This window comes from Pinus tabuliformis, chromosome X, assembly GCF_031772625.1.
Source record: "Pinus tabuliformis cultivar Carrire ecotype Pingquan chromosome X, CPIR1, whole genome shotgun sequence".
NCBI classification, from domain to species: Eukaryota; Viridiplantae; Streptophyta; class Pinopsida; order Pinales; family Pinaceae; genus Pinus; species Pinus tabuliformis.
In genome coordinates, this window is record NC_142308.1 from 88,854,965 (window position 1) to 88,999,143 (window position 144,179).

The 144,179-nt window shown below is 36.1% G+C and overlaps 1 protein-coding gene, 1 long non-coding RNA gene and 1 pseudogene across 2 annotated transcripts; 1 reads left to right on the plus strand and 2 right to left on the minus strand.

The window, feature by feature from the left end:
* Positions 1-41,782: 41,782 nt before the first annotated feature.
* Positions 41,783-48,824, minus strand: LOC149138528 (putative caffeine synthase 4). The gene is made up of 3 exons (XM_089450381.1): positions 48,716-48,824; positions 42,142-42,338; positions 41,783-42,058 (listed from the first exon to the last, which is right to left on the minus strand). The coding sequence occupies exons 1-3, from the start codon at positions 48,822-48,824 to the stop codon at positions 41,783-41,785; spliced, it is 582 nt and encodes a 193-aa protein (XP_089306507.1).
* A 2,309-nt stretch (positions 48,825-51,133) lies between these two features.
* Positions 51,134-51,782, minus strand: LOC149138529 (uncharacterized). Its single transcript, XR_016264103.1, has 2 exons — positions 51,561-51,782; positions 51,134-51,482 (listed from the first exon to the last, which is right to left on the minus strand). It is a non-coding gene; the product is annotated as an uncharacterized LOC149138529 (long non-coding RNA).
* A 17,442-nt stretch (positions 51,783-69,224) lies between these two features.
* LOC149138530 (cationic peroxidase 1-like) lies at positions 69,225-70,466 on the plus strand (annotated as a pseudogene).
* Positions 70,467-144,179: the final 73,713 nt, after the last annotated feature.

Consider the following 144,179-nt stretch of genomic DNA (forward strand, 5'->3'; position numbering starts at 1 on the left):
GGTGAACGCATCTAATCATTTAGGACATATGATTTTATAATTGGTGCATTAATATATACAAAGTGGAATTAGATAGTGGAACAAAACCCTAACATAAATAAGGCAATAGAAATTTATAAGCGAGTAACTAATATAACTGTTGGACTCTTCTACACATGGAATAACCTTTGATAAATATATTGCAATTCACTATTGGTGATTTATCAACACCATCTTCAAACCCTAATACTTAGGATAAAAAACTGTAATATTAAGCAGTAAAAATAGTACACTAAGAACACGAAATGTGGCCAAAAAGAATCTTAAAAGTAAACTATACTAGATTACCACAATATGAGTAATACTATTAAAAATTCATTAGATAAACTTTATACAAAACCATAATATTGGGCTTATAAATCTAAGAATTCAAGGTTTCCAAAAAAAACACGTTGCATAGTAGATGTGTCTTACATGACTTCATCCAATATTATGGAGACCCTTAGTAAGCCATAAAAACAAAGCAAATTACCAAATATCGGAAGAGCACGGAGCTATCAAGTAGGTGCTAGGAATACCAACAACCTATAGGAAAGATTAATAAGTATAACAACCTGTTTTACAAAGGCAATGAAATATCTAGTTTACAAACAAGGTAAGTGGCGAGAGTCGACCAGATGGGGCAGCGAGGCTAACCTGTTAAAAAAGGGAATAAGTGAATTAAGTTAAAGCTAAATCTTGCTATGCATGGAAAATAAATGTAAACTAAAAACACGGGTACTCAAGGGAAATATATATACCTTACGCAAGGTTTTCCAACAGGGTTGGTGGCGCCATACTGAACTATGATAAGGCATATAATTATCCATCGAATCTCTCAAGGAGTAACCATTCATTCTACAAATTACCTCAGTTAGAAACTAGGTAGGGTTTCTAGAGTTATCTTATTGAGCCAAGCACATAATTAATACTCGCAGAGTTACCTAAGAGCCACCATCATTAAAGGCTAAAACAAAAGGGCAATGGAAATTAGAAAATGATTTCTAATTTAAATGGGGAAAACGAACTGAGAACTGGAATAGGAAACACTCCAGTACCTATCTAAAACATTTAAGGAAGCACGAAAAATGCTAACGAACCTAGGGTAGTTTCAGAGCCATGGACTCGAGCTAGAACTGCAAGAATGAGACTGATGGAGTGGCTTGAAGGAGGGTAGCTTCCCCATAATTGCCTTGTCAAACTTGAGACTGTCAATTCAAAACCCTGGGATCTCGACAGTGGATCTTGTGACAAATGTGAGTGACAAAGTTCATATGAGTTCACCAAATCCGCATGACAATTGGATTTCTAGAAAACTCTCGAGCGAGTTCGTGTATCACATAATAAAAAATAACTCAGTTAGTGTACATGAATACGAATATTGTTATCATGTAGACTATTGTTTTGTAATATATTAAGATGTTCGCCCTTATTTAATATTGTTTAGCATCACCACATATATATATGCTAAGAGGTAACATCGTTTTCACTAGCATGATCTATATATATGCTAGGAGGTAACATCGTTTTCACTAGCATGATATATATATATGTTTTCACCATATATATATATATATATATATATATATAACGATGTTACCTCATAGCATAATAATTACCATGCCTTTTTATTAAAAGATATATAGGTGAGCTCCATGCTTATCACATTCCTAGTTGTATAGTAAATGGCTAACAGATAAAAAAAAAAATTAGGGGATGTTACAAATGAGATAAAATCATAAAAAAATTAAGAGAAAATTGATTAAAATCCTACCATTTTTATTTAATATATATTAAAAATAGATAAACAGTTAAAAAAATTAATATAGATGCACTTAAATATTATATAATTATTTTAAAAATAAGAACTACTTATTTGTATTATTGTTTATTACAAAATTTTGTTCAAGTGTATGAAAATAAAATGAATTTTAACGAATAATTTAAATTAGAGCAAAATCTTATATAATTTTATCTAATATGAATAATAAATTAGTAAAAAAATATTAATAATAAATTAAAATGGTTATCAATTCAAATAGCAAATAAATATGTGAATAGAGCAACACCATTTTTAATATTTATATTTTATTAAGGAATATATTCAACCTATTCTTCACTACAATTTACCTATTAGTAAAACCTAAATTGACTAGACTCTTATTCGACACCTAATCCGCTAAAGGTTGGTGTGGTGGAATGTAAAGCATCATTGGAGTCCAGGGGACCTTGGAATATGAAACCAATGGTCATGAAAATGTATAAATATACATCATTATGAATAGTAAATGCAATTCAAATTTTTATCTTTCATATCTCTTGTCTACCATTTGTGTATCTAACATGGTATTAAAGCCGGTGATCTCCTACCCTGCACAAGTATGAACGATTTATGGCCTTTGTAAACTCAATTTTGTGTCTCTCTGCACGCTTGTAAGAGCAAATATTGGTCATATATCAACCCTGTTAGAGTTTATTTATATTAGAATGTTACGACCTTTTAGTAATGACTCTGCCATTTTCTGTCCATAGTAATGGCTTGGTCATTCTCTACCCATATTATCAAAGTGAAAAAAAAATTGGAAGAAACAAACATTCTCGACTTAGACCTCTCTGCAAAGGGACAGCTTTGGAGAATAAGGATATCACATTACCTTAGAATAAGTGAAGACCATATTTTTGGATTAAATTGATTTATTTTGCTCTTTTCCATCGATGGAGTCATTTCTGCATGATTGAATGGTTATCTGTCTCCATAAGTGTCTTCCTACATGCTAGAGTGAAGAAAGAGAATGCATGCCAAGAATTGAATTGCAAAGAGACGATTTCACAGCACCCGAAGAATATTACATGGTTTTGCACTACAAGGAAATGATGTTGATGTAGAGCAGATAGAACGAGTGATGCTCCACTAAAACTATACATGCAACTGATATCAGGAATGATGGGCTCTGAGATCCATCGACAAAGGGGTTAGTGTTGTTGTTGGCCATGAAGAAATTCATGGGATTTGAGACAATCACATTGAAAAACAGAAGTACCACTTGGAATGATACTCATCTACATTCTTGTTAAATACACCTTCTATGAGACACCGAGGAATGTGCCCGAGGGTGGAAAACTTGTGGCTCTATTTTCTTATTTCACTTAGTCCCTGGCCACCAAATTTCTTTACTTGACTGAAGATTTAATGGTTTTCCATTGGCATATTATTTTATGTAGGCAACATATCTTCACCTGCACTCCATCCCAACATGCGCTAAATATTATGCAACTTTTGCTTTTAGGCTCGTTCCATTGACATATTCTATGAACCATTTTTAAGAGTGTCATTCCATTGAGATTCGATCATTCAAGATAAGACGAATCCACATCAGGTGGAAATCGAGCTACAAAGGAAGATGAGTGGTGGTCCATGAAAGTAAGGCTAGATGGAAAATGAGTTGTCGGTGCATATATGTTGAATATCCTTCTAGTATGTATGTGCAAGAGTCATAACTGCCTTAAACCAAAATAGTGGACGAGATATCGTACGTGAACTTCTTTGAAGATCTAAAATTTTATGCTCATAACATCAAATAGACCATAGAAAATAAGGTTGTGGCTTCCATCTCCAATTCTCTAGGCACATACTTATTTATAGATTTTTGTGGATCATCAACCATTGTGAGGTCTTCCCCATTTTCAATGATCCATATCTACTTTGGCTAGTCTCCATGATATGTGAGGTTTGGTTTGTCGTGTCATGGATTTTTGACTAATTTCCTAAATGGATGATCATTAACTTAGAAACATATCTTTACGAACTTTCTTTAAGAAGCATTATTAAGAACGTCATTGTTGCCTTTGGTTTGTGAAATCGATGGACTGTATATGCATTGGTTATTGATGATATATGCCATTGGTTTGTAAAAGTCATGGATTGTTTATGCCATGAATTGTATGTATTAAATCACATATGTGGTGGATTTTTTATATTTTGAATTACATATGTGATGGACTATGGTGAAGGTTGTTGTTGTTTCTTGATAAAATCCAACTACATATTGGAGCATATGAACTTGGAACAAAATTTTCAAAGAGAAAATGGTCAAAGTTGACAAAATAATAGAGTTACTTAATAATTTGATACTCTTTACAATGGATGAAATAATAAAAATTAGCAAGAGCACTCTTTGTGATATTCAAATATGTCTGCAAAATACATAAGACAAGATTAAATATTTGCAACTCGAATCATGGGTACAATGAGATGAGATACAACAACATAAGCATCATTCTAAACCTTTTTTTGTTCAGAATAATCCCTTTTGAGTCTGAAGTTGAGTCCCATCAGCAACTAGAAATCGATCAAATTGATGAGCCCATCTCAGGACCAAAATTACATGCAAGTATATAAATTCAACTTGCACTTCCCAAGCCCATAAACATACATTGGGAATATCTTGTCAACAATAAGAAAAGAATAGGTCTTGGATATGACAAGTAGGTTTCCTTTCATATTCCATATTATTAAAAACCTATCAAATTTTAGAGTGTTTGATTTCTTAAGGACAACTCATCTTCACTTGTTCTTTCTCCTCCTCCACAACAACAAACTTGCAGATCCCAAAATTGTGATAGAGTTAGCCATGTAAAAGATCATCGTTTTGATCTTCATCCATGTGAGCATTGTGGTTAGCACACTCATTCTTCAAACAAATGCGTAAAAAATAAGCCTCATAAAACAACAAACATTCATCTTGGGTGGATTTATTCTTAGCAATGAGCTTCAAAAACCATGAATATTTTTCAATCATATCATAGAATTTCTTCTTGAGTGTTAAAAAATCTTGTAGTTGAGTTTTCTTCATCTTCTCACCTTGTATTTAACAAGGGGGAACTAGTGATCATTTTCAAGATTCAAAGGTAAATCAAGCGAGCCTAAGCCGCAACCTAAACCTGTTGCTAGAGCCTACAGCCAGATCCAGCCATACCTAGATTCATAGTTGTAGCCACAGATAAACAAGCCCCTGAGAATGCCTTTGGTTGGTGGTCTTCCCTAAACCACTACAGGTTGAGGCCTCCATTTTTAGGTTGTGTTTTTCCCTTTATTCCATAGGTTGAATACTTCCCTTTTCTAGTTTTATGGTCTCGCTCTTCAAAGCGTTAAGGAGCACTTCTTCTAGCAGAAGACATCAACTTCTTTCTAGAGATGGAACAGGTTCTAGGAATCACACTAAGAATTCTAGGTTGAGACCCAATGGTTTCCATTTTAAAAACAATAGAGAGCACTTCCTCTAGCAGAATACTTCAGCTTCTTTCCAAATTTGGAAGAGTTCTAGGAACCACACTAAGTGTTCCAGTGTTGGTGGTCATCCTTAAATCACCACCGATTGAGAGCTCGAGTTCTCCACCTTTTGGGTTTATGGTCTTTCTTAAAAATGAACATTTCAGAGAGCTCATTTAGCCTAGTGTTATCATACATTTTTATATTTTTATATTGTAGCTCTCTTCTTGGACTCGTATATACCCATTCGGATTGGGGGGGGGGGGATGTTGGACACCTAATCCTCTAAGGGTTGGTGTGGCAGAATGCGAAGAGTCATTGGAGTCCAAGAGACCATGGAATATGAAACCAGTGGCCATGAAAATGTATAAATGTATATCACTGTGAATAGTAAGGGAAATTCAACTTTTTATCTTTAATAACTCTTATCTATCATTTGCATGATTAACAATTCTAAACCTTAACACTAACTTGAATTTAGTATTTTTACTTTAATTTAGCTATATCTAAAGTAAGCAAAAAATTTGTAACTATGTTTGGTCTTTATAAATATGAATTGTACTTTTTAATCTTGTATATTGTAAAATGAAACAAAAAAATATTATTTTTATTTTATAAGCATGGGTTTCATGCTCAAGGTCTTTTATTTTTAGAGGTCAAGCACCCATTGAGTGCTTCCAAGGTTTTTCTTGGGATCAAGAAGTCAAAAGAGTTATTATCATATGAAGAAGACCCCATCAGGGAAATTGCAACTTATAAAAAGAATTATTTTTGTATTTAAAGGAGTCAAAATACCCTCCAAGACCAAGTCGGCCTGGAAACTAGGAAATCACCCTTAATCAGGGCATTTCGTCCACCTTGGAAGCCTATATATAGGAGGGAACTTGACCTCCTATGGACATCAATAATTCTTTCATCATCCAAGTGAAGGAGAAGAAGAAGAAAGCAATTGAAGAAGGAACAAGGATGGAGGAAAAGTATTTGGCTTATTTCTCTCTTTTCACATGTGCAAAGGAAGGATGCTAGGGTTTGGTTGTTGCAATATTGAACTTGGAGAAATTTCATAAATAAGGTTGAAGAAATGTATATTAGTTCATCCTTAAGCTCTAGAAGAAGGAGAAACTCAAGCGAAGTCCAAAGGAAGCCTTGGAAGCCGTAGATTTTCTTACACGTTTGGAGGCAACAGTTGTTGCAGGGACCAAAAATTTCGAAACAACAATAGAGGCCAAAATTATGTAGCTAGGGGTCGAAGTTGTGTATATGTAAGAGATTTGATTTGGTTTTACTTGGATAAAGGAATCAAATCACCAAGATAGTCAAAATTGGTCTTGTAAGGGTATTGGTCTTGGTCTATAAGTCTTGGAATTTGTCATTTCAAGAATCTGTAAGAAGAGAAGATATTTGTGGGGTTTCCTCTCAAGTGGAGATGTTTTGTCTCTAGCTTGCAACCTATATCCTATGTTCTTTTCTTGATAGTTGTTTGGTTATAATAATAACATAATAATAAGAGAATAAGCTTATAAGTAAGACAAATTAAAAACACATCACAAGTACTTATCAAGTTTGAGAGAAATCGTCCTAACTATAGCCATATAGATTTCTCAACAATCATATGGTATACAACAAACATGTTAGCCACTAAAGGCTCCAAAAATGATTTACGTATACAGACAATTAGTGCATAAAAATTTCAACCATGATCAATGTTAAATTGAACCTCATTACCTTAAGTGGATTAATGGTATTGATGATTCATGAATAAAGGAAGCATTAGTCATATATTTGTGTGTCCCATACATCCAATGAAAAAGAAATGCAAAGTCAATGGAAGCATCAATTTCTCGTTTGTGCATCGCTTTGCAAGTGAAGAAAATTAATCCAAGCATATGAATGTTATTCACAAATGGGGAATCATTGATTATCTATTTGTGCAGCCATTCGATCTAACGACACAAACCAGTGAAGAAATGAAAGTGTCAGTTATCCGACAACACAAACAACGATGTCAATGGTGGAATTTATCATCCTCTATTTGCTCTAATTTCATTTCCAAAGCATTTAAGGATCTCATAAGAAATTTTCTGTATGAAAAAATATTGTATTGAAAATTACAAATATAAATATATTATAATGAAAATTACAAAAAAAAATTATGAAAAACTATTATATTGAAAATTACAAAAATCAACACCAGAGATACGAATATCGGGAGTATGAAGGGTATGGTATAACAAACCGATTACAGTTAAAAGTGGGTGTGGAGGGATTGTAGAAATTCAATTGAGATTTCTTCACACTATGTTTTCTTTTTGTTTTTAACGGCTAGGCTCTTCATATAGAGGGGATGGATTTGTTGTGTTTGTGAATAATCAAACTGCATATTCAGACAACGACTATGGTTCTTCATCCTCAACATCCTTGGTTATGTGGATATCCTTCCTTGTCCTTAACATCCTAATTTTGAAGAATATAGACCCAAGATCCCATGGGAATCAATTCCTTGACTTCACAATCTTTAAGTTACAAAAATAGACTCATTACTCACCATATGCCTCCTTTACAATTTTTGGCGTGGGCAATTCAGTTTGAAAAATGCAAAAAGTATGACTCATTCTCCTTTATTCCTTTTATAAGAACTTTTATGACAAAGACCCACCTTTAATGACTATTCTTGTCCTAAGGCATGTTGCCAAGAGTGCAAGCCACAGTGAAGCAAGGTTTAAATTAATTTTATTTTTATTTTATTTTTTATTTAAGGAATATTTTACACACAAATGAATTAAAAGTGAGTTAAAAGATTGGAAAATTTCAAAATATTTTGAAATAAATCATTCATATAAGGATGGAAGTCACCAACAAGAAACGCTAGGGGTTTCACTTCTCCATCTTCCACGATTGCTTCATTAATTTAAGTGAGAGAATTGATTTTATTATTGATAAAATGAGTTTAAGGACTCGCATTAATGGATATATTTTTCCCCTTGGAGAAGATCATCCATTCATTTTCTTTCGAAGGTTGTGATGGATCCCCTCGATTGGACAATTCCACCACATTCACTAGGTAGAAGTATGCTAATCCCAATAACAATTCAATAAGAGGTTTCAATAAGATCAAGAGCATAAAGAGACAATTCGAGAATTCTTGCAGTGGTGTTGTGTCATGTGCAAATATTCTTGCCATTACAACTCATGATTTTGTTTTTGAAGTGAAACCCTAATTAAGTTTTCTTAGTTATGTGTTTGCATTATTAGAGTTTACTCATTCACAATCTTTAATACACTTAGGAAATATAGATAAATGAAATCTTACTTATTTAATTCATAACTCTAAACTACATAAATACCATATTAACATAGATATTCCCAGATATTTATATACTTATCTAAGGATTCCCAAAAATAGATTAAATTTTGTTGCATTCCTCCCAACCATGAACTACATTTCTTGGTAGTTCCCCCCGAGCTCTATTCCTACTTATGAGGAAAACAACTCTTGATTTTTTATTTATTTTCACCTCCTTAACCACTAGTAGTGCCTTGCTAATTATGGGTTCAGGTTCAATCTTTCTCTGCCACAAGCCTTTTCTTTTACTTTAACTACCTTTATCTGCTACAGTAATTTTCTAAAGACAGCTTCCACCCATGACATTTATTTCCAGTCAAGTAATTTTTTCTTGGTGGTCTTCTCAGCCAACAATTTCTATTATATCGAAAAAAATGGAGGATTTTTACTTTTTTGTTCCTGTCTCCTTCTTGGACACAATTGATTCCAACTATTCTCCTAGAATTTAGGTGTTGGCTTACTAGGGCCTGACCCAAGTTCAGAGGTGATTTAGCCAAACAAATCCTGGTACTACTAGCCTTTTCGGCAACATTCCACGGAGTGTGGACTGAGGTCTCACCCTAAGTAGTATGGGAGGGTGCTAGAACCAGGTTTCTGCACCTTGGAGATATCTGATGAGTTCAAGTGGTCCACGGTTTGACCCTGCGTGCACGTCACTACTCGCACTTTCTCGTACCTCGCAACCTGAGATGTTTCCTTTGCGCAGCCCTACTCGAGGGCCAAACGCTGTTATTAACTTAGTCCTTACTAATATTCCAATGTTAGTTGATTATCTTAGTCTACTTGCATGCTTTAAGTTATACTTAACAATATAAACCATTTATACAGGTGCGCGCAGTAAATAAATAGTATATTTGCAATTTATATCAAACATGCACTAACCCAAGAATAGATACACAGAATTTAGATAAAACATCTCATTATTATTTCCTTTCTCGGTTACAGACTCGAATTCACCTTGCGCACTTAGCTGTGGATTACTAGGCCTTTGCGCACTCAGCTGCAAAGCCTTCTCCTACCCTACGACCCAAGACACCCTTAGACTCTTGCTCTTTGCTTCTATTTCACTCTGCTTCCTTAGTTATGTTTTACACTTAGAGCCTTGCTCTATTTATATAATCCCATATATGTGGATCATGGGTAGACCGACATTACAATACAAGGGCAGATAACCGTGTGACTCTATCATACATTTCGTGCTTTGCGCCCGCAATTCGAAGAGTCTTTACAACAATATCGGGTCAAAACTTGGGCTTTTAGCCCCAAAACATGCCTTGGGGAGATTCCATGCCCAACAGGCCCCCAACAAAAACATCATGACTCACCCTCAAGTCACTCGGTCGGAGCAATGATCTTGGCGCGAAGTCCCTCCAACTGGTCTCGAACTGTGCTGAGGTCTGCAGCGCACTGAGCTGCTTCTTGTTGGATCTGTTTCATTCGCTATTCCGAGACCTCTGTACCCGACATGATTCCATACATCTATACCGGTATCTACTGCATATTTTTATAGTCCCACTCCTTTGTTTGGCTCCTTGGAGCGCAAAGACTGTGCTTCTTCCAGCTAGTTAGATAGTCGGCCCACCCGTGTAGGGCTTCAAGCAACTGCCATTCACTTTGCCTGGGAATGGTTCTCCATTTAGTTTGACTAGCTGGACCGTGCCTCCATCTATGACCTCCTTAACCACATATGATCCCAACCAATGAATCCTGAACTTTCCCAAGAATTTTTCAAACTTACTGTCATACAGCAACACTAAATCATTTACCTTGAAGGTGCGCAAATTCATATGGCAATCATTCTAGGCCTTTTCACGCTGCTTTTGTACCTGCTGATGAAAACTAGCCAAGAACTGTTCCTCCTCAAGTTCTTCCAATTGTGTGAGCCTTTCCTCTAGAGCTTCACAATTCGTCATCCCTGTGAGCGCTGCTATGCACAGACTAGGTACGATATATTCCATCGACATGACAGCTTCCACGCCATAAACTAACCGAAAAGGTGTTTGTCCCATCAGTTTCTTGCACGTTTTCCCATAATCCCACAACATTGCAGGTACGCGCAGGTCCCAATCGCTTCGCTACACGTTTCACACTTTAGTTAGCGCAGTCTCCAGTATCTTGTTGAATGTTTCTACTATCCCATTGGATTGTGGGTGATACGGTGTACTTTTCTGATGATACACCTGGAACTCTTTTGTGAGTGCGGTGTCGTTCAGGAAATGTGTACCGCGATCACTCATTAAGATTTTCGGATAGCCAAATCGGGTCAACACGTTTTCAAACAAAAATTTCGCAGTTGTAGCGCCTGTGCAGTCTTTGACTGGTTGTGCTTCCGCCCATCATGTTAGGTACTTCGTCACAGTGATAATGTAGCGTGTGCCAAGTTTTCCCTGAGGTTTGATAGGTCCCACAAAGTTGATTGCCCATTTGTCGAATGGTTGTAGCATCATTTGTGGATTCAACGGCATCTCATCCCTCCGCGATGGTTTTCTGGTCCTTTGACATATATCGCACGTCCTAAAGTGTGCTTTTGAATCCTGGCGAAGGGTTGGCCACCACAACCCTGCGCGAATAATTTTTTGTGTGGTCGCTCGTCCTGCATAGTGTCCTCCTCCAGCGCCCCCATGTGCTTCCGCAAGGATCTAGCTTTGTTCAAATTCAGGTACGTACCTTCACAATATCTCATCATTTCCCATTTTCTATAGGTGCCCCGTGATGACAGAAAAGTCCATCGCGTGCACCACCAATTCCTTCTTTTGTTGGACGGATTATTCCTTAAGCGCGGTCCCTATTGTCAGAGAGTGGATTATATCTTCGAAGTGTCCATCCGCGATGCACACATTAAAGAGTTGTGTGTCAGGTAATCCTTCCTCCAAACTAGTAGGTTCCTCGCCTGTCTCAATACATGACAAGTGATCCAGTCCTGCGTTCAGGCATCCAGGTTTTACCAGGACCTCAAAGTTATATTCTTGGAACAATAAGAGCCACCTACATATGTGCCCCCCCAACACAGGCTTATTGACAAAGTACTTTAGCGTGGAATGTTCTGTATACATCTTGAAATGTTCTCCTAGCAGATAGTGTCAGTATTTTTATAGCACATACACCATCGCCAATTCCTCACGCTCAGTTGTGGAATAGTTCTTCTCGGCTTTGGACAATTTACGACTTGCAAACGCGATAGGGTGATCCAAGCCCTCTCCGCCCTCTTGTGTGAGCATTGCTGCCAGTGCGATACACGATGCATCAACATGGACATGAATGTCTGCATCCCATTTTGGGAAGACCAGGATTGGAGCAGAGGCTAATTTCCCCTTTAAGACATCCAGGCTTTTCATGCAATCATCATTCCAGCAAAATGTGACATCCTTTTTCAATAGTTTCTCCATCGGTGTGGTGATTTGGGCATAGTTTTTTATGAACTTCCTATAGTACCCTGAGAACCCATTCGTGAACGAGTATACTCTTGTCCGCCAACATTTTCCAGTACTTCATCTGTGAATGGTGTCAAGAATGGATCTTTAACACAGGCATCATTCGTCGTTCGTGTGTCCATGCATATTCTTATTTTACCCTTTTGCTTTTTCTCCTGCACTACCATAGGGCTCACCCAGTCGGATTCTTCCACCGTCTCAATAATTTCAGCTGCGAGCATTTTGTCTAGTTCTATGAGGACCTTTTCCTTATACTTCGGATTCAAGCAGTAAGGCCTCTACTTAATCGACTTTGTGTCAAGTTTTAGGGTGATCTTCATCATCCCTAAGTCCCCAACGATCCCTTTTAAATCTGTAATTTTGGTCGGGAATAATTCTTGGTACTCATGGAGTAACTCAGCGACCTTATCCACCATGGCATCATCCCAATAATCACCAAGCATTGCATACTTTGGTCAGCCCCCTTCCCAATGTTTACCTACTTCATTTTTAGCAGCGCAGTGATCTCAAGATCTTCAATCAATGGTCCTTGAAATTCATGACAGCCTTCAGTTTCTAGAATGTTAATTTTCTGTGGATCCTCATCATCCTCCTCAACATTTACATTGTAACACTCCACCGCGCAACTCAGCTGGGTTTCCCATTCTAGCTGAAGCACTTCCATTAGCTCTTGGGGTATTTTGAAGATAACTACTTTTACTGCTTGTAGCGCATCATCAACAGTATCCCACCAAGGATCTTTGAATGTGAAGGTTAATAGGAATCCTTCGCACAAAATATCCCATTCGCTCTTGCCATGGCAGAACTCCATCTCAGTATACCAATTCATGGGTATGATATCTAGGGTATGACAAAACAAATGCACCCACTTAGGTTGTGGTTCTTCCCCATAGATCTTGGTCCATTTCGCGAGGTATGCAGGTGGATCATCTTGTCCATCATACTTGTATGTTAGTTGCATCTGTGGTTTCCCAAATCATAGGTGCATCATCCTTCTGCATCCCTGCCAGTCCTCAAAATTCTACTGGTGCGTACCCCACCACCTTTTAGGTGTAGCACACATTACCCATTTCAGAGCGTCAAAACGTTGTTATTCTAACACTTCCCTCTCAAACTTGTTCAAGAAATCATCCACCGTTGTCAACCCACCATATATAGGAAAATCTCTTACCTTTGTTATCATTCAACACAACGACCTTATCATCATGTTGCAGTTGAGCATAGTTACCTTGTGTAACCGGTTCTACCAGCGTTCTATTTCTTAGTCCGAGTTTGAGGTACAGGAGCTTTCCCGCTCCCACGAAATCCTGCCATCCACTGTAGGACTCACCCAATCCTATTCCGAAGCGGCTCTCTTGTAGATATAATCTAGATCATTGTCACTCTCATCGTCTCACACTGGCTTTGTGTAGCGCGATCCTTCTGTAGGGTTTAAAGGTACCACTACGCGTAATGACTTTTTCTCAAAAATCATCTTGCACTTATTTAGATTTATCACTCCATTCATGTCAATGGCCTAATCTATTCCCAGTAGCGCGGGATAGGAATTTTTGTCATCAACAATCTCTATCACTTCAAAATCTATAAGCGTGCTCGCACCTTCGATATTTATCGTTATTCCCTACAATCTTCCCATCGGTAGGATATTTTGTTGGTTCCCCATACGCAATTGAAGAGGAGACCATTGCAATGATGGCTTTCCCATGCGCTCCCATGTCTGCTTTGTTAGGACATTCACATCTGATCCTAGATCCAAAATCACTTGATCCATTTCATATTCTCTGATTTGTGTAGTCAATCTCATCTCCCTTCCTGTTTTGTTGTATGTTTCCTGAGCTTCCGGACTACGCGCGGTTCCCATCATCCAGCACACCTAGTGATGAGTTCCTGCAGCCCTTTCACTGCTTTTCTGTCGCATAGTAGCTTCATGTATGTCTTCATAAATGTAGTGAGCATTGATGGGTCTATCTTTGGTTCTAGTTTGTCTTTACTACCTGAAGTGGAGGCCTCCATGAATCTCTTCTTAGCTTCCATGAATGTCTCCTTCACGTGCTCCAAATCGAACTCTGGTTCCTTTGTTGGAGCCTTGCGAACCCAGGCACTTTCCTTGGGCTGCTTGCCCTTGTCATCTCTTGTCGTGATACTATTTCAGAGCACGATGTTTACATTTGGGTCCTCCTCGCATGACTCAGACCTCACCATTTGCAGGTTTTGAGTCGGGGGAAGCTGGAGTGTTCCTTTATGGTGCAATCTGGCTATCAGTGTGGGATAGTCCTCCATCTCATGATCAAACTAGGTACAATATAAACATGATGCTCTCGTCAGATTTGTACAATCGCGAGCATAATGCCCTAGCCCTCCGTAATTGTAACAAATCAGTTGTCTGTGACCCCTTCCTGGCCCCATTCCGCCTCGACCTCGTCCGTGCCACTGAAACCCTGTGTGGGCCATCCCTGCATTTTGATCGAGGGCTCATGTTTCGGTCTGAACTCTGTAGGTAGGAGTCTGATCCATCATCCGTTCATAACTTCTACAGGTGCGCTCATCATGGCCTACTGACCTACAAAAATTACATAACAATTGTTGGGACATCTGCGTATACTTCTATAATAAGTGGCAGTTATCTATAGCATTCTTCCCTCCTATTTGACAAATCATGCACCATAAAGCAATCATCACGCTCGGTCCTACTTGTGCCTCTGGTCTCAATGGAATCAGCCCTCCTCCCGCCTGGTAGTTCGTGAATACCGGAAAATGGTCCTTGCCATGTCCTTGCCCTTCGCACTTTATGCACAATACCTCCTCGTGCGCTTCTAGGTGGCATGTCCTGTCTTGTTTCAAGCTCTACATCTCCAGACACAAGTTCTTCAATTGCACATGGATCTGTTAGACTCCCAGGTTAGGATATTATATCAGGGTCTCGTGCAGTCTTATTGCGATCTCCAATGCTTCGGCCTGAGTGGATAGATTCTGTTGTGACAGCGCGGTCCTTAAATGTGGCATTAATGACGCTATGAACCATGCATGGTGTTGCCCATCCATTAAGGTCATATTAGCTTCATGAATCATACCCTTCAGTCCCTTATCCAGCTCCCAGGGGGTCTCACCTAGAAGCAGTGCGATTTCCTTAAACCCGATAATCGATTATGTCTCTGATTTTGGCCTGCTAAATTCATTGTTTAGCATAGCTTGAACATCTGCGATTCCTGCGTTTGGATTCTCATTGGAATGTTTAATGTACCACGTTAGTGCGTGATCCTGTAAGGCGCTGACCAGCATTGCTTTCTTTATGTTGTCATTCGTTACCCCTTGCGCTTCCTGTACAGCCTTTACCATGAACCAAAATTGGTCCGGATATTCATTCCCTGCTCCTTTTAACACTGACAACTTTATTGTGCTCGCCATATTGAACTTTGGTGGTGGCAGAGGTGGTGTGGGTGGAGATGGGGGTGAAGATGGTGAAACTGGTGGTGGTGTAGGTGGGGGTGGTATGCGCAGGATTCGCTTCCTTATCAAACTGACTGCACTCCTTGGTGAAACTTTCACGAGCTCTTCCTCACATTCTAGTCGAAGTGAAATCAAGGGGCTCGTTTCTATCTTTATGCTACCTTCATTTCTATAAATCCTCCCACTTCACGTAGCCCCAAACATCAATATATTCACATAACCCTCTTTTCACACGGTAGCATCTTAATCCAAGTGTTCAAAGATTTAACTTACTTACCTCACTATCCTTTGAGGAAGCATCATTCCACCTCGTTTTAGCTTACTGAAGTGTCTACCGAGAACTCGGTCATAAACCCTCCTATAATTCGATCGAGCCAATGGTCTACAACATGCACGAACTTATCTTCTAATGCTTCTAGTCTGTGCACCAACTCTGGAGTCCACACAATAAGTTTTTCAAGCCTACACCTTCCTTGACTGTCTGCTAACTTTGTCATCCACTTATACAACTCAGAGGGGAAGGATTCATGGATTTCCTTATATAAGTAGTGCTCTAACCAGTCTTCTTTCGATACTCATGAATTCTTGTTTTCCTACACCTCGAACTCGTGAATCTTTTTGTCTAGTCACTCTTCAATTTATTTCTTTGTTGGATTCTAGTGACACGACATCAGACATCTCTTATGCAGATCCTGGTCCAGGCAATGGAACCATTTGTTGGCTTTTTGTGGCCTGACCCAGGTTCAGAGGTGATTTAGCCAAACAAATCCCGATATTATTGGCCCTTTCGGCAACAGTCCATGGAGCATGGACTGAGGTCTCACCCGAAGTAGTATGGGAGGGTGCTAGAACCAAATTTCCACACCCTAGAGATTTCTAATGAGTTCAAGTGGTTTGCAGTTTGACCCTGTGCACATGTCACTACGTGCACTTTCCTGTACCTCGCACCCTGAGATTCTACCTTTACACAACCCTACTTTGGGTCTGAATTTTTTTATTACCCTAGTCCTTATTGATATTCCAATGTTAGTTGATTATCTTAGTATACTTGTATACTTTAAGTTATACTTAATAATATAAACCATTCATACAGGTGCGCGCAGTAACTACACAGTATATTTGCAATTTATATCAAACATGCACTAACCTAAGAATAGATACACATAATTTAGATAAAACTTCTCTTTATTATTTCCTTCCTTGGTTACAGACTTGACTCCACCCTGTGCACTCAGCTGCAGGGGTCCGCGCACTCAGTTGCGTACTAGCCTTCTCCTACCCTACGACCCAAGACACCCTTAGAATCTTTCTCTTCACTCTTATTTCACTCTACTTCCTTAGATATGTTTTACACTTAGAGCCTCGCTCTATTTATACAATCCCATGGTCCACGGGCCATGGGTAGGCCAACATTACATTACAAAACTAGGGCGGACAACCTTGTGACTCTATCATACATTTCGAGCTCCGCACCCACAATTCGCGGAGTCTTTACAACAATATCGGGTCAAAACTTGGGCTTTGAGCCCCAAAACATGCCTTGGGTGGATTCCATGCCCAACATTAAGAGTCTAATCTCTTCACATGATAGCCTTTAATATATTTCAAAAAAAAATAACACACAATTTTTTATTTTTTTTATTATTCAAAATAAATATTTACGTTGTCACAATATATTCATCATCCCACTTAAATTTCTGGTGACATGTCCAATTTAAAAGTCATATTTTTTTTTTTAACTATGGGTATCAGATCTCCCCTCCCCATAAAAGGGAACATCATCCTCGGTTTTTCCATACTTCCATTTTCCTTGAAACAACATGGGAACATCTTCCTTCATCTAATATTCCATCTTCTAGGTGGCCTTCTCCGGCCTAAATTGCTTCCTTTGCACCTTAACCTAGGTGATGACTTGAATTCAGAGTGTAGTTTCACTCCGGTCAAAAATTTGTAGAGGCTCAATGTAGAACTCACCTTCTGGTTCGACATGTACAACATTCCAATTAATAATATGAGAAATATTCATACTTATTCTATAAGGACACATGAAATACATTATGAACACTAATGTGGGCCGATAGTGTTAAATGGTAGGCCACTGGCCCTACCCTGGCTAGTATCTCAAATGACCCACAAAATCAAGGGTCTAGTTTAGTATAATTCCCCAATTTTAAGGAACTTTTTTTCGGTCCTACTTTAATATATACATGGTCCCCAACTTGGAATTCTTTATGTATCCTTTTTAATTCTCCGTAAGTTGTAACTTTTTTTCCTATCCTATGTTGCTTTTAGGTTCTACCTAATTTTCTTTACCATCTACTCCATTTCCTGTAGTATATATATTCCTAACATAAGCCTATCTTTAGCCCAATCCCAGCTTAAGGGAATACAAAACTTACTTCTATACATAACTTCAAAAGGACTCATCTTGAGTGATGTTTGGTAGTTATTATTATAGGAAAAATAAACTAAATGAATATATTCATACCATGTTATGGATTGGTTCATTATGTACATGTGTAGCATGTACTGAAGGACCTAATTAATCGTTTATGTTTTCTTGTCTATTTTTGGATGGTACATAATACTAAAATTAGTTGTGTACTCACTCTGGTAAGCAATTCCTTCAAAATTTTAGAAGTGAATTTTGCATCGTTGTTTGATATAACCATCTTTGCTACTCCATGAAGCCTAAAAATTTATTTCATGAAAACTTCCACCTCCTATGCAACAAAATAAGTCGACTGAATAGGTATAAAATGAGAAACTTTAGGAAACTTGTCTACTACAACCATAATATAATCATGTTGTTTCCTAGTCTTTGGTAAACCAATAATAAAATCTAATGAAATTGCCTCCCATTTCCATTCTGGTATAGGCACAGGGTTCAATAATCCTATTGGGTTTTGATGCTCCACCTTTACTTGCTAACACTCTTGGCATCTTTCCAAGTATTCAACTACCCCATTCTTCATACGGGGCTAGAAAAAATCCTTTCTAAGAGCGATGATCATTTTGTAATAACCCAGGTTAGATGAAAAGTGTCTTTGGTGGTGATCAGGACTTCCTAAAATGGGTGGATTTTGGTTTTTTGAGATGGGAGAGGATCGAAGAGCTAGGGTTTTCAGGTGTCTGTAGGTGTAGAACTCCATGGAAGGGCACAAAGGAGGGAGCTCCACTCCCTCCTATAGGCAGGCAGTGGCTAGCCGAGGTAAGAAACCAATAGACAGTGTCATAGGTCCTTCAGGTGAAGGGATAAGGAACATGGAATAGGAGCTAGAATTAAACAAGTCAAGGGAGAATAACAGCAATAAAGAAAATTTGGAAGAAGACAAGGAACAGGGAGTGAAAAACAAAGCACAAAAGGGGCCATGTAAACCAAAAGCTGAGGTCACACCCAGAGTAGTTTTAAATGATCATGCTCTGCAGGTGCACAAGGGCCACATGCAGACATATGCTATCATTTGTAAATTCATGGGATTATGGCCCACTAAAAAGGCTTTATAGACATGGATTAAATACAACTAGAAACCAAAAGGAAGCATTGACCTACATCTTGGGTCAAAGGGTTTCTTCACTGTGGTCTTCACAAATATTAAGGATAAAGACAGGGTGTTTGAAGGAGGGCCCTACTTCTATGCAGTAGTAGGCCTCTACATGCGACCGTGGATGATGAATTTTGTCCCTGAGCGAGAAAATTTCACTTCGGTCTCGATCTGGGTATGACTCTACTCTCTACCTCTTGATTACTAACAAACGGAATTTTCATCTACCATAGGAAACAAATTAGGGCATTTTGTCAAAGCTTTTAAGGCCACCATAAGGGGAAGGTACACTTCCTTCGCACGAATATGTGTGGAGATGGATCTCTCTGGAGCTCTACCGGATGAGGTCATCTTGGAAGTTTTTTATGAAGAATGGGTGCAAACAGTAGACTATGAACATATTCCTTTCAGATGTCGGAGGTGCCATGAGCATGGGCACGTATTTAGAGACTGCCTTCTCAATAAAATAGAGAACAAAGGTAAAGCGACCACAATGAAAGATACTGAGGGCTTTCACAAAGTGGTACATAGAGGAAAAGGGCGCTGGAGGGGCCCAAAGCAACATCAAATAGAAGGGAAACAAGCTAATCTGAATAGGTTCCAAGTACTTGAAGAAGAAGAAGCGATAACAAAAGAAGATCAGGTTATGGAAGGAAGCCCAATGGAGAATGAGAAAGAAGAAGACAGAGTACAAACACAGGATATTAACAAACATAAAGAGACTATGCTGAGCAATGCAGAACTGGAGTTGGACCAAGAAATGACCCAGAGTGAGATGGAAATGGAGGATCATGAACTGCAAGAGATTCTTGATAGGGAACACCTAGATTTGGAAGGGTTCTTCAAACAGGGGACCATGAGTGGGGTAGACTCATTACCGCAAGAAGAGTTCAATAGAGTACAACAGCTGTTCCTATGGAAAACTTAGGCTAAAGGGCTGGACAGGCAAAGAAAAAATGAAAGGCAAGGCAACGAAGGTGTGAAAACTATGAAAATCACACTTGGATTAGCACCTAGAAACCCAGGAAAGAAAAGAGGCAGGAAAAAGCAGAACGAGTTATTGATGGAATGTGGAAAGCTAATGATAGATTCAGGTAAGATGAAATATCTAACCAACTACTCCTTTACGAATCTTTAATAATGAAGTTTACATCTTGGAATATCAGAGGTCTAGGTAGTAAAAGAAAACAAAGAATTCTTAGTAATAGAATGAAACAAGAAGCTCCGAATATGATCTTTATCCAGGAAACTAAATGTTCCATTCAAAAAATAAAAGAAATTCACAACAAATGGCTCAATAGATTTGAGTTTCTAGAAGTCAAAGCAGATAACACAATAGGGGGCATACTTACTCTTTGGAACCCCCAAAAGATTGGCATAATAGATGCTGAGGCATCTAGAAATTATTTATCAATGGTTATACAGCCGGTGGGAGATAGGGAGACCTATCTGGTCACGAATGTTTATGGCCCTCAAAGAATGGATGATAAACTCATGTTTCTAAATTCTCTTATGGAGCTTAGAGACAGACATTTAGATGTACCATGGATCTTGTGTGGGAACTTCAACATGATCAGATCACTTTCAGAGAAAAAAGGGGGAACCAGAACTTTAAGCAAAGACTCTTCAACATTTCAAACTTTTATACATAATATGAAACTTGTTGATACTGACATGAGTAATGGTCTCTTTACTTGGAAGAATAAAAGAGGAGGAGAGTCTCAAGTATCCTCAAAATTAGATAGATTCATAATCTTAGAGGACCTTATGCTCACAAACAAGGAAATGATAGCGAGAATTCTCCCCTTTAGAGGCTCAGACCATTGGCCTGTTCAACTTGAGGTTCAGGGCATTGGTACCCCAAAGAACAAACCTTTTAGATTTGAGAATATCTGTCTCACCCACCAAGACTTCATCAGCAACATCACAAAATGGTGGACAAAAGATCTACATATTCAGAGAACAATAATGTTCCAGCTACACAAAAGACTAAAGCACATCAAGCTCAAACTTAAAGATTAGAACAAGAATGAATTTGGTAATATTTTTGCAGCAAAAAATATTTTTGAAGATAAAAATGCGGGAACTCAATCAAACCCTTATCATGAACGGCTTTGATAAATATAAAAATGACCAAGTCACCAAACACCATCAAGACTGGGAGAATTTATGTAAACAAGACGAAATATTTTGGAGACAAAAATCCAAAGTTCAATGGCTGAAAGAAGGGGAGCATAACACTAGATTTTTCCACAGATCTACCATAGCAAATAGATCTCATAATAGGATCTCTTCGATCAAGGATGAAGGTGGTCATCTTCTTAATTCCCATGAAGATATAGAAGATGTGTTAGTTCAGCACTTTCATGGAATAGCACAAGAAACCATTCCAGACAGAGAGCATTTTATCAAGGATTTAATAGGACATATTCCTAGACTGGTTACTAGAGAGGATAATTTCAATCTCAATAGGTCAGTGACAGAAGAGGAGGTTAGTGAGATCATCAAAGAAATGCAGAATGGTAAAGTGCCAAGCCCTGATGGTTTTAATGTGGATTTCTTTAAAGCTTGCTGGAATATTGTTAAACACGATATTCTAAAAGTAGTGGAAGATTCCAGGTTGAATAGAACTATTTTGAAGGTGCTCAATACATCCTTCATCCCCTGATCCCCAAACGGGACAATGCTCAGACTCCAGACAGGTTTAGACCCATAGCCTTGTGCAATGTGGTATATAAGATAATATCCAAGATTGTTGCTAACAGAATCAAACCACTTCTTTCTACTCTAGTTTCTGTGGAGAAATCTGGTTATGTGGAGGGTAGATAGATTCTCAATAACATCATTCAAGCGCATGAGGTGGTGCACTCATTGACAAGAAATAGGAAGGCTGGTATGATTATGAAATTGGACCTAGCCAAAGCTTATGATAATTTGAATTGGACCTATATAAGGAGGGTCCTTATTGCTTTTGGGTTTGATCATAACTGGGTAAGATGGGTCATGGCCCTGGTAACTTCTTCCAGCTTTTCAATTTTGGTTAATGGTTCTCCTTCCAAGACTTTTACTGCTTCCAGAGGCCTCAAGCAGGGTGATCCGCTCTCTCCCTTTCTCTTCATCCTCATGATGGAAGGACTGGGTTGGTTTATCAAGCATGTGAAAGAAGTTGGTAATATCAAAGGCCTCCAACTTTCAGAGACAGGTTAGGCTTTGACCCATCAACAATTTCTTGATGATACTACGCTATAGGGAATCTCCATGGTCAAAGAAGCTCTAGCGTACAAACATATCCTGTCTGACTTTGCCATGGCTACAGGTATCGAAGTTAATCTCTCAAAATCTAAGATTTTTTTCTTTAATACCAATATTTCTATTCAGAAAAATATCTGCAGGATTCAAGGCTTTCAAAGGGATGTCCTTCCCTCCAAATATTTGGGAGTTCCTCTTACTAATAAACCTTTACACAAGGGTATTTGGGAACCGGTGATTAATAAGATGCAGAACAAAATCAGGAAATGGGCCTTTAGATCTTTAAACTTCACTAGTCGGTTAGTGCTTACAAAATCTGTTCTCCAATCAATCCCCATCTTCATGCTATCAGCCCTTCCAGCTCCAAAAGGAGTTTTGCAACATTTTAGAACCATTCAAAGAGACTTTCTTTGGGGGAAGGGGGAGGAAAGAAAGAAATGGGCCTTGGTAGCCTGGGAGAAGATTTGCACACCTAAAAAATATGGGGGTCTTGGATTGGATGATCCAGAAGCACTACTTAAAGTTTTAGGGGTGAAATTATGGTGGCACTGGGTAAAAGACCCAAAGGCGCAGTGGGTTAGAATTTGCAAAGAAAAATATGCTAGCACTTGGCAAGATAATGATCTCATAAGGATGTCTAGCATCATAAAGGGCTCACACATCTGGAATAAGGCCTGGGGGAATAGAGGATTAGTATAAAAAAATAGCTTCTAGGAGATCAGAGATGGTGATCTTGCTTTGTTTTGGGAGGACAAATGGCAACAAGAACCTACACTATTAAGAGAGGACCTTCTGGATCTCAAGAAAGAAATAGAAACCAAAAGGTTATTTAAGGTAAAAGATTTTTTGGATCAAACCAATAGTGAAGGAAAATGGAGAACCTGGAAGAATATGGATCACAGGGAAGATAGCCCACTGAAAGCCAAAGCAGAGGCACTTCTGACAATATTGGAACAAAGGAAAATTTTAGTGACAAGGGGGCATGACCAACTTAGATGGGGCAACAATAATGCAGGCACCTTCAATCTTAAGGAGGCAAAATGCATACTCCTTGAGCAGGATTCCATTGAACCAGACAGGGTTTGGCAGAACATATGGAGACATCAAGGATGGATGAAGATTAAACTCTTCATGTGGTTGGTTCATCATAGGAAAATTATGACTTGGGATAACATTCGAAAGAGGGGTGTTATGGGCCCTTCTAGATGCCAGCTCTGTGAAGCCCAAGAGGAAACTATGGAGCACCTTCTCAATAATTTCATTTTCACCTCTTGGTTGTGGGATACTTTTGCCACCATTTTCCAGCAGACAGACAGGGACAAAGGAAGCATTATCAATACCCTAATCAATTAGAGATGCAACTTCTCTGATTTTTATCTTCTAGGCTCAACCTGGGCTTTAATGCCAAGCTTCATAATATGGATTGTTTGGAAAGAAAGGAACAACAAAATCTTTAATAATGAAAAAAGTTCTCCCAATGCCTTTTTGAGAAAATCTTAAGACAACTTAAGGAGACGGTAAGTACCATAGTGTGAACTTTCCCTAAGAATCCACCTTCAGAAGCTAAAATGCAGATACTTCTTAAGTTGCGTATGCAGGGGCTAATTCCACAGGGCCTGGATAGGAAGGTTTTGAAACTGGATACTAAGCAGGATTATTGGCATCCTCCCCCTTAGGGTTTTTTGAAATACAACATTGATGGGGCTTCCAAAGATAACCTGGGTATTGCTGGCTCTAGAGGGTTGTTAAGGGATGAAAACGATAATCTCCTTTTCATTTTCCATTGCCATTTGGGAAGAGCCACTAACAATATGGTGGAATTAATGGCTCTTGAGCAATGTTTAGAATTCTTGAAGCAGGATAATCTCTAGAATGTTATTGTCGAAGCTGATTCAGAGTTAATCATAAACTCGGTCAAAAGAATCAGCTATGGCACGGAGCCGGAAAAGGTCTCAAAACAATGGAGGCTGCTCTAGGTCTTTCAAAGGATTCAGCTTCATCTTCGAGGCTTACGTACCATGAGTTTTAACCATGTGCGAAGGACAACAAATAAATTGGCAAACATCTTAGCCAATCAAGGAGTGCTCTGTACCAAAAGCAGGGTTGCACTGAGTTGGCCTGAAATGCCTCTGAATAGATTAAAGGTGCAATGTCATGACCAGGTGGATGAGGACATAATGGTGTTTCGAAACAAAGACATAGAGGCGGGGTTTAGTTGATTTGGAATCTTTATGCAGTGTTTTTTCTGAAGCAAGAACATTCTGGGGATGCAGGTCACTGTCGGCCTCCCCTACCCTTGATAATACGAACACAAGAATTTCAGATGGAAGTTGCTGAGCAGACACAGTTCTGCGGATGGTCGGCCGAATAGATGGATTTTCATTTTGCACTGGTTCATGCACTCGCGGAGATGGGATGATGCGTGGGGCCGGAATTCTGGCTTTCCTGGTAGCCTTAAAACCCTCGTTTTCCTTTCTGTGGCGGCAATACCGCTCGCGAGGTGGTTTTTCGTCCATCACATGCCCTTCACGCGAGAAGCGGTTTTGCAGAGTTGGGAGCGATTCCACTCACCAAGCAACACGTGGCATTGTACGGGGAAGGAATACCGCCCTCATTGCGCAGTAACTATCGATGGGTTAGGCTCGTGCAATATGCTCCTCAGCCGTTGGATCATGCAAGATGGATCTACGGTTAGGAACAAGCGAGCATGTTGGTGGGTCCAGGATGGCTATCGCGTGGTTAATTTCCAGGCTACTAGGTATTGCGATATTATCCTCCGCCATTGGATCTAGTGTGGAGGATTGACAGTCAAGGAAAATGGTGCTGATCTGGGGAAGAATATCTTCCGGGCGAGTTTCGCGTCATGGTGGGAATCGGTGGCTTTCACGCGCTCTACATGCTTGAGGGTTACCCCCCCATTCGGACCCAAAATCATTTTATTTGGGTCCCTAATTCCTCATTGGGTCCGATTCTAAATTTTAATTGTCTGACTGTTTCCAGCCCGATTTGAGCCTCATCCATCCAATCTCTTAGGGGAGATCGAACGGTCTCGACTATGTCTATATTTTGTGGATATTGTGGCTTTTTTTGTGGGACCGATGCTCAGTGGTTTAGCCTTTAGCTCAGGGCCCTAGGCTATAAGTGGATGGTTTTTCTTTGGCCCACGGTTCCTTTGGGACCGTTGTATTTTATGTAAGTTTTTTTGAGATTTAGTGAACTAGAAGGTACGACTCTTGCTTCAGAAAGGAAGTGTCTTTAGTGGTATTCATCTAATATCAGTTGTTTAATTAAGGCCACGTCCATAACATAAATGATGTTTATATATGTTAGTAGCCCATTCATTTAGTGCAGAATCTGTTTTTTTTCCATGGTCATCCTTATTTTTCAAATTTTCACATATCGGATTATAAAATTTACTAAAGATATTATTCATTAAGCACATAATGGTAGCAGGTGCATTCATAAGTTTGAAATGAAGCATTGTAAACTCATAGTGTTTGTATTAGGTTTGAAAATTTGTGTTCAAAATGTCCTCTTCTTTTATCCTCAACTAGTCATAATCAAATCTAAGATCTATTTTAGAAAATACAGTTGCTCCCCTTACGTGGTTAAATAAATCATCATTTTTTTGTAGGGGATACTTAGTTTAATTGTAAAATTATTTAATTGTCAATAGTTAATAAATAACATGAATGTTTCATATTTCTTTTGAAAAATAGAACTCGTGCACCCCATGGTGAAACCCTCAGTCTGATATATCCTTTGTTTAAAAATTCCTCTAACTACATTTTTAACTCTATCAATTTTGATACACTCATCCACTAAGGTGGATTTGATACTGGTGCAACTCCCAATATTAATTATGTAGAAAAAACTCTCTCATAGGAAACAAACTAGGAATCTCCTTAGGAAATATATTTTGGTAGTCCTAAATAACTTCCAAATTATTCAAGGAATTGCCTTGTTTATCTTATCACTGGTCTTCTACGTAAATGGAAAACAACTGACATCCTTTTTTTTGTAGCGCTCTTTAACTATAAGGCATATATTTGATGCACAGAAATGGCCCTAGGTATGCATTTTACAATTTGAGTTTCTCGATTGTCTACAATGCAGGTAACAATTTAATTACGACAATTAACAATTTCCCTTTGTCTCTCCAACTAGTCCATCCCCACAATAATTTCATATGACTCCAATGACAGAATGCTCAAAATTAATAGTGGTATGGTTCCCATATAAAATAATAGCGCATGTCTTCACCCAATTATTGACTTTTCCTTTTGTACTGATATCCAACTAGACCAACAGTGATTTTTTGTACTCTTAATAATTTAATTTACATTTTTCTATAGTCTAGGGATTAATACAACTCAAATTGGCAACAAGTTGTATCAAAATAGAGTTAGGTTGGTTAAAAATCGTACCTTCTATCTCCACATTGATGGAGTATTTCTCTTCCTAATCATCTCCCAAAGTTGCATTGATTCATGGAATATTCTTAGACACATCATTAATAGTAGAGGCCTTTTGAATATTTTGTACTTTTTACGTAGATCTTGTATTGTAAGGATAGTTTCACAAAATATGGGGTTCTACACAGCCCCAACAATTTATAGGTTCTTAATCCTTCCAATTAAATCCCTTACTACTTAATTCTATCTGCTTGGCTACACTCTATGCCTATTTCTGAGTTCTTTGGGTGAGGTTAATATTTTTATTGAAATTTCGACTTTGATTGCGCTTACCAAATTTCTTAAAAGGTCAATTTTTTCCTCCTTTTCCACCTTGGGTAAGTCTTTCCTTTTTATTAGGCCATGATTTCATGTTTCTATTCCTATGTTAAGCCTGTTGATAGCTAACTATTACTTTTCTAATGGCCTCATCCTTTGTTTTAGGATTATTGTGCTCAATTTGTTCCTTAATGAAGTGTTTCACTTTAGCTTTTTCTTCTCATATATATATGGAACATATCTTAAAATATTATTAATTTTCATCACTAACTCATCCATCGACATTTTTCCAAGTTTTAAATCATGAAATTATTTGGTCTTATCATCAAAATAACATTTGGTTAAGTATTGTTCTTCGAAAAGTATCTAAAATTCCTCCAAATTAATATTATTATTTTCTAGATTTATGCATTGTTTTTTACTTCTTCCCACCATAGGGAAGCTCTCCCTTATAACATATATGTATCTATTTTACATTTTAATTCCATAGAATAATAATATACTCAAAAGTACTTATTAGTATTACGAATCCATGCTTCTAATGCTTCTTCAGACTCCCCGTCATAGTTTGGGCATCTGATCTTCTTGAATTCTCCTTGTAGTTTCATTTTTAGCTTCATTCCAGGCTTTGAATGAAATTTTTATGAGTTGTTCTCTTCCTCCCTCTTAGATCTACTTTCCTTTCTTTTAGTTACCTCTTCAAAGATCATCCACTTGGATGTATCCTTATGGTTCTACCATCACTTATCCATTTGCTTACTCTTCTTCTTATTTTATGAAAAAATAGGAATTCATTTTGTTAAACAAAATAGTGGTCAACTAAAAGGCCATAGTGTTGAAACTTGTTTTGCTCTGATACAATATGTAGCATCCCCAAAATATTTATGGAATACTTAGAATTTTATAATAATTTTTTTTTAAACATCATCCATTAATTGCCACATTAGTTGGATGACCTTTGAATTTTTTCTCTACAGAGGTAACACCATATTGGTTTTCAACATTTTTTTGGTCTCTTCAACAATTAAGTAACATTGTATGGTATTTGCATTTTAATTTTGGCCTATCATCCAACTTGGTTGGACATGGTATTAAAGTTTACTTATATATTCCTTTGCTCCTCAATGTTTTCTTTTACAATCTCGTGGCTATGGCTATGCTAGAGAGTTGGTCCAGCTGACCTATCCCCCCCTTCCCCAAAGCTTAAGAATAGGAGTTATTATTATGTTTTCTTTGTACCATAACCTAATCCTTATAACATTAATACAACATATTATTGTATAGTTGTGAACAACTGTATGTTATGAAAGTATGAGCATTATATATATATATATATATATATATATATATATATATCTATATATATCTATATATAGATATAGATATAGATATAGATATATATATATATATATATATATATATATATATATATATATAGATATATATATATATATATATATATATATATATATATATATATATATATATATATATATATATATATAGATATATATATATATATATATATATATATATATATATAGATATAGATATAGATATAGATATAGATATAGATATAGATATATATATATATATATATATATATATGTATGTATGTATGTATGTATGTATGTATGTATGTATGTATGTATGTATGTTTGTGTCCATATTTGACATTACTTGGCAATACTTTTCTCTATCAAAATTATATTTTTATGCTAGGCAATGAAGATTCTCAACCTTTGAAGGCCTTAAGACACTGTGCACATATGTGGAGGACTTATGTGTTCTTTTCATGTGATATAACTATGTGGAAGAGGGGTTGCATAGCCCGATGAAACCATGGATATGTGTCCTATTCAACTGTGATGATTTTTTTAGGTTTAATCAATGGTAGAAATTACGCCGACTTCATTAGGGTAACTCCTGCCCTCTACTTCTCTACTGGTATGGCATTATTTGCATTTGCAGATATTGAGAGTTGAGCTCTACAACCATGAGGTTAGATTGAAAAATAAAAGGTATTTGTTTTCGTTGTAATCATAGAATGGATATGGTTTGACGACAATGATGGGGTTTGCATACTGGGCCTTAAACTTGACCTTCTCATTCTATTTTGTCTTCTTCCTTGAGTATACTCTCTATGCATATTTTTCAAAGGCTTACATGGATTGTAATCATCATTTTCATCAACTTGGTAGTGTATTGGTAGGTTAAACTCTGACTTCTTTGGAGGTTTCGTCATGGAAGCTACCATCCTGTGCAAAAATTCCTGGCATTGTTATACTCTTTTTATGGGATTTCTTGACAGTAAATTATCAGAGCCCCATTTTCACATTAAAACACTAACTCTATTCTTATTTAGAGGGGGCAACCCTTAAAGTTTTATGGTTACTAAATGTGTTTTCCCTTGCAACATATTATGGAAATGAAGGCTTCGTCTATTTTCCTCTATAATATTCCTTTCTTGATATGGTCAAGATGGATGGTATTTGACCATGGTATTTGTCGTGGTTTTTTTCCATGGGTATTTACCTTCATTTATTGGGGAAAATAATAAAATAAAGGCTTCTAGAGAGTCCATCGAGCCTATAAAAGGGGAGTGGAGCAAGACATTTGAGCATCTTGAGTTTGTCTATATTATTGTGTTTTATTCAGAACTTGGTGTGGTTAGTTCAAGTTTGAACTTGGCATGAAAACCCTATGGTGAGTTTTTCTAGTAGACCTAGCTAGGATTCACAAGTGTGCTTCAGTGTTTTATATTAATCTTTTGATGAGCATTCGTGCATGCCATTGGCAGGGGCTCATGGGTATGTACCATTTTTATGGTTATTAATATAAATAAGTGGCTACATTTTCTTTTATCATTTTGTGTTTCGTGTTTTTGATAAAGAGAATTTTAATTAGAACACTATACTCTACCAAATCCATTGAAAACTTTTCCATTTCATATCTTACATTTGTATCAGAGTTGTGCATCTTGCCATTTTCATGGTTTTATGCAAGGAAATTTGGTGGGATTTATTCTCACCCTAACCATCATCTCCATCTTCAATGGTATTTGATATCCCCCGATCTCTCATTTTTGTTTGTTTTCCCCAACCATTTTGCAAACCAAATCTATATCAATAGATGGTTTCTCATTAAAAAGAAAAAAGAAAAAAAATTATAGGGTTTTCAAGTTGATTTTTTTTGGGATATCAAGGATTATGGTTATCCAAATTATCTACAAGTTATTAAAGGGGAGTTTGATTTGATTGTGATAGGACAAAGACGTTGATTACGTCCAAGGAAGGCATAACCACTACTGCCACAAAATCACAAAGACCAAAATCATAGATCAGAATATTTATTCCTCTTGCTGCCAACCAACAAAGTTATTAATTTTCAAACCTGGGATCGAGCTTGGGATCTCTCTCATTGGGTCATGAAGAGGCTCTAACAAGATCACATAAGGGGTGAGGTGCATAAGCCTAAGGTGAATCAGGTTCAATGCCACATGACTAAGTTATCATGGGAAGAACTACAAATTTGCATGGTTGAGTTGGAACTCCATTGAATTGGAGCATGACGCTACTAGATTTATCCCTCTACATGGAATAGGGTCTCTAGATCAAACTAGGAAAGCTACTAGATTAGGCCGCCTCATAAAGATGGTAATTTGAAGCTAGTGGAGGGTGTGACTCTGAGCCATGGGCACATCAACTAGGCATGGTTGAGCCACCAACCAGTGTGGAGTGGGTTGGGTCTGCCATGGATGTATCAACAACAAAGGGTCAGGATACCAACCATAGGTTATGGGCACATTGATTGGGCCTGCACTAAACCATGGGTCGAGAGCATATTGTTCCTACTATAGTTGAGGACAAAAATTCTCCAACTTGGAATGACGATCGTATCTACATTTCTAGCAATGTGGTGGGCAAATCCTATCTCGACCAATTGAGAAAAGACTTTGTTGATTTCTTAAGAGCAAGATCCGAGGAAATAGTTCCAAGAGCATGAATGTTCATAGCTCTCTTGGGTTGTAATTCTCCATATCTATAAGGAAAAATTGGGTTAGGAGCTTGCACTCATCACTCGGAAATTGCATTTCAGGACCTATTGGGCTAGGCAGGGTTTGATTGGTGAGGAGAAACTAGACTCCTTCAACATGCATTTTTACGGTCAAAGTGCAGAGAAATTGTAAAGAATAGTTGAGATGGAGAAGTCATTTGAAATAAATAATGTGAGGGTTCCAAGTGGGTTTTATTTGCATCCATTATAGGATGTTAAAGAGAGGAAGAGGAGATGTTTGGAAGAATTGTGGACAACAATTACATAACATTGTTTTGGAAAGTATGAAGAACAAAGTGCTAGGGCTGAAGGATCCATATACCTACACCATAGATCTAAGATCTGGTGATTAGGCACACTTACCACACCGTAACAATGGAGGATCAGTTGATGGGCCACACGATAGGCATGTAGGGGTCAGAAGGGTCGAGTGGCCTCACAATTGATGTGGACAATTTTTCTAAGGCTATGGTGGGCACAATCTCATTTGTAGCATAAATCCGAACAGGGGTCACCATGGGCCAAGAGGCCCCACAATCAATGTTGAGTAGCTAAAAGCAGTTGCTCGGGGACGAATCTCGGTCAACTGAGAAGTGAATTCAGGTCACAAATTTTTGAATACCAATTTTTGTTTTTACACTTGTGGTTTTGGAGAGAAGGGTGGAGTGAACTACCATTGGACGTTGAAATTGTTTTAGCAGGGGTGATGTACTATAGAGGTACGTACTACAATTTAAAGGTTTATTTGTGGGATTTATAAGGGTTTAATATAAAGGGTTTGATCCTTCACATATATAAAATATGTAAGATAAGTCTTTAAAAATATTAATTAATTAAAAAAAAACAATATGATGGGAGCTTATTATTGGAGAGATGTATTAATTAATTAAAAAAAACAATATGATGGGAGATTATTATTGGAGAGATGTGTGTAGAGAAATATTTTGCACATTAAAATAATCATTGTGTCTTAGAGAAGGAAATTTTATTTGTGTTTTTTTATATTTGTGTTGCAAAGATCTAGTGTATTTCATATCTAATATATTAGAATATGGGTCTTGAGGAATCCCTAAAAAATGCCAAGAAAATTATTGATGAATAAGAGAAAATATGGGATCCTTTAGAAAGCAATACCTCCTCACACCAAATAAAAATTCAAAGCAACAAACCTTTCTCGAAAAATGTCAATGCCATACTACAATAGAGGCATCCTTGGGAAGGATAGGAAATATAGACTAAGATCTTTGCACTTGAACCTGAGTTGCAATGAACAAATTCAGTAATACTCCTTCATAAGTTGGATGAATTAGACACATGTTTATCCAAGGTGGGGCAACCAGAATGGAAGGAACTCAATTGGGATCTCAATTCGTCTGTGCTTGCTTAGATACAATCCAAATTCTAGGAGAGTCCTTTTTAAGAGGTCAAGATCATAGTCGCCTTTTGTCTCAGTAAGATCATAGCTATTACATTACAACTACCACCTTACACTAATTATATCATGAAGGAAATATTGCAGCTAATGGTAGAAAACCTTCAAGGGTTGGACAACATGATGCTTCCTACCTTTAAGAAGAGGCGAAAAATTTTAGAACTTATGATAGAGTTCAGCTTTGGCACATTCATGTTAAATCTATAATGTGACGATTTAATTTTTCAGATGCTCCAATGATTTTCCATCAACATTACAATAACTCACCCAAACAGTCTCAAATCAAGAATGAAAAATGTGTCCCTATTCTTAGAGGGTGATGCTAACATATACCGAACACTAAGTGATCCAGATCTTGGAGTGAGGCCCCTAAGATCTAAAATATTGAAATGGATTTTGGGGGAGAGGCCCCAAGGTCTGAAAAAATGAAATTCCAGAAGAAAAAGAGGACAATTCCCAATAAACAAAACCACAAAGAAATTTTTATTAAAATGAAGAATAGTTGTAAAAGGTACATTGTGGCGGAAAAATTGTCCTTTTACAAAATGTGACTTGTTACTTATAGTATTTTTCAGGTACAATACCATGGGTCAATTCCATGGGTGAATGAATACCATGGGTAGATGTCACTTACAGTACCATGGGTGGATGCCACTTACAATACCATGGGTAAATTCCATGGGTGGATGAATAACATGCATGGATGAATACCATGGGTTGATGCCATTTTCCATTTGGATCATTCCTCCTTCCTTAAGAAGCAATAGTACCCAATGCGTGAAGTTCCCCTGCGAAGACTTTGTTGAATATGAAGAGGCAATGAAGAGAATGGTTTTATGTGGCTAACCCATAACCATGATGAACGAAGATCCGAGGATAGAGATACCCTGTAATGCTTGTGACCAACCGTGATACTAATAGCATGCGGCCTAGCAAATGGACTTCGATGAAGTGTGGGTTTTTGGATGACCCATAACCATGAAAAATGAATATCCAAGGATAGAGATACCCTATAATTCTTGTGACCAACCATGATACTAACAATGTGTGGCCTAGCAAATGGACTGTGATGACAAGGATTTTGTGTGGTTAACCCACAATCGTGATGTTAGTTTTTGATGAAGTAGCAGGTGCCTACATAGCCTGGGGTGGGAGGGAACGTCTCCAAAGAACCCAAGCCAAATGTTGCTATGCTGAAACTAATGAATGTGAATTAGGTGCCTACTAATGTGGGGTGGGGGGGCACATCTCCAAAGGGAACCTGCTCTGAGTGCTGCTCCAGAATTAAAATGGACATAACTCTATCAATATAACTCAAAATATTTACTATAACCTATTTTTGGAAATGTAAGGACCATTTTTCATCTTCCCATGTGTCGAAAATCCTTATCTAGACACTATAGAATCTCAGATTTGCGCTACAATTTTTTTGTCGTCACAAACACTCTGAAAAAATAGTTGATTTTAAATCAACAATATCTTCCACATATGAAATCCGATTCGACCCATTTGCTTTTTGAAATTGAGAAATTTTTCGAGAGGAGATCATATCTACAATTACTTTTTTGAAATTTTTCACCAAAATTGAAAAAAATAAGATAGGAGAGCCGACTTCCATGAATTGTTGTCAGAAACATTTCTGCAACATAACTGATTTTAAATCAATGATATCTCTCTCATCCAGACTCCAATTCAGCTGATTTGTTTTTTGAATTTGGGTATTTTTTCACAAGAAATCCATATATGTTATTTGTTTTTGTAAAATTTTCACTAAAAATTTCAGATCTGATCTGCAAACTTGCCACCCAAAAACATTCCTGCAAAAAAATGAAAAAATAAAAATTCATCCCGCTTGACCCAAGAAAATGCTCTGTGGAGGATGTAGCACATGTCCAAAGTTTGTTGAATATTGCTGCAAAATTTGAAATTGAAATATGCATCAAACCCTCATTCCCATGGAATCATAACTTGCTCTGATACCACTGACCCAGATCTTGGGGGGAGGCCCCCAAGATCTAAAAGATTGAAATGGATTTTGTGGGAGAGGCCCCCAAGATCTGAAAAATTGAAATGAAAGAAGAAAAAGAGGAGAATCCCCAATAAACAAAACCACAAAGAATTTTTTTATTAAAATGAAAAATAGCGATAAATTCTACATTGTGGCGAAAGAACTGTCCTTTTACAAAATGTGACTTGTTACTTATAGTATTTTTTTAGTTACAATACCACATGCCAATTCCATGGGTGGATGCGACTTACAATACCATGGGTCGATGTCACAATACCATGGGTGGATGCCACTTACAATACCATGGGTAAATTCCATGGGTGGATGAATAACATGGGTGGATGAATACAATGGGTTGATGCCATTTTCCATTTAGATCACTAAGATCCAAATTGTTTTCTATTTAGAAAAGGAAATTGATTGTATCACCAGCTTCCTATGATCTAATTGAGAATTTGGTTAGGAGAAACATAAAATTTCTTATGAGGGAGCTGACCAAGAAGGAGCTGAAAAGTATTAATGGAGAGGTAAGAAAAAAGGGAGTAAAACTAGTAGCATGAATGAGATAAGAATGAAAGGAGTATGCTTTATCTACAAGGGACCTTGGGAATCTAACAATTCATTCCTAGGTGATAGGAGGGAAGAAACAAGGGCCAAATAGGAAGATATTCCTTCTAATCATGGGGATTCTTCCATAGTTGGGTCCATTGATTTTCAGGAGGGCACTCATGAAGAATCTGAGCAGTCAAGTAAATATGGTGAGCAACAACAAAAATCTATTTGATAAGAATTATAGGATAAGCCGATAATAATCAGCAAGCATGGCTAGCACTAGAAGGGAAGGAGGAAATTATTCAATGGTGTTGATGAGGTAGACTCTTGTAAAACTAAGTCCATAGATTTTTAGGACAACATGCATGAAGAATATGAGCAATCAACTGTAGAGAGCAGTCCACCAGTGCATCCATTTTTGAAAAATAAAGAGGATGAATATTAGATTGTCTCCAAAGGTGGAGAAGGTTAGGGAAAAGATGTTCAAGGAGACTTGAGTGAGAGTCAACAATAACCCAACATAATGAGCATGGTGTGTAGGAAAAGCCATTTCTAGAAGGCCAGTCAAAGGTTTAAGTTGGAGTCATGATAGTTGGGCATCTAGTGCAGATAGATGTGGAGACATTTAGCAGAGCACCGAAATTTCTAGTAGAGGACCTCCAAAGAAAGATTCAGCATTTCAAGGAATAACTTATGATGTTGAAGAATAAAACCTGAACAGTCTGAGGCATGGTCTTACAGGAGAACAATAAAATTGAGTAACTCATAGGGGTATGTTTCAAGTCAGAAGCTAAGTTGTCTAACATTGAGTAATGGCTCATGTCCCTCACGAGGCAAGAAGTGGGATCTACTTGGGAGTTGCAGAGTAAACCCCTTCAGGGATATATCGAAAAGGATTACAATGTTATCAATGCACCTATGTAAATTTGGGGAAAAGGGGAAATTTTCTCCAAATGCATGTTATGGGAGCCCTTTAGATGGATTTTACAGGTAGGCCAAGACCGAGTAACAATTCAACAACCTAAGAGAATCCCAATTAGAATTAGAATAACACAACATCAGCATGGTGGGATTGTTTCCTATATGTATACATCAGAAATTATGAGTTGGTATCGAGTTGATGAGATGATTCCAGGGAGGAAATTCTTAGTTGGGGACATAATACAGTTAGAACCATGACACGTAGCCTATGAAGTTGGGTTATGGTGGCATAAGAATCTAGGAGGATCTGTTGATGGCAATTTGATTCAATGTTTATATTTTGATTCAGGTGTAATTTCACACACTAGTGGATCTATTGATGGACAGTGTACTTGGAGGTTGGTCTATGAACTAGGCATCAGGATATTTATCTTTGACTCAGTGATATACATATTATGATGATTTAGTGGTTCATACGAGACCTTATTATTGGTACTCACCTACTTTAGACAACCATACTAATAGATAATTGTGAATTGCTTGAGGGAAAGCAATCTCAAGTTGAGAAGATTTGTAATATTCCTTTTTAATAAGGCCAAGATGGATGGTATTTGACCATGATATTTTGTTGTGGTATTTTTCCATGGTATTTAGCTTCTTTTTTGGAGAAAATAATAAAATAAAGGCTTCTAGAGGGTCCATCAAGCCTATAAAAGGGGAGAGGAGTAAGGTGTTTGGTCATCCTGAGTTTGTCTATATTATTTTGTTTTGTTGAGAACTTGGCATGGCCAGGTCCAGTTTGATCCTCAGATGAAAACCTCGCGATGAATTTGTTTGGGGAATCTACCCAATATTCTCAAGTGTGCTTCAATGTCTTATATTAATCTTTTCATGAGTAATCGTGCATTCCATTGGCAGGCAGTCAATATTATTTGTATGGGCATGTATCATTTTTATAGTTATTGAGATAAATTAGTTGTTGCCTTTTTTTTATCCCTTTGTGCTTCATGTTTTTAGTAAAGAGCACTTTAATTAGAACTCTATATTGTACCAAATATATTGAAAATCTTTTAGTTTGGGATCTTACATCCTCGAAGGTAATATATCTATGATAATGAAATTATTTTTATGATATTCTTAGAAATATTTAATGGATAATATGAAATCAGACAAAGGGATTCTTTCTTCCTATACATAGGTTAATTCTCATCCACATTTGTGTTTTTGTTCAAGGGAAATTCAAGGTTAATTTTCATCCAAGGTTATTTATTTCACCTCAACCCTTATAGGTATTTATCTGCAATAACTCGTTTACAAGTTCTCTAGCCATGTTTGGCTTCATCTTTTAACTGCAAGCTATGTGAAGTAATTTATAATTACGGTATTGAGTAAAATTTCTTGATTGGATAGGAAAAACATCTATTGTGTAATTCTCTTTGAGGTTTCAAATAGTATATTTGGGAAAAAAAGTTGGTTACTATAATTATAGCCTTGTAGAATTTTGATTGTATTTATTGTTTTCCCCTTTTATTTATTAACCTAAGTCTTCCATATCCTATACTTTGTATTTCTTCCAAAAGTGGTAAGGCGAGGTCGTAATCCTTCATGCTTCATTTCAAGAAATATAAATTTATATTTATTTTCTTTTAAACTCTTTTGCATGTTATTAGTCCCTGCCTTCGGCATAGCAGGGACTATAGCAATCGATCGATCATTTGACCGCCTATTAGTTGATCAGTTGACCCATTTTTTTTGGCTTTCTTGTATTTTAACCAAAGTTTGATCATAACAATTTTATTCACGTAAATTTTATCCAAAGTTTTAAGACTGAAAGCATTCTACCTCTTATTAGAGGCTTCACGTGGCCCGATGCAAGAAAATTGTGGCAATACCATTTTATCCAAAGTTCAGACAGCCAATATACTTCGAGGCCCTTTCAAGGTCCTTTCCACATGCATATCAAGGCCCCTTCCACATGGTTATTAGCATGCAAGGCCCCTTCCATATGGCTATTAGCATGCAACGCTGGTATTGTAAAAGATAGTCGGCACAGAAGGCTCAAGCAGAAACTAGGCCCACTCCACTATTTTGTCGCCGCCTGCCCAGAAGAGTCTGCAAGATTTCAATTCCAGTATTTGGACGTGCTTTGTTATCTACACGCTTGAGTCTGCAAGATTTCAATTGCAGCCTTTCGACGTAGTTCATAGCTAGTTCCACCAGAGAAAGGCAGTGGCATTGTAGTTTGCGACCTGACAGACCTGGTATGTATCAAACTATCTTTATGTAAACTTCAGATGCAGCTAATTTTGGAGAAGTACCTTACTTGTTATTTTATTTTATTCCACTAGCTGCAAGGGATCTCCCTACAGAGGATCATGGAGAACCTGTTAATTGTGACCGATGGAGAACAAAATGCTTCAAAACCTTTTAAAGCATAAATTTAGCACCGTGGCTTCAAGGTGAACTTACCAAAACCTTAATAGTAGTTGTTTAAGCAGTATAGCATTGATTTTGTTTGAAATGCTTTTCTTACATTTCTATTCTTCTTTGGACGATTTTCTTTCTAGCATTGTATTCTTCTTTGGCAATGATTTTTCTTTCTGGTATTTTCTTGCTGTGTTGTTTTTGTTGTGCCTGAACCTTTCTTTAAAAGTTATTTCAGGGCAAAGACCAGAAATTAAAAAGAGAAAGAGCATCCATTCCATTTAAAATAGTGTAAATAAAGTAGAGCGTCGTAACCTTCATAAAATTCAGAGCACCATAACCTTTCTTTAAAGCTTATTTCAGGGCAAAGATCAGAAGTTTAAAGCAAAAAAAAAAGAGAGTAGCATTTAAAACAGTGTATATAAATTAGAGTGTTGTTAACTTTATAAAATTCAGAGCGCCGTAAACTTTCTTTAAAGCTTATTTCAGGGCAAAGACCATCATTTGCATTTAAAAGTGTACTCTCTACATTATGGCGTTTTTAATGTCCGCGATAAAATTTTTGAAAATTTGGCTACAGTGTGATTTTTTGTTTTTCATATATATATATAAAGTTTACTAAAAAAATTCTTTATATTTCACTTAGCAAATTATCAGTAAAAACAATGAAAATAAATACGCTGGAGATCTTACCCTGAAGCAAAACCAGAATGGTTTGAGCCTGCTTGCGAAGGAGGAAAGTCGACGGACTGTAACCTGTCAACAACCAAATGGAAGGTGGATTAGAATCCCAAACACAGAAGATGGGAAGCAAATCACAACAATAATAACACAATAGACATAAAATGTGCCGCCACTCACCTGAGGGATGGTCTCTTGACAACTGACAATAGCCAACAATGGTGAACATTGGAAGGGTTACAAGCCCTCCATCACCGAGAGTATAGTCAGAGAGGAATCTTACCGAAACATACAGTGCAAATGAAGTGCAGAAGGCAGGAAGGCAGGGTTGGATCGAGTGGTTACTGGAAAGGAACGCCTACGTTACCCAACGTATATTTTACACAGGCGAACACATGTAATGTATGCGGCGAGTCTAGAGAGTATGATAATGCCACACACAAACACATCTCTTGCATGCAATGCACATGGTTTTTACACATATTATAACATGAATTACTTTGCTATTTTAATTATATTTTTCTTATTTTACTATTTTAATTATATTTCTATTACTGGCAGTGATTACTGTTTGTTGCATTGTATATTTGGGTTTTTAATTAATGCAATCTAGTTCTTGAAACAAAAATTGTTAGTAATGTAAAATAATTTACCCGACGTCTTTCTCTTGCTTCGAGAGAGAGGCAATAGGTTGTGATTCTTTGTTAAATCTGATGTGAATTTTTTCTCACTGTAAATTTGTGTTTCCAAAGCTCTCGGTTATTTTTTGCCCACAAAATGTTGGATTCAGCCACAGATTTCCACTTGCTGGAGACTGTTACGCTCCTAGCCTAGCTCGCAATGTCCAGCAGTGACAACACTAGAGAAAATACATCGACGCAAAGCCATTCGAATGGATCACCATGAAAGTCTTCCATTATTCCTCCAAATACTTCCTTATGGCCTCAAGATTTAATACCTTCAAACTTGTATATATATTCAGTCGATAATTTAGTGTGCTGCCATATATACACTACCATAAATATGCATATCTATTATTCAGACCTCTACTACTATGAGTTGTAAGAACGCCTTCAGAGGAGCTTTCAAACACCCCAGTATACCGTACATTGAACCCCAGCCTTGCCTCTTTTTCTTCTATATCCAGAGAGAATTCATTAGTTTTCTCCGTTGTCTGATATAGATAGAACTGGACAGCTTAGGAAAAACAATCAAAACAAATACGTCAGAGATCTTACCCTGAAGCAAAACCCTAATGGTTTGAGCCTGCGTGCGAAGGAGGAAGGTGGTGCGAAACATAAAGCCACCCCACATGCATGATACTTCTCCTAGCTACGGTATAGCTCTTGGCTCGCTCTTTCCTGGAGAGGTGAGGGGATATAATTCATTTAACAATCCAGAAACCATGTTACTTTTGCTCCATATGCGCCAAATGTATCCATAAATAGTAAGTTTTCTAGTTCTGAATGCCAAATGTATGATAAACAACAAATTTTGCATATAATAGTAAGATTGCCTAGCTCTGAATGCCAAACGTATGACAATAGCAAGATTTCCCAACTTTGAAGCTCTGAACATTCTCCCGATAGATTGGAAAGCACCTCTGTTTTACCTGTTCACATCTTCTAAAACAGTGGAATTACACACTGATTATGAGTCTTATCAATGGGGTTACTGTGTTCTTTAACTTCGCTAGTAAACCTCGCATCGTTGCTTAAACCTATTGGATGAGAGATCGTGGTAAGTTATACAGAAATATTCACTAACGTGCATGTGGTAAGACACGCAGTAGCTAATAAATAAATATTGACTAACAAGTGGTGATTTATCTGGGCACTTTATAACTAATATTAAGAGCGATGCATATTTAATATCTATTTTTTACTGAGATTATCTTGGACGGAGTATAATTGTTATAACATGCCATGTGGAGCATCGTTGCAATAAAAATACGTTTCTATGGCAATATCATAATTAATAATAGGTTGCAGTAATGGCAAATTGAAACGTATCTATGCCAGTATATTCCATTGAACATAATGTTGTTTAGATAGGAGAGTAGGAACTAACAAAACTCCCTCGTAGTTCTCCTCTTTCTTTCAAATATAAAAACGTTAATCCATTCCCAAGATACAAGACACAGACTTAAGCTAAAGTAGGAAGAGCAAGATAATACTAACTTAGTCGTATTCATTCCCGTCGGAAATAGTTTTCATATATTAATCTAATGTGAGATATAATCCAATCCAAATCGTAAAGAGCCAATGTAAATGGTTTACTTCATACTATTTCTTTTATTAGTCATCTCCAAATTGTACTATAGTTATTTTTTATTGTTTAATTAAAATACTTTTATAATTTACCATTTAAACTAAGATATCTTAATTGTGGGGACGAGATAAGAAAAATCATTGCTTCCAAAAACTTTAATACTTGCAATAATTGTGCTCAAAATGGTCATGATCAAACTATGAAAAGTGAAAAAAGTGTTACAATTGTATATACAATCATGAAGTTTCAGCGTCAAAGCGAAATTTCATGGTATCACTGTAAAGTGAGTATGCATTAATCATTTTATTGTGACGTTTTCTTATTTCGAATAAGCACCGTAAGTAACTGTGTTAAGCTTTCCATTTGTCTAATCCATTCGTGACTCTTTTTAGCTCCTCTTTTCTAGACTCTCTGAAACAATTTGTCTGTCATTTTTGCTCTGATAAGGGCTTCAGTCATAGTCTCCAATCCATTTCTATACTGCATTGAGAGCTGTCTTCCTAATAAACCGCGGTCTTCGCTCTTGTACTCGATCGTGCCAGCAGCTTCTCCTCTCAAGACTTCGCATCTCTGTAAAGTGAACGATCCTGTGGTTTTCACTATAGTCTTGAATTCTTCGATAGTTGGAGAGAAGAAAGGCAAATTGAATGAGTGCAATTTTTCCTCGTGCAGTAAGCCCTGCCAAGCATCAATCATATTTGTGAGACTAATTCAAAATTTAGTTATAAGAAGGCTAGGGAAACAACAAACAAGAAACGAGCCATATCCCATTTATCTTTGAAAGCAGCTGCCAACAGCTGCCCATAGAAACTGAGTAGGCTCCCTTGTTCCCTCGAATCAAACGAAATTTGACACGGAAGAATCAGAAACATAACTCCACCTTCATTCATTTCTTGGGCTCTAGCTCTCAGAAAATCATTGAGGTCGGATTTGAATTGCTCGAGATAAGCCTCTGCAACTGCATAGGATAACACAATAGACATAAAATGTGCCACCGCTCACCGCAGTCGTCTTGTCAGGTTTATCTTTCACCATGGATCGCACACTTGGAATTGGTCAAACAAATATGGAAGTGTAATTCATCCACGCGGGTCCGTTCGAACTGTGTTGGGATGTATTTCATTGTGCACGAGTGGTTGACAGAGTTGTGCACCTATACGGATTGTGGCAAGTTTCTCAACCCTGACAGGGACTACCGCTATGCTAGTGGCTTCCTTGTTTTAGTATTGTTCTTTTCATGTCCTATACATGTGCACATGAATACTCTTTTCTACTTTTAAAATTAAAAGTACGCTTTAGTGAACAATTATATATATATATATATATATATAACAACAGGTAGGACAAAATCCCTGGTGGAATCCTATCATGGGATTTCATCTAAGTTCTTCTTTACGACCCTCTGAATAAGTTTCCCAGGACTGCACATTTCGTGGGTAATTAACGAGTTCTCATTTCCTCATCTTTGGCATGTGACTTGCTAACGTGGAAACATCTTATATTTCTTTTTAACAAGATTATGTACTGTTGTATATATGTACATAACTCTTTCTCCCACAATTTGCGAAGAATTCGTTTTTGATATAAATGAATATCACTGCCTAAGATAGATTGTTTCCCATTTTTGTTTCTCTTGTTGCGTATGTAAATATTTACATGGGTTAATTATCGCAAGTTCTGTTTTCATATCCACCTATATCATAGATACCAGAGTTGGTACCTAGGTAGGGTCTCTTTCCATATTTCCCACAGCAGAGCAATACTTGTTATCATCGTAGAAACCCTTAAGTTAAATCCTCTATTCTTTAATTGTCAGCTTTCCTGCACTAGAAAAAACATACTTATACATATATACATATACAATTTATTCACATAACATTAGTAGGGTTTATTCATTCATTGTTCTTAATACACTTAGAAGAATACAAATAAATAAAATCCTACTTATTTCATTCATAATTCGAAACTACAAAAATAATATATTAACATATATTTTCCGAGATACTTATATATTTATCCAAGGATTCTTGAAAATAGATTGAAGGTTGTCTCGTTCCTGCGAACCCTAAACTATGTTTCTCAGAGGGGGGATTTACTACTACCTACTAGGAAAACTACTCTGAATTTCTTCTTCAGTTTCTCCTACTTAACCCTAACACCATCCTGTTAATTTTGGGTTCAAGTTTAGTCATTTTCTCCCACCAACCTTTTCATTTATTTTTACTATCTTTATCTCCCATGGTCCTTTTCTAAAATGAAGTTTCACCCATGACATTTATCTCCAATTATGTATATTTTTCTTAGTTTTCTTCTCAGCCAATAGTTCCTACCGTATGAAAAAAATGAAGAAATTTTCCTTTGTTGTTTTGACCCCTTCTTGGGCATAACTAATTCCAACTATTTTCCTGGTAGTTGGGATTCTAATCTCTTCACATGATAGCCTTTAATATATTGCCAAGAATAATAATACAAAACAATTTTATTTCTATTATTCAAAATAAATATTTACGTTGTCGTAATATATTACATGTCCTACTTGGCTTTTTAGTCATGGGTCTAATATAAAAGTCACAAAAGAGACAATTTTATGAAGGTTATCATAACAATGTGACAATTATTGTTGTAATATTACATAATATTGCAATTTATTCAATCTCACATTGCAACATTACAAAATTAAGATTTAATATCAAGGATAATATTGCGTTTAATATTATAGTTTATAATATTAGGGTTTATAATATTTAATCCAATATTAGAGTTTAATATTGAGCTTATAATATTGGATTTATCATATTAGGTCCAATATTATGAATATAATATTTGATTTTTTAATATTAAGGTTTATAATATTACGTTTAATACTAGGGTTTGTAATATTGAGTTTAATAGTGAGTTTATAATGTTGTGATTAATATTAAGGTTTATAATATTAACATTTATAATATTGGGTTTAATATTGAGTCTATAATATTGTTTTTAATACTAGGATTTGCAATATTGGGTTTAATGTTAGTATTTTTAATATTGGGTTTATGATATTGCGATTTATAATATTGGGTTTAACATGAGAGTTTAATGTTGGGTTTGTAGTTCAATTGTTGATCAAAGTAATTTGAGTCTTAAAAGATCTAAGGTTTAAACCCTGTATGTTGTGACCTCGTTTACAAAGAGGAGGAAGGGTCATAAACTCCTAAATGTTTACTCATAGCCACATGCCATGTGATTTTTAGGTTCCTCTATTGGGTTTAGTAATAGAGTTTAATATTAGGGTTTATAATATTTGGTTTAATATTAGATTTTATAACATTGACATTATATATTGCATATCAATTTCATTTACTAATGTGGTTTTGCATGTGTTTAATGTATGCCTATTGGTATATATAGGCCATATTTATTAATGTGGTTGTGTTAATCTTAAAGAGTAAAATAAAAAATGTTACTAATTCATTTTAAATCTACTTTATATTTATGATTAAAAAAAATTAAAAAGTAATTAGTTAACATTGCTAAAACAACTTTCTTAATTCATATTAAGATAATTGTTATACTTTAATAAACCCATATCCACACACTTCGTTGAAGAAATTGTCAAAACCTAGACTTCAATTAAGAATTAGTTACATTCAAAGACATCAATTTAAAAATAAGTGTGGCTTAAAGAAGAGAGATTATTATACCTATCACACTCATCATATTATGCATTAGTTTTTTTTTTTCTTTTAAACCTGGTATTACAAAAAAAAAAAATGTAGTTTTTCCATAGTTTAACATTATGGATAGAATTCTATTATTTTCTTATTAATATTTAAAAAGTATTTATCTATAATATGATTGGTTTAGGTCTTATGCTGTAATCATTATTATTGTAGTCTTTGCAAAATACAACGCTATGTGGATAACTGCCATAGATTTCCACTTAACAATAAGTAGAACACTTGTTTTTATCCATTTTTTATGCTAAAAATTGCTTAAATTATGTTTGGAAGTAATTGATGGTAAATATGTTATTTTTTTCCTTCCAAGTTTAAGAATAAAAAATCACTACACAAATATCTAAAAATGATGCATAGATATTGCAACTATATCCATAAATTATGACAAAATATATGAAAGACAACTATCCACATGTATTATTTTATGCAATGGCTACAATAAGACCACCCAGGCCTGGAGTTTGACGTGCCATAGGACGTACTTCCTATTTTAAGACGTATTTGACAGTTGTTGTAAATTTTTACCTATCAAATTTGATGTGCCTAATCAATCAATAACGGTCATTTTGACGTTTAATTTGGGATATTTTCCGTTAAAATTTATAATACCCGTCAGAGTTAAAAATAAAAAAAATTATAGTACCAGTCCTAAGTTAAAAACAACCTAGGTTCATAAGGAAGTTAAAAACAACCTAGGTTCATAAGGAAAATGCTTACAGTGATCCTGGCTCACATGGCTTCATAGATTGAGGCCTTTAAAAGATTATTTGGCTATAGTCCTTTTGTAGATTTGAACTTTATGAAACGAGATCTCACCCTAGGAAACTAAGAACAACTCGCCCTAGGAAACTAAGAACAACTAGATTGTAAATTAGGTGTTACATTCAAGGAACCGACCAACCAGTCTACGTCAAGAATGTGAATTCAGCCATCCAACTATATGCTAGTAGGTGATTGCAAAACACTAAAATTATACTTGAGTTTTATGCTCCGTACTACCATGTATTCACTACCATGTTATCTTCTTGAAACGCAAGGATAGATCACTCAAAAAATAATGGAGCTTTCTAGCGAAACTACTGTCATCATTTACATCAAAATCGGCAAGATTTAACAGTTTGCAAGTTCCAAGTAAGTTTCCTTCTTCAATCCGTTTCAATCTCATTCAGTTGTTCTTTTTATTCTTTCTTCCTATTGTATTTGTTTTCTGTGAAATTATCGACACCCTCGTCAAAATGAATTTATCTGAGATCCTATATTAAAAAAATAGCTTTTGATTTATTCCATAGTGAAGCTTACATACCATGTTGAAAACTGAGAGTCGTGATTTTGACTATTTTTTTTTGAGTGCCCTTCTTTATTTTGACCATTCTTTATTTTGATTAATTTTGTTTTTTGAGTTTTTTACTAAAGGCTTTGAAATCAACCTTATTTTGACTATTTTTTTTGAGTGCCCTCCTTTATTTTCACTAATTTTGTTTTGTCAGTTTTTTACTAAAGGCTTTGAAATCAATCTTAATTTTACAGCAGTGAATTTTCCTTTAAAATAAAATAATTATATAGTTATTCAATGAAATATATTTTACTATAAAAATAATTATGGAAGATGTTACAAGCTCATTTTTATATAGTGTATCTATTTAGGTTGTCAACAACTTCTAATATAGTTGTATTTATAGGATGCAACCGGTACTAAGTACATTAATAGAATAAGTAATGGTATTGTCTAGCGTAATGCTCAATAGGAAGAATTGCTTTGTGTAATCGGTTGGGCTATATATTTGGTTTATGTTGTGGAAAGTAATGTGAATTCAATTTTTTTATGTTGAGAACACTATAGGCTCATATTTAGAATATTATGAAAATGATTAGTTAACAATGTTCAGATGTAGATGATAAGTTGATTTCGTTTAGAGATTTTTCGGCTTCATGGTTTTAGGAATAATTTATTATAAATATGTATAATGGATATCAAATTAGTTGAAAGAATATACAAATATTTTAAAAAATATTTAGCTATGATCACTAGATTTATTATTCAATAAATCATAGATGGTTGAAAATGAACTTATAGGGATTAAAGTTATCTTGGTATAAATAAAGAGATCTCTAGATTTATTATTCAATAGTTCATAGATGGTTGAAAGTGAACTTATAGGGATTAAAGTTATCTTGGTATAAATAAAGAGATCTTGGTAAGAATTCAGTACATAAAATATGCAGTGAGTAAATAAAGATGTGTGTGCCCATCTGTAAACAAAGTATTTCGTGAAAATAAGCTATAAAGAAATAGTTAAACATGTAATTATATGTTTAATAAATTCATATGTAGTAGATTATTAGATTTAAATAAATTATAAAAAGGGATAATAGTTAAATTTTTTAATATTTAAAAAAGATAACTCTATCTCATCTAGCTAAAAAGCTTTATAAAATCTTAAAAGTATGCTTGTATGCTACGGGGAAACACAAATGTTAAATTAAGAAGAAACAAAGCACTCTAAGAGGGAGATTAAAGAAAATTGAGAAGTAGGAGTAGTTTAAAAAGAGTTTTTAGATAAGGGAAAGTCGACACTCACAAATTTAGGTAGAACGTAAAAAGAAAGGCATGAAAAATTTGAAAACGTCATTAAAATTTTCATTTGACGAGCATAAGAAATTTGAAATTCCAGGTCTGAGACCACCTACTTATGATTCAATTAAATGTTTGACAATTAATTTTTAAATAATATTGAAAAACAAATATGTATTTTTAGAAGTTAAACATTATATATTGCATTAGTCAATACTAAATTAATAGTGATCAACAAACAAATTGATTATTAGAGTCTTTCCTTCCCAAGAACAAATAATAACAAAATGACGTCTTAATAACCATTTATTAATTAAAATGTAATTTAACTATTTGTTTTATACTAAATATTATTAATTAACAGATTCAAAATTAATAAATGTTGTTATTTAACGACTTTAAAATTTTATTAGTAAAATTAAATAATTTTATAAATAAACAAATACAACATGATAAATTTATTAATAATTAAGTGAAAATTAAATTAAATCATAAATTTTTATTTAATATATATGAAAAATCGTTAGATAGTTTAAAAAATTAATGTAAATTCAATTAATTATTATTTAATTATTTTAAAAATAAAAACCACTCAGTGTATTATTGTTTATTACAAAATTTAGTTTAACCACATGAAAATAAAATGAATCATATCCAATAAATTAAATTAGAATAAAAAATTATATAATTTTATTTAAAATGAATAAAATCATATGATATTTCATTTGTTTCTGTTTCAAACCAACCACTCTGGTTCATCATCAGGACAAGTTGAAGAATCAGATCAAGCTTTTGCGCTAATATTACTAATGTCTGCCCATCGATAACAGATATAATATCGATCGTGTCTGAGAAGAAATATGCACGTAAAGAGTTGCACGTAGAGATTTCCTTGTGAATAGATAACTTCATACAGTTTCTTATAGTGCGACTTTTTTGGGCTAATTGGATCGACACTGGTGGTGAATTATATATGTGGCTCTTGGTGAACTGGATCTGCCGCTTCGTTCCACTATCTGCACTTTTATAGTGCGAGTTATTTACCTAATTGGATAGGAAGTCTTGGTGAATTATATGTGCGGCCCTTTGTGAACTGGATCTGCTGCTTCGTTGGGCTCTCTGCATTTTCAAAGTGCGAGTCTTGTCTCTGCATTTTTATAGTGCGAATCTTGTGCCCTAACTGGATCAGCGGTTGTAATGTCCCAGGTAATTATAAATATTAATTACAGCAGTCAAACAACCTAATACTATTATTAGACTTAGAAAGACTACAGTGACAATTTAATATTTGATTATGTTTGAATAATAGAGACGTTAATGTTTGAATTAAATAATTACTCAAAAATTTGGATCAATTTGGACATTGACAATTATATGTATATATATCACATTAAAGAATTTGGATCAATTTGGACATGGCCAATTATATATATATATATATATATATATTACATTAAAGAATTTAATCTTTTGTGATCATTATCAAGTGTTTGAGACATGGCTTTGGGGATAATCACATCGAAATTCATTCATCAAAGAATTTGGATCAATTTGGACATTGCCAATTATATATATATATATATATATATATATATATATATATATATCACATTAAAGAATTTAGGCTTCTGTGATCATTATCAAGTGTTTGAGACATGGCTTTGGGGATAATCACATCGAAATTCATTCATCAACGAGTTTTGTACCAGCAAGTGTGGTTCATTGTTAGGACAAAATAAAGAACTAGATGATGGCAATAGATTAAATAGAGAGATCAAGTATTCCAACTGCTAGAAAGAAACAACCAATTTGACCAAAGGTAACAGTTATAATTGACTAAGCAACAACAATATTTTACCCAACTTTAGGAAAGAATTAGATATTTAATTAATAAATTGGTTAATTTATTAAATTTATTTAATATAAATCTATATGTAATTAAATAAAACTAATTATATTTAATTAAAATAATATAAATTAAAAACATTAAAAGTAAAAAAAATTACTATTTTCTTAAATTTTTATTTAAAAATAATTAAGCATAATATTATCAAATCAATAAACTCATATTCATGCTAATTAATGCTAATTATATGTCAAGTAGTTAGGGCAGGCATTTACCTACCGATAACTATTCTTTGGAGATTTATTCAAAAAAAAGAAATCAATAAAGTATGATGTACTTAAGAAAAAAATAAAGAAAAAAAACCAATAAAGTATGATATACTTTAGGAAAAGGGAAGGAAAAAAGAAAGAAAGATTGAATAATATAAAATCTATGTTAAAGGGTTAGAAGAATTGTTCAGGCTAAGATGGGCTACATCACAGATTTATTCACAAGAAAAGGAAACCAATAAAGTATGATGTACTTTAGTAAAAGGGAAGGAAAAAACGAAAGAAAGATTGAATAATATAAAATCTATGTTAAAGGGTTAGAAGAATTGTTCGGGCTAAGATGGGCTACATCACGAGATAGTGGGCTACATCACGAGATAGTCACAGTGAGATTAGATGACAGTTACTGGACTTCCTCCATCAGAGAATATTAGATGACAGTTACTGGACTTCCTCCATCAGAGAATAGCACTGGGCGAGATTCAGGAAAGCTGATCTCGTGGTTGGGAGGAAATCAGCATTGTCCTTCGAGATTGGACAGAGTTGAACTTCTGTACTGATGGGTGCAGACTACAAATAAGTATTTACGAACAGGGAAATGTAAATGTTTATTATTTTAATGAGTTATTTGCATTTAATTAATCTTGTATATTCAGTACAATTGATTAGGAAATTAAGAAAATATGAAAACAAAAATTAAAATATGACAGAAAGAACTAGTCCATATACTACAAAATAACTGTGTAAATTCTTTGCAGAAAGCACCATGCAAGAAATGCATGAGAGTAATAGAGGAAATGGTCGAAATTATATTTATTGAAACTTCACTGGTCTTGTAACATAAACATTTAATTTCCTGTTGTAACCGAAATTAAAAATATATTGTGAAGGATAACAAGACGGAACATTGGCTTTGAAGTTTGAAATACATGTAAATAAGGAAAAGAAATTGTAGTTAAATTAAGAGACAGTGAGCGAGCAATGAAGTGAAAACGGAATTTAGAGCATGAGGATATTGCGAAATATACAAATACATTTACATTTAAGGAACATAACATATGCACCTGTGTTATTAAGTAATTTCATTTGAAAAAAACAAAACTGGGAAAACCCTATGAGCATTGTACCCGAAGGCCTGGACTGAAGACATAAAGTATAAACCCTCATTTTGAAACCCTTAGCATTACGGGTTTTTCCTCCAAAAGAAAAAACTATCAATCCATGCCAATAGATCTAGGAATTATAGATACATACAAGTAACATGATAATTCTATCACCATAACAGTTTACGGTTCTGCTCTGGAAAACAAAAATAACAAAAATGTGCTTCCATGGTTCTTTGGGACCAGTTAACCTTAAGATTAAGAGGAAAGGCATCATATTAAAAGATACAGTCCAAGCCAACAAATCAAAGCCGTGGCGTTAACAAACTCTAAGTCTAGTGTAACCTTGAATTACATAGTTGGCCCAGTACAGGGGCAAATAACCAAAGCAAAAAAATTCAGGAACTAAAAGCGCTAAGTTAACTGATGAGAAACGGTGTGCCGGAGTATATATTACGCGGAGATAAGTCGGAGTTGTGGCTCAAAGGTCTCTGGTAAGTATGATGGAGGAACGGTGTAGAGTCTCGAACCGGATTCTCCAAAGCAGGTAGGGAGCAAACCCCATTCTGCGGAGGGACATCTCGCCGTAGCCCCTGTTCCAAACAAACAAATACATTAATATAGTACATGGAGTAGGCTCACAAATCAAACTTTGACATGAACTAATTCACCTGTAAATGAAGGCATAGCCGTCCTTGTCCATGAGCAAGCTTCCACCGCTAGGAGAAGGAAACTGTTTTGGCTACATAGTAGAAAGAATACAACCGTCATACTGTTCATCATGGCAGTGAAAGGTAAAGGCTGCAAAGCCATTTCCCAACTGGAGAAAATTGGGAGAGTATGAAGTAAAATGCACCTGTTTCTCACCTGGGTAGAGTCCCCGAACAAAGGAAAACTGCAGAAGACGAACAATACCACTATGAACCCCTGCATGACTGAAGAAAGTTACTGAGGAAGCTACGGTCCCAATACCCACCGTCCGAAAATGATCGGCAGCGGAGGACCGTGGATGGAATCCCCATCGCGAAGACTATGGAAGACAGTTGTTGTGCACGAGAAGCTTCAGAACCTCGGTCCCGCCAATCCTAAGGAGTGGGTTAATTAGATAACAATGGAGTATGTTTAATCAATCATGATTTTTTTCAGAGAGAAAATCATCATGTATATTATATTAAGAAAATATAATTAGCTGTTACATAAAAGACCATATATTGATCCTGATGATAATGCTGATGATGATAGCAGATGAGGACATATAGATGTGGATGTACTGAGCAGATAAATAAGATTTGAGCTAATACAAAAGAGGTCCAAAAGACCATAACATAGATCAAAACATGTTCATGATAACCATCCAAAAAAGAAGAGACGATTCTATGAGAGAAGATCCACATAGACTATAAGAAAAACCGGAGAGAGAAGAAAACAATCGTAACGACCAAAACAGATATATAAACCAGCACATAGGCAATTGGAGCCTTGGACTCCTGGAAGATGCGTGCGTTTCTCCATTTCCAGAGTAAACATGGTAATGAAATTGACAAGTTCGAAAAAGATTAATAAACTACACACCATGTGCCAACTCTTGTAAGGTCAAGGGTAATGAACTGTGGTGAAATGAAATTATCCAAGTCATATAAACAGTACGAATTTTGTAAACTGAATTTCGTGACAGATTTCGTTTTGATTGTTTTTTAATTTTTTTAATCGTAATAAGTATTTACTAGTAGTTGCCCCTAAAGGTGCAAAGATACACCAAAGGTATGGAAGATGTGGAAAATTTGGCTTTCATCATTTGAGTCAATTCATAATTGTCTTTAGTTTTCCATGACTAATTAATGGGAGACAATTTATGCGAGCTATGCCATGAATTCTACAATATTTTTATCATTGATACTTACAATTTTCTTTAGATAAAAATAATAGTGAAAGTTTTTGAAATTTTATTGCAAATGAGAAAGGATATTTAATGGTTTCCTTTTATAAATGCTATGCACACTTCCTTACCTTTATTCTATCTAAAATGATTTTTTACTTAGCATTAGTGCATCATTTATTTTTTCCATAAATAGGAACAAGAGTTAAACTCCAGAGAGCCCATTGTTTCATTATGTTCATGGAAAGATGCATCTAGGATTATCTTGTTCTTATAGCACATGTTAAATTTCCTATTTAGAAGGTTCAAAAAATTTATTAATGCTATATTGTCATTGTAATGAACTATCAAGGTTGTGCAAACATAAAACATAGAGCTTTGTATGGATGTTTATGGTGGAAAACAATTATTGGTAAAATTGTCAATAATTTTTATTTTTTTTTCACAAAATTTTGCCAAAAAAATTGTATTTTAAAATTTTATACAAATATTAATAAAATAATATTTTAATAAATAATAATGGCAATATTCGTAAAAATTTTCCAGCACTAAAATAGAAATTGCAAAAACTTTCTCGAATAATATTTGCAAAACTTTAAGGAGTTTGTTTTTTCATCTTTGTAAACGTTAGGAAAGTAAGTGTTTTTTAAACTTTAAAAAGGTATTGTTATGTAATAATTAAAACTATTTTAAAGGAAAGATCGAGAATTTAAATTTTGAAGTATAATTTATTATGATTTAAAATATTAAAAAGAGATGAAAAGGCTGACGTGTTTAATTTTTTTTGTGTTTATGCTACGGTTGAATCAGATGTGCTAATACAATCATTTCGAACGAGGTCACAGATCCGAAGTCAAATAGTAAAAAAGCTAAGAAGTAAAAACAAAAATGAAAACGAACTGCAATACACCGTCCACAGTTGGTGAATCGCGACCGGACTTTAAATGTCGGGGGCATGTTTTGGGAGACGGCCAGAGAAACTCACGCACAATTTGGGAGACGGCCAGAGAAACTCACGCACAATTAAGGTAATACAGAGGATATTGGTTAGTTGCTTCACATATGGCTGGCAATATTTACAGGGGTTCACTTGCTTCTGGCATTCAAAATGATGAAGAATTTTCTTTCTCGTCATGGATTGAATTCTCTAAGTTAGAAGACGGGCATGAAAGGATTGAATCCTCCAAGTTAGAACACGGGCACGAAAATAACGTTCGCTATTCCACAGGCGAGAATATATCATCGGATGTTCTGCTTTCCGGATTCAGTTTGTACAAGTGTTAACGAGAGCGCACTGTGCGGCAGCATGGTTAGACAAATCCAATCCAACGGTGAAAAACTTTAATAGATCCAACGGTGGAAAATCAAAAGGTAGACGATGAACTGATTCAATAGGGAACACCTTCGGTGTAAATATGACTACACATGACAACAGCCTTGGTGAATTATATATTAGGCCCTTGGTAAACTGCATCTGCGGCTTTGCTCGACTCTCTGTAGCTGCCTCTCTGCATTGTTACAGTGCCAGTGCATGACAAAGTATTATAGATAGTTGTTACAATATTTATATGTTAATTTTAAATTAATTTTGTATTTTTAAATTTGGAAAAAATAATAATAATAATATATTTACCATCAAAAAATCTCTACCATAAATTTTTTCTTAAACATCATTGATGTTATATCTATCATCAATAAGCAGACACCATTTTTAATATTTATATTTCTTTTTAAAAATATATTGAAATATTTTTTCACAAATAGCTACCATACTACCTTTTAAAATATATCTATATACTTCTAAACAATATTTTCACATTTTTATTATATCTATATGTTTCTAAACACTCTTTTCACATTTTTATTGTACATTGGTAAGATTGAATTTTACACACACCATAATTACAAACCACAAAGCAGGGAGCCATTGGCGTAGCGTGTTGAAATGTAATTTCAACTGCAACGACAGTTGAACAAGGACCGCGTACATTTCAGGAACACTGCCAGTGTTTTCCTGCACGGCTTTTCACCGAGCAATGGTATTCTCCGGAGGCCAGCGATAACAATCATCGATTGACACGTGCCACAACAGTTTTTCAAAACAGTTTTTTCTTAGGAGCATAAAGATCGGTATGAGGAGGCCGTGCGATATTGATTGCAACCGTTCGATTGATATTGAAACCAAAGTTGTGTACAAGCCTACACCATATGGACTTGACGTGAAGTAAAAGTTTCATTTTGACCCCAGTTTTTCCTCAGTGATGTAATTAATGAAATTGAAATTTACGATAATAAATTTACGATAGTTGGTAGAACGTAGGTAAAGTTTTTAATTTTAATGTTTTTTATTTTTCACGGATGTAGTTTTGTTTACGGCACAAATAAAAAAAGGTAATGTAATGTTTTTTTGTTTAGTTGTTGTTCATTAGTGAAAAACAAAATAAAGGGAAACACGCAGAAGCGCGACTGTAAGTGTTCATTGAATATGTAATGTAGTGTGAAAACGCAGCAGTGTGAAGAAAGTTTTTCATTGAGTGAAAACGAAAGGGAATTCGCAACAGCGAATGTAATGTTTTTTGTTAAGAGAACGAATATGTAATGGTATATGCAGCAGCGTAAATGAATGAAAAATTTTCACACAGCAGTGAATGTAAAGAAAATTTTTACACACAGCAGTGTAAAATTTTCAGAAGAAGACAGAGTAAATTTTTTTTGTGGAACTGATGCGTTCTTGGAGAATCCCTCTGTGAGAGGAAGGAATTTGTAACAACTGTTGTTTTTATTAATGAATACAAAGTTTCTTTTGTGTGTTGAAAACTCTGTTCTCCATAAAACAATTTTAGCTTCCCTGTGTTAAGATCTTGTGATAAAAACAAAGCATTATCCTCTGTTCATCTTTTGTTTGGAATCACCAGAAATTCCCAACATGGTATCGAAGCTTGTCCAGGCTCTTTAAAGGTGTCAAAGAAGCTGAAGGAAGGGTTTCTTGCTGCAGCAACTTCTCCAGCAGAGTGAAGACTCAGTCAAAAAGGAATCCAAGGTATTTCTCAAGCTAGTTTTTTTTGTGTCACTGTTAAAGACAGTCAATTATTTTAAATACACAGTCAAGTATTTTGAAGCATAGTTAAGAGTGCAAGAATAGCTGGAGCCAACACTAGCATGGGTATTTGTAATACCCAGCTCCCACAATTTAATGGGAAAAACTATGACTATTGGGCAATAACTATGAAAGCTTTTCTTGCTTCCCAAGACTTATGAGAAATTGTTGAGGATGGTTTTGAAGAACTAGCAGATGAAAATGAGTTTAATAGGTTAACTCAGGCAAAGAAAGATCTGTTGAAGAGCAATAAGAGGAAGGATTCAAAAGCCCTCTACTTTTTGTATCAAGCAGTGCATGAGAGTGTGTTTCCAAGAATAGCAGCAGCTAAGAGATCCAAAGAAGCATGGGAAACTCTCAAGACAGCCTATCAAGGCATGGAGAAAGTGAAGACAACAAAACTACAGTTGCTGAGAAGAGATTTTGAGAATCTTTGCATGAAGGAGTCAGATAATATTGACTCATTCTTCACACAAGTGATTGGTCTGGTCACACAGATAAGGTCTCATGGAGAGATTCTTGAAGAAAGGGGGATTGTGGAGAAACTATTGAGGATCCTACCCTCAAGGTTCAATGTGATTGTCACCACCATAGAAGAGACAAAGGATCCCACAAACTTCTCAGTTGATGAACTACATGCATCACTGATAACACATTAGTAGAGATTGATTAGAAATGAAAACTCATCTCTAGAGCATGCCTTTAAGACCCAGATGTTCTTTGGAAGAGGAAGAGGTCAAGGCAGAGAAAACAAGAGAGGAAGAGGCAGAAGCCAAAATAGAGGTAGAAGAAATAGTCCAGCAAATGCTCAAGGAAGAGGCAGCAATCCAAATCAGAATCAAGGCCAAGGCAGCAGCCAACAAAGTGCACAACATCATGCTCAAGGACAAAGGTATGATAAATCCAATTTTCAATGTCACTATTGTAAAAAATATGGGCATTATGCAAATGAATGCAGGAAGAAGCATCATGATATGAATAATAGAACTAGTGCAAATTTCACTAAAGAAAATATCAGCCAAAAAAATTTGTTCTTAGCTTGTAATATGGTTGAAGAAAAGAGTGAAGATGTATGGTTTCTAGACTCCAGTTGCAGTAACCATATGACAGGAAACATAGCCCCGTTTTCTATGTTAGATCAGAATGTGAAGTCACAAGTCACACTAGGGACTGATAATAAAGTTTCTGTTATGGGAAAAGGAGAAGTAAATGTCTTTATATTGTCATGTTGATGACCCTGTTCATTTCGAAGAAGCAATTAAGGATAGGAAATGGATAGAAGGTATGGATGCGGAGATCAATGCCATAGAAAGAAACAAGACATGGGATTTAGTTGAATTACCAAAAGGAAAGGAAGTCATTGGAGTTAAATGGGTCTACAAGACCAAGAGTAATGTTGAAGGAAAAATAGAAAGACACAAGGCAAGACTGGTTGTCAAGGGATATAAGTAGCAGTATGGGAGAGACTATGAGGAAACTTTTGCACCGGTTGCTAGAATGGAAATAGTGAGAGCAGTGTTGTCCATAGCAGCACAAAACAAGTGGAAAGTTTACCAAATGGACATGAAGTCAGCATTCCTAAATGAAGTGTTAATGGAAGAGGTTTACATTGAGCATCCTCTAGGCTATGAAAAGAAAGGCCAAGAGCACAAAGTGTGTAGATTGAAGAAAGCTCTTTATGGGCTGAAGCAAGCCCCAAGAGCGTGGTACAGTATGATAGATTCCTATCTACTAGAAAATGGATTTGAAAAATGTGAGGGAGAACCCACCCTCTACATCAAGGAAAAGGATGGTAAATTACTAATTGTTGTGTTATATGTTGATGATGTTATTTTCAGAGGTAATGATGATTACCTTATTGAAAATTTCAAAACAGTCATGAAAAAAAAATTTGAAATGACTGACATGGGTTTGCTGAGATACTTCTTAGGAATAGAAGTAGAACAAAATGGAAATGGGATTTTTATCTCACAGGCAAAGTATGTTAATGAAGTGTTAGAAAGATTTAATATGCAGGAAAGCAAAGCAGCAATCACTCCCACAGTAATGGGATTAAAACTCAGCAAAGAGGACAGCAGCAAGGATTTTGATCCTAGTTTGTACAAGAGCATGGTTGGCAGCTTCATGTATTTGACTACAACTAGGCCGGATATAATGTATGATGTTAGTTTAATTCCCATATTCATGGAGAGGCCAAAAGAAGCACATTGGCATGCAACAAAAAGGATTCTGAGGTATGTCAAAGGTACTAAAAGGTTTGGCATTTTATATACTACTTCAGAATGTTCATATTTAATTGGATACACTGATAGTGATTGGGCTGGAAGTGTAAATGATCGGAAAAGCACATCCGATTATGTTTTTCACATGGGTTCAGGAGCCATTTCATGGGCTTCTAAAAACAGCCTCTTGTAGCATTGTCTACAGCAAAGGCATAATATGTGGCAACTACAGCAGCAGCATGTCAAGAAATTTGAACGAGAAGGATGTTAAGAAGTTTATGCCAAGAGCAAACAAAAGGAACTGTGATTTTTTGTGACAATAGCTCAGCTATTGCATTATCCAAGAATGTTGTGTTTCATAAGAGAACGAAACACATTGACACAAAGTTTCATTACATCAGGGAATTGGTAAACAATGGAGAAATTGTTTTACAACACTGCAGAACTCAGGAGCAAATTGCAGACATTCTGACCAAACCATTGGGACAGAAAAGTTTTGAATTTTTGAGGAAATGTCTGGGTATGACTGATAACCCAGCAGTTGAAATTAAAGGGGAGTGTTGAAATGTAATTTCAACTGCAGCGACAGTTGAACAGGGACCGTGTACATTTCAGAAAAACCGCCAGTCTTTTCCCGCACCACTTTTCACCAAGCAGTGGTATTCTCTGGAAGGCAGCGATAACAATCATCGATTGACACGTGCCACAACAGTTTTTCAAAACAATTTTTTTCCCGGAGCATAAAGACCGGTATGAGGAGGCCGTGCGATATTTATTGCAACCATTCGATTGATAACAAGGTTGACCACCGTCGATTGAAACCAAAGTTGCGTACAGGCCTACACCATATGGACTTGACGTGAAGTAAAAGTTTCATTTTGACCGCCAGTTTTTCCTTAGTAATGTAATTAATGAAATTTACGATGGTTGGTAAAATGTTGGTAAAGTTTTTAATTTTAATGTTTTTTATTTTTCACGGATGTAGTTTTGTTTACGGCACAAGTAAAAAAAAGGTAATGTAATGTTTTTTTGTTTAGTTGTTGTTCGTTAGTGAAAAACAAGAAAAGGGAAGCATGGAGAAGCGCGACTGTAACTGTTCATTAAATATGTAATGTAGTGTGAAAAAACAGCAGTGTGAAGAAAGTTTTTCGTTGAGTGAAAACGAAAGGAAATTCGCAGCAGCGTAAATGAATGAAAAATTTTCACACAACAGTGAATGTAAAGAAAATTTTTACACACCGCAGTGTAAAATTTTCAGGAGAAGACAGAGTAAATTTTTTTGTGTAACTAACGCGTTCTTGGAGAATCCCTCTGTGAGAGGAAGGAATTTGTAACAGTTGTTGTTTTTATTAATGAATACAAAGTTTTTTTTGTGTGTTGAAAACTCTGTTCTCCAGAAAACAATTTTAGCTTCCCTGTGTTAAGATCCTGTGATAAAAACAGAGCATTATCCTCTGTTCATCTTTTGTTTGGAATCACCAGAAATTCCCAACATAGCAGTAGTCCCTACCGGGGTTGAGAAACTCACCACAATCTGCATAGTTGCACAACTCTGTTCAAACGGACCCGCGTGAATGAATTACACTTCCATATTTGTTTGACCAATTCCAAGTATGCGATCCATGGTGAAGGATAAACCTGACAAGACGACTGCGGTGAGCGGCGGCACATTTTATGTCTATTGTGTTATCCTATGCAGTTGCAGAGGCTTATCTTGAGCAATTCAAATCTGACCTCAATGCATTTCTGAGAGCTAGAGCCCAAGAAATGAATGAAGGCGGAGTTATGTTTCTGATTCTTCCGTGTCGAATTTCGTTTGATCCGAGGGAACAAGGGAGCTTGCTCAGTTTATGTGGGCAGCTGTTGGCAGCTGCTTTCAGAGATAAATGGGATATGACTCATTTCTTGTTTGATGTTTCCCTAGCCTTCTTATAACGAAATTTTGAATTATTCTCACAAATATGATTGATGCTTAGCAGGGCTTACTGCACGAGGAAAAATTGCACTCATTCAATTTGCCTTTCTTCTCTTCAACTATCGAAGAATCCAAGACTATGGTGAAAACCACGGGATCGTTCACTTTACATAGATGCAAAGTCTTGAGAGGAGAAGCTGCTGGCACGGTCGAGTACAACAGCGAAGACCGCGGTTTATTAGGAAGATAGCTCTCAATGCAGTATAGGAATGAATAGGAGACTATGACTGAAGCCCATATCGGAGTAGAAATGACAGACAAATTGTTTGAGAGAGTCGAGAAAAGAGGAGCTGAAAAAAGTCACGAATTGATTAGACAAATGGAAAGCTTAACACAGTTACTTGCGGTGCTTATTCGAAATAAGAAAATAACACAGTAAAATGATTAATGCGTACTCACTTTACAGTGATACCATGAAATTTCGCTTTGATACTGAAACTTCATGATTGTATATACAATTGTGACACTTTTTTCACTTTTCATAGTTTGATCATGACAATTTTGATCACAATTATTACAAGTATTAAAGTATTTGGAAGCAATGGTTTTTCTTATCTCGTCCCCACAATTAAGATATCTTAGTTTAAATGGTAAAATATAAAAGTATTTTAATTAAACAATAAAAAATAACTATAGTACGATGTGGAGATGACTAATAAAAAAAAAATGCACATGCAACACATTATCTTTGTTAATATAGTATGAAGTACCATTTACATTGGCTCTTAACGATTTGGATTGGATTATATGTCACATTAGATTAATATATGAAAACTATTTCCGACGGGAATGAATATGACTAAGTTAGTATTATCTTGCTCTCACTGCTTTAGCTTAACTCTGTCTCTTGTACCTTGGGAATGGATTAACGTTTTTATATTTGAAAGAAAGAGGAGAAATACGAGGGAGTTTTGTCAGTTCCTACTCTCCTACCTAAACAACATTATGTTCAATGGAATATACTAGCATAGATACGTTTCGATTTGCCATTACTGCAACCTATTATTAATTATGATATCACCATAGAAACGTATTTTCATTGCAACGACGCTCCACATGTCATGTTATAACAATTATACTCCATCTAAGATAATCTCGGTAAAAAATATATATTAAATATACATCGCTCTTAATATTAGTTATAAAGTGCCTAGATAAATCACCACTTGTTAGTCAATATTTATGTATTAGCTACCGCGTGTCTTACCACATGCATGTTAGTGAATATTTCTGTGTATAACTTACCACGATCTCTCATACACTAGGTTTAAACAATGATGCGAGGTTTACTAGCGAGGTTAAAGAACATAGTAACCCCAAAAACACAGTAACTCCATTGATAAGACTCATAATCAGTGTGTAATTCCACTGTTTTAGAAGACGTGAATAGGTAAGACAAAGGTGCTTTCCAATCTATCGGTAGAATGTTCAGAGCTTCAAAGTTGGGAAATCTTGCTATTATCATACGTTTGGCATTCAGAGCTAGGTAATCTTACCGTTATTTGCAAAATTTGTTGTTTATCATACATTTGGCATTCAGAGCTAGGAAATCCTACTATTTATGGATACATTTGGCGCATATGGAGCAAAATTAACATGGTTTCTGGACTGTCAAATGAATGGTATCCCCTCGCCTCTCTAGGAAAGAGCCAGCCAAGAGCTATACCACAGCTGAGAGAAGTATTAAGAGAAGTATCATGCATGTGGGGTGGCTTTATGTTTCGCACCACCTTCCTCCTTCGCACGCAGGCTCAAACCATTAGGGTTTTGCTTCAGGGTAAGATCTCTGGCATATTTTTTGTCCGGTTCTATCTATATCAGACAACAGAGAAAACTAATGAATTCTCTCTGGATATAGAAGAAAAAGAGGCGACGCTAGGGTTCAATGTATGGTATAACGGGGTGTTCGAAAGCTCCACTGAAGGCGTTCTTACAACTCATAGCAGCAGAGTTATGAATAATAGATATGCATATTTATGGTAGTGTATATATGGCAGCACGCTAAATTATCGACTGAATATATATACAAGTTCGAAGGTATTAAATCTTGAGGCCATAAGGAAGTATTTGGAGGAATAATGGAAGACTTTCATGGTGATCCATCTGAATGGCTTTGCGTCGATGTATTTGCTCTAGTGTTGTCACCGCTAGACATTGTGAGCTAGGCTAGGAGCGTATCAGTGTCCAGCAAGTGGAAATATGTGGCTGAATCCGACATTTTGTGGGAAAAAAATAGCCGAGAGCTTTGGAAACACAAATTTACAGTGAGAACAGCTTCGCATCAAATTTAACCAAGAATTACAGCCTATTGCCTCTCTCAAGGCAAGAGAAAGACGTCGGGTAAATTATTTTACATTACTAACAATTTTTGTTTCAAGAACTAGATCGCATTAATTAAAAACCCGAATATACAATGGAACAGACGGTAATCACTGCCCGTAATAGAAATATAATTAAAATAGTAAAATAATAAAAATATAATTAAAATAGCAAAGTAATTCATGTTATAATATGTGTAAGCACCATGTGCATTGCATGGAAGCCATGTGTTTGTGTGTGGCATTATCATACTCTCTAGACTCACCGCATACATTACCTGTGTTCTCCTGTGTAAAATATACGTTGGGTAACGTAGGCGTTCCTTTCCGGTAACCACTCGATCCAGCCCTGCCTTCCGTACTTCATTTGCACTGTATGTTTCGGTAAGATTCCTCTCTGAGTGTACTCTCGGTGATGGAGGGCTTGTAACCCTTCCAATGTTTACCATTGTTGGCTATTGTCAGTTGTGAGGAGACCATCTGTAACGACCTGCAGCTCCACCCGAAGTGCGACCGTAGAGGGCGTGCCGTTGAGGCTAAACAAAGTGCGACTGCAGTTGGTGTGCGAGCTTCCTTGGGTGTGCGATATTGAGATATGCGCATATGAGGAGGGCGAGCTACTTATATGCGTGGTGGCATGGTGTTAACCTTGTGGAGGCCGACCAACAAGCGTGTGGAGCCAACAAAGGGTGGAGGCGTTTGAAGGAAAGGCCGACATGATATTTGGGAGCTTTTGCGATGGCGTGAGGGCTTTGGGCGAGTCGGCTGGGCAGCCTAGAACTCGCCCTACCATGTGTATATATGAAAGAGCGTTGGCTCTCATTTGGACATCATACAATCGCTCAACATCTTCGCTCAAGGAGTTAAGGCGCAGTTCTAGTGCGCAGAACTAAGGAGAGGAAGGCGCAGATTTGGATGCGCCCATTCTTGGGCTTGGTTGCACGGTGAAGGAACGCTTAACTCGGTTATGGGTGAAAGGTGCGGGCAGGGTCGCCCAGCGGTTGGGTAAGGCATGCACGTTGTATGTGTGGCGCCCAATTTGTGTGACGACTTGGCACGGCTTCTTGGGTGGCTCGGGTGAGCACCCGCCCGTCGTGCAAGTGTGCACGGTGATTTGGTGAAGTGTTGAGATTGTGAACGGAGGTGTGTCTCGGGCAGAGGCGCCCGTGTGTGGTGACTTGGAGGCACGCCCAAGTTGGGAAAACAACACGAACGTGCGACGAGGTGAACGAAGGGTTGGTGAGTCGTGCAGTGACCGTGCGAAGGTGCCGACGAGCTGGGCAACTGAGTTTGCCGAAGTTGTGAAAATTGTCTAAGTGTAAATTTGGGGTTTCCCAAAATTTAACTTGTACTTTGTAAAAGTGAAGATTGTATAATATATTGATTCGGGGAGACTCATATTGCAGGGAGTTTCCCCTCCCTTTATACTGTTGTGCATTTCTATTATATAATGTTGTTTATGTGAATGTTATGGGCTTTCACTTGTATAAAGGAACACATAATAATACTTGGTAACGAAAATAAGACTAAGTATGGAATGTTAAGCGTAGTCTACAATCGTAAGTATTGGTGAAAAGAAAATGGTTGGTAGTGCCGCACCTCGCTATAAGCGGTTGAAAGACTACCACAGGTGTAGGGGCATGACACCATCCCTTAGGTGAGCGGCGGCACATTTTATGTCTATTGTGTTATTATTGTTGTGATTCACTTCCCATTTTCTGTGTTTGGGATTCTAATCCACCTTGCATTTGGTTGTTGACAAGTTACAGTCCGTCGACTTTCCTCCTTCGCACGCAGGCTCAAACCATTAGGGTTTGGCTTCAGGGTAAGATCTCCGGCATATTTGTTTTCATTGTTTTGACTGATAATTTGCTGAGTGAAATATAAAGAATTTTTTTAGTAAACTTTATATATATATATATGAAAAACAAAAAATCACACTGTAGCCAAATTTTCAAAAATTTTATCGCGGACATTAAAAACACCATAATGTAGAGAGTACACTTTTAAATGCAAATGATGGCCTTTGCCCTGAAATAAGCTTTAAAGAACGTTTACGGCGCTCTGAATTTTATAAAGCTAACAACGCTCTAATTTATATACATCGTTTTAAATGCTACTCTCTTTTTTTCTGTGTGAAACTTCTGATCTTTGCCCTGAAATAAGCTTTAAAGAAAGATTACGGTGCTCTGAATTTTATGAAGGTTATGGCGCTCTAATTTATTTACACTATTTTAAATGTAATGGATGCTCTTTCTCTTTTTAATTTCTGGTCTTTGCCCTGAAATAACTTTTAAAGAAAGGTTCAGGCACAACAAAAACAACGCAGCAAGAAAATACCAGAAAGAAAAATCATTTCCAAAGAAGAATACGATGCCAGAAAGAAAATCATCCAGAGAAGAATAGAAATGTAAGAAAAACATTTCAAACAAAATCACTGTTATACTGCTTAAACAACTACTATTAAGGTTTTGGTAAGTTCACCTTGAAGCCACGATCCTAAATTTATGCTTTAAAAGGTTTTGAAGCATTTTGTTCTCTATCCGTCACAATTAACAGGTTCTCCATGATCCTCTGCAAGTAGATCCCTTGCAGCTAGCGAAATAACATAAAATAACAAGTAAGGTACATCTCCAAGTTAGCTGCATCTGAAGTTTACATAAAGATAGTCTGATACATACCAGGTCTGTCAGGTCGCAAACTACAATGCCACTGCCTTTCTCTAGTGCAACTAGCTATGAACTATGTCGAAAGACTGCAATTGAAATCTTGAATTCTCAAGCGTGTAGATAACAAAGCACGTCCAAAGACTGGAATTGAAATCGACGTCCAAAGACTGGAATTGAAATCTTGCAGACTCTTCTGGGCAGGAGGCGACAAAATAGTGAAGGAGTGGCCCTAATTTCTGCTTGAGCCTTCTGCAACGACTATCTTTTACAATACCATAGTTGTATGCTAATAGCCATATGGAAGGGGCCTTGCATGCTAATAGCCATGTGGAGGGGCCCTTGATATACATGTGGAAAGGAGCTCGAAAGGGCCTCGAAGTATATTGGTTGTCTGAACTTTGGATAAAATGGTATTGCCGCAATTTTCTTGCATTGGGCCACATGAAGCCGCTAATAAGAGGTAGAATGCTTTCAGTGTTAAAACTTTGAATTGTAATGATCAAACTTTGCTTAAAATACCAGAAAACCAAAAAAAAACGGATAAACTGATCTGATCGATCAACTAATAGGCGGTCAAACGATTGATCGATCGCTATAGTGAGTGCTATGCCAAAGGCAGGGACTAATAACCAAACACTGCAATTTACGGTTTGCGCGTCCTTTTCGAAGTGAAATGCATTAGTCGAAGCAGACAAATGTTATCCCCAAATGGGGGAGCATCGATTATTCGTTTGTGCAGCGAGTCAATCCGACGACACAAACTAGCGAAGCAATGAAAGCGTCAGTGATCGGACGACACAAACAGCGATGTCAATGGTGGACTTTGCATAGCATTGCCAAAGCATTTATGGATCTCCTACCAACTTTTATGTGTGAAAAGATATCGTATTGAAAATTACAAAAATCAACACCAGAGATACGAATCTCCAGTATGAAGGGTCTTGTATAACAAACATTACAGTTAAAAATGGGCGTGGAGGGATTGTAAAAATTGAATTGAGATTTTCTTCGTGCTAAGTTTTGTTTTGTTGAAGGCTACGCTCTTCATAACGAGGTGATGGATCTGTGGTGTTTGCGAATAATCAAATTGCATATTCAGAAGGTGGCTATGATTCGTTGACCTCGACATCCTGGGTGATGCGGCTATGGTTCCTTCTACCAAATTTATTTCATGTCACTGTATCAAATTTTCTGAAAAAATATAATATAAAAATTAAATAAATGATAATTTTATTTTAGATTATTAGTAATTCTAAAAATAATTAAGGTATAAATTATCTTTAAAATACACGCAACACGATTTTTAAATGTGCATATTCACCTCATTTTATTATAGATATTCTTAACCTATAAATAACTTTTGTTATAATACTATGGATTATCAATACTTCATGCCCAAAAAACCATAAATTATTTTATATTTTTCATATGATCTTTTTTAAATTAATAGTTTAATTAAAAGGGAAGAAACATTATAATTACTTTGAGATAAATCTCAACCTTTGATTTGGAAGTATTACTAAGAATAATTTAGAATATTTAATCAAGATTAAATCTCTTTATCCACATAATAATTATAAATAATTAATTAAATATTTGAAAACTTTGCTATAAAATAAAGTGGTCGATATATGCCTTGCACATTCAATCATATTTGCCCTGCTCATTCAATGCATTAGGCTACATGATATATAAAATACCTTCTAACCTTAACTTGAAAAATATATTATCAAATGGAAAAAGAAAGGTTAAAATGTGCCACAAGATAGATGAGCCTTGAATTGTTTTTGTTTAAGAGACCCATCACCTATCTACAGAGTATGAATCTTCCAATGGGGTGACTCTTCATGGTTAAGGATCTTGTTTTTATATATATATATATATATATATATATATATATATATATATATAATTGAAAATAAAGTTATAATTTAGCTATTTTTTATGACTTTTTAGATTTTAGAAGTGTTTTGATGTTTATTATGGATATATATATATATATATATATATATATATATATATATATATATATATATAAACCACATTGAAATATTTCACTTGACATGACCATTGAAATATCATATTTATGGACCACATTCTCCATATTAAAATATTTTTTTATTAGTGATATATTTTTAAATAGACATCAATATTGTTTAGCCTTGCATATTGAAATATTTATTTATGATGCACAGTGAATTGTTTATTATTATTAATATTTTTTAAATGTAACATATTAATGTTAAATTAAGAGCTGAATAAATTACACATCTCTTCTTTTCCTTCTATGAGAAAGTAATTGTTTTTTCTCTTTCAATTACTTTTTCTTTGTGGGCACTGAATATTTTATTATAATCAACATCAAAATATATATATTTGTATTCTTTTTATATAGATATATATGAAGTTGATATGGAAATAAATTAGTGAATATGCTTATTCAAGTAATTTATTTGAGTTATATATTAAAATATTTTTATAAAATATAAAAATTATATATCTTCCTCTTATATATATGATTTTCTTTTACTTGTGTTATTTTATATTTGTAAAGTTGATATAAAATTATATTATTTTTCATGGACATCAAAATATTTTATTTATAGTAGATGTGAAATATTTTCATATTTTTCATTTATATTGAATTATAATATCTATAAAAATAGAAGGCACATAATTTATATTAGATTGTGATATTCACAACAAATAGAAAGAGCACAATAAAAATGAAATTATTCATGTTTTATAATATTTTTAATTAAAATTAAATATATATACAATGTGAAAATATACCTCCCAAAATTAAATTTAATCACCTAAAAAATGTTGAACAATTAATTCTAATTAATATGGTTATAAATATTATTAGTTCAAAATAAGGTTCCCCAATATTACTTTTCTAATGAATATTGTTTAGCAACTACGTTAATGTTGTTATTTTTAGTGTTAATAGATTTTAAAAAAAAAAAAATTATCTTTTCTTCTATTGATTGATAACTAAGCACTCACGGGGATTTGAACCAGTAACCTATCACAAGGAGTGCTTTAACAATGCACCCATTGACCATCAATCCAAAACCCGGTGGGCAACTTTTCAAACAAACTAATAAAATGAAAATGATTTTAAAATATATATTTTTTTATCGAGTAATTATAATAATTTAAAAATACTTTTAAATAGAAATTAAATTAATATATAAAATTTTAGATATACATATCTTAAAGTTTTAACTTTATAAATTTGAACAAACAATTTTATTTAAAAAAAACATAAATCCTCAAAATAATTATTATTAATAATAATTTTAATACAAAATTTCAAACACCATTAAAATTCTCAAAACAAAATTTTCACATTTCATCAAAGTGAATCTAATTTTAAAATATAATTCCTAGACGATTTTTAATCGTTATGGCCAAAAGATGCCCTGTCAATGCCCCTTATCTCACGGCATGGGGTTGAAGATTATGAAGTTGTATAGCCCCCTATCTCATGCCATGGCATCGGGGAATATGAAGAACCGTGGATGTATTGTTGGAAAGGTTCCAATTTCGACAAGAAGAATCAACATCCAATCACATAGAGGCAGAAGGGGTGAAGATTTTATTTTAGGTAAAGCACTAAAAGATTGGCCAATTTTGTGAACATGCAGGTTTTGATGTGACAATCATAAAAACTGAAGTGATTGTTTGGTGTGGAAATGGCAACAGACACTGCTCCTTGCCAGACTCGTCTTTCACAATGTCCGGTGTGGGCCATCTAGTTTGAAAACTTAGCACAGCACTGCTACAGTCCTACGCTTCTTTACGAGAAACATGTATCTCTACCAAGGCAACTATGATCCATTAATGATTGTGGTTGTATATGTACATCATTAAAATGTCCATCCTTTGAATTTAAACAAATAAATTATCCAACAATAACGATACACATTAATAGACCAAAAACACCCTAAATATTGGTTGCCTCTCCTCTCTACCAATGCGGTACACAAAATAAAGTCAAGTAACCCAAAGGGTTTTTATTTTCCCCTGCTCACGAATTTTCCCCTCACATTCCAACATCTGCCCTTATAAATTGGGGTTCACATATCTCCTATGACATCCCTGCAAGGCTGCGAATTCGCAAATAGGTTGCCATTGGAGAGCTTATTCCATAAGCAAAAATGGCTGCTTTGATGAAGAGTTTCGCGCGTACTGCTTTAATGGTGTTTATTATGTCTTCGATCACTGATGCCACCGCTGGCCTAAAACTAAGCCCCACCTTTTATGCCAAGTCTTGTCCAAGGGCGCTGTCAATAGTGCAAGACGCGGTGAAGCAGGCCGTTGCCAAAGAGAAACGCATGGGGGCGTCGCTTCTCTGCCTTCAATTCCACGACTGCTTTGTTAATGTAAGTTGAACAATTCATATTATTATTATTGATTCAACCAGCTTGACAACGGTCACTTTTTCATTTCTTGTTCCAGGGCTGCGATGGGTCCGTCCTGTTGGACAATTCCACGACCTTCACTAGCGAGAAGTACGCCAATCCCAATAACTATTCGGCAAGGGGCTTCGAGGTGTCGTGTCATGTCATGTGCAGATATTATCGCGGTTGCTGCTCGTGATTCTGTTGTTGAAGTAACCCCGATTAACCTTGCTCCGCCATCTTGTTATTTCTGTATGAATCGTTTCTAAAATCTACAATAATCTGGTCATTTCATTTAATATTTTGTATGTCTGTTAAAAATTTAACTGACAGCTGGGTGGACCTTGGTGAGTTGTGAGGTTGGGTCGGCGAGACTCGACAACAGCGAACTTTAGCGGTGCAAACATTAACATTCCGCTTCCCACTTCCAATCTGAGCAACCTAATTTCATTATTCCAAGCACAGGGCCTCTCCAAAAAGGAAATGGTCACACTATCTGGTAATCAAAATATTGTTTTTATTTTTAACTATTATTTTTCATTTATAATATTTAGATGAAGAAGCATCTTTTCAAAAGAACTAAGATACAATTAATTATAAAAAAATAAGATTTAAATACTGTAGATCAGTGTATATATTGATAGCTGGTGTTAGGTTGATCTGATATGATATTCTATCTACAGGCGGTCATACTACGTACTCCACTTTGCTGCGTTTGAAGTGTCCGAGCACTGCCGGCTTTGGAGACAGCAACCTGTCGCCGTTGGATTATGTGACTTCCACTATCTTTGACAACAACTACTACATCAATATTCTAAAATGCAAGAAGGGACTTCCCCACTCTGATCAACAACTCTTCGAGGCTCCACTGATTCACAGGTGACCACCTACAGCTCCAACCAGACCACCTTCTTCTCTCACTTTGCTGCCGCCATGGTGAAGATGGGGAACATTAAAACTCTTACAGGCAGTGGCGAAGAGATCCGCAAGAATTGCAGGAAGCCTAACTAACCAACCAACTGGTGAAGTGGCTCTTTAGTAGGATGAGTTTCATCGATATTGCCTTGTAATTTGTAATAGAAGTATTCGATTGGTCTCCATGGATACTTTAGGCATATGTTACAATTATACAACTTCATACTTTATTAGTGTTACATAGGAGAGAAGATATAGACCGTTTATTTTAATGGGAATGCTTTTGTCTCCTTATTAAAAAGCATGTTCCAAAAAAATATTAAAATAATAATAATTTAATATTCAAATTTATTTCGTTGTTGAAGATGTATATATTTTATTTTTTTGAATTTGAACTTATAAGTAAATACTTGAAGATGTACATATTCTATTTCTTCAAATTTGAAAATCAAAATGATGTCTAAATGTTAATTCGATTATTGTTTTTGGTCGGAGACTCCAGACCTGCAATCGATGGATTTGCTTTTTCTGAACGATACATTATTTGGTTTGCAGTTTTGACCGTCTTGATCACTTTAAATATCCCGAAAATCCTCCACGCTGAGTTAGTTATCATGATAAAAATTGCGTGCTAAAGTCAACATTTTACATGTCGGGCGGAATTTTTTTAAAAGAAAATAAAGACGCTTTTTTTTCGTATTAACAAAAAGGAGAGTACATTCTCTGAGGTTTCCTCATAGAATTTTCAATCTTTTACTGATTTGTCTATGTATTCTTATCTATAATTTTCTACTTTACTCCATTATAACTGAAAGAGTCCTGGTTACAGTATCATCTGCAAAGAGTAATTTTGTTTCAAAATTGCACAGTACAAAAATGCACAGTTGGAAGTATTCAAAGAGCAATAACAAATAAAAGAGTCCTGGTTACAGTAATATCTGCAAAGAGTAATTTTGTTTCAAAATTGCACAGTTGGAAGTATTCAAAGAGCAATAACAAATACTCTAGGAACAGTTCAAAAATACACAGTGATGTATCCAGAGGGCAATAACAGAAACTCTATGAAGAAGTGAAAGACCCGGAGTTCAAGAACACGCCATGTGCGAACGCTGCTACGCGAGGAGTGAATACCGCTCTTTGAGAGAAGGTTTGCCACTTGGTTTTGCTCTCTGTAGATGTGAGAGTAAGATATGTTTTGAAAGTTGATTGTCAATCTCCTAATATGCTTCATCCAGTTGGAAAGGATAGGGGTTGAAAGAAGTGTGGTCTTTCACTTTATCTACATTTTTGTGGATAGAGATTTGATCCAATCTTAACCATTTTGCTAGCAGTAAAACCCCTTATAAGACTTTGTTGTTTCTGCCTTATCCTGCCCTCCACCGGAAGTGATAGAATCTCCCTGACGCCAGTATCATAATGGCACCACACCCCCAACTCCTCTTATAGCTTGCCCATCATAATAACTTGCTTCATCAAAGAACCCAATTATTGGTTACCTTTCTCTTCTTTTTATGTCTCTTTATGGGACCGATCTCTGAAAAACATGTCCGGAGATACATCATCGGAAAATGCATCGAGAACAATAAAATAAACCTATAGCTCGTTACCAGAAGTTAGTCCAGGCTGTTTTACTCGGACTTCTTGTTAAAATTTATTCCACGCGGTAATGTCAAGACATCGAAAATCATTATCGACGGTTGAGGATAAAATTGGGTAAGAAGCATAGTTATCAAAATACGTCCGAATCGGGAAAAAAATTCGGAAATTCGTCAATTCGATTCGTAGAGCGAATTATTCGAGGAAATTTGAGTCGGCTCGTTTAGGGTTTTATTCAGTGGAGAGTCCGTTTAGGCTTTTATTCAGTGGAGAGTCCTCAAAGAAAGCAATACTTCATGTCACGAGAACTGGCTTCGAAACGTTAGGGCTTTTTAAGGAGTTACAAGTTAGTGTTAGTTTGGAAATGTTAGGATCACTTTGCTCAAGATTCTTGACATATAAGGTTATGCTCTGAAGTTTGAATACATAATTATGTTTATTTAGAAAACGAGAGGAAATAGAAAAAAATATATATATATATGTAAATTGGAAAAGTTTTATTTTTAGTAAGGTGGGAAAGCTAAACATAAATTAGGAAAAAAGAGAATTTATATAAGTGGTTATTATTTATTTTCTAATTTTCTAATATATTTATATTTTAACCAATTTTAAATAAATAAGTTTAGAATAGTGATTTTCTAAATATGTATTTATCTATTAAACTTTTTGGATTTAAGTTCTTAGTGGGAAGAGGAAGTATGGGCATTTTATTTTTAATTGTATCTTAAAAGTGGTTATATAATTTAGAGTTATTTAAAATTATTCAAAATCTAAGATAAATCAGAAAAGAAAAAAAAAATAGTGGAAATATATTATTAGAAAAAATAAAGTATATATATTCAAATCTTTATGGTGTATAATATCAATTTTTTTCCGAATTGGAAAATTTTCATTAGAATTTTTATCCTATCGAATCGAATTCCAATTTGAGCTTGGTAACTATGGTAAGAAGTAGGCATTAATGGGTTAGGCCTTGAGAAGTTAAATAGTAATATTGAAGTTAAGATTAAAGATTGAATTTAGAAATAATGATAATTTATTTTTAATTTTAACGTGAAAAGCATATATTCATTTAAATTTGTAAAGTAATTTTATTTTAATCAGCAAAATATTTATATTTATATATTATTAAGAATATATTTTAGATAAATTATTAATTTTTAAATATTTTAAAATTGTGATAAAAGATAGTGATGGTGTATTTTTAAGTCACTTTGTCATGGGAAAGTTGTTGGTTTCAAATTTTGTGTGCAAAACTCCAGCATTGTTAAGGGCTAGTGTGACCTAAATCTACTGTAATCCTTCATGACCTAGATTCCTTTGGGTCATCTTGGAAGACACATACAACTTACAAAAAAATAGAGAAAATTTACTTTATATACAATTTAGTTTCCAATATTAAAAAAAACATCATTTCTTACTTTTTATAAATTTAATTTAGTTTCTAAACTAACCATTAAAAATATATATTTCTTATTTTTTCTAAATTTAAATTATTTAAATTTTATAAGATAAAATTATTTTGCTTTGGAAATAGTAAAAAAAAAATTATAAATCCCAGAGAGTTTCAATATTTTGAATATTAAAAAAAACTAGTAATATTTGCAATTTTTCCTATTTCAAAATGTTAAAATTTAATGATTAATTAAATAGATAACCCAGATTTTATCAAAGTTAATAGGAGAAATGTATCATTCCAGTGAATTATTCTACAAAATGTTGTTTTCCAATAACTGTGAGTTGTAACCATGTACGAGTTATTATCATTCTAGTTGTAATTGGTTGTTATGGTTATTTATTGTGGAATTCTATCATGTGTTTGAAAATGGGTTAGATCTAATGAAATATTTTTGGATCTTAGTTATGATGATGAACTACAGCAGGTGGTTTAAAACGAGTAAACCCAACAACTTGAATGTGATTTTTACCTTAACACTTTATTGAATATAACATGGATCACATAACTTTCAATTCAAATAAAATATTTTTTCAACAAAATTTGTATTTTTTTTTTTCAAATTGGGTATCAGAGCTAGAGACATTATATATAGAAAGCTTGAGATTTGAAAATGTGAAATTTAAAGGAGTTGTGCCATATAGCTAAGAAGAGAATGTGCATAAGAGACAACCACAATCAAGTCTTCGTATTTAGAAGTCTACTATGAAGATGATTTCATTGTTGGGGCTACTCAAGTTAGGTGTCGAATAGATAGTCACTTCCTTGTCTAGTTTTCTTTGGAAGATCTCGTGAACCCAATGTGAGAACAAGAGAGAAAATTGGAGTTATTTGGGTGAACTCATTATTTGGCAAAATTGAGGGTTGGGTGATAGTGTGAAGATTACTATTATGTAGAGAGATTGAGAGAGAACAATAGAGCCATAGGTTTTATGGGGAGTAATTAAGAAGGTTGTGAGGCGTGTAAATCATATTTATTTACATTTTTTTTTCAAATTTTCGTTGTGATTCCTTGGGCGTTGTGCATCCTTTAGTTGATGCCTAAGATCTCAGTGTATGTGGCATCATATATTGAGAATGAGAGCAAAGGTCATATGCTAAGAGTAGAAATTGTTGGGTCTTATTCACCACACACTTATATGTAGGGTATTAAGCCTTAACCAATTAACAAATCTAGCTATGAGGATCATATATTCTTTGTCCCTTATCATATTCATGTAGAATCAAAAGGGATGGTCAACATCCCAAATCTCCTTGAAATGGGTTTTGAAGAATGGTGGTTGAATTCAACATACAACTCATTTTCTTCCCTAGTTTTTCCAATTGAATGAGACAAGGGAAAATCCCATGGCCAATAACTACTTCTTTTGGAATGCATTCATTGAAAAATACTTTCTACACAAATCCAAATCAAAGTAGAGAGGGTTTGCTTCTCGAAAATATCTCTGAAGCACGAGGATGTGCTATCATATTTTGGGCACAACATAATTTTCGATGGTGAAAATAATTCCTAACGCATTGATTTTAAGTTTATCTCTTTGGAAATATCTAATCCAAAAAAAAAAAACATTGAGATAGTGGGTAAAAGTATAGGCTACATATCAATGTTTAAGGAGCTTTTAGGATCATTCCGCATCTAAAAGTATAGGCTACATATCAATTTATTGATTTGAAGTACTATTACACAACAGAGTAAGGGGGCTCAAAGGTTGATATGTCTAAATGAGTATGATGAGAAAAGTAAAAAGGCCCTATCTACCATAAAATTAGTGTGAGGATAAAATTCGATATTGTGTGGACCACAGTTTGATCTAATATAGAATCCAAACATTTAAAGTTACATCAGAATATGGCCAAGAGAGGAAAAATACTTCAAACTACAACAAAATATTGATGATGGATTTACATGAAATAGACATGTTATAAAAGTAAAATGATTCCATAATGATAAACATTGCAAGATAGAGGTCATAAGATAGTAAAATATATCATGAATTTGTTGGTATCATTACATAGCACATCATCACATTGACGGAAAGGTCAGTATCACTTGATCAATCAGTAGGTAATTATTTAATGATTCAAGATCAAAAGGATATATTGATGAAACCATTGAAAAAATAGTTATTTGAAAAGGAAGATATGTTTCTTGCACTTGAAAACGAAGTAAAGTAGTTAAAATAAGAGGAGGTAATTTGTGATGCAACTTGTGATAAAAGTGACCTAATTTAGAAGATTGATAATTCTTCTGATACTTGTGATTTGATTGATGATAATAATTTTTATGTTTTTCTTGTTATGAGGTTCATAATGATGATCCAAGTGATAGTTTTAAAGATGAATCTTTTACTAAATATCATGAATTAGGTTGTTTTCAAAGACACACAAAATGAATTGGTTCCAAAATTTTGAAATAAACAAGTTTTGATGGTAAATGTTTAAGAAAATATAGCCAAGGTATCCAAAATCCATATGTGTGTAAGGCAAATAAATAAATTACTTGATTATTAAGTTCAAACAACTAGTGAAGCTATCAAGTTCATGAAAGAATAAAAATTGATAATAGGTGAAAGATTTACAAGTAGTAGTGTAGGAAGTCAAGTGCATAAATAAGAACAATATTGTAATCATGATAGCAAAAAAGTGCATATACTTTATGGTTAGATAGAAGTAAATGAATGGAAGAAAGTTACCTTTATGTTGAAAATATTCCACAAGGCCATGTTTTTCAATGTACTACAACATATCCCACACAACTTTCATGAGTTTTTTGCTCTTCCAACAGTTAGTTATCATTTTATTGAGTCATTAGAATTTTTTCTTGTGATGGTTCGTGGTTAACAAAAAATGATCTTGTAAAGGAAAGACGAGTTGTTTAAGTATGAGTAAAGAGATAAAGCAAAATTGAGAAGATATGTGTGGAGATGCGATGAGCTTATATGTTTGAAGATATGAATTGCTACAAATGTGTGATGGTAACTTTTAGTAATAGAGATGAAATTATGTGCAAAAGGTGTGTGATCGATTATACTTGACACCCTATAGTTTTCACAGGGGCTTCATTGGCGGAGCAATATCATACCATGTGTTCATATTGGGGAATATACATTGATGAAAAAATGACATAATATATTGAGCATATAATAGGGGGTAAAGGGTTTTTATATTGACACGTACAAAATGGAGCTCAAAGTTAATGAAAATATATAAAGGGGTATTGAAATGTTAATGAAAAAATGGATACCTACAATATCTAGTGAAATTAGGGGTTTTTTAAATTGGGAAGTTTAATTGGGTTCATATTGGTATGGGTTTAAATAATGTGATTTTTAGAGGTTTTTTCCAATATGTAGTCAAATTAAGGGTCTTAATTAGTATGCCACAAACACACGGAATATTTCAGAGCTTCATTGAGTGAAAACCCCGTGAGAATTTTGGTCTAGGTAGTGCAATTTATTTTTCCAAGAGTTTGGAAAGATCTTTTCAGTTAGAACTACAAGTATTAGTGTGTAGTGTGTGTACCTCTTGCGAGTAGAGAGAATATGGCATTAACAACCTCGAGAAGTGAAATGGCTATCGTATGCTAACTTGATATTAAATTGGAGAAAATGAATATTCAATTAGAGGGGAACATGAGATGGAAGAATTTTACAAAGTGAGATGGATTTCTTTTTATGGACATAAATTATCAATTTATAAAGGTATAAAAGGAAGTAAACGAAAGTTCAAAGATGAAGCTCAAGTGAAGATGATGAAAAGTTGGTGATAATACATGTGGAACTCTTTTTTATCAATGAACGTGGCAAAGAATGTGAAAAAATAATGATGAAGAAAAAAAAAAAAAATTAGTGTAGTAGATGTGAGTCATATCTTGTGTTTGCAATAAAGTCTATGTTGTTATGTTTGACTTGGTGTATTGGTCCAAAGAGTATACTTGGTATCTCCATGGATGGAGTATGAGAATTGTATGTACCTAAATAAAATGTAAGCTTGATGAGGAAATGTGTACCCAACTCATGGTAATCTTAAAGCCACTTTTTAATGCATAGTTTGGCAATGTATTAGATCTAATAAAATACATATTCAAAAGAGTTTGGATATTTTGTTTCGTTTCTATTTTTTATAATTGATTTATCATGTGCCAAGTGGAATTAAATATTTTGTGGTGCAAACATAGTTTAGAGCCCAAAACATGGAAAAATGTCACCACAAGAGATTTCACCTCTCTCAAATCTTGATAGAACTAAGGTTAAGATAGATATACTTTGATTCTTTATATATATATATATATATATATATATATATATATATATATATATATTGAATCCACTACATGCTAAGTGTGAAAAGAGTTACATATCCCATTATATATATATATATATATATATATATATATATATATATAATTATATATATAATGAATCCACTACATGCTAAGTGTGAAAAGAGTTACATATCCCATTATATATATATATATATATATATATATATATATATATATATATATATAATGAATCCACTACATGCTAAGTGTGAAAAGAGTTACATATCCCATTATATATATATATATATATATATATATATATATATCATGAATCCATTCCATGCTAAGTGTGAAAAGGGTTACATATCCCCTTCATTTTTTTCAACACACCAATAAAATGGTTTAAACATGAAAAAATTTCAATTGTTTTATATAATATACATAGTTGACAATGAAATATTTCACTTAACCTTGGTATTGAAATATTTTATTTATGATTCATATTGACAACATTAATTTATTTTTTTAATTTCCTTGTATCTCACTATATACTTGACATTGATATCGTATTGAATGAACTACACATCTCTCTTATTAAGAGATAAAATCTCTCTATTTATTTTAGCCACCCCCTTATTTGACTACTAAAGTCTACTAAGATATATAACCCCCTTAGGGTTTGAACATGTAATTTTTTAAAGGAGGAAACCCACGCTCTTAACCATTAAGCCCACTCAAACTATAATCATAATAATAAAATATAAAATGTATATTTATTTATTTATTTTATATTTTTTTTTAGTTTAACCAATAATTTTATTTTATTTTTAAAAATATATATATTTAACTTAAATATGATAACCTCTCGACTAAAAATATTATGCTTAAGAAACTCAATTTTTTAAATTATAAATTTTATCTTTTTATTATAAAAATTATTTTATTATTTTCACTATAAATCCTCGTTTTAAACTTCAAAATTGGTAAAATCATCCATAAATTAATGAAAACACTTGTCTCATTGTTATTCTATTTAAATTCATTAAAAAAATACGAATCCACTTTTTTTTATTATTCAGGCCTATTGCTTCAAATAATAGGTGATAGTGGTCACTTTTTTTTATTATTCAGGCATATTGCTTCAAATAATAGGTGATAGTGGTTTTATATATATAATTTAGTAGTTAAGTGGAATGTGGTTTTTGGTTTTATTAGAAAACTGTTTAATATATCATTTCGATTAGTATATTTTTTATAAATTTAAAAGTTAAATAATTAAGTAAAGTGAAATTCTTTATATATTAATTTGATATATTTTTGAAAATTTTATAATATATTTTTTTAAGGAGATTGTGTTTTCTTATTGTTTAAAAAATATTTTTAGATGATGATGATGATGATGATAATGGTTAACGTCCACTGAGACCAAACAATGATCTATCGGACCTAAATAAACAAATTATTTATTTTGATTTAAGATTTTATTCCTATGCTCAAAATCTTGGAGAGAAGCCTCCCGAGCTCACTATAATTTTGACATTGTAAAAGGCTAGGAAGGTCAGTGTTGTAACAAAGATTGTGAAACTGAGATCTAATGTGGTTGTACGCAAGGCACTCTAAGAGGAAGTGGTTTTCATCCTCGATGCTCCTATTCTCACATATATGGCAGATCATTTCCATCCATGGCATTTTAGGAACTGCCCAACGACCTGTTTCACTATGGAGCTCATGAGAATTCGTTCTAATCTTTGCTATATTAATTTTCTTCCTTGAGCTAGTTAAAATAGAGAAATACTTTTGATCTTCTATGGTGGGGTTGATGACCTTCTTATAATAATTTTAATTTTCTTTTAGCCGCTAAATCTTTCTCACACCACAATTTTTCTTTGAACTTAGAAGTAACAATATCTTTAATGTTATTTATGTTTTGCAATGCATCATTCTCGTTGATCTCCCAATAGTTTAACCAGGCCCTTGTGTCTTTATGCCACCCTCGATTGAGCCTTAAGTGGTTTTGGCTGGAATTTAAAGCTAGCTTAGGAAGTCTATGTCGTCTATATTATTGAGTTTGTGCTTATACAATAGAAACCTAAGCATAGCTAGGCTCTCAATACATGACTAGATTCATTACCCTAAAAAACTCATCATATATTATAATTTTCCAAATTAAATAACTTCATCATATATTATGATTTTCCAAATTAATTAACTTAAATTTACAATTTTTAAAAAATTATATTGAATTTTGACCCAAATTAACCACAAATTTATCTATTAATTAAACCACTCCAAAAAAATTTCACTAAATTCAACTTAAATTTACCGTTATGTTTTTGAAAAAAATCGAAAAGAATAATTACATAACATTGTTAAATCAATTTTGCCCATTTATATTGACATAACTGTTAAGCTTAGAAAGCCCATCCACGGGCCACTTCAATGAAAGAGTAATCAAAAGTTGGAATTCAATCAAGAATTGGAATTGGTTACATTCAAGGCCATCTCTTTAAAAATAAATGTGGGATTATTAAAAATGTAGTGGTTGTGATGTTGAGTTGCAACTGAAATATCCCTTGTAGAATGGAATGTCACGGGCAAGTTGCCATATGGTTTATGATCACGAAAGGCTGTAAAAATGCTTCATGTGTGCGAGTATTTAGAAAATTGGTGCATGAAAAATGTCATCAGGACCAACGTTGGAGTGAGGATCATTACGTTGGAGTGGAGAGGTTTCAACGTGATCGAGAACATAAAGAGACAAGTGGAAAATGCTTTGCGGCCGTGTCGTGTCATTGTTGAAATAAAACCCCTATTAAGCTAGCCTAGTAAGGTTGCTACTTTTGTTTGAATCATTTTAAAAAATGGAAATAATTTGATTTATGGGTTACTTATATTAGTTAAATGGTTAATGAATTTTAATAACCACCTTTCTTCTCCACCACCTTTCCCTGGCAATTCTGACGTTCCCTGACAGAAAATCCGATCTGAGCAGGAAATCCTGACATCCCATGACAATTCGGATCCGAGCTGGAATTGCAGCCGCCTAGGTCGACTACTCCCTCTTTCAATTCCTATTCTAAGCATTAATTCTTCCTTGGTAATTGAGTGATACGCTTGGGTGATTGGGCATTAATCCATTCGACTGTAACAGACGTGAAGCAACTCATAAGAACGATGGGGTTAGAAGAGGGAGCAAATGCTCTGAGAAAGAAGAGGCGAATGTGGAATAAGTTGAGGATCGCCATTTTCGTGATGAGAAGAGGACTATTAAAGCGCAGGACAATATTGCAGGAAGATTTGCAGGTATTAAGAAAAAGAGGATTTAAGGTTTTCGGCAAGAACTTGCAACTGTTTCATCGACAGCACATGACCGCATCTCCTCGCGGGTTTGGGCTTCATGAGTACGAGTTTTCGTGCTCCAACAACCCTGCAAATCCACCAAAGAAGAGGCGTATTACTGCTCAGCACTACTTCCATGCATCCAGCGTCAGACAGATGAATCCCCTGCTTTTGCTGCAGCTTCTTGGTTAGGTAGATGAATACCATCGAGTCTCCTGAGGGGATTAGCAGTATGGAGACCTACCAGTTGGCTCAAGGAGAGGTGTTGAGTACATCGACGCTTGCAAACGGAGCAGGGCAAGTAGATAGAGAAGCAGAGGAATTTATTGAGAGGTTTTATAAAGAGATCAATTTCCAGCGACAACTTTCTTTGTTGGAATACCAAGAGATGCTTGCCAGAGGTGCTAATTAAGTTGAGGATTTATATTTACTTGTATTAATATTGCTGAAGTGTCAATTGCAAAAAAAAAAATGTTATTCTGTTCGGCTGTATAGGCATCTCATTTTACTGAGGATAATAAGGATTCTTTGAAATTCTCAGCGCTCATTAGGTCCCATTTTAAAATTTATTCTTTGTTGAGGCGAATTGGCAGTTTACCATTTTAGTCCACAAATGTAAAAATAAGTGTGCTACATGTGTTTAAAAAGGCATATTGTCTGTAGCTTGTCCATATATTTTTATAATTTTAATTACTGTTATAACAATAACTCAGTTATTCTTATTTTTAGCATTGTGTGGATATATTGAGTTTTTTCAGGTTATCAATAGTTTTACATGATATGAGAGTTAGTGGGTATATTATGAAACAACTAAATTGTCTTCTTTTTTACTGTTTTGGTTGGAGTTTAGTGAATAATATTTCCTGCAATTCCATTATTCTGTTGTTTAAAATAGTATTTTAACAATTTGATCCATTCAGATCTGGTTCGATATTAGGCTACATAGTCATGCTCGTTTTAATCTTGTTATTCAGAGAAGTTAAATTATGAGAAGTTAATGACATCAATGATCCTTGAGGAATAGTTTTTGCCAAAGCGGTACTGATAAGTTGTTATTTACCGCAACAATCAGGATCTCAGTGTCAAAGATACATACTTTGCAAACCTTTGGCTTATGCGGTAACTTGTAAGTATTGGATACTTGCTTGCACTCAGTAGGCATAATAGTGTGAGATGTGACTGGTTCATTGGACCTGGTGCACATTGATTTCTACGAACACATGAAACCTAGTTTTAGTGGAGTCCAATATTTTTAGATTTAGATAAATGATCACTGGCAACAAATGTGGTTATACCACTTGAATACAAAAGATCAATCTTTTCCAATATTCAAAGAATTCAAAACGCGTGTGGAATGACAATCAGGTTGCCACATGTCCTCCACTCAAATCAAAGGAGGTATATCTGGTGATGAGATCTTTAACATTTTGAAAAAGCATTGCATTCAATAGCAGCTGAATGTTCCATATACATGAAATCAAAATGTTGTTGTTATAAGGCAGAATTGTAACAGTAAATTGTGTACAACATTTTATATATATATATATATATATATATATATATATATATATATATATAGTAAAAGTAAAATTAATGTGGGGTAGATTGGCTGGTTTGAGTGAGGTTTAGTCTCTACAAAGTCTCAGGTTTAAACTTTATGGGAGAGGTTCAGAAAAGGTCAGATGATCTCCCTGGTAAAAGGTCCCATCCATTATGTGGGCAGACCCAAGCACAAGAAACAAACAATATAAGCAGATATTTAGACATGGATCTTTTAAAAAAAAATGATAACAAACTTTAATTAAGACACATGGATAAGAAAATAAATTTGTTATAAATTAAGAAAATAAATTTATTATAAATTGCGAATTAATCTCAATTAATAACAAGCATGAAAGCATACAGTTTCTAATAAAAAGTGAGTTTCAAATCAATGAAATAGTTCCTCACTTATTAACATATAAATAGCAGTGACATACCATTGAATCACCACAAAAATAGTTTTACAATGCTCAACAACACATGAATCAATTGTTTCCCTTGGCCTAAAAGAGCTTCTCCAAATTACACTGAAATATTTAATGCCCTATTACACAAAGCATCCATGAGGTTTAATAGTGGAAATGCTTAACTGTTACTTCATCTTTGAAAATAATGTACAATTTTTCCTCTACCAAGGTGCTCACAGGGTTCCAAAACTAAAAGTGCTTTCTAACTAGCCATGAGGGCATATTTATATAAAGTGAGATGACTTTTCAACTCCTGTGACATTTCAACTTCCCTTATGACCTTTCAACTTCTAAATGAATTTTCATGTTTCCTCCATTCTAATTCTTAATTCATTTTTTATTCTAATTTTTTTACATAATTCACATGAAAATTCAAAATTAATAAAATAATGCCCCTCATGGTATTAATCTCAAAATTCCCAAAGGTAAGATTTCAAATTGTAATTCTTGAGTTAGGTGATCATGCCATGCTTTGTAATCAATTGTGATGAATATGACTTTTTAGATATGTATCTAATATCTAATTTCACACCCAAGAGCATTGGGCAACATTGTTTTCATATATTGGGCCTTCTACATTGCTCACTGGAGGGCATCTACCACTTGGGGGGATGGGCATTTCAGTTGACAAAGAAAATCAAGTGCTATATCTGTCAATTTTCATATTTGACTGCAACAAAAACAAGATTGTTTAGGAGAGGAAGAAGTACTTGGCCTGGGATTTGATCAAACCAATCTCTGTGGTAACTGAGTGAGATATAGTGCTAGATACTAAAAACAACTGGATCACAATAGCTTCTACTAGTTCTGCATTCTCCGCAACAATAGAGAAGAGCATGGAACATCTAGTGAACAAAGTAAAAGAGATGGAAAAGAATCTGAGTAATTCACAACATGAAAATGAAAGGCTTTGTAGACAAATCCAACATTTGTCTCCTTCAAGTTCTCACAAGTAAGATTTACAGGCAATTGCATTAGAGGAGAAAAAAATGTTAGAGAAAAGTGTGAAACAATTATATAAAGAAATGATCCCTCTTTAGAAAAAAATTTCCTCACTAATGGCCATACAGAATGAGCTCAAGGGAAAAGGTGCATTGTTAAAAGAAGCCTCAACTGTAGTAGACATCATGTATGAATGGGGCACAAAGTATTTTGATACACTCGAGAATTACTGAGAAAGGCTGAAATGGGTAAGGAATGAGACAAGGTAGAAGTTAGGATGATCATCCAATATCAAGAAAAACTGGGGAACGATTAAAAACCAAGACACTGATTACTTATCAAAAAGATCATAGCATGCTAGAAATACTTATCGAATCTTATAAAATACCTTCCATTGGAGCACAGGGAATACTAAGGCCAAAACAAGAAATCTTGCAAGAAATTCAAGAAATGATGGATGCACATAGACAAGTTGTTGCTTAGAAAGACCTGAAACCTACCAAGGAAGCCATTTCCAAACATGTGGCGGAACCAACAAAGCTGCAAACAATGATCTCTACACTTTTCTGTTGAGTTCAAACATATATGAAAACAATGTTGCCCAATGCTCTTGAGTGTGAAATCAGATATTAGATACATATCTAAAAAGTCATATTCATCACAATTGATTACAAAGCATGGCATGATCACCTAACTCAAGAATTACAATTTGAAATCTTACCTTTGGGAATTTTGAGATTAATACCATGAGGGGCATTATTTTATTAATTTTGAATTTTCATGTGAATTATGTAAAAATTTTAGAATAAAAAATGAATTAAGAATTAGAATGGAGGAAACATGAAAATTCATTTAGAAGTTGAAAAGTCACAAGGGAAGTTGAAATGTCATAGGAGTTGAAAGGTCATCTCACTTTATATAAATATGCCCTCATGGCTAGTTAGAAAGCACTTTTAGTTTTGGAACCCTGTGAGCACCTTGGTAGAGGAAAACTTGTACATTATTTTCAAAGATGAAGTAACAGTTAAGCATTTTCACTATTAAACCTCATGGATGCTTTGTGTAATGGGGCATTAAATATTTCAGCGTAATTTGGAGAAGCTCTTTTAGGCCAAGGGAAACAATTGATTCATGTGTTGTTGAGCATTGTAAAACTATTTTTGTGGTGATTCAATGGTATGTCATTGCTATTTATATGTTAAGAAGTGAGGAACTATTTCATTGATTTGAAACTCACTTTTTATTAGAAACTATATGCTTTCATGCTTGTTATTAATTGAGATTAATTCACAATTTATAATAAATTTATTTTCTTAATTTATAACAAATTTATTTTCTTATCCATGTGTCTTAATTAAAGTTTGTTATCATTTTTTTTTAAAGATCCATGTCTAAATATCTGCTTATATTGTTTGTTTCTTGTGCTTGGGTCCGCCCACATACTGGATGGGACCTTTTACGAGGGAGATCATCTGACCTTTTTTGAACCTCTCCCATAAAGTTTAAACCTGAGACTTTGTAGAGACTAAACCTCATTCAAACCAGCCAATCTACCCCACATTAATTTTACTTTTACTTATATATATATATATATATATATATATATATATATATATATATATATATATATATATATATATATATATAATGTTGTACACAATTTACTATTACAATTCTGCCTTATAACAACAGCATTTTGATTTCATGTATATGGAACATTCAGCTGCTGCTAAATGCCATGCACTTTCAAAATGTTAAAGATCTCATCACCAAATATACCTCCTTTGATTTGAGTGGAGGACATGTGGCAACCGGATTGTCACTCCACACGTGTTTTGAATTCTTTGAATATTGGAAAAGATTGATCTTTTGTCTTCAAGTGGTATAACCACATTTGTTGTCAGTGATCATTTATCTAAATCTAAAAATATTGGACTCCACTAAAACTAGGTTTCATGCGTTCGTAGAAATCAATGTGCACCAGGTCCAATGAACCAGTCGCATCTCACACTATTATGCCTACTGAGTGCAAGCAAGTATCCAATACTTACAAGTTATCGCATAAGCCAAAGGTTTGCAAAGTATGTATGTTTGACAGTGAGATCCTGATTGTTGCGGTAAATAACAACTTATCACTACCGCTTTGGAAAAAACTATTCCTCAAGGATCATTGATGTCATTAACTTCTCATAATTTAACTTCTTTGAATAACAAGATTAAAACGAGCATGACTATGTAGCCTAATATTGAACCAGATCTGAATGGATCAAATTGTTAAAATACTATTTTAAACAACAGAATAATGGAATTGCAGGAAATATTATTCACTAAACTCCAACCAAAACAGTAAAAAAGAAGACAATTTAGTTGTTTCATAATATACCCACTAAATCTCATATCATGTAAAACTATTGATAACCTAAAAAAACTCAATATATCCACACAATGCTAAAATTAAGAATAACTGAGTTATTGTTATAAAAATAATTAAAATTATAAAAATATATGGACAAGCTACAAACAATATGCCTTTTTAAACACATGTAGCACACTTATTTTTACATTTGTGGAATGAAATGGTAAACTGCCAATTCGCCTCAACAAAGAATAAATTTTAAAATGGGACCTAATGAGTGCTGAGAATTTCAGAGAATCCTTATTATCCTCAGTAAAATGAGATGCCTATACAGCCGAACGGAATAACAATTTTTTTTACAATTGACACTTCAGCAATATTAATACAAGTAAATATAAATCCTCAACTCAATTAGCACCTCTGGCAAGCATCTCCTGGTATTCCAACAAAGAAACTTGTCGCTGGAAATTGATCTCTTTATAAAACCTCTCAATAAATTCCTCTGCTTCTCTATCTACTTGCCCTGCTCCCTCTGCAAGCGTCGATGTACTCAACTCCTCTCCTTGAGCCAACTGGTAGGTCTCCATACTGCTAATCCCCTCAGGAGACTCGATGGTATTCATCTGGCCCAACCAAGAAGCTGCAGCAAAAGCAGGGGATTCATCTGTCTGAGGCTGGATGCATGGAAGTAGTGCTAAGTAGTAATACGCCTCTTCTTTGGTGGATTTGCAGGGCTGTTGGAGCACGAAAACTCGTACTCATGAAGCCCAAACCCGCGAGGAGATGCGGTCATGTGCTGTCGATGAAACAGTTGCAAGTTCTTGCCAAAAACCTTAAATCCTCTTTTTCTTAATACCTGCAAATCTTCCTGCAATATTGACATGCGCTTCAATAGTCCTCTTCTCATCACAAAAATGGTGATCCTCAACTTATTCCACATTCGCCTCTTCTTTCTCAAAGCATTTGCTCCCTCTTCTAACCCCATCATTCTTATGAGTTGCTTCACGTCTGTTACAGTCGAATGGATTAATGCCCAATCGCCCAAGTGTATCACTCAATTACCAATAAAGAATTAATGCTCAGAATAGGAATTGAAAGGGGGAGTAGTCTACCTAGGCGGCTGCAATTCCAGCTATGATCCGAATTGTTAGGGGATGTCAGGATTTCCTGCTCCGATCATATTTTCTGTCAGGGAATGTCAGGATTGCCAGGGGAGGGTGGCAGAGAAGGAGGGTGGCGGAGCTAGGGGAGGGTGGCGGAGCTAGGAGGGATTGCCGACGGCCGGAGCCGGACAATTTTCCGGGCGGTGACGGAAACCGGGCCATTCCTCTACCTAGGTAGACTACTCCCAAGTTTTGTATATCTTCGAAAGAAGGTCGAGTTAATGTTTTTCCAGCACAAAGAGTTGGTGACTATTAAGCTAGATTGTTAATGCGCAGTAAAATTAATTCAAGTGACTAACCGCCAATAAATCGCCTTTATGTTTTTGTCTTTTCATGAAAAAGTTAAATTGTATGAAGTTTCCATATTTTTTTCTTTATATATTAATGTAAAATTAATTTAAGTGACTTACCGCCCATAACTTCCTTTATGTTTTTGTCTTTTCATGAAAAAGTTAAATTGTATGAAGATTCCATATTTTTTTCTTTATATATTAATGTAACAACATAAGTCTTTTGAGAGTGGGAGGGAAGTAGCTATGAGAAGTTGAGTGAATTCGAGGGGATCAAAGGTCTACAAACTAGAAGGAAGAATTACACTGAATTACAGTGAGTGGTTTCAGAGGCTGATACAATTTTTTACAAAACATAACCAATGAGTCTCAAGCTGAAGTCAGTTTTATCTCTGTAATTGTTTTTGCCTCCTATAAATATTAATACGTTCTAGTTTTACTGTGCATCTTTTGTTTTATAGTGTGTTGTTACTCTGAATTTAGTTTTATCTCTGTAATTGTTTTTTGCCTCCTATAAATATTAATACGTTCTAGTTTTACTGTGCATCTTTTGTTTTATAGTGTGTTGTTACTCTGTTTTATTTAGTTATTATTGTGTTGTCACAACACATAAATTTATGGGTTTTCTTCTCTGCCTCAAACCCCTGTTTTATAGTGTGTTGTTACTCTGTTTTACTCAGTTATTATTGTTTTGTCACAACACATAAACTTATGGGTTTTCTTCTCTACCTCAAACCCCTGTTTTACAGTGTGTTGTTACTCTATTTTACTCAGTTATTACTGTGTTGTCACAACACATAAATTTATGGGTTTTCTTCTCTACCTCAAAACAAATAGTGGTATCAAAGTGGGTTCAAGAAGTAAAATAGAGGGCTCAACAAATTCTTTTTTCTTTAGTAGTTAAAAATGATAACAACACAAAGCACAGGCTTAACTAACCTACAAATACATCACTTCAATGGAAAAAAATTATGATTATTAGGCCACTATAATGAAGGTCTTGTTTTATTCTCAAGATATTTGGGATTTGGTGGAGAATGGGTTTCAAGAACCAGTGGATGCAACAACATACAATGCTTGGTCACAATCAGAAAGAGACTTGATGAGAAAAAATAGGAAGAAATCAAAAGCCCTCTTCTACATCTTTTAAGTTGTGCATGAGAGCATATTTCCAAGGATTGCAACAGCAAAAAAGTCCAAACAAGCTTGAGATATTCTCCAAAGAGTCTATCAAGGCATGGAAAAAGTGAAGACAACCAAGCTAAAAATGATAAGAAGAGATTTTGAAACCATATACATGAAAGAGTCTGAGAATAGAGACTCAGTTTTCACACAGGTTATTGGATTGGTTACTCAAATTAGGTACCATGGTGAGACACTTGAAGATAGAAGGATAGTTGAGAAAATTTTAAGGAGTTTTCCATCAAGATTTGATGATATTGTTGTGGCTATAGAAGAGACAAATAATCTCTCACAATTTTCAGTGGATGAGATTCATGCATCATTGTTTTCTCATGAACATAGGCTAGATAAAACATTAAATACTTCATTGGAGCACACCTTCAAGACACAAGTTTTCGTTGGTCAAGGTAGAGGCAGAGGAAGATCAAATGCAAGAGGAAGAGAAATAAGTTCACACAGAGGTGGAAGAGGGTAGCTTTTCAAGCTCAAGTGGAAGAGCCAACAATCAAAATCGAAGCCAAGGTTCAAGCCAAATCAAGCACAAGGTTAGAGGTATGATAAATCTCAAGTTCAATATTGTAAGAAGTATGGATATTATGCAAATGAATGTAGGAAGAAGAAACATGATCTTTGTAACAAGCCAAATCTAAATTTCACAAAGGAAGATCAGAACCAAGGCAACATGTTTTTAATTTGCAATGTAGCAGAAGACAAACAAAAATATGTGTGGTTTTTAGATTCAGTGTGCACCAACCACATGACAGGGAACATCAACATGTTTTCCAATCTAGATGAAAGTGTGAAATCTGAAGTGACATTTGGGACTAATAATAAAGTTTCTATGATGGGAAAAGTAAGAGTCAACATTCTAACAAAGAAATGTGATACAAAGTATATTTTAGATGTATATTTTGTCCTTGGTTTAAATCACAATTTGATAAGCATTGGACAACTCATGCAAAAGGGCTACAATGGTTTTTTTCAAAAATGGTGAAAGCGAAATCTTGGATAAATTTCAAAGTAAGAAGTTGATTGAAAAAGTGCAAATGTGTAAGATCCCTAAATGATAAAAATATAATAAATATAGCACACTTAGTTTTTCGACAGAAATAAACTTTCAACCAAGATAAGAATTCAAATGGGATCTAAAAATGTAGCCCTTTATTTATAATGCTAGCTGAAGAAAATGATACATGCCCATATATTAAAATTGGAAACCCTACAAATGGCATGCACCACTTCTCAACAATGTCAAATTAATACACTGAAGACCACTTGTGAATTCTAGATGGATCCACCACACAAATATCACCACGGGGTTTTTGTCGCGGGATCAAGCTAGAACTTGCCACGCCAAGTTCTCAACAAACACACAATAAGATAGAGAAACTCCAAATGATCCCAATGCCTAGCTCCTATCCCCTTTTATAAGCTTGATGGACTCTCTATAAACTTTATTTTATTATTTTCCCTTGAAAAATGAACGAAAGTACCATGGGAAAATCCATGGTAAATACCATGGGTAGATTCCATCCATTTTGACCATATCTAGAAAAGTGAATATTACAAATCTACCCGCCCAAAGATTTCTTGTCCTCAAGCAATCCACTACAATCCACAACGGAAGAATCTGGACATTGATACCAAGATCCCATACAACCCAGTGTGTTATTCCATGCCTCCATGCAAAATGATCCTGAATGGATCCTTCAATACCTGGATCCCAAACAATCCTCGAGCCAATCCTTCCTTCGATAGATTCACCTAGATCCCAATGCCACCTAAGTCCTGGGATCTGTGGGTTATGATACCATCTCATCCCTCCATCACTGCTTGTGCTTAGGGGCATAAATTGTAATATTCCCTTGGTTAAGAGTATTTGTTAAAATTGGCAACTAGGGCCAAAACTCCATGTGGGTCATCTTAATTATGGCAGCTGATATTTTTCTTGTTTCCCTCTCATCGAGAGGTGTAGGATTGATCTAAAGATCATCCGATTCTGATAAGTATTCATGGCGTTATGAATTTATTTACATTATAAGACAATTCGTCGAGGTCGACCAACAACCAAATAAACCCCACATGTGCTCAACGTTTAGTATAAATAGAGGTGGCCTTCAAGTCATTTCAACACACTTGGGATCTCTTCCTCTGTCTCCTTGTCTTTGGGTTTTAGTAGGAGGAGAGATCCTGAGGAATAACATTGCCTTGATCTAGAGGGCAGAACGCTGAAACTGTCAGAAAAGCGGGAAAAGCCAGAAAATTTGAAACTATCAGAAAAGACGAAACTGCCAAAAAAGCCGAAAAAGCCGGAAGAGCCGGAATTGTCAGAAAAGTTGGAAAAGCCAGAACTGCCAGAAAAGCTGGAAAGCCAGAACTGCCGGAAAATTCGGAACTGTCGGAAAAGCCGGAAATGTCGGAAAATATGGAACTACCGTAAATGTCAGAAAAGCCGGAAAATCCGGAAATGCCAGAATTTTCAGAAAAGGTGGAACTGTCGAAAAAGCTGGAACTGCCGGAAAAGCCGGAACTGTCGGGAACAGCCGGAACTGCCAAAACTGTCGGGAATTGTCGAAACAGTCGAAGCATATGTCTCCGAAGGAGAGCAACATGCAAGGGACAACTAACTAACATTGGGACAGTTGTATGGTACTTAGCAGCAAATACACCAAGCATTCAATGTTACAGCCAACATGCAAGGGACAACTACCATGCAACAACAAGCATGCTAAGGACAACAAGCATGCTAGGGACAAAAAACAAGCAAGGGACAACAAGCAAGCAAGGTGCAGCCAACACATAGGTCAAGATGGCAACATGGTGCAGCAATGGCACATAATGCAGTACAGTGATGGGTACAGTCATGATTAATGAAGCGTGATGAGATGCAGCATAGTGATGATGGGTGCAGCATGGTGCAGCGCGGTGAGGTGCAGCATGATGACAAAATGGAGCACAACAATAGGTGAAGGAGTCACCATGGAGAATTATTTGAAGCAGCATGTCTTCAACTGATCTCATGTATCATCTTCTTAGAGATGATCTATGCTCTTATCTAGACAAGTCAAAGTGTTGACTTCTGTTGTAAATGTACTCTCTCTCTCTCTCTCTCTCTCTCTCTCTCTCTCTCTGTTGACCTGTTGAAGAACATATAAGAAGAATTGATCAAGGGTTTCCCCACATTGGGGTTTGTCCCTGGCTAGCACCACATCTTGTGTCCTCTTGTCTTCTGCAATTTATGTTTATGTTCTATCTGTAGTTTACTTTAATGCTAATGTGATTGCTAATCTAGAAAAGATATAGATCTAACTATGAAAATTGAAATAAATTTCTCTAAGCATAGAACATACCTAAAATTAACATGGCATCAAAGTTGAGGTGAAGATAATGCCCAAGCAAGAGTGAAAGAGCAATCACCGAAGACAGTTGGGAAAGGACAAAAGGATCAGTGGATTCCTCACCCCTCTTCAAATTCACTAAGGGTGAAGTCAAAGCGAGAATATTATTAGAATGGCACAGCGGAATATGGCCTACCTAAGGATCACTTCATTGGAAGACCGGATCTTAGGGTGGAAGGAAAGGTGGATAACTAGTTCAACCATTATGTGAAGGAGTGTCCAAATGGTAGGGACACATCACTTGATGATGATAACAATCATTCCAAGGACATATTCAATGATCAAAGGAATGACAGGTAATGCAGGTCATCAAGGAAATGGCCAACTCTTCAAAGAAAGAAAGGAACCCTAGGTATGAAGAATCAAATGTTGTTTCTGATAAGATAAAGAAGCGTTATCTTGTATTGTTCCTCTCCTTCAGATTCTTTGGGAATCTAGATTATTGATTGTAGTGCTTCAAGGCAATTCATCGGATAGATGGGTGCACTCCCTAATTTGGTAGAGATGGAAACAATCATGGGATTATACTTGGATCTGATGCCACCTATCCCGGAAAGGGTGTAGAAAATTTTAACCCTCAATTGAATGAGGGTAACTCAATTCATTTGCAGAATCTCTTTTATGTACCTGATTGCAAGAAGAACCTGGTGTCCATCTCGTAAATGGAAGTCAACACTACAACAAAACAGGCAATTTGCGCCAGATTTAGCACCAGATTCTAGTGCATTTTTTTCTCAATTGGGATGAGCAACCTGGCGCTAAATCTGGCTCTATTGTACAATTTTTAAAGCGTCCTTTTTTGCACCAAATTTTGCATCTTTTTTACGCCAAATTTTCCATCATTTTCTGCATCATATTTTGCACCAAGATTTTCATTTGGTTTTACAACAGGTTTTGCTTCTAGTTTTGTTCCTATTTTTGCATCATTTTTTGCTTCCTCTTTTGTGGAATTCTTTGCTTCTATTTTTGTGTCATAATTTGCATCGATTTTTACACCATCTTTGACATCTTATTTAGCGCCTTTTTTTACATCCAATTTGTGCCAATTTTTGCATCTGGTCTTATGCCATCTTTTGCTTCTAATTTTGTACTTATTTTTACATCTATTTTTGTGCCAATTTTTCTGCCTTTTTTTACACCATCTTTTCTATCCAATTTTGCACCATATGTTGAATCTGATTTAGTGCCAAATTTTTCATGCATTTTTGCACCATTTTTTGCATCCACTTTTTCATTTTATTTATCTCCCTTTTTTGCATCCTATTTTGCACCATATTTTGCATTTAATTTTGCATAATTTGTTGCATCCAATTTAGAATCATTTTTAACACCATTTCTTGCATCCAATTTTTCATCCTTTTGAGCATCTAAATTTGCATCCTATGTTGAACCATATATTGCATCCACCTTTGCATCCCATTTTGTGTCTATTGTTACGTTCACTTTTGAGCCATTTTTTCGTCTACTTTTGCATTTGTTTTTGCACCAAGTTTTGAATGATTTGTTGCATCATTTTACATCCAATGTTGCATCTCAATTTGCATCCAAAATTGAGCCATTTTTATGCCCATTTTTGCACCATTTTTTCTTCTTTTGTGTCCAATTTTGCACCATTTTTTATGTCCAAATTTGCATCCTTTTTGGTATCTAGTTTTTCATCCTTTTTGGCTTCCAAATTTGCATCCTTTTTTCTGCCACATTTTGTGTCCACATTTGCATCTCATTTTGCACCTAGATTTTAGTTGGAATTTTCATCTAGTTATGCATCATCTTTGACATCCTTGGTTTCACCATTTTTTAGTCCCATTTTGCATCTTGTTTTGTGTCTTTTCTTACATCCTTTTTGCATCCTAATTTTACACCATTCTTTGCATCCTCATTTTGGTGTCCATTTTTGCATCCTTGTTTGCACCCAATTCAGTATCCTTTCATATGCCCTATTTTGTTCCCTTCTTTGTGTCTAGTGTTGCACCCTTTTTTAATTTTACTTTAAAAACCTTTTTGTGTCATTGTTTGCATATTGTTTTGATGGCTAGTTTAACATCCAATTCTACTCCCAATTTTTCATCCATGGTTAAATCTACTTTTGGCTTCTTGTTTAGAGTTTTACTTTTATTTCCATTTATGACCACCTCTATGGGTTCATTTTACTAAGTTCATTTACATAGTGAAATATATTAAATTTTCTAAATATCATTTTGCTGTAGGATTTAATGCATGGTTAGATGAAAACAAAACCCTCTCAGTTTATCTCAGAAACCTAGGACAAACCAGTTAAGAGAAAGGTTGTTCTAAGGCTTAGGATTCTTAGTAGATCAAGATGTAGAGGATAGATGAAGAAAAAGAGAATAAATTCTTGTGAGTCCTCGCATGCAGGTCTTCTTGGAGTTTTTCGTATAGCCAAGAAGCGCTCCTAGCTAGCTCCAAAGCTTGGTCCTACACATAAGAGAGAGAATAAAGCAACCTTCACAACATAATATCTTAATAATCAAAACTATAAAAAACATATAAATATTATTGAATAAATAAATATAAACCAAAAACCCATGCATACATTAGTTAAATAGAAGAAGTAAAGAATGAATAGAAACATATGGAAGGAAGAACAACTGATCTATATGAATAAAGGAGTTGGAGGAAAGTAACAACAATCATTTTTTCAATGGCCAAGCCCTAATATATAGGAAAGTGGAGGCTATGAAGATTTCCAAAAGCTCATTAGTTCAAATTCAAATTTTTTCAATGGCCAAGCCTCTAATAATGTTTCCTCAGTGGAAAAGGAATTTCCAAAATTCCTCATTAGTTTTTTGGGAAAAATTTTTGGGTGAATAATTTTCCTTATGGCTCTTTCCACTTTTTTGCTTTTGTGCTTAGGAAAAAGCTTCCCCATGCTTTAAGATCTTTCCCACTTTTGTATGCTTTTATTTTTTAGGAAAAGCTGAGATGAGGATAAAGAATTCAAATTCATATGTTTGCTTATGTTTCAAATTTTTTTTTAATTATATTATTTAGTTTTAGTATTTTTCTTTTTCTAGAAAAATATATTTAGTTTTTGGTATATTTTTCTATAAGAAAAATTATATTTTGTTTTTATAAAAATGGATTTTAAACATTCCATTCATGCTAAATTTGTGATTTTATGATAGGAGTTTAAATTATATATAGTAAAGTAACTTAATGTCATGTGTCGTGTTGCTGAGATGGGTGTTATACATCTCTTTCTTGCTAAGTTATAGAATGTGCTTTGGTTTTCTTAATGCAATAAAACTAATTATGTTCTTCATGATATCTTGAAATGTTCATCTTGAACCAGGCTAATAAAACAATAAAGTTAAAATAGGTTTTCCTTTGTCCTTTATAGATCTTTGTCCCCATTAATCTTGGTCTTAATAGATTAATTGTCTTGTGGTGGCCTTGAGTGGTCACTTCCATTAGTTGCATGCTTTGTAGTTTTCAGTTAGTGACATTTTTTAGGCTTGATAATATGTTATTTAATTTATCAAAATGTGTTATTGTCCATATTATTGTTAAATATTAATATTAAATATGCTGATTTTTAAGCATGTTTTAGCAAAACTTTCCCAAAATGTTTATAGATTGTATTTTATAATGCAAAGATTCTTTGCTTGATGAAATTGTTTTGGATATTTTTTTTTAATGATTCATTGATTGATGAAATTGTTATGGATATTTTTTTTAGTATATTAAATTGTATGTGATAAAGTCAAAAATCACCTCTTTTTTAGATTTTCATTGATCAATTTCCCTTAAGGCCATCAAGTTCACCATTTGGTCCCAGGTTAAGGAAATATAGGAGTCATGAAGTGGAATTGTCCAAGCACTTAAATCTTGAGACATGTTTCTTTTTAGTCACTTTATACTTTCTTTCTATGTAAATTTTTGATGAAAATAGTCTTGGAACATGAGGGGCGTCAATAGTAAGTGAAAACAAACTCCTAAAAGAAAAATGGTATGCAAAGCACCCATAAATAATGTTGATATAAGAAGCAAAAATATTAAGTGAGGTTCAACCTCATATAATTAGAAAATGGGGGAGGAATTTCCAAGTAGTAGTGATTGATGCTTAGAGATACTTGGGTGGAATGGTTATTATTTGAAATGATTAAGACATCAAGGTTACCAATATGTTTACCTCTTTTCGCATTATGACAATACAATTTTAGTTAATTGACATTGAGGACTACTACCATGTATCCAATGTCTATGACTCCAATATCGCAAATGGAAAACCTCTATTTCTCAATTCTATTTCTAGCACAAGTAATTTATACTCCCCATCTCCATGGATTGTTGGGAGTGACTTCAATATTATAAGTGTCTCGAGGAAAAGAAAGAATGAATTGAAATGTTTAACAAGATATTTTGTAAGCTATACCATTAAAGCCACAAAGTAGTCTCCATTAAAGTTGTCAATAAATGAGTCTCCAACCCACACATGTGGATCAATGAGATGTAATACATGTGTGTGTGGTTACGAACTCAATACACCTCTATAATAACTCCACAAACTTATGTATTTCACTCTGTCACATAAATTGACAGTAGTGTGACATAAGTAAACCAAGAGTAGACATGAAAGCCTTAGGAAACAAACATTCCTTAGATCCTCAATTAGGTGCTTAAATGATGAAGTGAAAATGCAAGGAGAAAAGAAGAATTCATGATTTAACCATCACATACATGTGATCAAGTGTGACTAAGAGTGTATATATTCATATATTTTCCAAAGAGGGAGTGAATACATGAGTTACCATTTATTGGCCCTTATTTTTCTTTCTTTTTCATTTTCTTATATATAGGACTTAGGGAATAAGGTTTTCATAAGTTTGGCACAACTCATAGATATAAGATTTACATGAATTTTCACTTCAACCTTAGAGTTTAGACTTAGATAAATCAATATAGTGTATGTTTAATGATTTTGGCTTTCACTTTTTTATTGTATTTCATCACAAATACAAAAGGGGAAATATTTTGCCACAAATCTATGAATGCTTAATCATAAAGTCGTCATGTGATGAAAACAAATTTATGATGTTATTCTCTACGAAAATGATGGGTATTCTTGAGAAAATCTTATGCTTGTGGATGTTTCCTCCCTGGTTGAGAGGGAGTGAGGGTAGACACCATGTTATCCATGTGTCATGTACTATGGCTAGGATTAACAATCGTAAGCCTAGTAAAGGCACTAGTAGGGATAATGGTGGATTGGATAAACATCTGGGACCAATATTCTTTGAGAATTTGGACATTGACTAGGACTAATCGCCATAAGTCAAGTACATTAATCCAAGATAAGAATAGTCATGAGGATTGACATTTTCTGGTGTCAAATATTATGATAGTGGATTAGGAAATGATCATGTGAGGACATACCTAGTAAACATCTTGGTGGGGTAAGTGCCTTGAAAGGCAGTGGTGTCCAAATTTATGCCTCCCAACATTGTGCTTTGATCTAATGGAGAGATAAACTTGTTATTCAAGGCCTTACTATTTTGAAAATTTTGGCTATGATGATGTAAATCATCATTGATGCTTATCAATCTAGATCCCTTCTTATATGAATATTTCAACTTGAGAGTACTTTTTTGTCTCATTATGAGTACCTCGCTAGTTTAGAGGGAGGGTCATCATCTTCATTATTGCCATCATCACCACCATCAATGTGATCATTATTGTCATCATTTCATTATCATCATAATCACCATTCATGTCTTCTTCATGATCATCATCATCATCATGATTTTGTATATTGTCGTCAATTGTTCATAATTATAGGTATCATAAGAAATATCACCAACCTTAGGACACATGATATATGAAAGAAAAATAACCACTTTATTTTTTAGAAATGATTGATGATCATCAACATCACTACCATTATCATCGTCATTATAATTGTCATCATCCCCATCATCATAACTAATATAAGTTTTATCATAATTTTTGTCATCTTCATCATGAACATCATAATCATCATTCATGCCATTATTCTTCTTGATTATGACCAAGATGAAAATAATGATAATGATGATCAGATGATGATGACTTGGAAGATGACGCCAAAGATAATTATTATGATTTTTACCATGATAACATTTAGAAATTGGGAGGAATGGCCAAGGTCATTAGCATCATCATCATTGTCATTGTAACTCCCATCGCCTTTATCATCATTGTCATTATCATAACAACCACAATTCATGTCATCGTCATCATCTTCATTATCATCATCGTTATAATTATTGACATTGTCATCAGTTGTTCATAATTTTCAATGTCATAAGAAATATAATCAATGCAAAAGATATGATGTGTGTTGGAAAATGGATGCAAAAGTAAACAAAAAAATGGGGGTAAAAATAGACGTAAATTTGGATGAAGAGTGGACACAACATAAGTAGATGCAGAACAAGACAGAAAAATTGAACAAAAGTGGATGAAAAAGTAGATGCAATAGTTCATACAAACTTGAACACAAAATAGGACTCAAACATGGATGAAAAAGTGGAAGAAAACATGGGCACAATAGTAGGCATAAAACTTACCATGAATTGTGGTGAAACAAATGTGGATACTCCAATGAATGTAAAAAAAAAGGGACACAAACTTGAATGCAAAAAGGAGGAAAACTTGGATGAAAAAGGGGATGTAAACATGGGCCAAACATGGGTGCAATAGTGAACATAAAATTAGTTGCAAAACTAGACAAATCAAAAGTGGATGTAAAAGTAAATTCGAAATGGGATGCAAAAAACATAAACAATATTTGATGCAAACTTGGACACAAAATAGGATGCAAATATGGATGCAATAGTGGAAGAAAATGTGGGTTGCAATGATAGGCATAAGATATGGCACAAATAATAGCACAAAAAAGGTGGATGTAATAATAGACACAAAAAAATATGCAAACTTAGATGCAAGACAAGATGCTATAAGGGATGTAAAAGTGGATGCAAACACGGGTGCAACATGAGAAACAAAATTGGATGCAAAATATGGATGAAATGGAAGTACATGCAAAAGAAGATACAAAATGAGATGCAAAACCCAACACAAAAGTGGATGCAAAAATAGATGAAATATTTTATGCAAAAGAGGATGTGAAGATGGATGCAAAATTGGAAGCAAACGTGGGTACAACAGTATGTGCAAAACATGGAACAAATTTTGTCACAACAAAAGTAGATGTAATGATAGATGCAAAAAAAGAAGCAAATGAAGATGAAAAATAGGATGCAAAAAGGGATGCAAAAGTGGGTGTAAACATGGGTGCAACAATGGATGTAAAATAGCTTTTGCAACTTATTTGAAAGAGCAATTTTGTCCCAACAATTAGACTTGTAGCATAAAGAACATGGTTAATACATATGATTCGACCAAAAACTAGTTACTACCAAAATTCAACCAAAAAAAATATTACTGCATAAAAATAGAATTAAAAACAAAAAAAATAAAAACAAAAATTTCCCAAATTAAAAATAAATAAATGATAAACTTTTTTTTACCAAAATTTAGTGATTTTTTTAGTGCTAATACTAACATCACCATTACAACAAGATATTTTTTTAGTGCTAATACTACCATTACAACAAGATATAAGAGGGATATAATGCAAAAAGTTTAATAATAATATGTATGTAGAAGATGGTCTTCAGACTGGTGAATTCATGATAATCAATGGGACTATAGTCAAAATAATTGGATGTTATTTACTTTTTTACATAGATTGTCAAAATAATTGCATAAATCGATTTTTTTTAACCAAAATTTAACAAAAACTTTGCTAGTGCTAACATTAGAACCACCATTACAACAAGATATCTTTCTAGTGTTGACAACACCATTATAGTAAGATACCTCAAGAGAGACAGAAAATTTAAAAAGTATGATAGTAATATGTATCCAGAAGATGGTAGTGAAACTAGTAATTGTTCATTCTCATTATCATAATCATTGTCATCATCATAACCATCATCCTTGTCATCGTTATTGCCATCATTACATTATCATCATAATCACCATTCATGCCATCATCATCAGCTCCATCATCATCATCATTATGGACATTGTTTGCAATTGTTTATAATTATAGACGTTGTAAGAAATATCATCAACCCAAAAAATGTGATCAGTGCTAGAAAAGGGTTGTTTAGGACACATTGATATACGTAAGAGAAATAACAACTCTATTTTTGAGAGATGATCGATGATCATCATCATCACCACCATTATCATCGTCATTGTTCGCCAAGGTCATTAGCGTCGTCATCATCATAATCATTGCCATCATCATCATTAATGTCATTGTAACCACTATCGTCTTTATCATCATAATCACAATTCATGTCATCGCCATCATCTTCATTTTCATCATTGTCAATATTATTGACATTGTCATCAATTGTTCATAATTGTCAATGCCATAAGGAATATCATCAATGCAAAAAATATGATGAGTGTTGGAAAAGGGATGCAAAAGCGAACATAGAAATGGGGGCAACAATAGAAGTAAAATTGGATGAAAAGTGGATACAACATAAGTAGATGCACAACAACATGAAAAACCTAACACAAAAGTGGATGAAAAAGTAGATGCAGTTGTCAATGCAAACTTGGATGCAAACATGAAGGCAAAAGTGGAAGCAAACATGGGTCCAATGGTAGGTGTAAAACTTGGCACAAACTGTGGTGAAACAAATGTGCATGCAACAACGAACACAAAAGTAGATGCAAAAATAGATGAAACAAAAGTGGATACAATAGGGGATGCAAAAACATACATAATATCTGATGCAAACTTGAACACAAAAGAGGATGCAAATGTGGATGCAAACGTGGAAGCAAATGTGGTTGCAATGGTAGGCGCAAGATATGGTGCAACAAAAGTGGATGTAACAATAGACAAAAAATATGCAAAATAAGATGCAAAAATGGATGTAAAAGTGGAAGCAAACATTGATGCAACAGGCAAAACAAAATTGGATGAAAAAAATGGATACAATGGAAGTAGATGCAAAAGTAGATACAAAACGAGATGCAAAACCCAATGCATAAACCTGACACAAAAGTGGATGCAAAAATAGATGCAATATTTGATGCAAAATAGGATGTGAACATGGATGCAAAATTGGAAGCAAAAGTGGATACAATAGTGAGTGCAAAACATGGTGCAAATTATGGCATAACAAAAGTGGATGTAATGATAGATGAAAAAAAAAGAATCAAAGTATGATGCAAATGAAGATGTAAAAAGGGATGAAAAAAGTGAAATTTAAAATGGGTGTAACAGTGGATGCAAAATTGTATGCAAAAGTGGATGCAATAGAAGTCGATGCAAAAGTAGATGCAAAACGAGACACAAAACCCGATGCAAATCCTGGTCCAAAATTGGATACAAAAAGGGATGCAAAAATAGATGTAGTAGTTGATGAAAACCTAGATGCAAATGAGGATGCAAACGTGGATGCAAAATTATAATCAAAAGTGGGTGCAAAAGGAGGTGCCAAACTAGGCGCCAATTGTGGCACAAAAATATTAGATGCAATAGTGGGTACAATAATAGATGCAAAAGAGGATGTAAATATGGATGCCAAACAAGATGGAAAAGTGGATGCAACAAAAGTAGATGCAAAATTATATGCAAAACTAGACACAAAACGCGATGTAAAACGTGGCGCAAAAGTGATGCACAAATGGATGAAAAAATGGATGCAAAAAATGATTTAAAAAAGGATGCAAAAAAGGATGCAAAAGTTGATGCAAGTGTAGGTGCAAAAAGTGGATGCAAATGAGGATGCAAAAGTATGTCAAACAAAAATAGATGCCAAAATTGATGCAAAACCTGGAACAAAACCTGGTGCAAAGGATGACACAAAACTTGGCATAAAATTTGGTGCAAAACGTGGTGCAAAACCTATTGCAATACCTGGTGCTAAACTTGGTGTAAGACTTGGTGCAAAACTTGATGCAAATTTTGTGTCAAGTTTTGCACCATATTTGATAAATGGATGCAAATAGCACCAAAAATGGGCTCTAGATGCAAAAAAAGAAGTAAAAAGGGACGCTAATCGCTGGTTTTGTTGTAGTGCAAAGGTTTTAGGGTGGCATTCATCAATGGAAAGGTACGTGTTAAACAATATAATTTTCAAAGATGCTTTTTCTCATGGGTTCAGGGTTGGCAATTTGTATCAATTTGCAGGATGGTCCATTGGGGATCATGTCAATTGACATATCGCATCTATAACACTGGAGGTCTACCTATGGGGCCCTACCTGATGTGAGTCAAATGGTAATAGGGATGTTTGAATTCAAGTAGAGCATGAAGGTACATGTCCGAGATGTACCGAAGGAAAATCTTATAAGGGTACCATTCCCCTCATGTAGCATGTCCACAGGTTTGGAACAACCCGAGGAGTTTGAGATTCATGATCGGGAATCTCATGTATACAGGTGGAAAAAATCCCTCTATGGCTTGAAGCAAAACACCCCAGGCGTAGTATGAGAGGATTGATAGTTGTCTGATGAAGCTGAGATTCACTAGGAGTGAAACCGATCCAAAATTTTACCCGAAGGTTATGGATGATAGAACTCTCATACCGGCACCTTATGAGGATGACCTATTTCTGACAAGTACAGACCCTCTCATTTGTAGAAGTAAGAGGGAGTTGGATTCCGGATGTGGAATGATAAACTGCAAGCGTGTGACTACGTCGAGGATCTTAACTTTCAGAAGTTATATGGCAGTGATGTCGGACCAGATTTGGGAAATGCCTCTGAGTTTCATAAACTCATTCGCGTTGATGTTCTTGGTGAACTTCCATCTGGACATATCTTTCGCAGTTAGCATGGTGAGCTCATATTTAGTTGAGCCTCACTGGATTGGTGTCAAGAATCTTCTGAGATATCTTCGGGGCACAATCTCTCATGGATTGAGATACACTGCCGGAAATATGAAACTACATGATTATTCGAATGTTGATTGGGCAGGCTGTGTGGAAGATCACTAGAGCACTTCTCAGTGCTGGTTCTCTTTGGATTCTGCTTCAATATCATGTATGAGTAGGAAGCAGAATTCAGTTTCTATAAGCACCGTCGAGATCTAATACATAGCTATGAGTATGATCTTGTGTGAAGCTGCACGGTTACAGAAGCTATTAAGTGAGCTATTTGTACACATGATGAATACCACTGTGATTCTCTGTGACAACCAAAGGGGGGATTCAATTATTGAGGAATCCCGTATTCAATGATTGCTCCAGCAGATAGACATTAGATACTACCTTATCTGCGATATTGTAAGTCAATGAGCGAGGAGGCTCCATCGCATTGAGATTGATGTACAAGTCCAAGACATTTTGTCAAAGCCCTGGGGAAAGGTCAAATCTGTGACTTTCCCGAATGACTTGGAGTCGTTGAGAGACCTTCTTATAAGGGTCCTACATGTTGCATGAATTGAGCTCTGGGAGCTCTAGGGGGCTTGGGGTACTTACTGGAGCAACATATGACCATAGGGCAACTCACCCTCCCCTAGTGGTGCGCCATGAACAAGATGATTAGTTCTTCTGTGGGCCGGGATGATTAGTTCTCCTATGGCAACTTTGGAATAGGATGATTAGTTTTCTTGTGGGCCAGGATGAATTGTTCTCCGTGGCGACTATGGAACAGGATGATTAGTTCTCCTGTGGGCCAAGATGATTTGTTCTCCATGGTGACTATGGAACAGGATGATTAGTTCTCCCATGGGCCAGGATGATTAGTTCTCCATGGCATCCACTAACAGGATGATTCATTCTCTTTTGGACAAGATGATTAGTTCTCTTGTCGAGGCATCCTACCCATGCAGTCTAGGACTCATGGGAAGTACCTCTCATCTAATCAATGAGTAGGGAAATGAGGATAGGGACCATAGTAGTACTATCGATGGACGCATCGTTGTATCTACCAAAATCCCTATGCTAGGATGACCTCCATTGATCTGGGATCAATGAAACTGATTTGGGATCAGTATGAGTGGTTTGAGACACTCTCTTGTTACATTGATCTGGGATCAATATGAGTGGTTTGAGACACTCTCTTGTGATATTGATCTGGGATCAATAAAACTAACTTCGGGTCAGTAAGAGTGATATGACACACTCTCTTCAGATGAAACTGACTTTGGGTCAGTAGAGAATGGTATGAGACATTCTCGATCAATTCTTCTTCTTAATGGTTCAGCAAAGCAGAGATTAGTAAATCAAAGTAGAGTAGAGTAGAGCTCAGCAGATCAGAGCAGAGCAGAGCAATTCAAGGCACTGATGGTAGAGATAGTAGAGTCGAACATATGGATGAATGGATGGAGTTCTCCTAGTTGAGAGGGAGTGTTAAAATTGGCAACTAGGGCCAAACTCCATGTGGGTCATATTATTTATGGCAACTGATATTTTTCTTGGATCCCTCTCACCGAGAGGTGTAGGATTCTAAAGATCATCCGATTTTGATAAGTATTCATGGAGTTATGAATTTATTTGTGTTATAAGACAATTCATCAACGTCGGCCAGCAACCAAATAAACCCCACATGTGCTCAATGTTTTAGTATAAATAGAGGTGGCCTTCAAATCATTTCAACACACTTGGGATCTCTTCCTCTCTCTCCTTGTCTTTGAGTTTTAGTAGGAGGAGAGATCCTAAGGAATAATGTTGCCCTAATCCAGAGGGCAGAAAGTCAGAACTGTCAGAAAAGCTGGAACTGTTGGAAAAGACAGAAAAGCCAGAAAAGTCGGAAAATCCAGAACTGCTGGAAAAAACAGAACTGCCGGAAAAGCTGAAAAAGTCGAAACTGTCAGAAAAGCCGGAAAAGCCAGAACTGCCAGAAAAGCCAGAAAGCCAGAACTGCTGGAAAAGACAGAACTACCGGAAAAGCCAGAAAATCTGGAAAAGCCTAAAAAGCGGGAAAAGCCAAAAATGTCGGAAAAGACAGAACTGCCATAAATGTCAGAAAAGCCGAAAAATTCGGAAATGTCGGAACTGCCGGAAAAGCGGGAATTGCTGGGACTGTCGGAACTACCGGGAACAATCGAAACTACCGGGAACAGTCGGAACTGCCAAAACTGTCGGGAATTATCGAAACAGCCAAAGCATCTGTCTCCAAAGGAGAGTAGCATGCAAGGGACAACTAACAAACATTCGGACAATTGTATGGTACTTAGCAGCAAATACACCAAGAATGCAATGTTACAGCTAGCGTGCAAGGGACAACTAGCATGCAACAACAAGCATGCTATAGACAACAAGCATGCTAGGGACAACAAGCAAGCAAGGGACAACAAGAAAGAAAGGTGTAGCCAACACATAGGTCACGATGGCAACATCGTGCAACAATGGCACATAATGCAGTACAATGATGGGTACAGTCATGATTAATGAAGCGTGATGAGATGCAACATAGTGATGATGGGTACAACATGGTGTAGTGCAGCGAGGTGCAGCATGATGACGAAATGCACCAAAACGATAGGTGAAGGAGTCACCTTGGAGAATTAGTTGAAGCAGCATGTCTTCAACTGATCTCATGTATCATCTTCTTAGAGATGATCTATGCTCTTATCTAGATAAGTCAAAGTGTTGACTTCTGTTGTAAACATACTATCTCTCTCTCTCTCTCTCCCTATTGAACTATTGAAGAACATATAAGAAGAATTGATCAAGGGTTTCCCCACATTAGGGTTTGTCCCTGGCCAGCGCCACAACTTGTGTCCTCTTGTCTTGGCTTGTCTTTTATGATTTATGTTTATGTTCTATCTGCAGTTTACTTTAATGCCGATGTGATTGCTAATCTGGAAAAGATACGGAGCTAACTGTGAAAATTGAAATAAATTGCTCTAAGCAAAGAACATACCTAAAATTAACAGTATCCCATCAAAAGAGTTCCAACTCATAATCTCTTGCCAATCCATCTCATGGGAAGTATATAATGCATGAATGCCTACACATGGAATAAGTCTACCCAGATGATGTTGCCTGAGGCTCAACTCTAGCTACTCCACTTGATCACCTAACACGATCCATTTTTAGAACTCTACTCCATTATCCCTAATGTATAAAGGCAATTCGGTAGTGTTGCAAGCCTTATCTATGTACTCTTGTAGAGGGCTGCTATGGAACTCCCAACTCTATTCTTCTTGTTGCCTTGTGGGACTTGAGACGTTACTCTACACTAGATAGTTTGGATACTCACTCGTCACATACCCTTATAAGTTCATCAATTTTTATATTCTCTTGTAATGTAGTGTCTCGGGTTGTCCTGACTTTGTGCTTTAACATCATAAGATCTATCTTGACATGTGCGATCTTTCCCTGAAATTCCTCTACTAGAAATTATGTTTGCTTGCTGAATATCTTTGTACCTGTCTGCATCGGATGTCCTACGACCACCACTTCAGCTTGAGCCTTTAACTAGCTTTCTGGGAATGGTTCATCCTACACATTATGTATGTCATGCTCCCCTTCATGATCATGCTCATCATGTTGGTTTACCATTATTGTCTCCTCATTTAATTCTCCTTGAATGTCTTCTTCTTGTCCTTCTCCATCTTTGGGGACAATTTGTTGTCCATCCTCTCTGGTTGTCAAACATGGATGCATTGGTGGACTCTTATTTACACTTGATTACTCATACTCTTCATGGATGGACCCAGTTCTACAAGAGTCTACCACATCGTTAGGAAGAATTACCTCCTTCCTTTCCCCATGTATTCTGTCAAGCTAACTAATTATCATCGACTTCTCCTGTAAGTCTCTCTGAATAACATTGTGTTGTTTCTCACCATCATGTACTTGACTGCTCAGATCCTTTAGATGAATCATCATGGTTCAAAGGAATCTCTTTTGGTTATGTCCTTGTTTCCTCCTTCCTTTCACCTAAACATGAATGATTAAGTGTCCATGGTCCCTTGCAGATAAAGCATAATACTCTCCTTCTTAGTTCATTCTTGCTACAGGATTTATTTTCTTTGTTCTAGCTTCATCCTTCAATCCTCTTACACTCCTTCCTAGACAACACTTTTCTAAGAGACTTTATGTTTTTCATGATCAACTTTTCAACTAGATCATAGGCGGTCAGTGATACAATTAGTTTCTTTCTCCAAATGATCAACATTTTGGATATTAGTATCTTGTAGATGTTGGCATCTCCTTCTAAAAGCAATGACATAATATTTTGCATGTTTTTTTTTACATGTTCTAGATGAGCTGATGTAATGTTGGTGTAAAAGTTATGGAACACCTAAAAGATTAAGTCCTCACATTCCAGATTTAGCATAAATGTGCCAAAGCTTAACTCAGCCATGAGTTTTAAGATTTTGTGCCGCTTCTGAAATGTAGGAATCATGATGTTGTTCAACCCCTGAAGGGATTCTACTATCAGTTGCAATATCTCTCTCATGATATCATTATTGTAAGGTAGTAGTGGAAATGTTAAAGTTATGATCCTAGAGTTTGGGTTATATTAATGCAAGCATGGATGACTTGAGATCCCAACTAAGTTTCTTTCATTCTGGATGCCCCACCTTGGATATACACATGTCTAATTCCTCCCACTTACAAAGATCTATGACTGACTTTGTTTGTTGCAATTCAAATCCAACTTCAAAAAGACATTTGTTTTACCTTTGACTTCTAGAAGATAACATGGAGCTTCTGAGAGAAAGGCTTGTTGTTCTGGTCTATAAGTTGTTGCCATTTTTCAGAAGTATTAGAGCCCAAAGGATCATCTGATGTATTACTATGTTGATTTCTGAGGCATTTCCAAAAGTAAAGTGATGACATTAGGGCTTGGCATCAATGGATTTCCTTCCTTCATTCTCCCCAACTTTCTTTAATAACATCAATTCACCCATTTTAAGAAATTGAGTAGAAAAACAATGTGTTGCAATAATAACCCAATGGAAGACACTTTCTATGAAATCAATGATCCAAGTGGATATTGGTGGCCACCCACCTGTTCCACCTAGACCTCTAGTCGGTTTCATTTGTTTCCTTGTTTATTTCAGCATTTACTATTTTTAGCAATTTTTTATGTCCAGAACTTCCGGAGTAGTTTTGACCCCATAAACGCCACTTCTTTTAGGTCCTTTACTGACCCATAGCTGTAGGCAGGGTCCTGTGGTAAAACTTGTAGTACTCAGAGAGACCTTTCCAACAAGGTATTGTACGCTCTAAACAGAGATAATATGACCAAGTTATGGCTACCCAACTAAACCCAATAGAGCTCACAATCTCTTGGTGTTACATCTCATAGGGTTAGGGTTTTTGCTGTTTAGGGTTTTCTCATGTTTTTCAATAATAAATAGTTCGTTGAACCTCATTGTAACATAGTTCAAAGGCATGTTTCCACCACATCTCTTCTCAGAGATAAGCTACCATCTCCAGAGCTAGTCTTATTTTAATTTTGTTTGTAAGCATATTTCAGTATTTGATATTAATGAAATGAAGTATTATTTCTTTTGCATCTTTGTATTTCTAGTTATATCTGTAACTTGTTGCATTTCTGTTTAAATTCAAGTCTATCAATCCCTGCAATAGCTAGTGAAATATTTTACAAAATAGATCTTTTTATCTTGCAAAAATAATACGCCTTCGATGAGCGAGACGTCACCTAAAATCTTCATTTTGTATGCGAACACCTTGCTATATATGAAAAAAATAAATTATCAGATATTAACTGACGCTTAAACTTGTTTGAATTTAAAGAAGAAAATCATTACACCATAACAATAAGATGGAACTTGGTTAGGGATAAATAACTCAACCTTCAATCCACACGCCCTCAACCCTTGATTACAACAACTTCTCGGCAATAACTCAACCAACAACAAGTTTATCTAGCAATATCTCAACCATGAATCTAGTAAATTTGACCACCTTTTAAAGTCTCAACTTTTCTGAGATTTTAATGAGGACATTGGAGCTCTTTAATTCAGCCCTAGGTAGATTGGCCACGTGAGCTTTTCACTTCAGATCCACCTCTGGTTGCATCGATTTTATTCTGCACAATGCACACCTTTAAATAATTATATATATATATATATATATATATAATCAAAGCATTTTCAAATGCCACCTGCCGAGCTGCCGAAATGCTGAGACCTCTTGCCATTTCCACAGAGTCCAGTTTGTGCACTCTGGTTGGGTCGTCGTCATAGCCAATAATTCAAATGGATTCATGGAGGGGGCGCATGTTGGGGGACATGTTTTATTTTTATTCGGCGTGACACTTTTCACTCTTCGTATACCAGTTTATGTGCTCTGGTTGGGCCATCGTGATGGCCAATACTACTTGCGGTTTCATGGAGGGGGTGCATGTTGGGGGACACATTTCATTATTTTCGGCATGACACATTTTCACTCTACGCATAGCTTGTTTTCTTCCTGAGCTCCTTCTGGCAGACATCCGTCTTGCTACATGTTGGCTCTCAGTCCATCCACTATCGTTTTCTATTATGGTATAAGGAGGGGTGTGCTTTTCGTTTTGACGTTTTTCTCTTCTAAACTTTCGCGCGCGTTTCTGCGCAGGGAAGGTGATGGACCAGTTTCTGGCGCGGTGGCCCTCCTGGTATTTTTCTCTTGCGTTTAGTTTTGTGGTTGTCCTTTGTATCAGTTTTTCCTTTCCGAACGCGGGTTATCGTTTTAGTCTGTCTTTGGTCTTGTGATATAGTCCTCTTCCTAGTTTTGAATACTCTATATTTGATCTCATCCTCTTGTATTTTCCTCCAAGCTTTTTGCGTCATTTTGTTTTCTGTATCGGTTTTAATATCCTGGCTATATCTCTCTTTACCCACTCTATTTATGGTTGTCATATCTCTAGTGTTTCTCGGCACATGAAGGAGGTTGCAGGTCGAGGCAAATCTGGTCGGGTGATGGTTCTTCTCGGCGGTGACATGTCTTTTTGCCCGATATATTCAAAAGGTTAGTTCATCACTCAAGCCTCATCGTATCGGTTTTTACTGTCTTGAGCATTACAAATGATAATCCTTAATCTTTAGTATAGTTTCTATGGTCTTTTGACAGTAACATTATATAAGGATAGATATCCGTTCATATCTCTGTGCATGGATCACAAAGTTTTAACAGGAATAAAGGATCTCATAAGAAAAATAGCATGGTTTCTGAATATATGTGTCATATCTAAGTCGTGCCTAGATTTCAGTTTCAGAATAGGTCATTGGTGGTGTAAATGTAACTATTGTTACTGTTGCTGCATCATTTTGCCATGTTTTTCATGAACCCTAATGGTATCGACTATCTTTCTTGTTCTGTCCCTCTGGCTTTTCCAAAGACGGAGATGGAATTTCCTGATTTCTTTTTTTTTCCGAGAACCAGGGGGGTTCGAACGTGGGATGGTACACATGAGTTATTGATTTCCTCCTAGAGTATGCCGTCACTGCTTTCGGTTACTTCATTTTATCTGGAAAGTTAAGTCAGCTATCTATTTTTTTCAGTTGTTGCTGTTCCCGAGGTGTACCTAGGTGCTGAAATATTTGGGAACAATCTTCTGATCCATCTTCCTGTCATACCTTTTATTTTTGGTATGCATCGTATGTCAGAACCATTATTATTATCTGTTAGGTGCCGATATTCCCTAGGTTTTTACGTGATGATGTAAGATTTGGGAATTATCTTCCGATCCTTTCGTCTTGTTTGACTTTTATTATGGGAATGTATAGTATATCTGAACCATTCCTCATCTTATCTGGATCATACCGATTTGCTTTTTCCCATTAATCTCCTTGATTTGTTCTCCATCATATGCTTTTTTGGCTTACCTGTCCTTCCCTTCTACTTATCTGTCGAATATTGGAATATTCGTTAGCGATATGGAGATATTATCCGTTGAGTATGACACTTCAGCCATGGTGTGGGCTGCCATGGAGGCAGAAGCAAACCATTGTAGACCTATTAATCCGATGCACTAGCAGTCCTCTTTGGCTGATCATCTGATTCCTCAACCATATCAATCATTACATGAACAAAAAGGTGGCGGACATGTTCATCCGTGGTGTAAGAAAAGCCATTGTCCTGCAAAAGATCGTCCCTCCTCCATCGGCTATTAATCTGGACAGTGTCTCTCTTGCGGACATAACTGCCAGTCTTCACTCCCGTGCTTTGGTTGGTCGATGGCATTTTCCTGATATGGAAGATGCTCAGATGAGAGTTTGGCTTGGTTCCAAATGGAATTCTCTGCTGGGGTACATCCCCATGATTGTTAGGCTGATGAAGGATTGGTACAGCTTCCATTTCTTAAATGTGAAGGATCTGGATACTATATGGGCTCTTCCTTGGGTCCATGCGAAACGTTTTCTAGCCCTACACAAATGGTATATTGGTTTCAATCCATTATGAAATACCCCTAAAAAAAACCTCATCTGGGTCAAATTACCAGGTCTTCCTATCGAACTATGGACAAAGGAGACACTTTCTAATACAAGGAATACTGTTGGGAAATTTGTTTTTGTGGATCCCAAATGTCTAGGAGCTAAGGATAAAATGGTAGCATGGATTCTTATTGAGAAAGAATACAGAGGCGGTTTCCCTAAGCACATTGACCTTAATTGGGTTGACTTATATATTCAATAAAGACTTGATTATTGGGGTGTTCCCTTTCGTTGCTCGGTCTGTCATAAAATAGGACACTTAAAATGGCACTGTCCTCAGTGTCCAGGAGGAAAGACAAAAGGAATGGAATCCCATGTGAAATCTTTCTCCCTCTTATCGGATAATGAGTACTGTGATGTTGGGGGGAGAGGCATAACTTAAAAGGATCGACCTCGTTTGCAAACAAAGTTTCTCCAGTACTGCATAGAAGCTTTTCGAAGTCGATAGGCCGGTCATGTGAGACTTCTCACAGGAACTCCGTTTCCCCAAAAAAGAATATTGATGCTCCTTCATCCTTTCAAAGATCCCATTCTCTGGTTAATTTGGACCATTCTCCCAATAAGGCTTCAGTTTCACTTCCTCCATTGGGTCCTGTTGTGGCCAACAACAACCCCACTTTTTATTTAGTTTTAGTAATAAAGCTAAATAAATGGGGACCCTTCTAAAAAATAAAAACTAGCACTTATGTTTCCCTTTGAATAAAACATGCTATCATAAACTTAGTAAAACACCCGTTAAACCCAAAAAATGTAAGTTTTATGATAAAATTCCGAATAAAATCATTCTCTTAACAATAAAACATCGCATCGCAAAGGATAATGGAGGTCTTCATATAACCAAACTTTCGAAATTAAGAAAACACAATGCGAGATCACGCACCTTAAAATCCCATCATGCATCGCAGCTTTCATACACCGCAAATATCACCCAAGTTTAAATATCTCGATTCGGCGATATGCGATAAGACATCTTGCAAATCACATCTCACAAACTCATGAGGTGATAAATGATTATTGACAAAATGGATTAGCGATATTGCAATCTGCAATATTGTGATCTGCGATATTGCGAAGCAAATCGCAAAATCACTTTATCGCAGATCTGCAGGGCTCATCGTTCAAGAAATTTTTTTCTCATAATTTGATGCCAAGTTATGGGTGTTAATGGAAATTTAATGGTTTGTTGATAGTCATTTATGAGATAAGATTTAAATTTTATCGAAAGGTTAGGGTGGTATATTTGATATGACTTCAGACTTAAAGAGCTTTCCCGTCACTTTATCTCTTTCCTTGTAAATTCGCAGGACCGGCAAGCTGAGTAATATATGCAGCATTGTGCAGAATGTAATGGGAAAGAAGGGAAAGGCTCCAGTTGCAGAGGACAAAGAGATGATGCCCATATACATAGACACCACCTATAACAAAGATGTCGGCATAACTACTTGGGAAGGCATGTACAGTCTGCTCGAAGAAAAGTCGAGTGTTATGGAGGTTAAAGCAACAACAAACTCGTGCGGGTCATCTGAAGCATCAATCACTGAACTTGCATGTTCATTCTTGCACCGAATAGCGGCAAGGCCAAAGATTCTTCCATACACAGACATGGTCAAGTGGGTACTGGACAGTGCCGATATAACAGATAGACAATTCAAGACTCGAGGCCAAGACCTCATTGGGTCATTCACTGCACAAGATTTAAGGCTTATGTATCATCTACCAGAACCGCAGGCAACCTACAACAAGCAGTTCGTAGAAAAGTTTGCCAAGGAAAACGAAGATTTGGCGGAGTGTACCAAGAGCTGGTCAGCAAGGGAAGAACCATTAAAAAAGGCCAAAGCGAGCTAACTAAGGCCCATCAAGACCACGCAAGAGGCAAAAATAGCACCTGGGAAGCCTGGTTCAGAAACAGGGAGCGGTTTCTGATGCGCGATCGTGCATCACTGGGAAAAACCCCTTGAAAAGGAATGCCCCTGAGTGTTCAGTCGCATGTAAGCCAGAAAACCACAAGGAAAAGCACTAAAGGCTAAAGGTGGAACTCACGCCCCAAAACCAATGGTATTTATCAGTTGCACCCTTAGGCGGTAAGAAGATTTGGCCAAAATCTAATGATTCCATTCAGTGCCCGACGCATGGAAACAGAAGAAGGAGCTACAGCGGCAAACAATGTCATTGACTGTGTCAATGAAAACCTGCATAGAGCAAATCTCATTTTAGAGAACGCATCAGGATTTCTCCCAAAGGCACAGCAACTGCAGATAAGCTAGAGACAGAAAGTTGAGGAAAAGGCAGAGTCCATCAAGAAGTTAACCAAGTTAAATTGGGAAACTTACTGGCAGTACTTGGTTAAATCGCACAGTCAATGCATGACTCTCAAATGCCTTACGAACTCTCCCGAGAAGATAACACCAGCACTTGCCGATTTTGTTTTCGCAGGGCAACTAAAATCGGCAGTCGGCCAACCAACACTCCTCAAGCCGATGTTGAATGCCTGTGACCACAAGGAACAGATACATAGATAGTTAATTTCTAGATTCAGTTTTAGTTTTAGTTTTAATTTATTTTTGCTTTAGATGAGGATGGTCATTTAAACCTCCTCCTATATTTTTGTAATAAACAATTTTTAGTATTTAAGAAACAGTATTTCAATCCCTCTCATGCATTTAGAGAAGGGTCCTAAAATTTTTCAAAAACATTTCCTCAGAACATGAACTTCTGCACCCTCAAAGGAGGTTTTGATAAATGAATGGAACAAGATTTATTGATATATGTGTCTAATGTCTGCTACTGAAATGCACTTTTGTAATTTTAGTAGATGTTGAATTAGGACGAGATAAATCTATATTGCTGAAGCTCATGAGTAGGATTTGTTATCAATGGTATTTTTATCTCTTAACGATTTTTGCTTATGTGTCTAAGTAATATTTTATGCTCAGTTATTTATATATGGAAGCCTGAATGTTTGAGTTATCATTTGGCACTTTTGTACGGTGATGACTATTCTGTTTATGCTCAATATGTGAATGACTTATTATGCGATATGCTTCTCACAATTGTTTTAGCTAACTTTTTATATGAAATAATTCATTTTTATTGAATTATTTTCTTATAGTGATTGAATGATATTTATTACCAATTACTATTCGAAATTATTTTAGATCGCATAAGTAAGAAGTTGAATCCCGGGTTAGTTTTAAACTTAAATATTTCTGTTCATTAGAATACCATTGCATTTTTAAATTAGACTTAGATTAAAAGAATTTTACTTAGAAATATTTAGAAAACAGAAATATTAATCCACACACACAAATTGGGAAACTAGTCCCATTATCCCTAGTCGGACCCACCATCCCAAACGGAAAAGGAGCTGCTTTCAAGGTCCGGACTGGGTGGGTATCCCCCTTGTTGTAAACCCGATTTTCAGGGCTTCAACATATTTGGCACTAGAAGGAGGGCCCGAACTATGAATGGCTAGTAAATCCAAATCTAAATACCATTTTGAGAGTAAATCGCCCTCAACATCTCCCCCGACTTCTCCATCGCATTCCAAATCTTTAAATCCTAAGCGAGAAGTTAAGAAAACAACAATCATTGCCTAAACCCAAACATTTCAGAGGAATCTACTATTGAACACACTGAAGTTGAATCTTTGATTCATAAACTTCAAGGATTTTCCATATCACCACAAAAGTCTGAAATATCTCAAGGTAGTGTGACTTTGCAATACAATCCTTCTCATCCTCTAACCAGATTGTAGAGTGAAAATTTTGGTATCGAACCAACCGAATTACCTCTAACTAAAAGGGAAAAAGCAAGGAAATCACCTCAAGGGTCTGATAGTGAGACTCTTTCATCATCAACATCCATTCCAGCCTCTCCATTGCAAAGTCAACCATCCACCCCTCCACTTCAAATTGTTGTCCATCAGACTACTGGAACTTTAACATCTTCATCCTTTCCACAAGAAACTTCGTCTGCGCTTTCCTCTGTTAGTAGTTCAACGATGGCTCAAACCCCATGGAATAACCCAGGGGTAGTCTTAATGCCTAACCCCTTAAGTCAATTACCAGCCCATCCTGAAAAATGGCTGCCTAAGTTTAATCCTGAAGCAGGCATGCTAGCAGAAGAACACATAAACAACTTTATGTTATCGATAAATTTAAATGGTGTTACTAATGAAGATGTTGTTGTTCGACTTTTCCCTTATACTCTACAAGGAGTAGCTGGATCCTGGTACTTTTTATTACCATCAGGATCCATCACTAGTTGGGACATTTTCCAAGAGCAATTCCTGACTAACTTCGGTAATGATAGATCTATAGCGACACTGATTAATGATATATCAAATCTAAAAGTTGAATCAAGAGAACCTATCAAAGATTTTAACTCGCATTTCAACAAGCTTTTGAATAAAATTCTGACCGCTTCCAAGCCTAGTGAAGAAGTTCAAAGTGAATGGTACATATCTTCTTTACCATCAAACATAGCGATCTTCGTTGATAGGGCTGCCAAGACAACATTAGCTAAAAACATGAAGGAAACAATAGCGATAGAGAAACGTATATTAGCTTTAGAAAAGAAAAATTCTATTGATGAAAGAAAATCTAAGAAGGTTACTTTTAAAGATGATCCTAAGAAAAATCAATCAAAAGACCCATTTGATTTAGAAGGATTACAAAAAGTATTAAAAACCATGTCCAACGAAATGGTTGACATTAAGAAACAAGTAGGAGAGACTTCTTCAAAAAAGCCCTACAAGCCTTATAGAAAAAATCCCTCAACTGATTCAAAGCATCCCAATGCTATAACAAATGCAGAATCAGATAAAGAAGAGAAGTTTCTAACGAAGAACCTATTGATGAAGATGAAGTTGTAGAAATACAGGGAATGTTGGACTTCATTCTTCTAGATGAAGAGGATCAAGAGGTATTACCAGTTAGTACAAGAAGTAGAAATCAACTCGATCCTCCACAACCTAGTCCTAAACAGAAGAGCACAAGCTTGACATCTAAAGATAAAGTCGCAGGTAAGAAATCATCACCAAAAGCGACTCAAACAAGCCCACTCCAATATGATCCCTCATCTCCGTCAAAAACACTGATTATTTCTGATGAGATGGAATATAATATCATTGAAGATATGAAGAAGACTAGGGCTAACATTACTTTTCATGAATTGTGCAAATTGAAACATCAACAAAAGATACTTTTGAAAGAGTTACATGCAGTACCTGTTGCACCTCTTCCTACCGCTGTAATCTCACAAGCTTCTCATGAGATGGGAAAACCTCCAACTAATATGGCAAACAAAGTTGATCTGAATGATATTGCTTTAATTGGAGGTAGGTCAAAATCCCATACTCCCCCATTCCTTCTTACTTATGAAATTTTCAATAAAAACTTACATAATTGTTTGGTAGATTCAGGATCTTCATCTAATATTTTTACCTAAAACAATATGTGCAAAGTTAAACATCCAACCTCAAAAATCTGCAGTACGCATAGTTCAGCTCGACCGATCGCAGGTTGAAGTAATCGGTGAACTAAATCAAGTTACCATAAGGTTGTCATCTAATCCAAAGGTATGTCAAGTTATTGATATTCTAGTTGTAGACATTCCCAAATTTTATGGTTTAATTCTTAGTAGGGATTGATCTAAAAAGTTTCATGGATACTTTGCGACCGATTGGTCACATATGTGGCTCCCTTACAATGGTAAACCAAATCAGATAAAGGTTAAGCGAGAAAGACACCAAAGATACATAGTGACAGAATTAGAAGGAGAAAATGAACCTGTAGCATACAACAACAATATAATTGGCAACAATTATGTTGATTCTTTCTTAGGAAATTTTAATACTCATACTTCGCCTTACCTAAAACATTTTTTTCTGTCTCAAGTGGAAAAATTTTCTCAAATAGATAGTGCTAAATGTGTTAATTTTATAGATAATCTTGTAAATAAATGCTTATTTTGGAAATTATTTTTTGATGGTTCTAAGTCTAATGATGGAGTAGGAGCAGGATTTGTACTAGTTAGTCCAGAGGGAAACAAAACTATGCTAACATGTAGACTCGAGTTTGATTGCACAAACAACACTACAGAATACAAAGCTCGAGTCCAAGGACTATATAAAGCAATCGGATTAGATATCAAGTATCTACAAGTCTTCGGAGACTCTGAGATTGTTATTAAACAGGTATGAAATACTATACATTGTGTATTAGGTCATTTAAAACATTATCAATCTTTAGTGCAAGATCTGACTGAACATTTTATAGCATTTAATATTTCACCTATTCCCAGACTCCAAAATGCTAGTGCTGACCTCCTGGCTAATGTAGCTTCCAAACTCATTCCATCAGAAGACTATAGCCCAGACATATTCTCAATCCAATTGATCTTTAGGCCCTCCATCCCTGATAATGTTACAAACTAGAGAATTTTCAACGATGATCATGATATTGTAAGTTTCTTGACATCAGAAGGATCTTACACTAATCAGATAATTGATGAGGACCAACATGACCAGCAGTTACAAAAAGAAAGCACTAATAATTCTATACCAATATCTATAGTCAAGTTGGAAGACCTATATGATTTAAAATACCTTTTTAAAAAATCTACCAATTCAAAACTTCAGAGTTCAACTCTAAACTATGAATTAGTAAATCTAGGAACGAATACCAAGCCACAGAATATCAACCTAGGTCTTGGCCTAGCCCCAGAAGAAAAATTAGCCTACGTTCGACTTCTGAAACAATACAAAAACGTCTTTGCCTGGAACTACGATGACCTTAAGACTTATAACACTTCGATTATTCAGCATACTATCCCAATGATAGCTGATGAAAAACCTGTCCAGCAAAAGCTGAGAAAAATCCATCCTAATCTCGAAAGTCAGATTAAGTCTGAGCTTAATAAATTATTGAAAGCCAAAATTATTTTTCCCGTTCGACATTCTAGGTGGGTTTCCAATATGGTCCCAGTTAGAAAGAAAAACGGAGATATTAGGATTTGTATTGACTTTCGAAATCTTAACAAAGCTTGTCAAAAGGATAATTTTCCCCTGCCTCCTATGGAACAAATATTGCAAGCAGTTGTAGGATTAGAATTAATGTCCTTTTTAGATGGTTTCTCCGACTACAACCAGGTCTTGGTGTATCCTGATGATCACCTAAAAACCACATTCATAACCAAATGGGGTAATTATGCATATCAAAAAATGTTGTTTGGTTTGATTAACGCTGTCGCTACATTTCAAAGGGCCATGGATATCGCATTTAAGGGATTAGTAAACAAATCAGTGGTGATTTACTTGGATGACATAACAGTGTATTCTAAAAAACGCAGTAATCACCTTAGAGACTTAAAGAAAATCTTCCAACGTTTCCAAAGGTATGGGATTTCACTTAACCCAAAAAAACCCTTTTTTGCTTTAAGTGAAGGAAAACTTCTTGGATTTATAGTGTCAAAATCTGGAATCCATATTGATTCCGATAGAATTAAGGAAATCTCCAAAATATCCTTGCCGCATAATAAGAAAGCCATGAAATCCTTCCTTGGACAGATTAATTTTGTCAAAAGATTTGTTCCAAACTTCTCAAGAATTGTGTCACCATTATAAGCAATGATAAAAAAGAATTCACTTTTCAAATGGGGCCAAGAAGAATATGGAGCATTCAATCTGATTAAGCAAGAGATTATTAATGCCCCATCCTTAGCGACTCCAAATTTTTCCGATCCTTTTATTTTGTACACATTTGCCTCTAATAAGTCATATGCTATGATACTCACTCAAGCCAATCAAGATAAGGCAGAAGCCCCAATTTCCTTCTTTAATTCAAATCTGCAAGGGGCTGAATTAAATTATTCTAACGTTGAGAAACAAGCTTATGCTGTTTTCAAAGCGATCAAATATTTTAAGCCCTTTCTTCTTAAAACCCATACAAAGATCATAGTACCGTTTCCAGCAATAAGAAATCTTTTGGTACAGAAAGATGTGGGTGAATAGAGAGCAAATTGGGTCACTGCCTTACAAGAATACGATGCTGAGATCAGGCCAGCAAATATTGTTAAAGGTCAAGGCTTTTGCAAGATGTTGGCTGGAGCTTCGCTTGTTTCTGAAATATCATCTTCAAATCAAGAGGTACAAATGTATGAGGTAAGACTAAACGATATTGAATCAAGATATGTTGATATCATATTTGATCTAAAGAATGGATATGCTCCTTCAAATCTGGGTTATACAAAGAAAAGAGCTTTAAGGTTGAAGGCTAAGCAGTATCAAGTCGTAAATGATGTACTTTCTAGGAGAAATTATGATTCTGTTCTCCTTTGATGTCTTGAGAAATCTGAAGCTGAAAAGGTGTTGTAGGAGCTACATGATGGACTGGCAGGTGGACATTATGTAGGAGATGTTACAACACATAAAATCTTGTGCGCAGGATACTATTGGCCTACACTATTTAAAGATGTGCATAGCTATGTAAGGAAATGTCAAATTTGTCAAACTGCTGCCGGAAGGCAAAAGAAACCATCATTGCCTTTGCAACAAGTCAATATCGATCAACCTTTTGATCAATGGGGATTGGATATAATAGGTGAGATTGTTCCTCTTCTAAACAGCATAGGTATATCCTTACAACTACATATTATTTTACTAAATGGGTAGAAGCAGTTCCACTCAAGACAACCAATACTGAACATATCATTGATTTCATAGATCAATTCATAATCACCAGGTTTGGTTTATCTTATGCTTTAATGTTTGATAATGCATCATATTTTTCTAGCAATGCTATGACTGAATTTGCACTTAAAGGAGGTTTTAAGCTTAAATATTCTACCAATTATTACCCACAAGGGAATGGGTTGGCCAAATCAATAAATAAAAACTTAATCATAATCATTAAGTGAACCATTGATCAGAATCATAAAAATTGGCACAAATCTTTGATGTATGCTTTATGGGCAGACCGAATTACCCAAAAGGCTTCCATTGGCACTTCTCCCTTTAATTTGGTTTATGGGAAAGAAGTAGTTCTCCCAACTCATCTAGCAATTCCTTCTTTGGCATTAGTTCAATTTATCGACGAAACAACAACTTCATCTTTACAACTAAGACAATTGCAGATCCTTAAGCTAGAAGAGAAACGAGAACAGGCTAAAATCACACACACTCATCATCAAGCATTAGTAAAGGCTTCCTTTAATTCAAGCATGATATCTAGGAAGGATTTTCAAATTGAAGATTTAGTTTTGAAATGGGATAAGGCTCATGAGGAAAAAGACAAACATTCTAAATTCCAACAAATGTGGCTTGGCCCATTCCAAATTGTTGAAATCATAGGTCCATCCACTTTTATGTTGCAAGATTTAGCAGGGAAAAAAAACCTTTACCTGTTAATGGGCAGATCCTTAAAAAATACTTTCCATAGAAGATGAATTCTCCTATTTTTGTAAATTATTATTTATAGTTTTATTTTGAAAATAAAACAGGTTGTAAATGGTTAATTTTGGAAATTCACCAAAAAGATTAGTGTTTCTTTTAGATTTTGTTTTTTTTGCTTGTATAAATAGAACTGATTTGGAAAATTGATCATTATTATTGAAAAATATAGTCAAATGCGATAAGCCTGAAAATGCTACTAGTTTCAGCCTTACGAATTTTGATGAAAAACAACCTTTAGCGAGAATTTGTTTTATATCAGTCAATGAAAAGCATCAATAACAAAACAAACTTTTCTGTAGAAAAGCTATTTCCAAAAAACTCTATAATTTTCATCTAGAGCTATTCTTAAGGAACTAATAACTTCCTCTCCACCTAGGGAATTACGAGTTTCAAGGAATAATCCAATGATACACTCTAAACTTAAAGAATAAGAGGTCTCATCACGAGCCGACTTATCATGATCATAGATATTATGACTTGCTGACATTGCCAAAACTGCATACCACAACAAGGAAATGACTGAAGATTGTTGCAATCAAAAGAAAAGGGGTCTCATCATGAGCCAGCTTCTTCAGCAAAGTTATAAATCAAGTGAATGGCACTGTCATAATTTGGCTACCAAACCAAGACATTATTCTTTAATAAAACAAAAAAACAACAAGTGTGGATATGGATTTATCTTTGAAAAGTGTATACTTCTCCAAGTAGGATACAGGATTATTACTGGGTAACAGGTAACCCTGTCGAGGCTATGAACGCCTGCTGGCAGCAGAGGCTCTACCTACGACAAATGAGCATACTTAAAACTGATCTACAGAGAAGTCTTTGTTTTTATCTTTATAAACTAAGTAGTGGCTGATGTAAATACAATGAATAGCTTAGAGAAGTAAATAATCAGAGTTAACACAGGAGAAACAAACTACCATTGACAGCTGAAAGCATGATACACTTTATATTTCTATAATAAAGCTTGATTTTCCAGAAAACATTTTTGTTTTGGAAGTTTAGAAAATTCAAAAGATAATCAAAGATAACTGGTTCTTCCTAGTGAATCGCCAATTGTTGTGGCCAACAACAACCCCCCTTTTTATTTAGTTTTAGTAATAAAGCTAAATAAATGGGGACTCTTCTAAAAAATAAAAATTAGCGCTCATGTTTCCCTTTAAAGAAAACATGCTATCATAAAATTAGGAAAACACCCACTAAACCCAAAAAATGTAAGTTTTATGATAAAATTTCGAATAAAATCGTTCTCTTAACAATAAAACATTGCATCGCAAAGGATAATAGAGGTCATCATATAACCAAACTTCCGAAATTAAGAAAACGCAATGCAACATCGCACCTTAAAAACGTATTGTACATTGCAGCTTTCATATGCCACAAATATCACCTAAGGTAAAATATCCCGATCTAGCGATATGCGATAAGACATCTCACAAATCGCATCTCGCAAACTCATAAAGTGATAAATTATTATTGACAAAATGGATTAGCAATATTGCGATCTGCGATATTGCGAAGCAACTCGTAAAATCACTTTATCACAGATATGCAGGGCTTATCGTTCAATAAAAGTTTTTCTCGTAATTTGATACCAAGTTATGGGCATTAATGGGAATTTAATGGTTAGTTGATAGTCATTTATGAGATAAGATTTAAAGCTGATCGAAAGGTTATTTCATGTAGGGTGGTATATTTGATATGATTTCAGACTTAAAGAGCTTTCCCGTCACTTTATCTCTTTCCTTACTTGTAAATTTGCAGGAGCAACAAGCTGAGTAATATATGCAGCAGTGTGCGGAACGTAATGGGAAAGAAGTGAAAGGCTCCAGTTGCAGAGGACAAAGAAATGATGCCCTTATACACAGACACCACTTGTAACAAAGATGCCGACATAACTACTTGGGAAGGCATGTACAGTCTGCTCGAAGAAGAAAATCCGAGATTTATGGAGGTTAATGCAACAACAAACTCGTGCAGGTCGTCTGAAGCATCAATCACTAAACTTTCATGTTCGTTCTTGCACCGAATAGCAGCAAGGCCAAAGATTCTTTACACAAACATGGTCAAGTGGGTACTGGACAGTGCCGATATAACAGATAGACAATTCAAGACTCGAGCCCAAGACCTCATTGGATCATTCACTGCACAAGATTTAAGGTTTATTTATCATCTACCAGAATCGACAGGTAACCTACAACAAGCAATTTGTAGAAACGTTTGCCAAGGAAAACGAACATTTGGCAGAGTGTACCAAGAGCTCGTCAGCGAGGGAAGAACCATTAAAAAAGAATAAAGCGTGCTAACTAAGTCCCATCAAGACCACGCAAGAGGCGAAAATAGCACCTGGGAAGCCCAGATTAGAAGAAGGAAGTGGAAAAACCCCTCTAAAAGGAAAGCCCCTGAGCGTTCAGTCGCATGTAAGCCAGAGAACCACGAGGAAAAGCGCTAAAGGCTAAAGGTGGAACCCACGCCCCAAAACCAATAGTATTTATCAGGTGCACCCTTAGGTAGTAAGCAGATTTGGCCAAAATATAATGATTCCATTCAGCGCCCGACGCATTGTAGCAGAAGAAGCAGCTACAGCGGCAAACAATGTCATTGACTGTGTCAATGAAAACCTGCACAGAGAAAATCTCATTTCAAAGACCGCACCAGGATTTCTCCCAAAGGCACAGCAGCTGCAGACAAGTTGGAGGCAGAAAGCTGAGGAAAAGGCAGCGTCCATCAAGAAGTTAACTAAGTTAAATTGGGAAACTTACTGGCAGTACTTGGTTAAACCGCACAGTCAATGCATGACTCTCAAATGCCTTACGAACTCTGCCAAGAAGATAGCGCCAGCACTTGCCGATTCCTTTTTTGCAGGGCAACTAAAATTGGAAGTTGGCCAACCAACACTCCTCAAACCGATGCTAAATGCTTGCGACCACAAGGAATAGATACATAGATAGTTAATTTCTAGATTTAGTTTTAGTTTTAGTTTTGATTTATTTTTGCCTTAGATGAGGACGTTCATTTAAAACTCCTCCTATATTTTTGTAATAAACTATTTTTAGTAATTAGGAAGTAATATTTCAACCCCTCTCATGCATTTAGAGAAGGGTCCTAAAATCTGTCAAAAACATTTCCTCAAAACATGCACTTCTACACCCTCAAAGGAGGTTTTGATGAATGAATGGAACAAGATTTATTGATATCTGTGTCGAATGTCTGCTACTGAAATGCACTTTTGTACTCTTAGTAGATGTTGAATTAGGAAGAGATAAATCTATATTGTTGAAGCTCATGATAATAATAAACACTTATTCACAGAGATTATCCCGATTATACACTATTGCGGAATACATGCATAATACATAACCTCCTCTACGTTGATCATCAATTTAGCAGCATTATAATCAATGAAACATCAATCGCATGCACACATTAACACAATATGTAACTCGGGGAAAGCATACAGCTGAAAACCCCACACTATCTGTATATTATAATTATTGAGAACATGTAACAATACATAGTACAATACTCCTCACAAGTATCCAGCACTATCTCCACCTGTTACACACAAAACTAGCTCAAATCCGAACAAGTCACTGGTTTAAATCTCCTCCGTTGCTTTTCCTGCCTCCACTACACAATCCTGCAAGAGAATCACGTGAGCACAAGCTACAATTGCCTTGATATTGGCCCACACTGCGCAATCCTCATTGGCATTACTCAATCCATACATTGTGCAAATTTCATGCACAACTGATAGTCACAACTCACCCTTTCACTTACCTCTAACACCTGTCTCTGTTGAACTATCCATGCACTAAGTTAACTGATGTATTCTTTAGTTTCTTTATGAGTTAATAATTAGTGAATTAATTAACAATCAATTCACACAACTCATCGCTAGTGTATTCTTTAGTTAGACTAAATACAACTAGTTCAACTAAGTCAAACTGAACACAACTCCATCAACTCCACATCCAACTCCATAGAACTCACATGCATGAGTTCTAACTAAAGTCCTCCATGAAATAGCTCAACTAACACATAAGAAACCACGTGATTCCTTTTTTCAGCTGCATGTGCCACATCCATAGCTCGAACTGAAGTGCAAGTGCTCCAAGAGAATAAGATAATGTTTAGAGTCCAAATATTACTAAGGGCTAATAATATTTGACTGTTTCTATTTTTAGCCTCGTAGTCTAAAAATAGACTCTGATCACTCCACTGTGAACCAAAAATAGAATTCCATCTATTTTTCCCAACATGACCAATCATCCACAAATAACATACTGCAACTCATAGACCATGATCCATATGTCTTAAAATAGACATAGTCTAAAAATAGACTTTGCGCCAAAAATACCCTGCAGGCCCACTTAGTGAAGGCGACTCCTTTCCACTAAGCTCCATCATCTTGTTGCATTTTCAACACTCCCTCTCAACAAGATATGGATTATCAGCAACCCTTATCCTGCAACTATGGAATGTTCTACATGCAACACATTTGCCCGGTCCACTTGCTCCAACAACACTTGGAACAAAAAACACTCCCAACTGACCACTTTGTTGGGCTAGGAACATACTCTGATGTTGAAGCTCTACCTGCTGCTGACAAGTGCTCCCTCTCTGACATCTGCGTTACTACAACATCTCCATGCATCTCGCACCATTGCACACTTCTCTGTGCCACCTAGCACTGTGCAAAATACGTGTGCCTCTCGCATTGTTGCAGACTGCTAGCTATGCGCTGTCCTGGGATTCCATACACTGTCGCTCTCTCTGCCGCTCCATCCGCATCTGTCTCTACCAAATCAATCAGTTCCTGCTACTCCACATCGAGGCTCCCGTAGCAAGGTCTCATCCAAGAGGTTAGGTACCTCAAGGATCCTACCCCTCCTCCTTGGGACGATCAATCCACATCACCCCACCTCCTACCTGGAGGTATGGCTACATGCGATCCCTCAACCCACCTGGCTCGAAGTTTCCCCCTACTGGAGGTCTCTGCATGAGTAGATGTCTCTACTCAATCTCCTCGCAGCTTCCCTTGTTGTGGCTGCTCCACAACCTCCTGAAGTTGCTGCACCAATCGTGGTTCCTCCACAATCGTCTGAGACTTCTTCTGGCTCTGCATGTTGAGAGGTAATATGCTCCCTCTCAACCACCAAGTCTCCATCAGTTGCCTCACTGCTCAAGGCTTTGCATGCATCTACATGAAACTGATAAAGGTTCCTGACTCGAACCCCTATCTTTCGGGTTTCTCCAGTTGTCTTGCTGCGCAGGAAAGCCTTTCCCTCGCTGAAGACAACATAATATCCCTTGTCTTCTAACATCGCCACATAGATCAGATTCTTCTTCAATCCTGGAACATGAATCACTTCCTTCAATCTGAAGGGTTTACCAGACTCCCTCTCAAAGGAAATGGTACCGATACCGGTCACACTGTATCTACCATCATCACTCCTCTCGATGTGCACTCCAAGAACTTTCTCATCCAGATCAGAAAACAAATCTCAATCTCCTGTCATGTGAAAAGACGCACCACTGTCCAAGAACCATACCGATCCAATCACACTTGAAACCAAGCATGCGATCAATGAAAAATCAAGCTCAAACTGCGAGGCTAGAGCCTCTCCTACTGTAGATCCAGCAGCTTGCTTGTTCTTCTTCTTCTGCGGACAATCTGTGGCATCTCCATTCTCAGCTTTGATGTTTTTGAGTTTATCCTTGAGCGCCATTCCACCAGCTCAAAACTCAATCGCTTCTGATCTAAAATTCGTGAGAACAAAGTATTTCTCGTACAGAGATTGACTGTATGGGCTTTTACTGGATATCTCACCTTCCAAAGGAAGGATGAATCTAGAGGCTACCTGGCCTGATTACAGACTCTGCCTGAAGAAATAAATTGTAAACACTTTCTGAATAGTAGATCTGATGATCAAAGGCTCTGATACCACGTAGAAATTTTGAATAATAAACACTTATTCAAGAGATTATCTCGATTATACACTATTGCGGAATACATGCATAATACATAACCTCCTCTATGTTGATCATCAATTTAGCATCATTAAAATCAATGAAACATCAATCGCATGCACACATTAACACAATATGTAACCCGGGGAAAGCATACAGCTGAAAAACCCACACTATCTGTATATTATAATGATTGAGAACATGTAACAATACATAGTACAATACTCCTCACAAGTATCCAACACTATCTCCACCTGTTACACACAAAACTAGCTCATATTCGAACAAGTCACAGGTTCAAATCTCCTCCGCTGCTTTGCCTGCCTCCACTGCACAATCCTGCAAGAGAATCACGTGAGCACAAACTAGAATTGCCTTGAAATTGACCCACACTGCGCAATCCTCATTGGCATTACTCAATCCATGCATTGTGCAAATCTCATGCACAACTGATAGTCACAACTCACCCTTTCACTTACCTCTAACACCTATCTCTGTTGAACTGTCCATGCACTGAGTTAACTGATGTATTCTTTAGTTTCTTTATGAGTTAATAATTAGTGAATTAATTAACAATCAATTCACACAACTCATCACTAGTGTATTCTTTAGTTAGACTAAATACAACTGGTTCAACTAAGTCAAACTGAACACAACTCCATCAACTCCACATCCAACTCCACAGAACTCACATGCATGATTTCTAACTGAAGTCCTCCATGCAATAGCTCAACTAACACATAAGAAACCATGTGATTCCTTTTTTCAGCTGCATGTTCCACATCCGTAGCTCGAACTGAAGTGCTCCAAGAGAATAAGATAATGTTTAGAGTCCAAATATTACTAAGGGCTAATAGTATTTGACCGTTTCTATTTTTAGCCTGGCAGTCTAAAAATAGACTCTGATCACTCCGCTGTGAACCAAAAATAGAAGTCCATCTATTTTTCCCAACATGACCAATCATCCACAAATAACATACTGCAACTCATAGACCATGATCCATATGTCTAAAAATAGACTTTGCGCCAAAAATACCCTGCGGGCCCACTTAGTGAAGGTGACTCCTTTCCACTAAGCTCCATCATCTTGTTGCATTTTCAACATTATGCTTAGTTATTTATATATGGAAGCCTGAATTTTTGAGTTATCATTTGGCACTTTTGTACGGTGATGACTATTCTGTTTATGCTCAATATGTGAATGACCTATTATGTGATATGCTTCTCACAATTGTTTCGGCTAACTTTTTATACAAAACAATTCATTTTTATCGAGTTCTTTTCTTATAACGATTGAATGATATTTATTACCAATTGCTATTCGAAATTATTTTAAATTGCATAATTAAAAAGTTGAATCCCAGGTTAGTTTTAGACTTAAATATTTGTGTTCATTAGAATACAATTGCATTTTTAAATTAGACTTAGATTAAAAGAACTTTACTTATAAATCTTTAGAAAACATAAATATTAATCCACACACACAAATTGGGACATTGGTCCCATTATCCCCAGTAGGATCCAACATCCCAAACGGAAAAGGAGCTGCTTTCAAGGTCTGGACCAAGTGGATATCCCCCTTGTTGTAGACATGATTTTCGGGGCTTTAGCAGGTCCACAGGGGATCTTTCACTCTCATCCTTATCCTCCGGTACCTTCCTCAGGGAATGCTATTAGGTCTCATCTTCTTGTGCCACACCCATATCTTGACATCAATACTTCATCCCACATTACTATCATTCCATCTTCTTCACCATCTCCGGTCAAAGACAGATCTGTTTCAAAAGATATAGCCCTATCTCCGCCAATATTGCATGGTTCCTCTCAAGATAAAAACAAGATTGATTTAAAAGGTAAAGCTCCGGTAGTCTCTGTCACTCCTCTTAATTTGTCTGTATCTTCCCCTACTAATTCGATTGGAAGCAATCTTGATATGCTTTTGAGAAGAGAATCCCTTCACCTTCACCCGCTCACCATTCGCAAACCACGGAAATTCTCCTCTCCTATTATTAGTCCTACCTCGGAGGGAAATATCACGGTTAGAAGAAAGTAGAACAGGGGTAGTAGGCACTTCTGTGGCAGGAGGGATAAGTCCATAAATGAGCTTCATGATCCATCCCTGATTGATATTCCTATTATAGATCTTGCAGTAAGTGGGCATCTTAGAGCAAGTAAGCTTGGAGGAAAGACCTCATGATTAAAATTCTCTCTATGAATATTAGAGGTCTTGGAGCGAACCCAAAATTTTTGGCTCTTAAGAATTTATTTCATTCATCTTCGTCTAAAATAATCCTTATTCAAGAAACCATGCATGGCATTCCTAAAACAATTGCCTATTTTAGGCACATGTTTCCAGCATGGCATATTGCTGCGACTGGGGCTTTTGGTCTTTCCGAGGGCCTAGTTGTTCTATGGGATCCGGCCTGGATATCATCCGGGGATTTTAGATGTTTTGACGGCATCCCGATTCTTGCAAAATTCAGGGGCATGGCTAGTATTGTTCATATTCTAAATGTTTACACCCCATATAAGGATCGTCTTTCATATTGGAAACCATTCTTGTCCTCTGAGATTATGGAAATTGACTCTTTACTGTTAGCAGGTGATTTGAACTGTACTTTAAGTAATGATGAAGTGTGGGGCAGAGTTTGGAAAAATGTTCCAGTGGGAGGTATCATTAGGGAGGCTATACGCCAGTACAACTTTATGGATATTTTTCCATCAAAGTTGTCTCCTACTTGGGATAATGGGAGATCCAAGTATGCATATCTTTGTAAAAAATTTGATCGCTTCTTAATCCATGACAGGCTGGTGGATCGTCTTGGGTTACCCTCCTCAAATATTTTACCATGTTTTATTTCTGGTCATAGACCTCTTTCCCTGCAATGGATTACTCAGAGCCACAGGAAGGGTTATCCTTTCAAGTTTAATGGAATATGGTTGGATGATGTTGCATTCAATAATATTGTTCAGGATTCTTGGCTATCTTCCTCTCCACATTGCCCATCTTCTCATGCTGAATCCTTACAGTGTCGCCTAGTGCATCTCAGGAAAAGAGTTAAAGAATGGAAATTCTAAAAGAAGCTTTCTAACAGATTAGCTCTTTTATATATAAATAGGGAGCTTGACAGGATCGTGGGGAGATTGACTGATAACAAAATCTCTTTAGATCTGCGTGCCTGGATTAGGGAGCTGGAAAGAAGCAAGCATCAACTTCTAGCCATTGAAGAAGCATCCTGGAGACTGAAAAGCAGAGCGATTTGGTTAAAAGAGGGTGACAAGAACACAAAAATCTTTCACAGATATGCAAACAAAAGACGAGAAACAAATTCAATATGGGAGATAAAAGATGAGGAGGGCAACTTGTTGCAGACTCGGGATGATATTACAAAAGAAGCTGTCAAATTTTTTCAGAATTCATACAAAAGGAACTGGGACATCGGGATTGAAGATATCATCTAGGGTATCGAACCCTTTCCTTCAATGTTCGATGAGGAACAAAATGACCTATTATTTGCTAAATTCACTGAGGAGGATCTATTGTCAACCATGAAATCTTTTTAAAAAGATAAAAGTCCAGGCCCGAACGGCTGGACTATAGACTTTTTTATTCATTTCTTCGATCTGATTAAAAATGATCTTTTGGGTATGGTAGAGGAAACCAGGATTACGGGAAAAATAAACCATATTATCTCCTCTACATTCATTACCTTAATCCCACAAAAAAAAAATTCTCTCACCTTTTCAAACTTCAGACCCATTTCACTTTGCAATACCATATACAAAATAATTTCCAAAATCATATCAGGGAGAATCCGAGGCATCCTATATAGCTTTTTATCCCAGGAACAACATGGCTTCTTAATTGGAAGGAACATATTGGAAGTTGTTTCTATTACGCAAGAATGCCTACACAAAAAATATTGAAGTGGCCATCCTGAAAATTGACCTTAAGAAGGCTTATCACTGTCTCAATTAGATATTTCTGAGATGCCTTCTTATCAAAATTGGGCTCAATAATCAGTGTACTAATTGGATAATGGCTTGTGTGGAAAATGTCAATTATGTCATTCTTATAAATGGTATTCCATCTACCTTCTTCTCTGCTGCCAGAGGTCTTCGTCAAGGATGTTCCCTTTCCCCCCTTCTGTTCATTCTGGTTATGGAATCTCTAAGCCTTCATATAAAAAGAGCTATTAGGGAGGGTAGACGCCACCCACTTTCAATCAGAAAGGGTAACTATTTTTCTCATAACTTGTTTGTGGATGACATTTTGATTTTTGAAATGCTCTGTTGGCAGTCCTAGTACTGTCTGCACGGAATTTTGCAAAATTTTCAAAAAGCTACAAGCCTTCTTATAAATGTCGGCAAATCTTCATTTTATCATGGGGATGTAAATATGGAAATAATAAATTATCTGGTCCAGCTCTACAATATACAAGCGAAACCTCTTAAAGAGGGCATGAAATACTTAGGGTACCATATAAAACCATCGGGTTATACAAATGCTGACTGGACGTGGATCCTCAACAGGTACTTTATAAGAATAGCAGGATGGGAATATAAATGTCTTTCTATGGCTAGAAGGATGATATTAACTCAATCTATGTTGGCTCAGCTAATGGTATATTGGGCCCATTTATTTTATATACCGGCAAGTGTTATTCATAATCTGAATAGATTAACAGCAAATTTTATATGGGGGGGTAACAAGGAAAAAAGGAAATTTCACCTGTCTAAGCTATCAAACCTTACCCTTCCAAAGAAGATGGGGGGATCGGGTATCATGAATTTGCGAAAGTTTGGTCTTGCTTTGCTGTGTAAATCTTTATGGAGAACTATTTTGGGGGACAATATATGGAGTAAGTCCATCAGATTGAAATACATGGGCAATAGAGATATTACTTATTAGTACAAGAAAAAATTGATAGGATCTGACCGAGGATCTGCTATATGGAGGAGCTTCCATAAGATACAAGAGTTCTTTTTCAAAAACCTTGTGTGGAGCTTTCAGACAGGGAACAACATTATTATAGGTCTTGATCCCATTATGGGCGGAGAAGAAGATATTTCTTTTTCTCCTCAGTTATTACATTTCCTCCAACAAATAGGAATTTTTAACTAGGCATAGTTTATTGATAAATGGCAAGGTTCTATTCCCATCTGGAAAAATGCCTCTGCGGTGGGCCTAAATGGTTTATTAGCACTTCAATGGAATCAAATTATATGGAAAATTAAGAACAAGGGGATATGCAGATCTGAAGATGAGGATGGAATTATCTGGAAGGGGAAGGGAGGGAAGATGAATGTTCATGTAAAAGACATATATCTATCTCTTCTAGAGGTCCATTTTCCACTTTCTAAAAACATCTTCCCATACACATTTTGGAAATCTGGGTGCCCCTATAAGATTATCGTATTCTCATGGCTTGTTTTTCACAATAAAAATCTTACCTGGGACAATCTGCAAAAGAGAAACTGGTATGGACCTGCTATCTGCTCTATTTGCAAATCTGAGGAAGAAAACAATTTACACATTTTCACAAAATGTATTCATTCTCAGGTGCTTTGGAAGAATCTGGCCAATTATTTTGGCTTCAATTATATTTCTCATTCCTCTATTAAAGAAGCATTTGTAGGGTGGAGTAAACAGAAAGTGTATTGGAGACCTATCCCTCTTTTAGTTTTTTGGTCGATCTAGAAATGGAGGAATAAGGTTACTTTTCAAGACAGAAAGGATAGTTTTAAAACATTTTTTTGATCTTATCATATCCCAGTATAGTGCATTTCCACCCTCCATCACTCAGTAGAAAAAAGATAAGTAAAAGGAAAAATTACCTATCCATATGAGTTATCCTAGGGCTCGTTTTGATGGGGCTGCGTAAAATGGAATATGTGCTTATGGTGTCTTCATTAGTATAGAGGAGGATCAGCACTTTGCTATCTATTGGAATCGGGGAGAAGGAACAAACAACAAAGCAGAAGCTATGGCTCTATCTGGACTTCTTCTATTGTATCACTTCCTTAATATAGATTCCCTGTAGATCTATGGAGACTCAAAATTCATTATAGACCATGTAAATGGTAAGATCTGCATAAAAAATCACAATCTGTCCAGTTGGATGAACAGAATTGCTTCTCTCTGGAAATCCACAAAGGATTTCTCCATTATCCATGTCGATAAATCAAAGAATATACTTGTAGATGAACTATCAAAGAAAGGGCTCCATTCACAGACTAGCAAATGGAATATGAACATAACAGTAGGGAACGATACGTATCAAATGCAGGAATTCTCTCTTCTGGGTATATAGTGATCTTTCATCAGGCCCTGGTATGTATCATGAACCTGTCTTTCAGATTATTTTTCCAAAAGCAATGTTTCTCAGTTTTTGAAAATATCGCCGGTTGTGGATCTTGTCTCCTATCCCCAGAATCTATCTATGATTGGTATCCAGAACATTATTTTGTATCCAACATATTTGCTGCATAGATTGTTTATCGAGCTACAAAATATTGCCTCTCTATCCTACTATTTTTGTATTTGGAATCAATGATATATAATACTATCAAGCTTTTTTTTGTACTGAAAAAAAAAAAAATATATATATATATATATATATACATAAAACAAATCACTTTATTTAAGAAAAAGAAAATCCTTCCACATAAACCATAATATACTCCTTCCCATAAGCTGCACCATTAAAACGGCTCAAACCACTTCATTTGTTTATGACACCAATACATTGACTTCCCATGTGATTTATTTGATTATGTAACCAACAATGTAAACTCCTTCCATATGTTGCACCATTAAAAGGGTTCACACCACTTTATTTGGTAATGGAACCCATATATTGACTTTATGGCACCCGGTACATTGACCTTAATATAATTACCCGGTACGTGTGTCTTAAATATAATTTACCAGTTTCGTGTGCAGTTGACGAATATTTTCATCCCGTTGACACATTAACAAGGGGGATTAGACCTGGTTATTCAACAACACATTTGAATGATAGTTACAACCCTTCCTTCTCTGTCAACCGATACAAGTGCTCGCCCCTATTGGCTTCGGCCTCTCTGCATGCTAACCCTTGTGCACCTCGATTGATTGTAGAAGCACCCTTGATCGATTGTATAAGCTCACAGACTTTGAGATCTACTCTCAGCTGACTAAAATGGCCTTCGGCCCATGTGTCTTGGCTATCAACATGGTGATCTGCTGGTGCGACCACGGTCCCCACAGGATCTTGCCTGTTTTTCTAGTGGAATATTGATCCCCTAGATTCCACCAGATTCAAAGCATAGGAAGAACATGATATGTATTTTCAGCCCTCGAAATATTATGATTACTTAGTGCTCCAACGCTTTCGATCGACAACCATATGGAGCTTCGACACAAAATAAATTATGACGTGTTGCTTTTTATAGGTTGTTGGGTCACAGGGGAGTAAGGCTCCTTCGGCTAGTTCGAAATAGAATAGATGTGCAACTTTCAAATACCAAAATTTTGTCGAAAATAAAAAATAAATGTTGGATGTTTGTGTACCCAGGCTGTTGCACAACTACCTACCTGACGGCATGGTTCCAAGTTGGCTTTGGTATGGATTTTCGACCTTCGACAGACACCTTTCGTCCCACCAACGGTCAATGTAATTATATGAAACACCCAAACTCTCATGCCATAACAAACAATCGTAAATGTGTTAGAAAACCTGCACAGATGAATCTAGCTAGTAAAGGTTGAACACACAGCTTTGCAGAGCAAAAACACTAAAACAAAATCGAAAGAAGAAAAGAATGGTTCATTAGAAAATAAGTTACAATGCTCATGATATAGCATTGCTGGGTGAAGATCCCAAGGTAATGCACCATAGTGGTGATCAATGAGAAGACTCAACACCTAAAACAAGTTCCGGAGATAACTAGCCAGTTGCGGAGTGAAAGAAGGAGCAAATCAGGGAGTAAATCATGTAGAAGAACTAACTAGTTGCAGATTTAAAGAAGGAGTAAATCATGCAGAAGGAATCTTGCATGTAATCCCATGCTCTAACTAAGAGTCTGCATGTAGGTGTGTAGTAGTTCCAACACCCCCCCTGAACACCACTATGGGGAAAAACAGAAAATGGGCCCGGAAACTAAGGCCAAAGGTCACCCAAAATACAGTGCAACTTGTACTAAAATTGAGGAAAGAGGGAAAACCTCATGGGAAAAACCCCCCCTCAAAATACAATGTAATCAAAAGAAAAGAGGAAGAAAAGACAGTTTCTAAGAAACTATGTCCTTCATTCCAAGACAATCGCGCAAAGAGCGAAACTTCTGCTCAGTGAATGTCTTGGTGAAGATGTCTGCAATCTATTCTACTGAAGGACAGAAATGAAAATCAATGACCCGATGATGTACTAAGTCTATGATGTAGTGCATATGGATCTCTATGTGCTTCGTCCACTGCCGTTGTACTGGATCCCTGCAAAATTTGAGAGTGCTCTGGTTGTCACACCAGATGACAATGGGCTGGTGGAACTGGACGCCTAACTCAGTGAGGAAGTGTTGTAGCCATAGAGCTTGAATGGTGATGTTGACTACTCCTCTGTACTCGGCCTCAGCTCTTGCTTGACCAATAGATAGGGCAGATCCTAGACTGAGTGAATATCCGGAGGTGAACTTGTGATCAATGCTATCTCCTGCCCAATCAGAATCTGTGAAGCCAAGGAGATTCAATGTAGTGCTTGCTGCATAGTGAATCCCAAAGGTGATGGTGCCCTGTACATATCGGAGGATGCGCTTGGCAGCATTCCAGTGTAGCTCATGTGGCTCCTGCATGTATCTGGAAACTGCCCCTACTGCATATGAGAGATCTGGTCTGGAGTGGGTGAGGTACAATAAGCTCCCCACTAACTGTCGGTAGAGAGTGTTGTCAACTAATGGAGTGTCACCTCCATCCTCAAGGCGGACCCCAGATAGAAAAGGAGTCGGTGCTGGCTTGCATTCAGTGATGCGAAATCTCTCGAGGAAATCCCGTGCATACTTGGCCTGAGAGAGTTTGATGCCTGTGGCATCCTGGCTAATCTCAAGACCAAGAAAGAAGTGTAATGGACCCATTTCCGTCATCAAGAACCTATCATGCAAGGCCCTCTTGACTGTAGCAATGGCTGAAGCCGAGCTGCCGGTGATTAGGAGATCATCCACATACAAAACTAAGATAAGAAGAGAATCATGTGTCCTGAGCATGTAAACATTTGAATCAGACTTACATCTTTCAAAGTTTTGTGATAAGAGAAAATAATCCATCTTCGCATACTAAGCTCTCGAGGCCTGCTTAAGGCTGTAGAGAGATTTCTTCAGTTTGCAGACCAAAGATGAATCCTGAATGAAACCATGTGGCTGCTCCATGTAGATCTCCTCATATAGGTCTCCGTGAAGAAAGGCATTCTTCACATCCATCTAATCTACTTCCCACCCCTGGGCAGCCACAATGGCAAGTGTAAGTCGTATGGAATCCATATTTGCTACCGGAGAAAAGGTCTCGTCATAATCAATGCCATGCACTTGTTGGAAGCCTTTAGCTACTAGCCTCAGTTTCTGTCTGGAGATTTGCCCATCTGCAGCACTCTTGGTCTTGTAGACCCATTTGCATTGGACAAGTTTCCTTCCTGAAGGAAGCGGGACCAGATCCCAGGTCTGGTTCTTGAGGAGGGAGTTATATTCCTCCTCCATGGTAGACTCCCAAGATGGATGCCCAGCAGCCTCAGCATAAGATCGTGGATCAAAAGACTGAACCAAAGGACAATGACAAGATGGCGATGGTTCAATGGTAGTGAGAATAAGAGAAGGCTCAATAAACTCTGATCTAGTCCTCTGTAGATCAGAATTATCCCCCACAAGACCATTTCTAGCAGTTGAGTGGTCTTGTGCATATATCTCACGTAAGCTCCTTGTTCTCTGATTTATAACAGGGGAATATGATTCACTGCTGGAAGCCCGATCTGGGCTTGGATGTGGATCATCATATGCATGCACTGGATTTGTATCTAAAGACTCTGTCTCTGCATCTGCATGCTCTACCTCGGCATCTTCATGCTTTGTATCTGCATCTAAGTGTACTGAGTCATCATCTCGAACATGAGGTAGATAAAAGGTGTCTGCATGTGGCAATTGAGGTGCATGTGAGAGACTTTCCTCAAATTTGAGACTTCACTCAATGATGAGCTTGTCCATAGAGGAAATCAGGAGCCGGTATCGCTTCACACCATCAGGGTATCCAACAAAGATGCACTCAATGCTCTGTGGATCAAGATCTTTCCTCTTTTCAGAGGGGATCCTGGCCCATGCTCGGGAGCTGAAAAAACGAAAGTAGGTGACCTCTGGTTTAGTGCCGCTCCAAACCTCAAAGGGGGTCTGATCCTTGACAGACCTATGAGGAGATCTATTTTGGATGTAGTTAGCACAATTAAATGCTTCAACCCATAGCTTATGAGATAGTGACTTAGCATGCAACATGCAGGAAGCCATCTCTTTAAGAGATTGGTTCTTTCTCTCAGCAACTCTGTTCTACTGCGGAGTGTATGGAACTGTGTACTGCAACTGTATGCCGGACTGAAGGCAAAGGTTTCGAAGTGCTGTGTTAACATATTCCCCCCCATTGTCTGTATGGATGGCTTTGCTCTTTCTCTCTGACTGTGTCTCAACTAGTGCTTTGAAATCGTCAAAGTGCGCAAAAACTTTAGATTTGGCCCTGAGAAGATACACCCAAGTATACCGTGAGAAATAATCAATAAATGTAAGCACATACCTTGCTTTGTTGATGGAAGGATGAGGAAAAGGCCCCATGAGATCACTATGGATTAGATCTAGAGGAGAGGATGCTCTGTGAGTCTTGCCGGTGTCAAAATTTTCTGTGGGATGTTTGCCAAGGACACACCCTTCACAAACTCATTTGGAGAAACTGATATTTGGCAAGCCTTCCACCATCTCATTCTTGCTTACCTGCTGCATATACCTATAATTTAAGTAACCAAATCTCTTGTGCCAAAGTCTACTACTATCATCAACATGTGTAAGCAATAAGGAGGATTCAGATTCAATAAATTCAGAAAATGTATAAAGTCTAGCTCCATTGTTTACCTCACCAGTTGCAATTTTGGAGTTGCTATGTAGATCATATATGTTCACTGCATCTGGAGTGAATTCCACTCTCTTTCCGGTGCCGGAATGAGTGATCTAATAAATTGAAAGCAGGTTTACTGAAAGTTTTGGAACATGAAGCACATCTTCAAGGCTTCCATGTAAAAGTTCCACTCTACCTTTTCCGGTGACCTCAATAGGTGAGTCATCTCCCATGAAGATGGGAGGTCCTTTTCATGCATCCAAAGAGGAATAGACTTCCTTTGCAGCAGCCATATGATGTGATGCACCAAAATCTATAATCCATGCATCAGGAGAAGAATTAATTGCAACTAAAGCATGAAAATTGTTACCTTTCCCGTGTGGTGGATCCTCAGTTTTGTTCTTGGCGCCCTGAGGGATTTGGTCCCCAAGGTTGTGCTTCTAAAGGATTTCTACCATTTGGTCAATTTGTTTCTTCATGCAAGAGGATTCCAGATGGAATCATCTTTGACAGTAGGTGCATCTGTTTCCTTTCTTCCCTTTCTCATTTCTTGAGCCGGAGGAGTCATTGAAGGGCTTGGTGTACCCTTCCTTCTTTGGATGGGAATGCGCCTTTCCCTTGTCTTTTTGCTGCTAATTTTTCTGATTTGAATCATATCTATGATTTTTATTGTGGCTGCCATCATGCACAGCAAGTGCATGCGCTTTTGGAGGTTTGATTATGAGTTTATCTTGCTCAAAAATAAGGGACTCCATAAATTCTTTGAGAGTAGGCATAGTGTAGGATTTACCTGTTGCGAGCCTTACTGAATGAAATGTAGACACAAAAATGGAGTATTCCGGTCCGAGTTTTGACATAATAGAGAGAACTTGGCGACTCTCCTCCTTGGATTTTTCAATTCCACAACCCTTGAGTTGTAGCAATAGATCATTACATTTGGTGAAGAAGTCTTAAATTCTGTCATAGTTCCGTGCATCCAATGAGAGCAGCTCCACTTCAAGCAGATGTCCTTTCATCTCATCTGTTGGGACTCAGAATTGACCTATTTTTGACCTTATCTTTTGCCGTATTATTATCCTTTTGTAGTCATAAGTTGAAAGCTTTTATTTTATAATGACATAATGACCCCAAGGTATGAAGTAACCTCCCGCATATCTATGTTTAATTGTTTATTTCATATTCGTGAATATCTTTATACTTATCCTTGGAAACGATGACTAAATTGTCAAGTAATTGCCTTAAGCTTGCAGGAATTATAATGTATAGTTGCTGTAACACCAGAAACAGCAACTACGCAGTTGCTGTAACACCAGAAATAGCAACTACGCAGTTGCTGCAACACCAGAAGCAGCAACTCCGTAGTTGCTACAGTCAGCAACAGCAATCACCTAAATCAAGCTATTTTGTAACAGTCGCGAATAACAGATGGAAACTATTTAAAGAACCCTGACATGGCATAATCAAGCGGAGGTCTAAAGCAAGAAGAACACAGTCAGCATGGCCTAAATCAGGAACAGCATGGGGAAATGGCAAAGAAATATGAAGATCCCGAGAAGACGGTCGAAGTCAGTTACCCGCTGTGTAACAGCCAGAGCTCAAGAAAGAACGTATTATCATACTGTTGTAACAGCGTTCTGAATTGCTTATTTTTGATAAGATGGGTTAACTGAATGGGCTGTAATACTTTATTGTAATAGATGTCTCCTCTATAAAGAGGAGACATCTACATGAAAAGGGGATTAGTCAGTGTCTATGGTCAGTCTGTAAGAAGAGATTCTGAGAACATCAGCAAGTCTGAACTCTATTGTATTTAAATCTTTTTGGCAGATGAATATAAAACTATTTTGAGCACTTAGTCCAGTCTTCGTTTTCCTGGGGAATCTTGTGAGAGGGACTGGGCCCACCTTCCTCACAAGATTCACCCATTTACTTTCTTGTCAAGTGTGTGAGTGTGCAATAGTTTCTTTCTGGTACTCTGCTTGGATTTGATAGCATTACCTCTGGTATTCTCTGTTTTGCTAGTACTCTGTTTCATTAATCACTTGAGTTTGTTTCTCACCGGTGAATGAGAGTGCAGTGTGCATTAGTAATCTGATTACAGAGGCAGGTGCTGAACGTCCCCACCTGGAGGATAGGGTCCTGATCCTCTGCCAACAGAGCATCCATCATTTCGCTTTCCAGATTTGTAGTTTTAATTAATTGCTTTTAACAAGTATTGTAATGACATAGCGTAAGAATCACGTATACTACAGCTTTTCAATGCTTTTAGATTTTGAGTACATACAGTACGCAGTAGCCTTTGGAATAAAAAGACTTTCCCTGGTTGACAATTAATGTGGTACTTGAATGTTTAATTCATAAACAATTCAACTAGCCAACATTTTGGCGCCGTTGCCGGGGAAGGCAACTAAAGAATTCTAAAAGCATTAATGGTTTCTTTGTGAAAATAACAGGTGTATGAGAGGACGCAAGAAACCTAATTTTACAGGTGGTAAAGGAGGAAGGAAGACTTACATCGACGAAATCATCTCTAAGGCCGAAGCATCACAGAGGACGAGTTCCCGGAGACCTCAGATCCAATACTCCTCACAAACAGACCAACAGACGGAGGAAGTAATAGGACCTGAAAGGAAGCTGGAAGCACCAGAGTACACTGAGGAACCGGTAGAAGAACCTGAAGAAACAGAAGACACAGAAGATAAAGCAAGTGATTCAGGGAAAAGACCAATGGAGGATAACAGAACAGAAGGGAGAGGCGAAAACTCGCTCTCCACCCTGGAATTCCCTATTGGGGAGCTCCCGAGAGGAACAACCCCCATGAAAAATATTCCACTCTCGGCACTACCCAATTTTCATGGGTTATCCTCCGAAGACCCGGACGAATTCCTCTTTGAATTCGACATACTGTGTAGAAGCTATGATTACATAAGTCCTAATCAAAAGCTGAAATTGTTTCCAGCAACACTAAAAGGGAACGCATTGAGGTGGTTTATGAGCTTAGGAGCTCAGGCAATCACCACCTGGGACCAGATGAAAGAGGGATTTCTGGCCAAGTATCAAGACTACTGCTGGACAAGAGAAAGAAAGGAAGAATTGTTTAAAATGGTCCAAAAAGAGGACGAAAATTTGGAAGATTTCGTGGAAAGATTACAGTATAACCTGCAGCGGTCTGATCATCCTAATATGAGCAAAGACATTTGGAAGACCATACTGCTGAAAGGGGTAAGAGATGATTGCCTGGACATGTTGAACATGCTTGGGAAAGGGGACATTTCCAAAGAACCCTTTGATGAAATTATTAAGCTCTGCATGAGGTGTTCAAGGGGAGCGGCAGGCAGATCAAAAAGCAGAGATAATGTGTATTCAAGGGTTCAGAAGTCAGCCAGTGGAGGAGCAACAAGAGCTGAGATAGGTAACTTATTAGAAGAATTTAAAACTGAAATGCTAAGTTCTTTTGCTTCACAAATTGATGCTCTGCAGGTCAAGAAGAAACAGGTAGAAGCAGAAGCTGCTCTGGCAATTTTCTGTTCAAAATGCAGAGAGAAACATCCACTCAGAGAATGCCCACTGGATAGGATACCTATATGCACAATCTGCGAGAAGGATCATGAAACACAGCAATGCCCCTCTCTGCCTGGAATCAAAGCAGCACTGCAGACAACTGAAGAAGAAGCTGAAGCAGTGTACCTAATGACACAGAGGAGGCAATGGCCGCAAAGACAAGGTACGAGCTCTAATACAACATTCAATCGTTGGAATAATAATTCTCCTTTTTACCCACCCATGAATCAAATGCAATACCCACCCTTCAACACAATGAACTTTCCACTTATGCAGCAACCAAATATTCCTTTTCCTGACCCTACTATGTGGAATCCTTGGGCTCCCCAGCAACCATATTTTAATCAATGGAACCCAAACTGGGCAGCCCAACAGATACCTTTTCCTCAACAACAACAATCTCTTTCCTTACCATCTAATAATCCTTCGAATAATCAGGCAATGAGACCACAGCTGCCTGTACAACCTAACCCCAATCCAAATAATAATAAAGCCCTGCAAGTTATTGACATTCAAAATCAGCCTATCTCTCCCCTACAATGTAATGATATTCACCTTCGCTCAGGGAGAATAGTCGAACCTATTATAGATGATATTACGGACTCTGACAAAGAAGAGGCTAGAAAAGAGAAACCAGCTAACCATAGTGCTGACACAGCAGAATCAGCACCTAACAATAATGACCAAACAATAGATCCACCATTCCCTGAAAGGCTGACTCTCACTAAAACACTTGAACAACCTACCTTCAATCTTTTAGAAGAGCTACAGAACTTGTATGTCAAAATCCCATTATTGCAAGCACTAAGGGATGTTCCTATATATGCTAGAACTATTAGAGACATTTGTGTAAAAAAACCTGGAAGGAAGGCTAAAGACCCCCTCACAGTTCATGTGATGGGGGAATTAACTGCCTTAATGACTGAAAAAGATTATCCTGTGAAGTATGGTGACCCTGGTCACCCTACAGTAACAGTCCAGGTCGGAAAAACCTTTATCTCTAAAGTCTTAGTAGACTTAGGAGCTGCAATAAATATCATGACACTCGAAACAGCTCAATTGCTCCAGCTAAAAAACTTTATCAGGGAAACTCCAACTATCTTAGAATTAGCTGACCGTTCTACGATCAAACCTGAAGGGGTCATTGAAGACCTTATAATCTCTGTAGAATCATGGAATTACCCGGTCGACTTTGTGGTATTACAAACTAAAACAAAGTTGGGGGGTCATCCGTTGATTCTAGGGAGACCTTGGTTGGCTACAGCTGATGCTTTCATCAGCTGTAGATCTGGATCAATGACCATCTCCAATGGACAAGAAACTAAACAGCTGACCCTCTATCCTCATGCCACTCCCATGATTAACAGTGACAATTCCATATGGGTAGACTATGAGGATGAGGAAACCCAACCGATATTAACTATTGGGCAAGCTTTGACTTTTAAAGACTCCACCGAAGATGAACTAATTAGCAGTTTTATTTCTGAACCCTCTTCGGTTAATCCAGAAACATTTAACCACTTCGCTGCAATCCTAGAACCTGAATCCCAACAGAATATGAAAGATGAAAACTTATGCCAGACGGCATTAGGCAACCCTTCAAAGAGCACAACAGTTGAAATTGAACCTGGTAAAACGCTGAATATAAATCCTGATTTGACTGATGATGAAAAACAGAAATTAATAAAGTTACTCCAAGAAAACAAAGAGGCATTTGCATGGGACTACACAGACATGAAAGGGATCTCCCCTGAATTATGTACTCACCGTATATATATTAAGGAGGGATCCCGGCCAGTCTGTCAACCCCAGCGAAGAATGAACCCTAACCTTAGAGAAATTGTGAAGGAGGAACTCCAAAAACTTTTAAATGCAGGATTCATATATCCAATATCTGACAGTGAGTGGGTTTCTCCACTCGTAATTGTACCAAAGAAGAATGGGAAATGGCGAGTATGTGTAGACTATAGATCATTAAATAAAGCAACCCAGAAAGATCATTTCCCTTTACCTTTTATTGATCAAGTATTGGATAATTTAGCAGGTAAGAAATTCTTCTCATTCTTGGATGGGTTTAGTGGATACAACCAAATTAGGATTGCACCCCAAGATCAGGACAAAACCACATTTACCAGCCCATGGGAAACTTTTGCTTATAGAGTACTTCCATTTGGGTTCTGTAACGCTCCAGCGACATTTCAGAGAGTGGTGATAGGAATCTTTTCTGATATGTTAAACGATTCATTAGAAATATTCATGGACGACTTTACTCCTT

What these genes read in the sequence shown, in the direction of transcription:
- LOC149138528 (XM_089450381.1), bottom strand. Translation starts at nt 48,824, where the DNA reads ATGCAGAGACAAGACTCGCACTTTGAAAATGCAGAGAGCCCAACGAAG. An exon ending in AAGACTTCCTATCCAATTAG is followed by an intron (nt 42,339 to 48,715) that starts GTAAATAACTCG and finishes TATCCTATGCAG; the next exon opens with TTGCAGAGGCTTATCTCGAG. An exon ending in TCAAAGATAAATGGGATATG is followed by an intron (nt 42,059 to 42,141) that starts GCTCGTTTCTTG and finishes GATGCTTGGCAG; the next exon opens with GGCTTACTGCACGAGGAAAA.